Raw genomic sequence first — 126649 nt, forward strand, 5'->3', positions numbered from 1 at the left:
AGTCGAGAGGAAGATTTTAGCAATCATACTGATTATCTAATGTGTGCAGCACACCCCACTGGATGCCTGAAGTACAGAGATTAGTAGGACATGGTCTCTGAAATTATAGAGCTTGAAGTTTAATAGGAGGGAGAGAGATGCACAGAAATCACGAGTGTGCATTGCAGCATGAGAATGGATGATACAAATGTTGAAATCATTCATTTCAGCACTTAAATGTTTCCTGACAACATACAGTATGCCTGGAACTTTCAAGACATCACAATAGACAAAACAGACATAATCTCTGCCTGTAAAGATGTTACAGTCTAGCAGGAGAGCTGGCAGTTTTCAAATTGTAGAAATACAATCATGCATCACTTAACAGGGATACTGAGAAATGCGTCCCTGGACATATTCAACCACCCTAGAGTGTACCGTGTACCCACACAAGCCTAGATGGCGTAGCCTACTACATGCCTAGGCAGCATGGTGTGGCCTATTGTTCCTAGGCTATAAACCTGTTCAGTGTGTTACTGTACTGAATACTGTAGGCAGTTGCAACACCGTAGTATCTATGTATGTAAACATAGAAAAAGGTACAGTAACAATATGGTATTGTAATCTTATGGGACCACTGTCATATATGTTTGTTGTTGGCCAAATTGTCAGTATGTGGTACTTGACTATGTATTTAATGACAATGATAAATGCTACAAAGGAACTATGGAGACTATGGTAGCATAATAGGGACACCTCACTTACTCATGAGGAATAAGATAAAGCTTCCCTGAAAAATTAGGACCAAGCTGAGATTTGAAGAATAATGTGGAGGGTGGGTGGGAGGGGTATTAGCGAGACCAAGGGGGTTGTAAGCGTGTTGCCAGAGGAGGAAGAGACTCTGAGAAGGCTCTGAGGCAGGGAAGCTCTTAGATGTTTGCGAAACTGGGAGGATTTGAAGGATGGGGTTGTCAGGGTGTACCTAGTGAGGGCACAGCAAGCCAGAAGAGTAAGCAGAAAGCAGGTTGTGCAGGACGTGTAGACCTTCTTGGGATGTCTGACGTCATCCTCAGACCATGTCGCCAGTTGAGAGCTTTAAGCAGGGTGAGAGGGACAAGCCGGCTGCCGCATGGCATGTACAGTGAGGGGGCTGTCGTGTAAGCAGAGGCTGGTTAGGGGCCTCTGCAATAACCCAGCAAAACTTAGGAGTGTTGGCTTATGAGCTATGCGAGGTGACAGTGGAACTAGAAGGAAGTGGTGGCTTTTGAGAAACAGGCTGGACTGGCCTTGATATTGAATTGGATTGGAAAGAGAGGGAAGTGTGGAAGACGATGCAGGGCTCTGCTATCAGCTAGCCAATGGTCCACTTACCAAGGCAGGGAGCACCAGAGGGGTAACAGGCTCGGGGAATGAATGGAAGTTTTCATACTAAGTGAGTAGAATTTCAGATGTGAAATGGGCAGGAAGATGGATGGGCCTGGTTCTCGGAAGAGGGGGCTGGGTTGGGAGTCATGGGCATCTGGCGAGTGCAAAGGCCACGGAGTCCCTAGCATGAGCGTGAACAGTGATCAGTGGCCCGGAGCAAGCCCTCGGGGGAGCCCTCACTCACTCCCTTCTGCCAGCAGCAAGTGCAAAGGTACAGTGTCGCTGACCAGGGCTCCCGCACTGTATGGCGCACAATCACCAAAGTTTCCAAGCCAGTCCATTTTATTTTTATGAATACAACATAAAGCCAGAAACATTCCCAGCCTCATTGTTTTCCGGAAAAGCATCTACCAAACCCAAATGATATTCCTAACCCCTAAACCTTATCACAATAGTTACGCTTTAATACACTACATCTACTAACAAAGCCGGATACGTTGCCCTCCTCCAATACAATAAAGTACCCCCGACTGGCATGTCACAATGTACACCCAACTACACTGGGTGATTGTTTTTGTCCATGTGCATATATTTTGTCATTAAAATGTTAAAAAACAAATATTTAAATTTCCCTCTCCCTTAACTTTTTTGCCTCCATATAACTGGTTAATATATCTGAATAACAACTGAGTAGCTTTCTTATGCCTTTGAGTACAAGGACTTTGGAAGATACTCCTTTCTGACTCCCACATCAGGGTAGGGTCTGGGTCACCACAGGGCTCAGAATTGGGTGGGAAACAGGAGGCAAGAGCTGAGGAGACCCATCCTGACCCTGGGTGACAGAAAAACATTGACTCTGAACTCTGGCAATCCAGGGTTGGAATATCCTAGATTCTACAACTTCCATAACTATTCATTCTCCTCCCTTTCTCTCCTGGCGGCAACATAATAATAATTAACTGAGACACTGCTGGTCTCAGATTCAGCAGGAATGAAGACCAGCGAATACATATTGTTTGGTGACTTCTTAAATCTGATGGTACATTAGTCAGAAATGCTTACAGTGTATTTTATAATAAACTTGTGTTAATGGACTAACATGACTCTAAATCTCTCGCACTGTTAGTCCTTAGCTACAATGCCAAATGCATCAGGTAGGTTCAACAGAATCGAGAAACACCACGAAACCTGCATAATTAGATGAGTGCGAACTACACTTAATAGCACAAAATATCAAACACCTGCCACTATTCTTTAAAGCTGACTTGATATTCTATAGAATTGGAGATGTGATGGCTTGAAGCCTCCTGCTCTCAAAGAAAACACTAACTGGAATCTTTCACAAATGCCCACAGCTAGGTTGAGCCCTCAGTTGGGTCCACTTCTATGACTAGAGTCAAGGTGAACTGAATCACTGACTGCCTGCTCCAGTCCTTTTAAAGGTGGTACAGCATGTTTTTAAACTGACATCTCAAGAACCAACAGAGTGATGGAAAAAAGTTGAACGCAAATGTGTTCTGCTTTGTTTTTATTTGGAGTCACAATAGAAAAAATTTTAATAAGCCCCTAAATTATTCTCCATTAACGTGATTTAAATAATAAATTCATAAAGATTGAATTTATTTGTTTATATACACTCAACTGTAGAAAAATGACTGTCTTTTTTTTGTTGTTTATACCATCAAATCCAATCAAGCCAAACAAGATGGTTAACTAAAATGATTAATGAATGCAGCATTAGCTGATGGCTTTAAATTTAGCATGTGTTACTGATGTCAGGGTTGATTAGTTCTCTATCTAAAACTGATGCTATTAAAAGCTTTGAGCAATTTAGATGTTGTCATTGAGTAAAATTTCAATGGGGTGAGAAATTCTATCAGGATTAATCCTGCTATGGTGCAACACGTGCACAGATGTTGGATAGAGAGAGAGTGGGCCTTTTCTGACGGGACAGGAAGAAGGAACGGGAGGCAGAGAAGCTGACAAGGTGGCATCAACCTCAGGAAAGGTAAAGAAGCTTGGAATAAAAAAAAATTACTCATCTTTGCCCAAGGACTCCCAAATGGCATACGGGTATGAATATTGATCATTTCAGCTTCAGAACTTTTCAAGAAGTGGGAACAAATAAATGAAGGGGAGGCAAGAGGTTAATATAGTACCATGCTTTAGTAACTCCTCTGAAAATGAATCCATGGGGAAATCATTGTAGTCAGTAGTGGAGAACAACATTTTTACTAATAAGATAAAAGGAAAGAGTGGTAAAGCAAAGGCGATCATTGGATGGAATGATTATGTGTCACGAGCACTTGAGGACCTAGAAAGCAAACCGGAGTGATTATGCCAATCAAACTGCAAGGTCGGAGACATGCTAAAAGGTTAGAAGGAATCCAATCCTGGGGCTATTGCACAGGACTTGGGGAAATCCAGTTGCTGCAAGTACCTATGACTTGAGGAAGGTGTGCAGTGGGGGACCTTAAACCATTTCCAACATCTGTGCCTTTGAAATATTTTATTATGGATCCAGATATCCCAAGATGTTTTAAATGGAAGGGAAAATGTACTACACTAGACCCAAATTCTCTGGATATTTAGATTCCATCCCTGTCTAGGCATGTGGGGGAGGTGAATCTGTCAGTGGATCAGATCAGACTAGAAGGTTCTTGTGATTAATGCAGCTGGGCCATCTCTAAGAAAAAGGCAGCAAATAATTTGGTTCCCTCTATGTAGTTCCACCTAAGAAGAGGAAAAACAAAGAGAAATTTTGTTACAATTTCCATTCAAATGAAGGAGGAAAAATATTCTGTCATTTAGACAGGAAGATTTGATGTTATAAATTCCATCTAAATTATTTAACATACTTCGGAGATCCCAGTATGAAAAGCACTTAGTAAGTTCCATGTGAAAATTGCATTATTATTATGAAGAAGATGAGAATCAGTCCTAGACTCAAATCCAAAAGTCAATTTTCCTTGATTTCTTATCACTGATATGGATATTAGGGCAAACAATTTCTTGTTTCTCACTAGTCTGGGATGCTTAGGAGATCTTGTAGTATCTGCCAGTAGCACATAAAGCAAACATTCCTAATAGCCTTTTTTGTTATGCACTGAACATTTGTGTTTCCTCAAAGTCCTGTGTTGAACCCCTAACCCCCCGTGTGTCTGTATTTGGAGACAGGGCCTGGAGGAGATAATAAAGGTTAAATGAGGTTAAAATGGGGGTCCTAATCCAATGGGGCTGGTGCTCTTATAAAAAGAGAAAGAGACACCAGAACCACCTAATCCCGCCATCACAGGGACAGCCAGGAAGACAGCCCACACCCACCAGGAACCAAATGGGCTGGCACCTGATCTAGGGCATCTAGGCTCCAGAACTGTGAGGAATCAATGTCTGTTCTTTAAGCCCCCAGTCTGTACGACTTTCCATTCTCGCATAAATTGAACAGGAGCTCGCCCATGTGTAGACCCGGGTGTGTGCAGTAAAGGAAGAAGAGAGAGGCACATTGCACAGGCATCAGCTGACCTGTTGATTTTCTCATTCTGCGAGTGTTCTCCATCATCAACAGCTCCCAGCGGAATTAGCACCACGCTCTTCTGGACGATCTCCTGGAACATTTTGGCAATTGGAATGGTGGATCCATCCCGGATCATATCTGGTTCTGTTCCAAACACTGAAACAGGAAAAGAAGGCATTTGAATAGGGTAAGGACAAGAACACCCCCAGTAAGCTCCTCAAGGGCAGTGCCTCCTTTACTTTCCTCTCTCTTTTTCCTTGTTAATCTTTCTTTTTTTACCATTAGATTTGGTGCCTGGGGTAAGGAAGCCCCTTGATATCATGCAATTATATTCTAAGATAGACACTAGAGTCAAGAAGAAAACTATGGATGTCTTCTTCACAATTACCTACTTTAAAAAAGATTTTACAGCCAGTTGCGGTGGCTCATGCCTGTAATCCCAGCAATTTGGAAGGCCGAGGTGTGCGGATCACTTGAGGTCAGGAGTTTGAGACCAGCCTGGCCAACATGGTGAAACCCCGTCTCTACTAAAAATACAAAAATGAGCCGGGCATGGTGGCACATGCCTGTAATCCCAGCTACTCGGGAGGCTGAGGCAGGAGAATCGCTTGAACGTGGGAGATGGAGGTTGCAGTGAGCCGAGATCTTGCAACTGCACTCAGGCCCGGGTGACAGAGCGAGACTCTGTCTCTAAATAAATAAATAAATAAATACAATTGTAAATAAAAATTTTATTTTGAACTAATTTTAGAAAAGTTTAGAATTTAGAAAAGTTGCAAAAATAGTACAGAGAGAGCACCCATCTATCTCTTACTCTGCTTTCCCTAATGTGAACGTCTTATGTAACTATTGCAAAATGATCAAAACAAGGAAACTGACAATGGTGCAATGTTGTTAAATACACTCCAGACTTTCAATTTCACCAGTCTTTCCCTTTTTCCATTCCAGGATCTGATCCAGAATCCACACTGCATTTTTATTATTGCTTCTTAGTTTCTTGTATGCTGCAGACGTTTCTCAGTATTTCCTTGTCTTTCATGACCTTGACCATCTTGAAGCTTATCAGTTGGTAGTTTTGTAAAATATCCTTCATTCTGGGTTTGTCTGATGTTATCCTGTGATTGCAAGAGGTCATGCATTTTTGGCACGACACAAGACAATGTCCCTACCTTTATTGTTTTTTTTTTGTTTGTTTGTTTTTTTTTTTGAGATGGAGTCTTGCTCTGTTGCCCAGGCTGGAGTGCAGTGATGCAATCTCGGCTCACTGCAAGCTCCGCCTCCCAGGTTCACGCCATTCTCCTGCCTCAGCCTCTCCGAGTAGCTGGGACTACAGGCGCCCGCCACCATGCCCGGCTAATTTTTTGTATTTTTAGTAGAGACGGGGTTTCACCGTGGTCTCGATCTCCTGACCTCGTGATCCGCCCGCCTCGGCCTCCCAAAGTGCTGGGATTACAAGCGTGAGCCACCGCGCCCGGCTATTGTTTCTTCATGAATTAAATATTATGGAAGTGGGACTTCTTTGGGTTTTTTGGTGACAGATATGCCAATAGCTGTACTATCACTCAAATGTCACAATGTTTCTGGCAATTTTCAAAGTATTGCACAAAATAGTTTTAACTGCTATTGTAGGTTTTAGAAAGAGATGAGCTCCAACCTTCTAGCTTAGAGGACAGTGATGGAGTGGGATGAAAAATGAAACAAAGAAGCCAAAGAGAACAGGCCACCTCTTCTTTATTCACAGAGAAAGATGTGGATGGGAATCGAAGTGATGAACCTTGTTAGCAGAACCAGTTTAGCACACAAATAGCCCAAAAGGTGTCTTATGCATTCCCGAAAGCCTATTTCAGACCTATTTATTGTTGTTAACCTGGGTATTTCAAACACACACCTCTCTTCAGCTGCCATTACATTTCTTCAATCCTAAAGTTTACTGGCGAAATACCTGCTAAGGTTGGGGGCAGCAGGAATGGTGATGGAAAGAAGCATGGCTCCCTGTCTTGGACTTGTTCTCTAGTTTTCCGTGTCTGTGTCCCTTGTACTGATAACCCCGAGAGACAGTTAGTGCTTCAAGGAGATCTGGGCTTCCCTTTCCAGCTTTGCCACCGTTAGCCAATGTGGCCTCAGGCCTCATCTGTAATAGGATGCCACAGGTCTACCTAAATGCATGCCACTGCTTTTCCATCTAGCTCTGGGAGAGACCCAGAACCCTCTGCTTTGGGAAGAGCCCCCATTCTGCTATTGTTGGCAGGGTCCCCCTCCTGGTGCAGAAGCCAAAGAGACTGGGTGTCCCTGCTCCCTGACGCCACAGCCAGCACCCAAGTACATGCCCTCTGCTCAGCCCAGCACATGGCTCTACCCAGGACCTTGAAGTACATAGAATTAAAACAGGCACAACCAAAGAAGTTCCAAATAGAGCTGTGCTGCCTTCTGGGGAAGTGATGTGGCATTGTGAAGAGACCACTGGCTTGAGGGTCAGACACACCGGAACTGGGTTTCTCATGTGTTTTGCAATTGTATACAGTGAGCTCATGTCCAGGAAGCTCCTGTGGAATCTCCTTGGCCTGCCTGGGGGCTGTGTCCTCCTGGGCAATGCTGTACTTGCATCAGGAGACAGTCCAGCCATGGCACTAGCGAGAACCACACCACACACTAGGTAAAAATTAAACACCCAAACCCACAGGAGCAAGGGTCCATGGTTAAAAATTCTCAGGGGAGACCTTGTGTCTGTCCAACGTCCAAGCAAAGGCAGTCAAGCTTACACACACACACACACACACACACAGGATAGGTGTGGCTCTTCGGGGATGCCCTGCCTGTATATAATGGGTCTCATTTTCAACTTCCTGCCTCACTCTGGCCCAAGGCCATTAAAGCCCCAGCCTCTTTGTGACCAGGAAGAGCAGATCCCTGCAGGCCAGCCCAGGGTCTGCTTATTCACTCCCCTAGAGTTCAGCTTCTCCTTCATTTTCAACCCTGAAGGATTTCCTCTGATGTCATACAAGCTAAGCTGTATTTTTTTGTTTTTCATTTTTTGAGACAGGGTCTCACTCTGTCCCCCAGGCTGGAGTGCAGTGGCATGATCACAGCTTGCTGCAGCCTCAACCTCCTGGGCTCAAACCATCCTTCTGCCTCAGCCTCCTGAGTAGCTGGCACTACAGGTGTGTGCCACCACGCCCAGCTAATTTTTATATTTTTTATAGAGATGGGGGTCTCACCATATTGCCTAGGCTGGTCTCGAACTCCTGAGCTCAAGCGATCCTCCTGCCTCTGCCTCCCAAACTGCTGGGATTATAAACTTGAGCCATCACACCTGGCCTAATCTGTTTTGAAAGGATGTTTTTACATGTTGGCCAACATTTCTATGAGTTTTGTATCAGGGGGTTTGAAGGTTTTCTAGTCTATCATTTTCCCCAAAATTCAGGTCTTCAGACTTAAATTTGAACACAGGCTTTGCCACTTGTGAGCTGGGCACCCTTTGGCAAAATAACTCATGTCTGTAACCCTGCATTTATTCGTCTGTTAGATGGGGAAGGCCGTTGGGAGGATGACTTGAGATGGCGTGTATAGCGTGCCCTGCACATGGCATGCATTCAACAATGTGCTCTATATTAAAAGGAGAGTTGATTTCTGAGATTTAAAAGTGTCTGCTTTACCCACGGTCCCACGGGTACCACCCCTGAGTCCCAATGCAGATTGGCCAGTCAGAAGATCTTAAGGTCCCACCTGTTCTGATCGCTCTTTTTGCTGCGAGATACTGGGTGTCGTTAATATTTGCAATCCACGGGTGTAGTCCTAGAGTCATGGAAACAGCCATCTTGTTGGAACTATTTCTTTTGGAGAACACATCTTCGAGATGCCGTGTCACCTAAAAGGTGACGTTTTCAATGATAAGAGAAAGTGTCAAGTTATTCTCTCATACAGTTAATATAGTCTTCCATCAAGAAACTGATTAATACAGTTAATGTAGCCTCTTTCATCAAGAACCTGGAGCCCCAGCCTGACACATGCAAGTGTTGTGATTTTCCCTTCGCTCTGCCAGAGGGCGAGAGTGAGGTCCTTCTTCAGTGCTATGAGCAGGAAACCCTGGGCTGCACCCAGAGGGAGATTCCCCTCTATCCTCTACCCTGCAATCCTGGCCCCGGCCCACCCCCTTCCAACCACAGCGGCTCACACACGCAGAGGTGCTGGAGCATCGCTTGTTGAAAGTGATGAAGCCAACACAGCAGGACTTCTCTTTTGAATCGTCCTCTTTTTGGACTCCTCAGTACCCTCTGAATGATTTGGGAGCATTAAGCATTTGGGAAATTTCCAAGACGTGGGAGCAACTCCAGGCTCAACTACGGAGGAACCTCATTTCAGCCTCGTTCTCTCCCCTCCTGCTCTTTTTTCATTGTTACTGTGGAGAGCCTCCCGGGGAGGTGCCATACTCAGATTTCTTCCGTTAATTACTTCAACACACATTTATAGAACACGTGTCATGTCCCAGAGACTGTTCTAGGTGCTGCGGATACAGCTGTGAACAAGACAAGGAAGGCCCTGCCCTCATGGAGTTTATATGTCGTGAGAAAAGGGTGTAGCAACTTCAAAAAGAAGGAAGGGAAGGGAGGAAGGAGGGAAAGATGAAAGGGAAGGGAGGGGGAGGGGAGGGGGAGGGGAGGGGAGAGGAGTGGGGAGAGGAGAAGGAAGGATGGAAGGAGGGTAGGAGGAAGGAACAGGAGGGAAGAAAAAGGAAAGCGGAGGGGAGGGGAGGGGAGTGGGGGGAAGGGAGGGAAGGGAAGGGAAGGGAGAAGGGAGGAGGGTCAGAGAGAGGAGAGAGGGCAGGAGAGAGGCAGGGAAGGAAGGAAGGAAGGAGGGAGGGAGGGAAGAGAGGAGAGGAGGAGGCAGAGAGGGAGAAAGAGAGACTACTTTAGAATGTAATTAGTGCTAACAAGACAATAAAGGGGGATAATGGGATGGAGAGAGAATGACTGTTGGGATGAAATATTTCTTTAGCTCATTCATTCAACAGTCTACTTTCTATTAAACTAACTTGAGGCAAATTGATGATTGGTTGGTAATTTGGACACATAACTCCTTCTAGAAAATGTTTTCCTTAAAATGGCTATTTCCAAAGTGTTAATTTCAGACATCATGAAGATCTAGTGATTGAGGCCTGAGACTTTCTGCTTCTGTCCAAGCATAGGCAGGTCCCTACTCCATCTATGTGTAAACCAATCTTGCTTTTATATCTACCATCTAACTTTCAAATCTTCCTAGCACACTAGCTTCAAATGGTTATCTGACTGCTGTAATTGCATATACTTAAGGAAAAAGATTGGGTTCTTTTTGTTTGTTTTTTTAAGAGACAGTGTCTTGCTCTGTCACCCAGGCTGGAGTGCAGTGGTGCTATCATAGCTCACTGCAGCCTTAAACTCCTGGGCTCAAGGGATCCTCTAGCCTTGGCCTCTCAAAGTGCTGGGATTACAGGCACAAGTCACTGCACTGGGCAATATTGGTTTCTTGACGTTCGTTCCACTCCTCTTGTATTGGAAAAAAATGATACTCCAATGGTAGCAACCTCACTGCTCACTAAGCCGTGATGTGCGGGATTCAGAAACCATGTTACTAGGCAGAATGACAATAAGCATTTGTTACCTGTTTTTCCACCACAGATACATTCATGTGAGGGACTAGACGGATTGAAAATTTTCCTATAACTCGGCCAGGTATGACTGTTTTAGCTCCAGGCTCATCAAACGCGCCCTCGATCCCATGAATAGAAAGCGATGGGTACCTCCAGAGGTGCATTAGAATCTCCTCCTATATTAAAATAAAATTATCCAAAGGATGCTTAATTAGAACCCAGTGGAGCTGGGTTGCTGGTGTTACCACCCTCTGCCGCTCTGAGACACCATTCAGGACACGTTAACTGTCACCTTACTCAGCTGTGTCTCACGCAAGGACTTTTCCCTCAGGACACAAACTCTCTGCTGTCCTCAGATGCCTTCGCTACCCAAGCTGCTCCCTATTGATGAGTGCCCCTCTTTGCTCAAGATCTGCAGTTTTCAGTTAACAAATGGCAGAGGGACCCTTTCAAATGAGATCGGGCACGTTCAGGGTGGTATGGCCATAAATAAAGGGGCCCTTTCAGAAATGTGGATTCAATTATAAATTTCTAACCCCAAATTACAATAATAATTTATGTAATGAAAGCATTTTCTTATTCAGAAGACATCAAATAACTCTTCAGGTGTTTGAGCCAGTTTTCTTTCTTCTGGCCATCCTCGAGCTGGTCTGCAAGAAGATGCCTGCTTTATAATAATTCACTCTACCACTTCTTTTCAGCTTGCTTTTTCCCCTCTCGGCCCCTTCCCCAGGAACCAGCCCTAGCTACCAAACACCTTGTCAGGCAAGCATGCTGCCCAGAAAGAGGAGGAGGAGAAAAGCAAAACCATTCTAAATTTGCCTGTAAGGAATGTTTTCGGCTTTGTGTTTACTTAGTCCACTGAGGCAATGACGTATTCACTTACAGATTAGCCCCTAAGGCTCTTGGTTTTGTCTGGAAAAATGAACAGTTAGAGGTCTTGGAGCTGGAATCATCTCAGACTTTTCTCGATCTTTGGAAAGGTAAGAAGTCCAGCTCACTGGCTGAAGGCTGGCGTGGGATTTAGGTTAATGAACAGCTTTGGAAAACATGGCTGGGAAATGGGTAACTGCTTGTGGTTAAGTGCCAGAAGCCAGTGCCAATTAGACCCCACTGAAAAAGGACTGGTTGATCCAGCCCACAGGGAAGTGGCCGTGAATGTCAAAAATCTGCCTGGGAATTCACATCTGCTTTGGATTCTAAGATACGGAGATTAGCACCAGACAATGATTTAGACAGAGGGCAAATATGATATACTAGCCTCATGCCTCTTCCAGCTTATCCATCAGTCTGTGGCCATACCTTAGTATTGAACAGAAATTTCTCAACCCGGCTGCTATTCTTGTATTCTTCTAGGTCTAGATGGATGGCTTCGTATGTATTTATTTCCTCTTCTGTAAGAGGAGCCACTTCATCGTAGATTCCGGGGACCAAGATATGACCAGATGAGTCTACCAGGCTACCTACAAAACACACACAGAAAACAAAGCAGGTAGAAAGGAATGTGCCAGTGCTGTGGTCCTGGAGCCAGACTATGGGAGGACACTTCAGGGCGGCAGCAGGCCTCATGACTGTCTGGGTCCCCATGGCCAGAGCCATTGGCAGCAACTCCATCCAAGAAGTGACTGTCAGAGAAAGGAGCTGGTCACCAGGCTCACGCAGCTGGAGTCAGCCCTGCTTTAGTGTTCACCTTGTCAAAGGTGAGGCTGAAAACACCTGGGCCTGCAACAAATGAGGTCGGAGTGAGTTACCTGCATCACCTTCACGTTCTCACTATGCCTTTTATACATAAACAAGGTTTGTTTTTTAGTTTTATCTTATCCTGATTTAAAAAGTAATACGTGTTCATTATAAAACACTTAAAATACATGCTGGGTGTGGTGGCTCACAACTGTACTCCCAGCACTTTGGGAGGTCAAAGCAAGTGGATTCCTTGAGCCCAGGAGTTCCCAACCAGCCTGGGCAACATGGCAAGACCCTGTCTCTACAAAAAATACAAAACTTAGTGGGGCATGGTGGCACATGCCTGTGGTCCCAGCTACTTGGGAAGCTGAGGTGGGAGGATCACTGGAGCCCAGGAAGTTGAGGCTGCAGTGAGTCATGGTCACATCACTGCACTCCCGCCTGGGTGATAAAGTCAGACCCTGTCTCAAAAAAAAATTATATGGCCAGGTGCGGTGGCTCACACCTGTAATCCCAGCAGTTTGGGAGGCCGAGGCGGGTAGATCACGAGGTCAGGAGATCGAGACCTCCTGGCTAACATGATGAAACCCTGTTTCTACTAAAAATACAAAAAATTAGCAGGGCATAGTGGCATGTGCCTGTAGTCCCAGCTACTGGGGAGGCTGAGGCAGGAGAATCACTTGAACCCAGGAGGTGGAGGTTGCAGTGAGCCCACATCACACCATTCTACTCCCGCCTGGGTGACAAAGCGAGACTCCGTCTCAAAAAAAAAAAAAAATTACGTATATACACACACATACACACACACACGTACATGTATACACACCTATATACATACATACCTGAGAAACCAAAAATTTTTGTCATCCCTTCTCAACTTCTTTTCCCCTTCACACACACACACACACACACGCACACACAGAGTATATTATAATACAGACTCATTTTTAATTAAAAGCATTATACCCTTCAGGTCTACCCTATGAGACACCATCATGACCACATACCCTATATACACTAGTATGCTCTTCATGAAAGAGTTTGGGGATCAATACAAATGGAAAATATCATCACTAAATATCCATAAGAGCAGCAGATGTTGAGATTTAGTAAATACTGCCCACTCTCTGGAGAAAATGCTTATCAAAGGCAAAATGCAACCAGGAAGTAGACTGATATAAATGACACAAAAATGTCTCCAGGGCAGCTTAATGAGTCCCCACTGATAATGCAATCACGAGGTCTTCTCTTGAGCGTATGTCCCTAAACTTTTGCTGATAGTCTTCTGTGTAAGGACAGAGTTGCAGAGTGTGTGCTTTCTAAGCACGCACTGTACCTCACTAGTAAAACGATCCAGGCCTGTTCTCGGCATCATTTTAAATTACAACTTTATTCTCTCAGTATACAAGGCAGCCTTCCCTATTGCTGGACTGGGAGAAGGAAGAGAAAGAAGATTTCTTCATTTAACTTTTCCTTCCTTCTTTCCTTCCTTCTCTTTCTTTTCTTTTTTCTTTCTTTCTTTCTCTTTCTCTCTCCTTTCCTTCCTTCCTTCTTCTTTCCTTCCTTCCTTCTTTCTTCTTTCCTTTCTCTCCTTCCCTCCCTCCCTTCCTTTCCTTCCCCTCCTTTCCTTCCTTTCTTCCTTTTCTCTGTTTCTTTCTTTCCTTTTTTTGAGACACAGCTTGCTCTTCCACCCAGGCTGGAGTGCAGTGGCACGATCGTGGCCACTGCACCCGGCCTTCCTTTCCCTTTTAATTTGCTTGCAGAAAAATCTGATTAGAGAGCTGTGGAGTGCAGCTCAGTCACTTTGGCCCTGCCTGAAACGCCATCACAGGGAAAGGGGAGCCATTGATGTCTGTGCTATTCAGAAATAATGCTGCTTCACAGATCCCATTTTCCATATCTCTTTGCCCTAGTTCTTTAATATTGAAAGCATTTGAATGAAAATAGTATGCTTAAGAGTTCGTCCCCTCCCCTCCTGTTCATTTTCCTCTTGCAATCATGACGTGATGTCATTTCCGCAGTTACCACCGCCTTCTTGGGAAGTGCAGGGAAGGCAGAAGGTGCCTTTTGAAAACTGCCCACAGGAAACAGAATCCTGCATGCCCAGCAGCCGTCTTGGATTTGAACATTTTAAATAAAATCGCATATTTGATGCTTATAAAAATGCCCTTGGTGCAATGGCCTTTTCTGTTTTATGGCTTTTAGGGAAATGCAAAGAGTCGGAAAGTGTCTGCAAAGGGAAACCACAGAAGGTTAGAGTTCGATTTGTAAACACAAGTATCCTCTTAGCAGCTCCTGCCTCCCCTGCACACTAAGCCCCTTTTCAGACAGGGAACTAACTTGATTTTGCTAGTGGAGGTTATCATGCATTTCGCAGAGCTGGCGCTCACTAGCGTTTATTGTCTGTTCATGATCACAGCAGAGACAGAGAGGTTAGGAGGCTTGCACAAGGCAAGGGCTGCCCGTGGATTCCCGCATCCTGACTAGTGTGTATGGCTGCTTGTCAGCCTGCAGGAGTGGACACAGCAGAGCTGACTCTCACTTGACATCAGGGGGCCCTGGAAGTCTGGGCATCTCCACTACAGCCCAGCCTGTCGGCAAGCAAAATTCCTGCTTGTCATCTGATAAACGCTAAAGCTCAACACTATGTCCTTATGTTTTTGTACAAAACATACGAAAACCACAGAGAGGACACAATCCAGAAATTACTGTGCTGTGGATTGATTATTTGATTTGTATCAAAAACTAACGAAAGTCAAACCACGTTTATAATTTCATTCATGACCCTGAGCCGACTCTTCCTTAGCAGAGCAATGTGCATTTGTGGGGCTGCACCAAATCCTATGCCTGGCTGAAGCCACACAGCCTAAAAAGATGCCATGCAGCAATCATGCTTGTGGGAAAAGCAAAATGTGCTGCTAAAGATTTCAGATGCAGTTCCTAGGGGAGAAAACATTCATTCTGGTAAAACAGAAAATTAACCTCCACTCCCCAAAATCGTGAGTTGCATACTATCTGATTCTTCTGGAAACCATTTAAACTCTTTAAAGGAAAATGGCTGGGTGTATTCTGTCTGAATTGTCAAGCATGGGAAATATCATCCAAGAGCTATATTTCAGGAAAACTAGAAGGCCATAGAAGATAGATAGATAGATAGATAGACAGGTAGATAGATAGATGAATAGATGGATGGATAGATGATAGATAATGGATGGATGGATAGATAGATGGATGGATGGATAGAAAGATGATAGATGGATGATGGATGGATGGATGGATATAAAAATGATAGATGGATAGATAATAGATGGATGAATGGATGGATGGATAGAAAGATGATAGATGGATAGATAATAGATGGATGAATGGATGGATGGATGGATAGAAAGATGATAGATGGATAGATAATAGATGGATGGACAGATAGTTGGATGGATGGATGGATAGATGATAGGTAGATAGATAGATAATGGATGGATAGATGGATAGAAAGATGATAGATGGATAGATAGTTGGATGGATGAATAGAAAGACAGATAGATAATAGATAGACGGATGGATAGCTAGATAGATGGTAGAAATATAGGTAAATTTCATTATTCAGTTTGGGAGAATGAAAGAGAAAGCTGTGCAACTAAAAATGATGCTGAAGACCTTGAGAAGATCCTCCCAACACCTGGGCCATCTGGGCTGATTGTACCATGGCCTGGACTACTGAGGCCAAAGGGAGTAAATGCTTTCTGGCCATTTGTCTGCCCAAATGGGGCACATTATTAAACATTTTTTTTGCTTTTTCTATTATTTTTCTTTTTTTTTTTTTGATACAAGGTCTCGTTCTGTCACCCAGGCTGCAGTACAGTGGCATGATTATCTCAGCTCACTGCAACCTCTGCATCCTGGGCTAAAGCGATCCTCCTGCCTCAGCCCCTTAAGTAGCTGAGACTACAGGCCTACACCACCATGCCTGGCTAATTTTTGAATTTTTTGTACAGACAGGGTTTCACCATGTTGCCCAGGCTGGTCTCAAAGTCCTGAGCTCAAGCGATCCACCCACCTTGGCCTCCCAAAGTGCTGGGATTGCAGGCATGAGTGACCATGCCTGGCCATGTTGTGAAATTTGCATAAAGGAGCTACACATGCCAAGTGGAGCACAGCGAGGTTTTGCAGGGTCTAAAGCATAGGTAATGTGTGAACCTCTTTTTTAAAAGAACACCGAATTATGAATATAAAATGATGAGTGTCCCTTCCAGGACTGTGGAAGGAGCTCCTGTAAGTGGAGCTTAAACTTCCTTAGCTTCCCTGGGAACCCACCATGGGCAGCTCTGATGCCTAGAAGAGCTGTAGGTGAATTGAGCCTGGGCAAACAGGCTCCCAGAGAAAAACACACAACTCCCTCTTGCACACACAGGCAATCCATGGGAAATCAAGGACAGCACCCGGACAGTCGGGGAACTCATCGGCATCGCTGTGCCACTCGGGGCCACAGCAACCTTGAAAAATGAAGCCAAGTGGCGCTGACGTAGTTGACACCATTTCTGGAGGCAGGCCAGGGCAGGCCATTACTCACTGATGGACATGCTGCATTCCAGCCACCATGACAAGTGTTCTGCACACATCACCTTTTTGCATCCTAAAAGCAATACTAGGTGAATAAATGATTGTGCCCCTTTACAAATGAGAAATCAAAGACTAGAGAACTCAAGTAACTTACCAAGGTCACACAGGTGGTCTGTGGCAGAGTGAGGACATGCCTGGTCACCCGCACCCAGAACCCACATGCTACAAGGCACAGGCTGGTCTGCGGAAGGGCCAGTCTGTCGTGAAAAACAAGATGCTCTTGAAAAAGTAGGGGAATGGCCTCACCTGGTGTGTCGCTTAGTTCCTTTCCCTTTTGATCATCCCTTTGTTGATTTATCTTCAGTCAAAAAGTCATGCCAGGTCTACCGAAGTTGAACTTGCCATTCAGCTGCTTGGGAATACCACATCCCCACCCGGCCCGGCATTCTAGGAGCACCAGTAAGGGAGTTAGGGTGGCCTGTCAGTCTTTTGTATCCTTGGAGTCTCTGCCCTCTTGTCCTTAAGTATGGCTGGATGTGTCGCAATGTCCAATAAAAGAAAATGGATGAACTGAAGAAGAGTTTCAGTCCATGAAAAGAAATAATGCAGACTTACTTATAAGTGGAGGGAACAGTTTGCCAAGGGGAGGAAAATCTAAGCATCTACATCCTTGTTCAGAGCTGGTTCAGAAAGCAAGGAGAGGCATATAGAATCAAGTAGAACTGTCTTTTAGTTGATCCCTGCTGCTTAAAAAGTGAAACAAAATAAGGCATTACCAAGAAGAGCAACCAGATCAGCCATTGGTTCATGAAGGATGCCACCAAAGGTTCCCGAGTGAAAATCCTGGTCTCTGCATTTCACCTGTAGAGTAAATAAAAGGCAAGAGATATACTTCCTGCCTTGGTTCCTTTAGTGTAAGCATTTCACTTGGTGAAATACATATCTGCGTGTGTCCCTCAGAACTCAGGTAGGCGATCTCCAGACCTGACTTCACTTTCTGTGTTTCTCAGTCATAGGGACTGGATTTCCTACCCCCTGTCAATTGCTTCATGCCCACCATCTCTTGAATCCCCTGAAACTGACTCATTCCCCAGCTCTTCCACCAACTCTATTCTATCCAAGATCACCAGGCTCTCCTTGGCCAAATGATTGATGTTTACACAGCTGTCTTCCTTTTGGTTTCATCCCATATGGTTGATCACTCCTCTTTCTGGAAAAATTCTCTTCCCTTAGTTTCTGAGAAGCTTTCTTCTCTTTCTTCTTGCCTGCAGGACAATTCTATTGATATCTCCTGTCATAACATCTTTTCTTCCTGCCACCTCTAAAGCTTAGTACTTGGCTCATCCTTCCTCTACATGAGTTTCAAGAGCTCACAAGATAGTGTTTATGTATATGGCACCCCTGACATAAGTGACTCCATCTTAGAAAAAGACTCCATCTTACATTTTACATTCCCTAAGGCACTTTGCAAACAGGGACTGGATGTTCTGCCTGATCAATAAAGACTGCCTCCAGCTGGATAAGGACATAGCCAAACACATTCTTCCACTATCAGTTCTTATCAGAGTACTTGGCAGTCATAAAATGACCAGGACGTCAGCAGCTCAAAACTTAACAGACACTGTCCTGCTGTCACTTGTGCTAAGCACCCAGCATCTGCCACCAAAGGTTCTGCCCAGATCAAAGGCTCTTTCTTACCAGACCACTGGGCCACTCGGGCCAAGCCAGGATTTCTTTTTGTCTACGTCACTCGCCCTGGACTGGTTCATTAACCTGTTTTCCTATCACTTTTCTTTTTTTTTAATTATTTCTTCTTCTTCTTCTTCTTCTTATTATTATTATTATTTTGAGACAGAGTCTTGCTCTGTCACCCAGGCAGGAGTGCAGTGACTACAACCTCTGCCTCCCGGCTTGAAGCAATGCTTCTGCCTTAGCCTCCCAAGTAGCTGGGACTACAGTCGCATGCCACCATGCCCAGCTATTTTTTTTTTTTTTTGTAAATTTATCATAAAGACAGGGTTTCACCATGTTGGGCAGGCTGGTCTTGAACTCCTGACCTCAGGTGATCCACCCGCCTCAGCCTCGCAAAGTGCTAGGATTACAGGCATGAGCCACTGTGCCCAGCTCCTTCTCTCTTGATGGTAAATGTTACTTTGTTTGTTGTGGAATGTTCAGTCTATAACATTTACATATTGGCTAGGTATACCACGATGTATGCTTTACAGCATTGACTGCCTTGTGGAGTAGCTTGAGCCTGTGTGCCTGTGCTCTGACTTCTGAGTGAATGGGAGGCACTAAGGAGAATTGCCTCCTTGGGAACTCCACGGAGCCCATGGCTTTTGTTATTGAGATAGCATTAGTAAAAGCCTGACATTGTGGAAAGACGCAAACATGTGTGGACCTGGTTATCTCTGACCATGCGGTGCTCATGATAATTTAAGGGCAGGGATACTATTAATACCTCCATGACCTTAAATGTTCATCCCTGGAGGTCTGACCTTCTACTTAAACACCAGACCTAAAACTCTGGAGTGCTTACGGTGCATTCCACTTGAGCATGCTTCCAGTTTCCAAAACTCAGGAGATCTAGATCCAAACTCAATCTCTTCTGCAATTACTTCCTACCAGCATGATTTCTCCTATATACACCATATCCAATCAATTACCAATTCCTACAGGTTGGGCTTTTTTGAAGTTGATTCTTCAGTTAATTCCCTCCCACCCTTCCTGCCCAGCTGGTCTTTCACTGTTCCACTTCATCTTCAATGTGGCACCAGAGCAATCTTGAGTTTGGTCACTTTAGCATTAAGACTTTCCGTTCACTAGGCAATAACGCTAGCTAAATTACTCTGGAGTGTGGACGGTCTCCCTTTGAAACCTTGAGCTGGCTGTCTCACATCCTGATGACAGCTCCCCTCCTCCTGTCTTGTAACTTTGCTGTACCACCTGTTCTCGGTCTTCATCAAGATGTCAGTCCCTTGACCCTTCCAAGATATCGTACATTGCCCTCCTGCCTTCGTTTTTTCCCCTGCTCAACCTGAATACCACCGTTGATCACCTCAGCCCCTCTGTGCTCAACACCTTGACAAGCTCGTCCCTGCTTTCTCCACCACAACTGTCTGGAGTAACCACAACCCCTGGGCCAGCCTGCCCCCCCACCCCCCCGAGGCCTTCTCTGTCCTTGGCCACTGAGCATGCTGCAGAAAGCCATCAATTTGCATGGACAGATGACTCCAGACCTTATCACTGCCTGGCCCTTCTTCATCCTCCCATCCCTTCTCTTCCGCCTGTCCCAAAGTGACCACTTCAAGCCATCACTTCTCTGCAGATACATTCACTTCCTACTAAACAGAAAATAATGGAGGCTAAGAGGGAAGAAGCTCCAGGACTTGGAGCTCTCTACCTACCCAAGGCCCTCACAGAAGAAGTTACTTTCTTCCCCTGGGTCTGGAGCTCGCCCCCTCCCACCTCCTCAGTGCCTTTGTTCTCAAAAATTCTCCCCCTCCCTCCCAGGTCTCCAACTGCTTCCTCTGTCTATCGCCTCCCAAGGGCTTCCTCTAGCCATCATGCCAGCTCTCTCCCACTTTTCACAGCCATATTTCTTGAAAGCGGGTTCTAGAGGACAGTCCCTGCTTCCTGTTTTCTCTGTCACTCCCACATCTCTTTAGTATCTGTATCTCACTAGAAGTAAACTTCCTGAGGGCAGAGACTGTTTTATTCAGTCCTATGCCCCTGGGACTTAGCATCCTCCTATCTGACAAATAGAAGGCACTCACTGTTTTTCAAATGCATAGCCATGTATCTTTCCGTGTATGTGCTGACATCTGAATCTCAAAACTGCCTAGAGATTGGATAGAGCATGGATTATCAGCCTACACATTGTTATATGAGAAAACAGATTGAAATGATGAAATAATTAGCTATTTACCCAGGAGGGACTTTCTATGTCTTATACACTATCACAGATTGCCTGTTTTACTACAAAGAGAGAAAAGGGGAAGGAAACTGACTACGTGTCAAACCTGAACTAAAGGCTGCATGTAATGACACAGTCATCCTGGGAGGGGGCGTTATTGTGCCATCTTTCAAGGTGGGAAACCAAGGCTCAAGGTGAAGCCACCTGCACAAGGCTGGGCATGATAGAAGCTAGGATTCAGATGCTGGCCTCGGGTGACACCAATGCTCCTTCTCCTTCCCTGTGACCATGGCACATGGGTCTCCTGCCACTGTGGCCAGCAGGCCCACACCGGGAGCAGGACACAGCACAGTTGCCCCTGCATTGATCGCGCAGTCTGCTTACCTCCCTGTGGCTGCCATACCTGCCTGCAAATCCCATGGCCAGAGTTTCCTAGCTTTGCTTTGTGAGTCACAAACCCCTGTGAATACCCTCTCCAGAATGAGGTACACAGCCACATCCACTCCAAGTGCTGGGGGTTCATGACCTCCCCAAACCCCAAGACCTCTGCACCCACCCCACCTCCCCTGAGGCCGTGTGTCCCAGGTAAGGCCTCTGCCCTCAGGAAAGCTTTCTTTCTTCCTCTCCAAGATCCCAGAATGGATTGGCGCTCCCATTCACAACCCCCACAGGCCTCCATCCATGCACTGCTCTCTGTGGATACCTCTACCGTGAAGTAGCTGTTCCCCCGGGTTCCATAAGTGATTGCTGGCTTCCTTTGGCTGATCCACAGGTTATCTGAAATTACGATGTAGTCCACACCAGAGAAGAATCGGTCCTTTTCTTTTTCCACAAGTTCCTCCAGGGCAACAGAGCCAGCCTCTTCCATACCCTCAATGATGAATTTGATATTCACAGGAAGATCCTAAGTAACAACAGAAGAAAAAAATTGCACAAGTTGCCTGATGTGGTTTGGCTGTGTCCCCACCAAATCTCAACTTGAATTGTATCTTCCAGAATTCCCACATGTTGTGGAGGGACCCAGGGGGAGGTAATTGAATCTTGGGGGCCAGTCTTTCCTGTGCTATTCTCGTGATAGTGGGTAAGTCTCATGAGATCTGATGGGTTTATCAGGGGTTTGCTTCTTCCTCATTTTCTCTTGCCACCACCACCTAAGAAGTGCCTTTTGCCTCCTGTCATGATTCTGAGGCCTCCCCAGCCATGTGGAACTGTAAGTTCAATTAAACCTCTTTTTCTTCCCAGTCTTGAGTATGTCTTTATCAACAGCATGAAAATGGACTAATACAGTAAGTTGGTACAAGTAGAGTGGGTTGTTGCTGAAAAGATACCCCAAAACTTGGAAGCAACTTTGGAACTGGGTAACAGGCAGAGATTGGAACAGTTTGAAGGGCTCAGAAGAAGACACAAAAATGTGGAAAGTTTGGAACTTCCTAGGGACTTATTGAATGGCTTTGCCCAAAATGCTGATAGCAATATGGACAATAAAATCCAGGCTGAGGTGTCCTCAGGTAGAAATGTGGAACTTTTTTGGAACTGGAGAAAAGGTGACTCTTGTTTTGTTTTAGCAAAGAGACTCATGGCATTTTGGCCCTGCCCCAGAGATTTGTGGAACTTTGAACTTGAGAGAGATGATTTAGGGTATCTGGTAGAAGAAATTTCAAAGCAGCAAAGCATTCAAGAGGTGACTTGGGTACTGTTAAAGGGATTCAGTTTTTAAAGGGAAACAGACCTTAAAAGTTCAGAAAATTTGCAGCCTGACTACGTGATAGAAAAGAAAAACCCATTTTCTGGGGAGAAATTCAAGCCTGCTGCAGAAATTTGTATAAGTAGTAAGCAGCCTAATGTTAATCCCCAAGACCATTGGAAAAATGTCTCCAGGCCATGTCAGAGACCTTCACGGCAGCCCCTCCCATCACAGGCCTGGAGGCCCAGGAGGAGAAAATGGTGTCATGGGCCAGGCCCAGGGTCCCTGTATTATGTACAGCCTAGAGACTTCGTGCCCTGTGTGCCAGCTTCCCCAGCTGTAGCTAAAAGGGGCGGATGTACAGCTTGGGCTGTGGCTTCAGAGGGTGGAGGCCCCAAGCCCTGGCAGCTTCCATGTGATGTTGAGCCTGCGGGTGCACAGAAGTCAAGAATTGAGGTGTGGGAACCTCTAACTAGATTTCAGAAAATGTATGGAAATGCCTGGATGTCCAGGCAAAAGTTTGCTGCAGAGGTGGGGCCCTCATGGAGACCCTCTGCTAGGGCAGTGTGGAAGGGAAATGTGGCGTTGGAGCCCCCACATGAAGTCCCTAGTGGGGCACTCCCTAGTGCAGCTGTGAGAAGAGGGCCACTGTCCTCCAGACACCAGAATGGTAGATCCACTGACAGCTTGAACTGTGCACCAGGAAAAGCCACAGACACTCAATGCCAGCCCATGAAAGCAGCCAGAAGGGAGGCTGTACCCTGCAAAGCCACAGGGGCAGAGCCACCCAAGACCATGGGAACCCACCTCTAGCATCAGTGTAACCTGGACATGAGACCTGGATTCAAAGGAGATAATTTTGGAGCTTTAAAGTTTGACCCCTGGATTTCAGACTTGCATGGACCCTGTAACCCCTTTGTTTTGGCCAATTTCTCCCATTTGGAACAGCTATATTTACCGACACCTGTACTCACATTGTATCTAGGAAGTAACTAGCTTGCTTTTGATTTTACAGGCTCATAGGTGGAAGGGACTTGCCTTGTCTCAGATGAGACTTTGGACTGTGGACTTTCAGGTCAATGCTGAAATGAGTTAAGACTTTGGGGAACTATTGGGAAATTATGGCTGGTTTTGAAATGTGAGGACATGAGATTTGGAGGGGCCAGGGGTGGAATGATATGGTTTGGCTGTATCCCCACCAAATCTCAACTTGAACTGTAGCTCCCAGAATTCCTACATATTGTGGGAGGGACCCACGGGGAGGTAACTGAATCATGGGGGCAGGTCTTTCCCATGCTATTCTCATGATAGTGAATAAGTGTCACAAGATCTAATGGGTTTATCAGGGGTTTCAGCTTTTGCTTCTTCCTCATTTTCTCTTGCTGCCACCATGTAAGAAGTGGCTTTTGCCTCCTGCCATGATTCTGAGGCCTCCCCAGCCATGTGGAACTGTAAGTCCAATTAAACCTCTTTTTCTTCCCAGTCTCAGGTATGCCTTTATCAGCAGCATGAAAACAGACTAATACATTGCCCATTCACCTTTGAAGATCCACTATTTGTTTGCATATAACATAAACACATGAAATTATTATTTACATTCAATGTGTGAATTTGCATTCCCCACAGTTCTATTACAGCAATGGAGTTGTAACTACGATTGTGAAGGAGAATTCAAGGTAATGCCCGGTGTGTGCCCTCCAACATGTCCTGCCAATTTAATGCTATGATCAAGAATTGGGGAAAGGAGCATCTGCAGAAAAGCAAATTCTATACTACAGAGCTTGCCTGTGTGGCTACAGAGGGAGGCATTTTTCTCCTTCTCCCCAAAAGTAATTTTTCAAGAAAGGTTAGGCAATTACAAATCGCTTTTCTGTCCTCATAATTCTGAGCATGAAAAAGGAGAACTTTTTCCTTTGAAAGATTGTTAAGCCTCGGGATAATTTTTACTTCAAGTATCTGTTATTTTTCAGCTATGATTTCAATCTGCCTTTTAACTTATTCAAAGGCTTTGATCTTGCAGCAAAATGGAACTTGAGTTTTTTTCTATTAATATTAGGGCATGGAATAGCTCCTTTAAAATTTTTACAACATGCTTCTTCCCCCATTTGGTTTTGATCTTTTTATATCTTTATAATTTATAACTTCATATCTTTGAGAACCACATTAAGAGGAGAGGTCAAAGTCTTTTCCTAGAGCACAAGATGCGTGCAGAACTCTAAAAGTGATTACAAGTAGATAAACGACACGGCACACACTGTAATCAGTTCTAATAAGTGGGCTTGACTCACCACAGATTAACAAATGCGATATGAGCACAGAATTATGTATGAGAGAATAATAAGTTATGTAGTAATTAAAAGGAAAAAATTAGAAAATCGGTCATTCAGTTGGATAAGAGCTTTTGGGGGATGGTGATTTGTTCCTATGTATCCCTTGTGTTTCTGTGTGTCTTAGGAAGTCCACCTGAAGTTCTGAAATCTTAATATCTGAAGGTTCTGTGTGAACACTGAACTAACAAACAATTGCTGAGGAGTAGTTGGAAATCGTAAGAATTTTCTGGCAAGTCATGTTTAATAAAATACAAACCCATAGCACTCAGTGTGCAGGCCGCATGCATTAGCAGCTGGGTCTGCCAAGCCTCCCCTGGGCAGTTTACTGCTCTACCTGTGAAATATGGATATTAGTGCTCACTCTGCCTCCTAGAAAATAACCCAGGGAGGGAATGTGTCCTAAGAGCTCTGCAGGCAAGGCGGGCAGAGAAGAAGAAGGGTGAGAGGGAGGAAGAAAGGGACACTCTCGAAGGACCTCACGCACCATCCCCCGTGGAGATGTTTCTTCACTGAATCCCTGAGAGCTTGTGAGGTAGAAACTATCATTCCTACTTCACACACGAGGAAAGTGAGGCTCAGAGATTAACTGACTTGTCCAGGGCAGTGAATATTTCTTCTGTTTTCTTTGTGATTATGTAATTTTCAGAGATGAAATTTAAAAAGCAAAACAGATTTCGGCCTTTTTATCAGAACACTCTTATAAATATTGCTATCCCTTAGAAGGAGAGAGAGAGGAAGAAAGAGAAGGAGAGGGAGAGAGAAAGAAAGGAGAGAGGGAAAAAGAGAGAGGGAGACAGAGATAGAAACGAAGGCCACATTGAATGCTCAGGGCGTATGTGATGCGAGCTTCATGGATAAGAAGACACCTGTGCAGTGGTCAGCAAGACCCTGCTGACACCTGTGTTGATTTCCTGAGCGTGTCTTCTGTGAGACTCAGGAGTGGAGTCACAGTACTTAAGTCCCCTCCCATCTGCTTATGTCTCAGGAGAAAATAAACTTCTGAGAGGGAAGCCCCCAGCACCTGATGAAATAACCTTCAGGAAAAGACATCCCAGAAGCCCAGGTCTGCTCTGCAGGACAGGGTGCCAGGGAGGCCCCTCAGCCCTCAGAGCTTTGTAGCCTTGGACAGGGCTGAGGCCACGCCCAGGACAGGGGAGATGGAACCAGACCCCAAGGCTGACCTGGAGGAGTGCACACATTTTCACAGAACAGATTCCGAGGCCCAGAGAGGTCAAGTCACTTGCCCAAGGCCACACAGCTAGATCCAATCCTCTGCTGGTGTCTAAGCACATTCATTGGAGAGGGGAGAAGAGTGGCTTGAGATAAAACCATCCTTGTGTTGAAACACGAGAGAGTTAAAGGTGCAAACCTGGGTCCACCAACAGTGTCCTCTGGAGGCCAGAAAGAGGGGACCCACCTCCTCAAATGTGTACCCCTGCCTCTGCTCCAGAGCCCTTATTTGGACATCTAAAGAGAACCACTGTGCTCTCAGGGACGAGATCCAAGGATTCCTGCGGAATGCCATGGAGATTCCTATCTTGATCATTTGCAAAGTAGCTGATACATTTTAAAAATGTGTGTGTGTCTCTACTAACAAATCATACTTTGTGACAAGAAGAAAAAGAAGATTTAAAAAGACAAGATAAGATAAAATAAGGATTAAAGAAGAAAAGACAAGTCCCATCAGATAGCAGCTTGGCCACAGGCTTGTTGTGTCTTTGGCTGTGTCTTGTTTTTTAACGTGGTTAACAGTGCAGGCTGGAATCCGTCCTCGAAGTATCAGCCTTGCCACCAGCTGCACTGCTCTGGGTAAGTTCTCTGACCTTCCCAAGACTTACTGTCCTTATCTGTAAAATGGATACGATCGTCACACACACCTCCGAAGATTGTTGGGGCGAGTAAGTGACCTAAGGCAGTTTGCTCAGAACACAGCAAACAACTCAAAGAAAGTTGTAGTTACCATCCTCCTCCTCCTCTCTCCCAAACACAGCTGCCACCTACTTGCTCCAGGGCTCTGAAGGCGCTCACAGCATTGATCCAAGCCAAGACAGGCCCTTTGTTGTCGGTCGCTCCTCGTCCATAAAGTTTCCCTTTAAAAAGGGAAGAAGAATGTTCAGAGAAGTGTGGACACCTCTGCCACGTGAGTTAAAAACCAATGTTGTTTCATGGGTCCTAATGTTAACAGTGCTTTCTATAATAATATTCCAAGCTCAAATCTTGCTATGAAATTGCAAAGTATGATTTCTTATGTACAGATAAGACTGTACAAAAGAGATCCTTGGATCTCTTCCCTGACAAATACACAGTCATCAGCTGGTCAGATAAGATAAGCTAATTTGCAATAGACAGATCCCATTGTCCTTAATAATAATTAGCTATTTTATCCAAGTTCACCGGTGAGACCCACTGGGGATTTGTTGCAGAGTGCCATGTGGCATAGCCTCTCATCTTGGGATTTTACAATTAGTGGAAGAATGAAAAAAAGATGTGTGTATATCTCTATTAAGCTTTCTTCTTTTTCTTTATAAAAGGCGAATTACATTTGCTGCTGTTCAAAACGAAAGTGTGTGGCCTAGACAACTGTTTTCCTCACAACTCCAGAACCTCCATCCAGGGACACAAAAGTTTATCTTTTTTTCACAAATGAAAGAAAACCAGCCTCAGTGAACCGATCGGTAGACTTTGAGAGCTGCCTCTCTATGCATTCTTTTTTAGATGAAGTCTCACTCCGTCACCCAGGCAGAATGGAGTGCAATGGTGTGATCTCAGCCCACTGCAACCTCTGCCTCCCAGGTTCAATCAATTCTGCCTTGGTCTCCCAAGTAGCTGGGATTACAGGAGCCCACCACCATGCCCAGCTATTTTTTTGTATTTTTAGTAGAGATGGGGTTTTGCCATGTTGGCCAGGCTGGTCTTGAACTCCTGACCTCAAGTGATCCACCCGCCTTGGCTTCCCAAAGTGCTGGGATTACAAGCGTGAGCCACCACACCCGGCCTATGCATCCTTAATGACAGGGAGAGACCCAAAACCCAGGGACAGAGCCGCATCTTCACCCCTTCAATCTTGCAAGCACAGCAGCACCGCACTGCAGCCCGGGCGCCTCACTGACCGTCCACCTCCGTCAGCACGTAGGGGTCCGTGAGCCACCCATCGCCCCGGTCAGCAGGCTGCACGTCCAAGTGGCCGTAGAAGCACACGGTGCCTTTCGTGGGATCGCTCCCCAGTTCGGCCAGGATGATGGGAGGTATTGGAAGACTCTGACCATCGGGCAGCTGCAGAGTGATCAGGAATCACATTTTCAAAAATGCTGTGTTGTTCTTCCAGAAAATTCAAAGACATGACATTGGGAGTCTTATTTGACATTGGAAGAAACTGAGCATCAGTTTCTCCATCTCTAAAATGAGTCCCATGAAACCCTTTTTTTTTCTTTTTTCTTTTGGAGACAGGTCTCACTCCTGTCGCCCAGGAGTGGCACACTCCCAGGCTCAAGTGATTCTCCCACCTCAGCCTCCTCATAAGTAGCTGAGACTACAGATGTGCACCACCATGTCTGGCTACCTTTTTGTAGTTTTGGTAGAGACAGGTTTTGCCATGTTGCCCAGGCTGGTCTCAAACTCTCAGGCTCAAATCCGCCCACCTTAGCCTCCCAAAGTGCTAGGATTTCAAGCGTGAGACACCACACCCAGCCAAGACACTTTTAATTAAGATATAAAAATTAAAAGTAAAGTGCTTCTTTAGATCCACATTGACAATTAGCATCATTAGCTGAATGTGCTCTTCAGCAAGAATGCAGATGGGCCAGGCACAGTGGCTTATGCCTGTAATCTCAGCACTTTGGGAGGCCAAGGTGGGCAGATCACGAGGTCAGGAGTTGAAGACCAGCCTGGCCAACATGGTGAAACACTGTCTCTAATAAAAATACAAAAATTAGCTGGGTGTGGTGGTGCACGCCTGAAATCCCAGCTACTCGGGAGGCTGAGGCAGGAGAATTGCTTGAACTGGGACCTGGGAGGCGGAGGTTGCAGTGAGCTGAGATCACACCACTGCACTCCAGCCTGGGCTACAAAGCAAGACTCTGTCTAAAAAAAAAAAAAAAAAAAAAAGAAAGAAAGAATACAGATGACAACTGGCTTAAATTAGGTGGACACATCCTAGAAAACGTGGATGATCCTGAGGTTCCTCAGTGCTAAAGCGCGTGCAGCGGGTGCTTAGATTTAAGACATTCATGATGGAGTAGAGTTCTAAGAGATGGTTCTGATGAAAAAAATGCAGCTCCAGATACAACCCCTTTGAGAAAGATGCATATGAATTTAAAGAAAAAGAAAATTTCCTTTTCCTTAAAGGAGAAATTTGAACTTTGTGTCCAGGAAGTGAAGAGTACAAGGGGGTCCTTTCCATGATAAGGTGACCTTCACTTGTCATCTGCACTGGCTTCTAAGAGCCAACCTGCTCTGGAGTCCTGATGTGACTGGAAAGCAATAACATGGCTTCATCTGAGACCAGGGGAATGTTTCATCTTCATTGGGAATTGGGGTTATGGGAGGTTTTGGTTGAGGATCAGGGTGAGCCTCTCCCTTGCCACCCCCGGGAAGGCACTGCTGATGTCTAGAAGTAGCAGCTCCCTCGGTGGGAGGGAACCCCACAGCACCTGCTGAGAACCCATGTCCACCGAGGCCACATGGGCCCCCAGGTGCTGCAGCGTGTCCGCGGCCGTGGCCATCATTCTGAAGAGCTCTTGTCTGAAGCGAGGCACAGGCTGCACAGAGTCGCTCTCGATGGCCACCCACTCCTTCAGCGTCTAGGAGGAAGAGCGAGCAGGCCATTAGCATGGGGGTCCCACATCTGCTCTGCGGGGGGAGCAAGGGGAGGGCAGGAGACAGCAAGTCCCCAGGTGTTCTTCTGTTGATCGAGGACCTGAGGACATATGACAGTGCCAGTGAACACTGTGACATTTAAGAGTAACAGACAGAAGAGCTGGGGATTTAATCAGGAACCCGGAAGCCAGAGACGCCTGGTTAGTATGGAAGATCAGGCAGGACGGGCTGGGAGAAAGGTGATGGTCTGGGTCCTCACTGGGTTCACCAGGGCTGTAAAGAAGGGCAAGTCCCCACCCACTGTTTCTAATTATTAAGAACTGAGGAGCTGGTGGGTTCTCAGCTTTCTCCAGGACTCCTGGCTTCCCACACCTGGTCCTGGAAGCCTCCAAGCCATGACTAAACCCCACAGGGGCCTCCGCTGGGCTGCAGGTCCCTCCTGACATGCTCTGCATTTAGATTCCCTGGCCCGCCCCTCCCTGTGCCTCTAGGATCCCACAGGCACTGTGACCTTGGGCTTAAACTCAGCCTGTCATAGCTATGTGACTTTGAGTGTATTCCTTAACCTCCCTTAGCCTGAATTTTCTCATCTGCATGAGAAAGTAACGCTCCCAGCCGGGTGCGGTGGCTCACGCCTGTAATTCCGGCACTTTGGGAGGCAGAGGTGGGCAGATCATGAGGTCAGCAGATCGAGACCATCCCAGCTAACACGGTGAAACCCCGTCTCTACTAAAAACACAATAAATTAGCCAGGTGTGGTGGTGGGCACCTGTAGTCCCAGCTACTCGGGAGGCTGAGGCAGGAGAATGGCATGAACCTGGGAGGCAGAGCTTGCAGTGAGCTGAGATGGTGCCACTGCACTCTAGTCTGGGTGGCAGAGCAAGACTCTGTCTCAAAAAAAAAAAAAAAAGAAAAGAGAAAAGGAAGGTAATGCTCCCTAACTATAGGGTGATGGTGAGGACCACTGAGGTGACATGTGCACAAGAGTCAGCACAGTGCCCAGCACCTGGCGGCCACTCCAGCAGCGCTGGCTGGTATGAATGACTGATAAGAACCATTCACATGCCTGTCTTGGAACCTGAGTGGCTCATACTGAGACAATCAGCATTTTTATGAAAAACTACAGATTTACTGATCTTGGACTTCTCTTCCTGACTTATTTGAGTTTGACCTCTCTATCCTGGTTGTAGCGCTTTTGTTTTTATTATGAAGGCGTTTATCTAACTCTAAGGAATATTGTGTTTGACACTTTTAAACTGGAATTTACAGAGCAGAGACTGCTGGCTTCTCCCTAAGTTCCGTGGATTTGGGTATGTTTGAGGGACTTAGGAAGAGATGTTTTGGCTGAAAGGCCTAAACCGGGATTAAATCCCCACCACACACTGATTCTGGAAACCCCACTCAGGTTTCAAAAATCCAAGAGGCATTGATGCCTAGTTAATATTTCAGTAAGAAGAAGGATTACATGAAGGTCAGATTTAGGAACAGTAGGCTGGGCATTCAGCCTCGTGCCTTTAGCCTAATTGCATAATATTCCCAAAATTGGTTGATTGATCCAATAAATGTATACTGAATGCCTGTCCTGTGCCAGACATGATGTGGGGGGCTTGGGGTGCAAAGTCCAGGGAGACCTCAAGGAGCTCCCAGTCTGGTGAGCACAGACAACACCACATCGGTGTACACATGTGTGGGGGTGTGTAGGGATGGGACCAGATGGCCACAGAGGGGACAAGAGAGCCTAGGAGAGCGGGGGCGGGGAGGAGCTGGTGAGTCAGTGGGCTCCAGCAAGCTCCTGCTCCCCAGGCCTCCTCCTGTCTCCTCCCGCTCCCCAGGCCTCCTCCTGTCTCCTCCCGCTCCCCAGGCCTCCTCCTGTCTCCTCCCGCTCCCCAGGCCTCCTCCTGTCTCCTCCCGCTCCCCAGGCCTCCTCCTGTCTCCTCCCGCTCCCCAGGCCTCCTCCTGTCTCCTCCCGCTCCCCAGGCCTCCTCCTGTCTCCTCCCGCTCCCCAGGCCTCCTCCTGTCTCCTCCCGCTCCCAGGCCTCCTCCTGTCTCCTCCCGCTCCCCAGGCCTCCTCCTGTCTCCTCCCGCTCCCCAGGCCTCCTCCTGTCTCCTCCCGCTCCCCAGGCCTCCTCCTGTCTCCTCCCGCTCCCCAGGCCTCCTCCTGTCTCCTCCCGCTCCCCAGGCCTCCTCCTGTCTCCTCCCGCTCCCCAGGCCTCCTCCTGTCTCCTCCCGCTCCCCAGGCCTCCTCCTGTCTCCTCCCGCTCCCCAGGCCTCCTCCTGTCTCCTCCCGCTCCCCAGGCCTCCTCCTGTCTCCTCCCGCTCCCCAGGCCTCCTCCTGTCTCCTCCCGCTCCCCAGGCCTCCTCCTGTCTCCTCCCGCTCCCCAGGCCTCCTCCTGTCTCCTCCCGCTCCCCAGGCCTCCTCCTGTCTCCTCCCGCTCCCCAGGCCTGCTCCTGTCTCCTCCCGCTCCCCAGGCCTCCTCCTGTCTCCTCCTGCTCCCCAGGCCTCCCTCTTTTTGCCATTCCTCCTCCCTCTACTTTACCCCAACTCCCACTCTGTATATGTACAGACCCTGTATAGTGAATTAGGGGTGAAGCAGAGGATTATAAACTTGGGAGGCTGAGGCAGAAGGATCACTTGAACCCAGGAGGTTGAGGCTGCAGTGAGCTGTGTTTGTGCCACTGCACTCCAGCCCGGGTGACAGAGCAAGACCCTGTCTCAAAAAATAATAACAAAAAAAAAGAGGGCCAGGCGTGGTGGCTCACACCTGCAATCCCAGCACTTTGGGAGGCCGAGGCGGGCCGATCACTTGAGGTCAGGAGTTCAAAATCAGCCTGCCCAACATGGGGAAATCCCGTCTCTACTGAAAAAATAGAAAAATTAGCCAGGTGTGTTGGCAGGTGCCTGCAATCCCAGCTACTTGGGAGGCTGAGGCTGAGGCAGGAGAATCACCGGAACCTGGGAAGCTGAGGTGAGTCGAGGTCTCACCACTGCACTCAAGCCTGGGCGACAGAGCGAGACTCTGTCTCAAAACAAATAAATAAATTAAATGAATGAATGAATGAATGAAGGAGATAAAGTGCCTATTGCACACATGCTACAGAACAAACAACGTTGCTGTTGACCTTTGCAGAGCTCCCTGGCTCCCCAGCTCTGCCCAGGCCTTACAGTAATGTCAGGTGGCATTAGGAATGGGCGACCTGATGGACCAGGGCAGACTCTAGCTCAGCAGAGGTGCTGGTCATCTCTGCGTGGACATCCCTGGACCAAGTGTGCTGGACATGAAGACCCAGTGCCTTTTACAGGAGGGATGGCTAGGAGGGATCTCTTCCATCTATCTAATGAATACTGTAGATTTTTAACCCAATGAGCAGTCACAGGCATTTTAAATGGAATTAGGCAAAAAAATCCACATCTCCAAGCAAATAATTGTCTCCCCCAAATACCAAAGGATATAATCCAAGCATTCTGTGTGTAGTTTCTTTCTCCTACCTGCACAAATTCATCCTGATGGAGGTCAATGTACCGGAAGACTTTCTCTAACAGCGCCGGGAGCGGGGAGGGTGAGGAGAACATGCCGCCCTCCAGCAGCAGCAGCACGGCCAGCAGGGACGCAGCCTGGAAGGGTTTGACACGGGAGGAACGAATGAAAATCAGCGCCAGTTGCTGGACTTCGGACCTTCCAAATTCCTCAACAAGGTTTGTTACCTTGCACAGCTGCCTCCAGTCAGTCGGAATAAAATAACACAAGGCAGTAGAATCAAACATGTATTTTTTGCTGCGTCTTTCCCCAAACACTTTATTTCCAATGCTAAAGAATTTTAATAAGACAAAAACCGAGTTAACAAGCTCGTCTTTAAATAACGTCATTCCGTTTATTCCTAGGAAAAGGTGTTTCCTCCTGGCCCCTCGGGGAGGCCAGTTCTGCTGCCCAGGAGTGAAGAGCGATCTTTAAAAGAGAGAAAAAGGCAAGGTAGAACCAAAAACAAACACGCAAAAATCTTTCCTGTGTGATGAACTACTGTAGTAGACAAAAGAATTTCTGGCTGGGCGCGGTGGCTCACACCTGTAATCCCAGCACTTTGGGAGGCCGAGGCGGGCAGATCACGAGGTCAGGAGATTGAGACCATCCTGGCTAATACAGTGAAACCCCGTCTCTACTAAAAATACAAAAAAATAAGCCGGGCGTGGTGGCGGGCCCCTGTAGTCCCAGCTACTTGGGAGGCTGAGGCAGGAGAATGGCGTGAACCCGGGAGGTAGAGCCTGCAGTGAGCCGAGATCGCGCCATTGCACTCCAGCCTGGGCTACAGAGCGAGACTCTGTCTCAAAAGAAAAAAAAAAAAAAAAGAATTTCTGAGCAATGCTTAATATCCAGTGTTGTAGGGTTTCTTTCCACTGGCTCCTGAAATCACAGTACTTTAACAAGAAAGGAAGAAGAAGGTCTGAGGTGGTGGTTCATGCCTGTAATCCCAGTACTTTGGGAGGTTGAGGTGGGCGGATCTCTTGAGGTCAGGAGTTGAAGACCAGCCTGGCCAACATGGTGAAACCCCATCTCTGAGAGACCCATCCACAACCCTGTCTCCTCCCTCCTTTCCCCTCCCTGACCCCTTCTCAGTCTCCCCAGCCCGTCCACATCTGGGATGACTCCACCTGGGTGTCCCTGGGAGCCTGAGAGCCAGCATTCCTCCTTGACCCCCGACAGGAAGGTCCTGTGGCAAAGTGGGCAAGGTCACCCCTTCACAGAGGCCCCCCAGAGCCCTGTCTGGAGTGGGAGCTGCCGGCATCAGACCCAGGGGTCACCTACACATCTGGAGGGGCCGTCAGCAACATCTCCCCCAGTGCAGCCCAAGCCATCAGAGGCGGGCTGGAGAAGTGGAGGGAGGGAGCGAGGGGTAGGAAGGGCCAAGTGGGTTGCAGCCCTTGGTCAGACCCCCTACATCAGGTTCTTGGCTAGGAAAGCCACCAGCTATCCCCAGGAGAACAGCTGGGCTCCACTTTAGAAGCCAAACCTACCCTCCTGCAGCAGGAGGAAGGAGGAGAGAGTTTAACCCAGCCCGTCTCTGGAATCCCATCTTTTATTGTTTTAAATGTTTGAGATGTTTTACATTATCAAATTATGAGTTGTTTAATCTATGATTCTTTAAATGCCCACTTTCCATAGGTGGAGGTGAGCAGGGGTTGCGGGGAGAACAAGGGGAACTAGGCTGGTGAAGTCTCAATGCCATCCCCGAAACCTTGAGAGACAGATGTGCTCAAGAGCGTCCTTGAGAGGACGCTCATCATGAATGTGGCCCCGCCGATGTTGCTTATTTTACAATGGAGCATCTGCAAGGCTGTTTGAAAAGCAGTTAGTCGAATATTTTACTTTTCATTCTGTCATTATTATGGCTTCCTCTAATCCACTCTCCACGAAGCAGCCTGGGTGATCTTTTTAAAGGTGGGGCAGATCGCAAGACTCCCTGTTTTAAGTCTTCCAAGAGGTTCCATTGCCCTTGGGGTAAAGCAAATATCCCCATGGCTCCCAGGTCTTACATGGTGGAGCTCACCTGCTTCTCCCACCAGACCTCCTCCCTTGTTGGGGTACCATGCAGGGCCCCTCCATCACTTCCCATCTGTTCCCAAATGCATTGCTGAATTTTCCTCCATGCCCCTGCCCATCCCTTGGCCTCAAGCCCCCGTAGAGTGAAGGTGAGCTGGGGAGCATCCAAACTGACGAGCCCCCCAACGCATTGCACAGTGCATCTGAAATGAATTTGTGCACAGGGAGCTGTGTTCTGTCTCTTCTAGGAATTCACTTCCAACAAAAAATCTGGTCCTACTGAAAATGTCCCAGACGGCAAGAAAGAGTGCATCTCCCTAACCAGAGTGTCACTCAGCACCTGGGGTCAATCCATCCCATGCCCAAAAGGAGAGCCACTCCCAGGCTGTTCTACCTTCTGTCAGATCACACTGAAATGCTACAGGGATGTTCAGGCTTCAAGAACTTTTCAGCTAGGATTCAGCTGGCATAAAATCTGAGCGACCACAGAGAACCTGTGTTCACAAAACAAGGTGGCAGAGTGAGAGTCAATGCTGGGTGAGGGTATGTGGATAAAGCAGTGCAGTCGGGGTGGCATCACGGGGAGACCACAGGCCTAACAGTCAGGAGGGCCAGCACCAAGTTCAGCCCTGCCAGATCCCAGCTGTGCTCCTTCGGGTACCTCTCTGAGCCTGAATTTCCTCAACTGTCATCAGGGACTGGGAGCCTCGCAGTGGCCAAGGACCCAACCAAAGAGCTATAGAAAAATGTGAGGCCGGGCGCGGTGGCTCACGCTTGTAATCCCAGCACTTTGGCAGGCCGAGGCGGGCGGATCACGAGGTCAGGAGATCGAGACCATAGTGAAACCCTATCTCTACTAAAAATACAAAAAATTAGCCAGGCGTGGTGGCGGGTGCCTGTAGTCCCAGTTACTCGGAGAGGCTGAGACAGGAGAATGGCGTGAACCCGGGAGGCGGAGCTTGCAGTGAGCCGAGATTGCGCCACTGCACTCCAGCCTGGGCCACAGAGCGAGACTCCGTCTCAAAAAAAAAAAAAAAAAGTCAAAAAAAGAAAAATGTGTGGTTCCGAGAGGACAGAGAGCTCACCAGCTGTCAGGAAAGCAGTCAGATGTGCCGTGAAACGCAGACCATGTCCCATCATGGGGTGGGGATGGTCAACAGCAGCATCTTGGAGGAAACTGGTGCTGAACACTGATGGGAAGGAAGGGTAAGCTTGGAGAAGGGCAGGCATTCAGGGCAGAAGTTTTAACCTCTGGAAGTTTCCTCATTTTGAAGTAGGAGAATGTATCAAAACGTTCTAATAAGAGAGTCTGAATTTTGCTAGAGAATAATCAAGAGGAAATTGTAAAGTTTAAGAATAGTTATAAATATTCTGGAGAGTGAACTGGCTGAAGGACACACATACATATCAATCGGATAGAACTGAAAATCCAGAAATAAATCCTCACATTTATGATCAACCAATTTTCATCCAGGGTGCAGAGATCATTCAATGGGGGAAAAATAGTCTTTTCAATAAATAGTGCTGGGAGAATTGGATATCCACATGCAAATGATAAAGTTTCACCCCCTTCCTCACACCATATATAAGGACTGACCCAAAATGATCAAAGACATAAATGAAAGTACTAAAACCATACAACTCTTAAAAAAAAAACATAGCTGTAAATCTTCCTACCTTTGGATGAGGTGATGGTTTCTTAGATATGACACTAAAAGACAAGATCGATAAATTGGACTTCATCAAAAATAAAAACATTTGTGCACCAAAGAACACCATCAAGAAAATGAAAAGACAACACATAGAATGTGGGGGGAGGGATTGCAAATCATATATCTGATAAAGGACTTATGTTGAGAATATAAATAACAATTACAGTTCAATAATAAAAGACAGCCCAATTAAAAATCTGCAAAGGACTTGAATAAACATTTCCTCAAAGAAAATATACAAATGGCCAATAAACACATGGAAAGTTTAGGCTCAGCATGATTAGCCATCAGGAAAACGCAAATCAAATTACATGAGACACCACTCCCTACCCGCTAGGATGGCTAGAATTAAAAAGCCAGACACTAATGAGTTCTGACAAAGATGTAGAGAAATTGGAACCTTCATGTACTGCTGATGGGAACGCAAAAGCCTACAGCCACTGTGGAAAACAGTCCGAAAGTTCCTTGATCAATTAAACATAGAGTCACCATATGACCCAGCGATTCTACTCCTGAGTACATATCCAAGACAAGTGAAAACATATGTCCACACAAAAACTGGTATGTGGATGTTTATGGCGGCATTATTCATAGTACCAAAAGGCAGAAACAAGACAAATGTTCATCAATGAATGAATGGATAAATAAAATGTGGTATATTTCACTGAAATATTATTTGGCTATACGAAATGATTTTCATCTTACATAAAAAGGAATGAAGTACTGGTAAATGCTACAATGTAGACAAACTTTGAACACATCGTGCTAAGTGAAATAAGCCAGACACAGCGGCCATGTATTGTGATTCCATTTACGTAACAGTCTAGAGTAGGTAACTTCATAGAGACAGAAAGTAGATTGGTGGTTACCCAGTGGGAAAATAGGAAGGGAGTGCTAATGAATTTGGTGTGATGAAAATGTTATAAAACCGATTGTGGCAATGGCCGTACAATTCTGAATATACTAAAGACCATTAAAATTGCACACTTTAAATATGCCAGTTGTAAGGTATAAGAATTGTATCACAATACAGTCATTATAAAAATAATCATAGCTATAACCACTCATTTGACAATACAAATACATTATTGAATATGAGAATTGCAGATAGAGGAAGCTATGCAGTGGTTAACAGCAAGTTCAAGGTAAGAACTGCGTCCAGTAGGTGGTGCTGATGACCCGCTCATGATCTTCCTGGCTGCTCTGCACTCAGAAGGCTGAAGCCGGATCCAGCCCAGCTCTGTGGGACTTAGCCAGGAGCCAGGGGCTGCAGATGAAGCCAATGGGAGAGACTCCTCTGGCCCTCCAGTAGCCAGAGAGGGAGCTCAGGTGTGAGGAAGGCTTCAATAAAGGCTCTTGGAGACAACAGTGGCTACTGTTTTTGTGTGTGTGTGTGTTTTTCTTTTTTCAATCAATCCAATCAACCCACCTACATTAACATTTGAGCTTTTATTTTTCCTTCAGACAAGTTCCATTAGAAAAATTATTTGGTGTTCCTCTGCAGTGAAAAATAAAAAAGGACAGTTGGAAGAAGGAAATAAGCTGCAGGAAAAAATTATGAAAACAGTCATTGTTGTAAGGACAGAATAGTTCAGGTTCAGCAGGAGCCTCCTCCTCCTCTGGCTGGGGGAGAGCAGCTTAGCCCTGGTCTTGAATAAAAGACTGACCTGATGCCCTGACCTGACAGAGTGGCCCTGACAGAAGGGGTGTGACAAGGGGAAGTGCATGCCTTCAGCCTCCCTCCCTTAATGAATTTCCTCCTCTCCCTCCCTTTTACCCACTGAGCAGGGCAGCCTGCTGTAGTCCATTTGCTGTCCAGGTTCACGGACATTGACTTTGGACATGAATCCCCCCTTCACCATCTGAGTGGGATCTGAGACTCCATCCATTTTTCTCCTGTTCCTCCATGCCTCTGTTTTTGTTTTTGCGTGTGTGTGTGTGTTACAGTTGTGCTTGACCTTGAACTAGTTACCTGTATTAGGCTATTCTTGTATTGCTATAAAGAAATACCTGTGGCGGGGTAATTTATTTAAAAAAAAATAGGGTTAATTGGCTCACAGTTCTGCAGGCTGTACAGGAAGCATGGTGCCAGCATCAGCTCACCTTGTGAGGAGGTCTCAAGGAACTTTTACTCATGGCAGAAGGTGAAGCAGGAACAGGCAGGTCATGTGGCCAGAGCAGGCGCAAGAGGGATCGGGGAGGTGCCACACACTTTAAACAACCAGTCTTGCATAAACTCACTATTGCAAGGACAGCACCCAAATACCTCCCACCAGACTCCGCCTCCAACATTGAGGATTACATTTCGACATGAGAGTTGGGCGGGGACACGTATCCAAACTGTATCATTCTGCCATTGGCCCCTCAAATCTCATGTCTTCCTCACACTGCAAAATAAAATAATGGGCCGGGCATGGTGGCTCACGTCTGTAATCCCAGCACTTTGGGAGGCCGAAGCAGGAGGATCATGAGGTCAGGAGATCGAGATCATCCTGGCCAACATGGTGAAACCCCGTCTCTACTAAAAATACAAAAAAAAAAAACTAGTCGGGTGTGGTGGCGGGTGCCTGTAGTCCCAGCTACTTGAGAGGCTGAGGCAGGAGAATGGCATGAACCCAGGAGGCGGAGCTTGCAGTGAGCCGAGATCGCACCACTGCACTCCAGCCTGGGCGACAGAGCAAGACTGTCTCAAAAAAAAAAAAAATACAACAATGCCTTTCCAATAGTCCCCCAGTCTTCACTCATTCCAGCATTAACTCCAAACTCCCAAGTCCAAAATCTCATCTGGAGATGAGTTCCTCTCACCTATGAGCCTGTAAAATCAAAACAAGTTATTTACTTCCAAGATACAATCAGGGTAGAGGCATTGGGTAAATGCTCCCACTCCAAAAGGGAGAAATCAGTCAAAAGAAAGGGGCTCCAGTCCCCACGCAAGTCTAAAACCCAGCAGAGGTGTCATTAAATCTTAAAGCTCCAAAATAATCTCCTTTGACTCCATGTCCCACATCCAGGGTACATTGCTGTAAGGGGTGGACTCCCAAGGCCTTGGGAAGCTCCACCATTATGGCTTTTCCAAGGTTAGGATGCAAGCTGCCAGTGGATCTATCATTCTGGAGTCTGGAGAATGATGGCCTCCTTCTCACAGCTTCATTAGGTAGTGCCCCAGTGGAGACTCTATGTGGGGACTCCAACCCCATATTTTCCTTTTGACCTGTCCTAGTAGAGGCTCTCTGTGAGGGCTCCACCCCTCCACCCCTAGGTTCTTTCTAGGCACTGAGGCTTTCTCATACATTCTCTGAAATCTAGGTAGAGGCTGGCAAGCCTCCCTCACTCTTGCATTCTGTGTGCCTGTAGGCTTACCACCAGTGGAAGCTGCCAAGGCTTACAGCTTGCATGTTCTGAAGCAGTGGACTGAGCTGTATCTGGGGCCCTTTGAGCCACAGCTGTAGCTAGAGCAGTGGGGATGTGGTGAGCAGCCTTCTGAGGCTGTACAGAGCAGTGCTGTCCCAGGTCTGGCCCATGGGACCAGTTAGTCCTCCCAGGCCTCTGGGCCTATGGTGAGAGGGGCTGCCTTGAAGGTCTCTGAAATGCCATCGAGACCTTGTTCTCATTTTTTTTGGCTTTTAACACTTGGCTACCTTTTAGTCATGCAAGTCTCTCTAGCAAGTGGTTGCTCTGCAACCTGTTCAAATTCCTCTCCTGGTAATGATTTTTCTTTCTCTGTCACATAGCCAGGCCGAAAATTTCCCAAACTTTATGCTCTGCTTTCCTTTTAATCTTCCCATTTAGAAAAAAAAAAAAGTGCAGCTCACTGCCAGTGCTCATTTAATTTTATATAAACTCACTCTTTGAGGCTGAAGCAAATCTAATTTTCAGTGTGAAAATAAAATATAAAAACTGTCCAGGGAGTTCTTTCTTAACAGAACTCACAACAGAATCATCTATTTCAGATTCATCAAATAAATCTTTGACCCACAATTGTTCAAAAACAATGTTAACATCACATGTAGGAATGCTACATTTTCTAGGATTTGACATTTTCAGCAGTTGAAAATTACTACATTTTGTAAATGGAAATACCACTAACTAAAACCAGAATGCCGTAAATAGAATGATGTCTGTTGTTTCCAAAGTCAATATACTAGAGTGATGTGAAAATAATAATAAAAGCAAGATAGTTCATGGCAAAGTTATCTCAGGGTACATGTTGCAGCCACAAGTGCCACTGGTGAGTATTCTTGGGGCAACCAGGAAAAGGGTTAAATATAAATTCCAACTTTAAGTCATTTCTTTTTTTTTTTTTTTTTTTTTTTTTGAGACGGAGTCTCGCTCTGTCGCCCAGGCTGGAGTGCAGTGGCGTGATCTTGGCTCACTGCAAGCTCCGCCTCCCAGGTTCACGCCATTCTCCTGGCTCAGACTCTCCGAGTAGCTGGGACTACAGGCGCCCACCACCACGCCCGGCTAATTTTTTGTATTTTTAGTAGAGTTGGGGTTTCACCGTGGTCTCAATCTCCTGACGTCATGATCTGCCCGCCTCGGCCTCCCAAAGTGCTGGGATTACAAGCGTGAGCCACCGCGCCTGGCCTAAGTCATTTCTTTACTTCCACATCTGAACATAAGTTGGTAGAAGCAGCCAGGTCGCATCTTGAACACTTTGCTACTTAGAAATTTCTTCTGCCAGATACCCTAAGTCATCACTCTTAAGTTCAAATTCCACAGATCCTTAGGGCATGAACACAATGCAGCCAAGCGCTTTGCTAAGGCATAACATGGGTGAGCTTTGCTCCAGTTCCCAATCAGTTTTTCCTTTCCATCTGAGACCACATCAGCCTGGACTTCACTGCACACATCACTATCAGCAGTTTGGTCACAACCATTAGCCAGTCTCTAAGAAGTTGCAAACTTTCCCTCATCTTCCTGTCTTCTTCTGAGCTCTCCAAACTCTTCCAACCTCTGTCCATTACCCAGTTCCAAAGTTGCCTCCACATTTTCAGGTATCTTTATAGCAATGCCCCACTCCTCAGTACCACTTTTCTGTGTTAGGCTGTTCTTGCAGTGCTATAAAGAAATACCTAAGGCTGAGTAGTTTATAAAGAAAAGAGGTGTAATTGGCTCATGGTTCTGAAGGCTGTATAAGCATGGTGCCGGCATTTGCTCAGCTTCTGGGGAGGCTTCGAGGAGCTTTTACCCATGGTGTAAGGTGAAGAGAGAGCAGGCTCCTCGCATGGCAAGAACGTGAGCAAGAGCAGGAAGCACCACACACTTTTAAACAACCAGATCTTGCAAGAATTCACTCACTATTGTGAGGACAGCACCAAGCCAGGAGGGACCTAATCCCATGACCCAAACACCTCCCACCAAGCCCCAACTCCAACACTGGGGATCACATCTCAACATGAGATTTGACAGGGACACAGAAGCAAACTCTCATCACCCAGTGAAAATCTAGGGATGTAGAAAGGTTATTCCTGGCTTTTGACCTTGCAAAAAGAAGAAAGAGGAGCTGGAGAACAGGAAGTTGCACTGTGCGGGCTGGGGCTAGGGATGCGCAGGGTGAGTCCTGGACTGAGAGAGTCTTTTCGGCGGGGGTCGGCAGTTGCCCAGCTGAGGGTGGTAAGCTCCCACTGGCTATGGGACTCTGAGGGGAACCCCACTTGCTGCACAGCCTTGTGTTTATTCCAGGTGGCTATTCTTAGATTTTTAGATTTGGAACAAAAGTTCCAAGTGCCCCTGTGCTGAGCCTTTTCTCTAAATACTGTAACTCTTAGTGGGAGGTTTACATCCTCTGCTGTGTTACCATCACGACCTGTCCTTCCCCCGAAGTGAGAGGTCCCGGGTCACTTCCTGAGTCTTCTTAGTGTCTTGACATCTCATTCTTCTCTTTCTCCTCCCACAGCTGCCCAAGCTCCCAGCGGACACTGGCACTGGCTTCACCTCCACCTGTCTCCTAGCTCTCGCTAACAACTGGAGAGTTGCATGCCCTGTGGGCTTAGCTGATGGAGGCCTTGGCAGTGGCCCGGGATACTTTAACGAAGTACTTCTGTCTCCTGCCAGGAAAGAAGCAGGCATCCCTAAAGCAGGACGGAGCAGGGGTGCTGTGGGAAAACCCCACTTCTGCACTGGTTGTTTTTGTTTATTTTGGGTGTCGAACAGAAGAAAGAATAGAAAATGAAAGAAAGCACTCTTGCCTCCACCCGCTACAAAGCCTCAGGCCAAGGGTGGGTCCCTGGTGTCCACACAATGGCCAATCAGCCAGACCCTTGTTCAGGGGAAGAAGCCTCAGTGCCCGTCAGTCATCCTGGATGCCAAGAATTCTATTGCCCTCCTAGTCTAGAGTTCTTGTGGGATTGTTTTATAGAGGTTGCTCTGTCCTGGGTCTGCTCTGATGAATTTGTTATAACACAGAAAAGAATGTTTTATTAGCCTAGCTTATCTCACCATCACAGGATTTTTAAAAAACAACAAAAATGGGCTTTTCTGGCTTCTGTTGATTTCCTGTAGGCACGGAGCTGAGCCAACGTGGCTCCTGCAGATTGATTAACTCACTCTGGCAGCAAGTCCCCATGGAGGAGTCAGCGAGGGCGTGGTTTCCTTCAGCCAGCGTCCTGGAGAAACTCCATGGAGCAAAATCCCTCAGAAAGTCCCAAGAACTGTGAGTCCCTTCATCATCCTCTAGTATGGCCTACCCTGTAAGTATGACCCCGGAGAAGAACATTGGCTGAGGCCAAGTTCAGCTTAGACTCATTCCCAGAATGTCAGGCCACACACCACGTGAAATGGCTGGAAATACTAACAAAGTTTACCCCGTTTGCTAGGATCCTAACAGAGCTGCTCTTTGAACGCTGAGCAGAGCTGCAAGAAGTGAGAGACCACCGAAGCTAGGAGATGGAGGAGGAATTGAGGAATTGAGTACCAGTCACGGGGTGGGTGTCTTCGTGGTTTGCAGGGAGAGCTGGCCTAGAGCTCAGGCACTAGCACTTAGGAACTGGCTGGCTCAGGACACAGGTTCTGAAGCAGGGACAGTGGGACCTACTATGCGCCCTCAGGGGGGTGGCATGAGAGAATACAGCATGTGGCAACTACCAAGCGCCTTAAGAGGGGTAGCACGAGACAATACCGCATCTGGCACGTCATAGCCCAAGGCACTGTACCAGCGTCTTCTCTCCTGGGCAGAAGATGGCTAGTCCAGCAACCAAGCCACCCGGGTGGGCCCTCAGTGCTCCCACCTGTGTCTGGGGTCCTCGTGGGTAGGCAGTGGGGAAGAGAAAGCTCGCACTGTCAGGGTGTGAGGCTGGTGTGATGCTAACGGGAACAATGCTCCTTCCGACACTTCTACTCCCCACCGTCTGGACGGGGATCTGAGCCTCGCCAGACATCAGCCAGAGAGACAGCACAGCACCACTTTGCACTGCTTCCAGAACCTTCTGTCATCTAGAAACATAACAGCGGCTTGTAGCACAATGACAGAGCCAGTCAAACAACAATGACAAAAAAGAGTGAATGAAATAACCAGTGATTTCCGTTATTTCTCCAACAGGCCAGAATCTCATGACAGTTAAATCGATACATTGAAGTATACTCTACCAGGGACAGCGGCGTCATCAGATAAGGCTGGGCTCTTCCTCAGAGGCAAGAGCGTGTTTCCAATGGGGGAACAGGGCATGGTTCTTGGTTTTGAGGGGTGAAAGGTGTAAATCCTAAGGGATCCATGAGGCTGTGCCTGACGCTGGAGCCAAAACCCAAGGCGAACATTCCCCTTTGGAGATCTCGTAGCTGTGGCCACACCAGAGCCACTGGCTCTTCTTCCTTTAAATCTCATTTGAGTGATTTTTGTGTAAAAGTGTCGATAGGATATTTACAGAATACCTGCAGGGGAGACTGTACTATCTCAGGGGGCAGCATGTGAAATTAAGATGTTCCGGCCGCAGAACAGCAGAAAGGAGGAGGAGGGTCGGAGGGAGTGAGTGGGGAGTTGAGAGACACGCGGACTGAGGACAGAGGAGGGGTGGCGAGGAAGAGAGGAGAGATTTCTCACGGAGTCAGGAGAGGGAGCCTGGCAGGGTTTTGGTGGGACTGTGGGCCAGGGTGGAGACACCAAAATGCAGACAGCACCAAATAACACGTTTCTTTTCTAGAAACCTGTAATTACGTACACAGCCTTTAAAGTGTTATCTTACACATTCAGCTCACAGCAAAATTACTTTGACTTCACAGTGCCAGGCTTTAGGCATCCTTGATGCCTGTGAACCAAGGTCCCCGGTTAAAGGCAGGGGTGGACTCCAGGGCTTGGCCACCTCTGGTGATGGCACCTCAGGCCATCTTTTGGCTTCTAACAAAAGTTCAACAAATGTAAAGTCGAGAACAAGGCAGATTCGAGGAGAAGGCGGGGCTTTCCCATCTGTCTCCACTAGCTTCCTCAGGCTGCTGAAACAAAGCGTCCCAAACCGGGGGCCAAACACCAGGACTTTATTCTCCCATAGTTCTAGAGGCCAGAAACCTAAATCACGTGTTGGCAGGGCCGGGCTCCCTCTGCAGGCTTTAGGGGAGGGTCCTTCCTGCCCCTCCAGCTTCTGGTGTTGGCGGCAGTCCCTGGGGCTCCTTGCTGTGGCTGCGTCCTTCCAGTCTCTGCCTCCGTGTGTGCACGGCCAGCCTCTTTCTGTGTCTCTCTGTGTACTCTCATCTTAGGAGGACACTGGGTTTTGGATTTAGGGCCCACTCTACTCCAGAATGACCTCTTTTTAACTAATTACATCTGTAAAAACCCTGTTTCCAAATAAGGCTGTGTTCTGAGGTTCCAGGTGGACAGGCATTTTTGGAGGAAAGTTATTTAACCGAGTACACCCTGGTTATTATTTTCTTACCACTCTTACCACTATATAATATCCTTTTTTTTTTTTTTTTTTTTTTTTTTTGAGACAGAACCTCGCTCTGTTGCCCAGGCTGGAGTGCAGTGACGCGATCTCCCCCTGGGTTCAAGTTATTTTCTTGCCTCAGCCTCCCAAGTAGCTGGGATTACAGGCATCTGCCACCATGCCCAGCTAATTTTTTGTATTTTTAGTAGAGCCAGGGTTTCACCATGTTGGCCAGGCTGGTCTCGAACTCCTGACCTCAGATGATCCACCTGCTTTGGCCTCCCAAAGTGCTGAGATTACAGGCGTGAGTCACTGTGCCTGGCCTTATCACTATATAACATTCTATTATTTGTTTACTTAATAATTATCTGTCTGGCTCTCATGACATAAGCTCCATGAGGGCCAGGACTTTGTTTCTCTTCTTTCAATAGCCCCAAGTGCCTATGTACTGTCTGTCATAGAATAAGATGCCAATCCACATTTATTTTTACGCATTTATTTTTTGAGACAGAGTCTCCCTCTATTGCCCAGGCTGGAGTGTAGTGGTATCATCACTGCTCACTGCAAACTCAAACTCTTAGTGTCAAGTGATTCTTCTGTCTGTGCCTCCTGAGTGGCTGGGACTACAGGTGTGCACCACCAAGCCGGCTTGTTTTTTAAGCTTTCTGTAGAGACAGGGTCTTGGTATGTTGCCTAGGCTACAGTGCAGTGGTGTGATCAAGCCACCCTCCTGCCTCAGCCTCCTGAGAAGCTGGGACTAAAGGTACAAGCCACCATACCTGGACTGATTTTTTAAATTTTTTTTTAGAGATGGGGTCCCACTATGTTGCCCAGGCTGGTCTGGAACTCCTGAGCTCAAGTGATCCTCATGCTTTGGCCTCCCAAAATGCTAGTATTACAGGTGTGAGCCACAGTGCCTGGCCTCATTTCCTCTGTTTTCTTCTAGAAGTCCTACTACATTGAGGTCTTTTGATCTATCATATATCCTCCAGATCCCTTGTTTTTCTCTTTTTTTTTGTTATCTCTCTGCTCTGATTCCTGGGCATATTCTCTGTAATATTTTTCAGTTCATTAATTCTCACTTTGACTGTGCCCCATCAAGAATTTATACTGTTCAGTAATTTCTGACTAGTTACATTTTCAGGATGTCTAATGGGTTGATTTTCATACCCATCTGTTTATTTTATTTTATTTTATTTTATTTTTTGAGACAGGATCTCACTCTGTTACCCAGGCTGGAGTACAGTGGTGTGAGTGGTGTGATCATGGTTCACTGCAGCCTCAACCTCCTGGGTTCAAGTGATTGTCCCACCTCAGCCTCTTAAGCAGCTGTGACTACAGGTGCGTGCCACCACATCCAGCTAATTTCTATATTTTTTGTAGAAATGGTGGGGGGGGGGTCTCACCATATTGCCCAGGCTGGTCTCGAACTCCTGGGTTCAAGTGATCTGCCTGCCTCATCCTCCCAAAGTGATGGGATTATAGGCATGAGCCACCACGCCCCGCCCCTGTCTGCTCGTGATTCATAGGTGCCTGCTAACATTTTGTATTTTCTCATTCTTTAATGTGGGTATTAGTCTTTCATTTGTCTGTTGAATTTAAACATACTTCATTTGCATCCATTTTAAACATGTTCTACTCTTTGTATGTCAGTCTTGGTAAACCCATTTCCTAACACATTGCAAAAGCTATTTTTCTTAAGGCATGTCTTTCTTACACACTTCAGAGCTTTGACTTGCAGCCTCAACTTGAATGACAGTCATTTAATTCTCCTTCTCTGTTATGAGTTCTGCCTAAAATGCAATGGTTGCCTCCACCTGGTGCTTTAAGATGCCCATTCCAGGTCCAGGTCTTAAATTGGTGGCTTACAGTTCTCAAACAGTGTTCCAGTGGCACACACCTGTAATCCCAGCATTTTGGGAAGCCAAGGTAGGAGGACCACTTGAGCCCAGGAGTTCAAGACCAGCCTGGGCAACACAGAAACTCTGTCTCCACACAAATTAAATTAGATTTTAAAACTTAGCCAGGCAAGGTGGTACATACCTATAGTCCCAGCAACTCAGGAGGCTTGAGGTGGGAGGATCACAGAATGAGACCTTGTCTCAAAAAAAAAAAAAAAAAAAAAAAAATCCTGAAGTATATGCAATTGCTTTGCTTGAAGTGGACAGGGAGTTTTAAGGGTGAACTCATACTGTGTCTTGATTGGGACTGCCCTACAATGATTTCTCTTCCTGGGAGGCAATGTCCCTACAGCCTGGCCCAGTGCCAGGCTCAGTGCTGGGAACACTACCTGGTGCAAACCTTCCCAAACTGGTGGAGAGCAAGATTTGGGTGAAGATAAAAAGGGTCCACTTAAAGGTCACAAGCTCTGTTCAGTACACCTTAAAAGGCATAAATGTTTGTATCCTGGATAACCTCAGCCTCCAGGAACTGGCTAAGAATAACTAATAACTTAAGCCTTGACACCAGGAGTCCAACAAGCAAACTTCACCCTGTCAGCAGGGACAAGGCCTCTGGGACGGCCCCAGGGCAGTGCTCCTGCCCACACCTCTGGCCTGCAGTACAAGGTGCAGAGTTGGGTAACAAGACTGCCCCAGGCCAACTGTGAAGCTGAAACATGCAAACGCGTTTCTCACTGAGCACCACGCACTCTGGGATCCCAGGGCACCGGAGCTGGTCCTAGAAGGCGCAGGGGACCCCTCCTCATCTGCAGCCTTTGGGGAGTTCCATCTGTGCGTGCCTTGTCTTACACTGTTTCTCTCCCTTTCACAATGCGCCCCATTCCTTCTGGGGTCGGCAGGGGACAGCACCCCGACTTTACGTGCTGTGGCGCCGGAAGCTGAGCCACGTGTACCATGAAAGGTACCTTTGTCCCAACCACAGTGCTTCTGAAGAAGTGGGGGATTGTAACCGCTTGAAAGAGCAATTGAGACTTGGAACACTGGGGCATTGTGGGGCCTGCGGTGAGGTGCTCTGGGGACACAAAGCCCCTACCTCCTCATTAGGGCTGGGACGATGGGGCTGGGGAGGACCTCAGGGCTCAGGTCCCCTGCTCCAGCCTTGCTGCTGCCTGCCCTGTGACGGTGAGACCAACCGTGCAACAGCCCGCCCAGGCTCCCTCCCATAAACCAACCGCGTGTGCATATTTCCTCCTGGGCAGGAGCTATGCGCTGGGACCAGTAGGATGGTGGCTGGACCCACCCACCCCTTCTCCTTCTGTGACTCCTCCAGGAGCTGGCTCTCAGCTCCAGCCAACAAATGCCACCCATCCTCCAGATGCCATCAGCTCCTGAACCTGCCAGGGTCCCGAGCCAGCAGAGTGGCAGTCACCAGGGCAGCATCTCTCTCCGGTGAGCCGCAGATGACAACCTGCTGAGAAGCTAGGGCAGCCGCCCTAAACAGTGCACACTCAGGCGAGGATCCAATCGCTGCGCCTTTCCTGGCAGCTCCTGTGGCAGCTAAATGGTGCCTCTGCACGCCTCCCGTCTCCTTCCCCAGGTGCGTCGGCAGAGCCCATGACTGGGGCTGCACTCACTGTGAGCCTCCCGCGGGTGATGGCCCCCGACTGCAGCCCCATTCCCCCCTCCACTTTCAGAACCTACAAGTTTCCGTTGTGAACCACAGAAAAGTGTGTTCCAGCGCCCAACAACTCGCAGGGCTCTCCCAGAAGGCTGCTAGTGGGTGTCTGGAACTAGCATTGAACTGTCTATAGCAGTCTGTGCTAAACCACCCAAGATACAAGAAAATCGGCATCACTTCATTAGAAGCCAGATCTGAAATTTGATGTTTGCAGCGTTCCTCAGATTCTAGTGCTGGAGTGAATTAGGGATTCCATACATCATGTGATTTGTTGATTAAGAGAAGTCGCGTCCATTTGCAGTAAGGTCACATTTACATTTTTATTGAGTCTTCACACGCATGGAGGGTAGGCACTGAGCCGAGCACTTCACGGCCACGACGTCACCAATCACTCTGAAAATCCAGTGAGGCAGAGCCACTGTGGCTCCATTTCACAGACAAGTGACCTGAAGCACTAGAGGGGTCAAGAGACTGCCTGGGATCACGCAGCCAGGATGAGTAGGTTACACCCCCACGCATCTAAACATGGCTCTCCTTTCTCGACTTGCCCCCCAATCCTCACTGAGATTCCCCAAGAGAGCTGCTGCCATTCTCTCTTATGTCATGTACAGGTGGCCAGGCTGAGGCAGGGTGCCCATTCCAGGCACTCAAGGTCAGATCAGAAATTCAAGGCAGAGGCCAGATGCAGTGGCTCATACCTGTAATCCCAACACTTTGGGAGGATGAGGTGGGTGGATCACCTGAGGTCAGGAGTTCGAGACCAGCCTGGCCAACGTGGTGAAACCCCTGCCCCTATTAAAATATACAAAAATTAGTTGGGTGCGGCAGTGGGCACCTGTAATCCCAGCTAAAAGGGAGGCTGAGGCAGAAGAATCGCTTGAACCCAGGAGGCGGAGGTTACAGTGAGCTGAGATCGTGCTATTGCACTCCAGCCTGGGCAACAGAGCCAGGCTCCATCTCAAAAAAAAAAAAAAAAAAGATTTATATCAAACAAATGTAAAGTGTAGATCCTATTTAGATGCTGATTCGAAAGACCAATAAAAATATTTTTATGGGACAATATGATAAAGTTGACCGCAGGTTTTAGGTTGTATATTTGTTGATCTAAAGGAATTATTGCTATTTTATAGTGTGTTAACTGTATTGTTGATATACACACATGTGCTCGCCTTCAAGATATGTGCTGAACAACCTACAGATGCAATAATGCAATGTCTGGAATGTGCTGTAGGATTATCTGGATGCTGAGAGTGGGGGTCCTGGGAGGGGCTCTCCTGAAACAAGATGGGCCACGTGTTGGTAATTATTGGAACTGGCTGATAGGCACATGGGGACTCACTATCCTCATCTGTCTATGTTTGTGCATGTTTGAAACTTTCCATTAAAACGACAGAGCAGGGTTAGGGGCAGGCTGAGCCTTGGCAAGCAGGCAGTGCCCTGGGCCAACCTGAGCTCATGGCCACCGCGCTTGTGGTCACGCCACTGATCCCAGGAACCACTTGCTGCTCAGGAGCAAGTGGTGGTGCTTGGGGGCCCATCTGCACCAATGGCACTAACAAGGCGTTTGGTCGGAGGAATCCGGCAGGTGGGGACACTCCCTGGCTGCGGATGAGCAGTGTTGGCCAAGGAAGGATCCGAATGCCTCATGCGCAGGATAGCTCCCTCCGCATTTGCTGGCACTGGGGATGAGAGATGAGGAAGCCTCCGGGAGCTGGGAAAGAGCCCACTTGGCAGTCCTGCATCCTTAGACCCTTTGTGAGACAGTGTGCAGGAGAAGTGGATGGCGGAAAATTAGCACGCGCCTACTTAGAAATCCAGGCGCTGGGAAAAGCCTGCATCCTTCCGTCGTAAGTTGGAAGTCTATTAATATAAAGAACTAAAAGCTGGTGGGAAAAAACAGGTGTAGATCTCCTTAGTCAAATCCCTGCTGGATAGGGAAGGCTTTTTTTTTTTGACAGAGGGGAGAAACATTGTTGTAGGAAGACAGTGTTTGCAACGAATGTCCATGTATTTTCTGGCCATAATCTCTCCCTGTTTAGCTTTAACAGGCTGCTTGAGAGAGAATGCCAACTCCTATCTTGTGCAAATCAACAGCAGAATTGATTAATTAGAAATCAGCTGAACCCTAGATTAAATAAGAACTGGGCTTAGGTTCAGAACCTTGGAGCAAGAGATACACCCTGGAAAAGCCAAGAAAAATCTAGGGAGACTTTTTATACTCAAAGTTGAAAATGTTCTCAAAGGCGATAAGTTCTCTGTCAGAATCCCTTGACTGGGGTGAGGGGGAGGGTCATGGTTAAAGTGGTAGATCTTTTGGCCAAGAAGTGAATGAAAAAATGTTCAGTATCATTAGGCATTGGGAAATGCAGATCAAACCACAACCAGACACCACTTCCCACCCAGAGGATGCCAGGAATCACAAAGTCAGATAACAAGTGTTTTGAGGATGTGGAGAAATTGGAGCCCTCCATACACTGCTAGTGAGGATGCAAAATGGTGCAGCCAGTGTGGAAAACAGTCTGGCAGTTCTTCAGACACTGACCCATGGAGCTACCGTATCGACCAGCAATTCCACTCCCAGGTACACACCCTGGAGGAATGAAAATACATGTCCACACAAAAACTGGGACACAAATGTTTATAGCAGCATTATTCATAATAGCCAAACGGTGGAAACAACCCACATGTCCACCAACAAACAAATGGATAAATACAAAATGTGGCATATTCACACAATGGAGTATTATTTGGCCTTGAAAAGGAATGCAGTCCTGATATATGCTATGACATGAACGGACCTTGAAAACATTACATTAAGTGAAAGAAGCCAGTCAAGAGAGGCCACATATTGTATGATATCATTCATATGAAAGTCCAGAAGAGGGAAATCTATAGAGACAGACAGAAAACAGGTTAGCAGTTGTTTAAGGATAAGGTGAGGGAGGGGCGAATAGGAGGCTCATAGCTAAAGGGTATGGGTTTCTTTCTGAGGTGAGGAAAATGTTCTAAAATTGATTGTGGTGATGGTTGCACATGTCAGTGAATATACTAAAAGCCACTGAATGATGGCTTCAAAGTGCAGATTCCTGGGCCTCTACCCTAAAACTGCTCACACTAAAGTTTGAGAGAAAAAAAAAAACAACAAAAACCTGAGTTTGGGATTCAGTGAAAAAGGCAGTAAATTTTATGTGGATGGGTAACTTCTTCCCTTCGTCTAAATTGTACTTTGCCTTTTGTCTTCAGCAGCTAGAAGTTCTACTCTATGGTTTTAACAAGAATGCTGCTTTTTGTGGAAAGAAACAAGGAGTGTGGACAAAGTGTAGTGATGTATGACCTGGTTCATTCCCACCAGAGGAGCTTCCTGGTCCCAGAGTCCACATCCCAGGTACCACTGTTTGCCCAGAGTGACTGGGCCTGGGCACTAGAGCACACGGGAGGCACATCACACATGCTGATTGCACGTGCCCCCTCCAAAGGGTGAGTGCCCACAGCACAGAGCCCCCTCTGCATCTTGTGGTCCGGCTCCCCAAACCTCATCCAGACCCCCTGGGCCACAGCCAGGGATGCACCCTGGCTGTTGGTGGGCATTTGATCTGTGTCACAGTAAAAGAAAGAGTTTGCTCAATCTTGGGCTCAAGATCCCAAGAATAGAATTGATGACTTTCTTTTCTCTCTCAGTATTAGAAAAAGGTGATGGTAATAAGTCAGCAATAGCAACAAAAACAAGCAGTGGAAAAGGACTCCCTATTCAATAAATGATGCTCGGATAACTGGCTAGCCATTAGCCATATGCAGAAGATTGAAACTGGACCCCTTCCTTACATCATATACAAAAATCAACTCAAGATGGATTAAGGACTTAAACGTAAAACCCTAGACTCTAAAAACCCTGGAAGACAACCTAGGCAATACCATCCTGGACATAGGAACAGCCAAAGATTTCATGACACAGACACCAAAAGCAATTGCAACAAAAGCAAAAATTGACAAATAGAATCTAATTAAACTTAAGAGCTTCTGCACAGTAAAAGAAACTATCAACAGAGTAAACAGACAACCTACAGAATAGGAGAAAATATTTGCAAACTATGCATCTGACAAAGGTCTAATATCCAGTATCGAGGAACTTCAACAAATTTACAAGAAAAAACAAACAATCCCATTAAAAATTGGGCAAAGGACATGAACAGACACTTTTCAAAAGAAGACATACATGTGGCCAACAAGCATATGAAAAAAAAAGCTCAATATCACTGATCATTAGAGAAATGCAAATCAAAACCACAATGAGATACCATCTCACATCAGTCAAACAACTGTATTAAAAAGTCAAAACATAACAGATGCAAGTGAGGTTGCAGAGAAAAGGGAAAACTTATACGTTGTTGGTAGGAGTGTAAATTAGTTCAATTATTGTGGAAAGCAGTTTGGCAATTCCTCAAACAGCTAAAAACAGAACTACCATTGGACCCAGTAATCCCATTACTAGGTACTCAGAGGAATATAAATCATTCTACTATAAAGCCACATGCATGTGAATGTTAACTGCAGCACTATTCACAATAGCAAAGACATGGAATCAACCTAAATGTCCATCAATGACAGACTGGGTAAAGAAAATGTGGTACATCTACACCATGGGAAATACTATGCAGCCATAAAAAAAGAATGAGATCATATCCTTTGTAGGAATATGGGTGGAGCTGGAAGCCATCATCCTTAGCAAACTAACACAGGAACAGAAAACCAGATACTGCATGTTCTCATTTGTAAGTGGGAGCTAAATGATGAGAACACATGGACACACAGAGGAGAACAACACACACTGGGGCCTATTGGAGGGTGGAGGATGGGAGGAGGGAGAGGATCAGCAAAAATAACTAATGAGTACTAGGCTTAATACCTGGGTGATTAAATAATCTGTACAACAAATCGCCATGACACAAATTTACCTATGTAACAAACCTGCACGTGTACCGCTAAGCCTAAAATAAAAGTTAAAAAAAAGTAAAAGAATAGCAAAGGGGAAAATATATATTACAATCTCTTCCTCTCTTTCATATCAAAGGGTATTATATTGAGTCCAAAACAAAATATTTCCTTTCTTTTTTGTTTGAGAAGGGGTCTTACTCTGCCTCCCAGGCTGGAGTGCAGTGGTGCAATCATGGCTCACCGTAGCCTCGACCTCCCAGGTTCAAGCCATCCTCCCACCATGGTCTCCTGAGTAGCTGAGACCACAAGCATGATCCACCCTGCCTGGCTACTTTTAAAATTGTTTGTAGAGTCAGGGTCTCACTATGTTGCCCAGGCCAGTCTTGAACTCCTGGGCTCAGGTGATCCTCCTGCTTTGGCCTCCTAAAATGTTGGGATTGCAGGCATAAGCCACCATGCCCAGCCAGGGAAATTAGTTTCTTTCATATTGCTTTTAACTTTAATGGTTTGAATAGATACTATCATGACATACTTTTAACATTTTTTAAAGTAAGACAGTATTCAGTGAAATGTCCTCTAACCCCCACCCCAATGCCCTGGCCAGTTGTGGGTTCTTAAAAAAAAAAAAAAGTCAGCAATGGAAAGCATAGCCAGACCACAGGGTGAGGTTCTTTCTCTCAGAGCAGTGATTTTGCAGCACGGTCTGGGAATCTCATGGTCTTGCGGGTGGGCAAAGCCCACTTCTAGAATCCGGCTGCAGTCAGGTCGCCACTTGCCTTCTCACTGTGTCTCTAGCCTCGCATTTGCATGTATTTGTTTCAGTATGTCTTCTGAGGGTCTTTTGAGTCTTCTACGTATCAACCTTCCACAAAATTCTGAAAATTTCTGTGTGTGTGTATGTGTGTGTTTGCAATGGAAATAAAAAGGGTCCATGAATTTTATCTTTCTAAGTAGTCTGGGACACAACCCCACAAAACCTCACAGCCAAAGGTACCTGCCTGCTTGTTTTGCTAGAGAGAAGCCTTCCTGCCACACCCACACTCGGGTTTGCACCTGAGCCATGGAAACCTCACCGAGAAAGGCCTGGGGTGATTTAGCCCGTTGATTTAGCTCTCGCAAGCTAGCCCTTAAGCCGGCAACCTGGGACCAGAACAAACAGCACACTGTCTGTTACCATTATTTAGGCAAATTCTTCCAGGAAGCAAACTCATTTTTTTTAAGAGAAAAAGTACAGAAAAATATTGATTTAAGAAGACTGAGTTCATGAACAATTTGAATATGAACTACTTGACAATAATGCCATTTAATTATTGTTAAGAACATACAACCACCCAAAAGCATTACTGATAAAATATAATTCCAAATACCACATTCCTCGGCCAAGACAGCACCTAAGAACACAATGAGCAGCAGCATCTGGGGCCATGCTGGGTGCCTGCCCTGCCCACCTGGGCTTAACGCACGTGTTCCCGGGACAAATGGAAGTCTGGCGCCCAATGCACGGACTCTGATGGTGGAGGTCCTACTCACCATTCTCCCGAGTTTGGGATCCATTAGGCTGGAGTTCTGAAGCCTCTAGCAACCTTCCCAACCTCCAAAATATGTGGCAGAGGGAGTCCCATCAAAGCCCCGAGAGGGTGACATTAAATATCTCTCTGTGGACCCACGTTGTCCCCCGGAAAGAAGACGAGGCTGGTATAGTGGAGTTATTCACATCTGGAGAACAAAGCGGCTTGGGAGGCATTCATTCAGCTCCACTGCAGAGGAAGAGACAATGCATCTCATATGCACAGATAAGGGATGAGGCAGTGGCCCCAAAGTCATGTGACGTCACTGGAAGCCAGCAGCCTGGCCCAGCCTGCGACTCCCCGGGTTCTTCTTTGGGGGCACGTGTGTGTCATCTCTGAGAGGAAGTAGGGCCCTGGCCAGCAGGCAGAGCTGAGCCAGCGGCACAGCCCCCTCAGGTGACAGGCCCCTCACGCGACGGGCCCCCAAACGCTGTGGCTGTGGGTCCTTGTGATGGAATGTTAGGCCGAGGATTAGCTTCCTAGGGCTGTGTAGGGGCCGAGGGGAGAGTTTTCCCCGCTCTCTGAAGGTTCGCTGCAAAATCAACTTGGAAAAGGCAGTTGAACTGCAGAAAAGGCATACAGATTGATTTGATCCTAATTTTACGTGACGTGGGAGGCTTCAGAATGAAGGACCAATCCCCAATGGGGTTGGGAAGCTGAGACGCCCCCTTGAGGTTCCACAAGGAGTGGCGGCTTGGATCCTGGCGCAACAGGTTATGGGAGGAGAAGAGGATTTCAGCTGAGGGCGATCAGCGCTCACGAGGAGGATTCGGTGGGCTTGAAGAGCGCGCCACGGTCTTCCGTCAAGTCTGCTGGGCCCCAGAGCAGACAATGGTCTTGACAAGTCTGTCCAGTATGTTCGGTGTCAGCCTTCCTTCCTGAGATATGGGTTCAGTTAACGAAAACTCAGGGAAGGGACCAGAGGTCACTCCTTTCTTCTTTGGTGGGTCAGACTTGAAGGAGATAAGGACACTTCAGGAACTTCGGGAGAGATGGTGGGGGTGGGGGAGCCGAGAGGCCTTGAAGCTCCTTTTCAGTTCAGCTTGCACAAAGCACCATATTTTGGGGTATTGGCTTCTGAGCCCCAACATCTGCTCTAACAAAGTACACTGGGTGGCCTAAGCAACAGAAATTGGTCTCAATTCTGGAGACTGGAAGTCTGAGATGAAGGTGTGGGCGGGGCAGGTTTCTCCTGAGGCTGAGCGGGAAGGGCGTGCTCCCGTCCTCGACCCGCGTGGCTGCTGGCCGTCCTTGGCGTCCCTTGTCTTGTAGAAGCATCACCCGATCTCTGCCCTCATGAGGTTCTCCGTGTGTGTGTGTGTGTGTGTGTGTGTGTGTGTGTGTGTCCAGATTTTCCCTTCTCATAAGGACACAGTGGTGTGTAATCAGGGGTCCACCCTATGCCCATGTGACCTTATCTAAAGAGAAGTAACTCGAGCTGCAATGACCCTATCTCCATAGAAGGTCACATTCTGAGGTCTTGGGGGTTAGGACGTCAACATATAAATTTTGGTGGCATTTCTCTGATTAGTGATATTGAGTATTTTTTTATATACTTGCTAGCCATTTGTGTATCTTCTTTGGAAAAATGTCTATTCAGGTCCTTTGTCTATTTTCAAAATTGGGTTACTTTTGTTTGTTTCTGTTTCTGGTTTTTTCTTCTTTTCTTTTTGCTACTGAGTTGTGTGAGTTCCTTATATATTTTGCAGGTTAACCCCCTTATCAGATGTGTGGTTTGCAAATATTTTCTCCCATCCCATGGGTTGCCTTCTCATTTTGTTGTTTCTTTTGCCGAGCGGAAAATTTTTAGTTTAATGAAGTCCCAATTGTTTATTTTTTCTTTTGTTACCTATGCATTTGGTGTCATCGCCAAAAAATCATTGCCAGGACCAATGTCATGAAGCTTTTCTTCTGTGTTCTAAGAGTCTTATGGTTTCAAATATTACATTTAAGTCTTCAATCCATTTTGAGTTGATTTTTGTATATGGTGTGAGATAAAGGTCCAATTTCATTCTTCTGCATATGGATATCCAGTTTTCCCATTGCTATTTATTGAAGAGACTGTCCTTTCCCATTTGCTGTTGGCACCTTTGTTGAAAATCAATTGGCTGTAAGTGTGTGAATTGATTTCTGGACTTTCCATTCTGTTTCATTGGTCTAACTGTCTGTTTTTATGCCAGTACCCTATTTTGGTTACTATAGTTTTATATATACTTTGAAGTCAGGTAGTGTGATGCCACCAGCTTTGTTCTCATTTTCAAGGTTGCTTTTGCTATTTGTGGTCTTCTGTGATTCTATATAAATTTTAGGATTTTTTTTCTACCTGTGAAAATGCCATTGATATTTTGATAGGAATTACACTGACTCTGTAGATCACCTGGGGTACTATGGATACTGTAAAAATATTAATTCTTCCAATCCATGAACGCGGGATACCTTTACATTTGTATCTTCCTTTTCATCAATGTCTTACAGGTTTTGGTATACAGATCTTTCATTTCCTTGGTTAAATTTATTCCTAAGTATTTTATTCTTTTTGATGCTATTGTAAATAAAATCATTTTCTTAATTTCTTTTTGGGTAATTTATTTTTGGTGTATAGGAGTGCAACTAATTTTTGTGTTGATTTTGTATTCAAAATCTTTACTGAGTTCATTTAGTAACAACTATTCATTAGTTCTAAGAGTATTTTGGTGGAGTTCTTCTGGGGTTTTCTATATGTAAGATCATAGCATTTGCAAACAGAACATTTTGCTTTTTCCTTTCCAAATTGGATGCCTTTTATCTCTTTTTTTTTTTCTATTTGTTTTCCTTGGGGGAGATGTCATGGTATAATTGATGTAATAGAGGAACTTAAAGGTTGACATCCAATTTGCAAAAAACTGATTATTGTTTTCCATTATCTGTTCTTCCTCTCCTACGCAGAATTTTTAGCTAGGCATATTTTCATCCTCTCATACAGTTGGATGTGGCCATCTGATGTTTTCTGGAGAGTAGAGGCAAGGGGTTGAAACTTTCAACTGTGGTTTGTGCCTTTAAACGGAGGGATCATATCTTGCCCTCTCTTTTCCTCCTTCCCACTGGCTGCTCTAGCAGGAGCTGGTGCAGAGATCTTTGCCTGTGAGATAAAACTGAGGAAGGAAGAGGCTCATAATGGAAGGAATCCAGGTCCCAAATGATAGAGGAGCCCCCAAAGCAGTCCTGAACCTGCTGTTCAGACTTCTGTGTGAAGAACAAATGCATAAACCTTCACTCATAGAAGCCTTGGTCATTTTGGTCACAGTAGCTTAGACTTATCCTCACTAATTAATACACTGTTGATTAAGGATCCTGAACATTTCTAGCATGACTTATCTGGCCCAGACACCAAAAAATAACAAGAAAAGAATGAACTTGACTTTCTCTAAGTCACATGGGGGAGTTAACTGTTCCTTCAGGTCAGAAGGGCTCACTGAGCTGACTCTCTTCTAGGTTAAGAATGTGGCTCAACAAGTTCTGTCTTTTTCTACATCAGACAAGATTATGGTGTTTTTCTCACTGGCCAACTTCGTGCTGTGGCCTGAACAAGGACAGGCTTTTGCTTTTGGCCATAGGGAAAAGGCTCCCAAAGCAGCATCTCCTGGAACTGTTTGTTGATTAATGCAAAGACCCCTGAGGGAGATCTGGGTTCCACAAGCATGTGAAATGATTGCTATCAAATTGTTTTTTTAGGATAAGCCTCCCAGAGAGGACTAGCTGCAGGGCTTAAGGAGGACTTGAGGGGGGCAGGGAGAACAGGAGAACATCTGCTGCTGAAGACCCTGAGGGGTGACCCCAGGGCAGGCACCCAGGGAGCAGAGGTATTCCAATTTCTTCCCTCCTTTCTAGTAAGTGCTGGGCATGAGAAGTCTGGGCAATGGCGCCTCTTTTTCCCATCCAAGTTCCAATCTATGAGTCAAAATAGTCAGCAAAGTGGACTGTAATTGATTAAGCTGAGATTTTAAAGCACGGATTGTATGTGTAGGTAATCCTATGCTGACTCCCAGAATGAGGCAGCCTCCCACTGCAGCCCTGGAGGGACAAAGCAGAACATGCCCCTCGTGGACAGCTTCCTGCAGACGAGCTCCTGCAGCCGCCCGTGCTCTTGGAAGCATGGTGGCCAGCAGCATCTGGAAGCCAGCACTTCCCTTGATGCCCTCCTGGGGAAGTCTCATGCAGTGCCTTCAGCAAGACACCTCCCTGTGCACAACTTCCCTGGCATCCCTGGGGGTCACATTCCAGCAAGTTCTCCACAGGGACTTCTCTGCCGGGCACTGGGCCAGGGCCATGCTATCTCCAGCAAGGTCTGGACTTAGCTCTGAGGAGCGGCTCTTCCTCAGGCTCTCTGTCCCAGGAGTCATGGCTGCTCCCTAGGTTTACCCTTCCAACTCTCAGATTCTACAGGTGTTTGACTATAAGTCTTATCTCTAACCTTCAGGATCTGGAAACGAGATCATTTTTGTATTGATTGGGTCCAGGCAGAAATGCTGAGATACCACGTCACACCCACTAGAATGGCACGATCAGAAAGATTACAGGTGTTGTTGAGGGTGGGGAGAAATCAGAATCCTGGTACACTGCTGGCGGGAATGGAAAATGGCACAGCCGCTTTGGACAACAGTCTAGCAGTTCCCCAAACAGCTAAAGATGGAATTCCCATATTGCCCAGCAATTCCCCTCCTAGGCATATACCCAAGAGAAATGAGGCGATGTGTCCACACAAAAACTGGGACAGAAATGTTCACAGCAGCATTATTCATAATAGCCAGAGTGGAGACAGTCCAAATGTCCACCAACTTACGGATGGATAAGCAAACTGTGGTCTATACTTAACATCAATACTACTCAGCTATAAGAAGGAATGAGGTACTGACTCATGGGACACCACGGATGAACCTTGAAAACGTTATTCTGAGCGAAGGGAGTCAGACACAAAGGCCACGTATTAGGCCAGGCATGGTGGCTTCATGCCTTTGGGAGGCTGAGGTGGGAGAACTGCTTGAGGCCAGGAGTTCGAGACCAGCCTGGGTAATATAGCAAGACCCTGCCTCTACAAAAAATTTAAAAATTAGCTGGGCACGGTCATGCACCCTGTAGTCCTAGCTACTTGAGAGGCTGAGGCTGGAGGATCACTTGAACCCAGGAGGTTGAGGCTGCAGTGAGCCAAGATGGTGCCACTGCATTCCAGCCTGGGTGACAGAGCAAGACACTGTTTCTTAAACAAACAAACAAAAACCAAAGGCCATATATTGCATAATTCCATTTATATGAAAGTCCAGGCCGGGTGCAGTGTCTCATACCTGTAATCCTAGCACTTCGGGAGGCCGAGGTGGGCAGATCACCTGAGGTCGGGAGTTCGAGACCAGCGTGACCAACATGGTGAAACCCCATCTCTACTAAAAAACACAAAAATTAGCCGGACGTGGTGGCCCGCGCCTATAATCCCAGCTACTCAGAAGGCTGACGCAGGATAATCATTTGAACCCGGGAGGCAGAAGTTGCAGTGAGTCGAAATTGCGCCATTGCATGCCAGCCTGGGTGACAGAGCCAGACTCCATCTAAAAAAAAAAAAAAAAAAAAAAGGAAAAAAGAAAGTCAATAGGGACAAAGTAGATTAGTGGATGCTTGGGCCTCAGGGAGATAGGGCGATTGTGTGGGGGAGGTGATAGGTTACAGGTACTGGGTTTCTTTTGGAGGCAACGAAAATGTCCTGAAATCAACTGATGATGGTTGTGCAACTCTGTGACTATACGAGAAGCCACTGAATTGTTCACACTAAACAGGCGGATTGTTTGGTCTATGAATTGTAACTTACCAAAGCTGTCAACAATAAATCACCATGGGGAAACCGAAAGGAGAAATGCTGAGACCTCAGTGGGAAAGGTGGGAGGTCAAGTGCACGCCAGGAACAACTGGTCTCCTGCCATGGAGGGGAGGGCGTGAGTGTCCCCCCTCGAGGAGAGGGGAAGAGGGGAAGGCCTGGGTCCCAAGGCTGCCTCCCGGGAGCTGAGTGATGGTGGGCCACCACATGGCCTCTCAGGCCTGTCCCCTCTATAACACAGGGACAAAGCCTCCTATTTCACTGGGATGCAATGAAACATTAGATAAACATCTTTAAAGCCCTTTGTAACATGAATTCTATAAACAGTAATGAACGAATCCTTTGGGAAGAACTCGAACTCCCCCTAAAGGTACTGTCAATCATTTTTCAAAGGGAAATGATCCATAAAACTGGCAGCTCCTTACTTGGGTGACAGAGTAGCAATTTTCCTCTTCAATATCAGGCAACAGATATTTACTTTCTCACATTTTTCCATTTAATACAATTTCTTGCAACTGTTAGGCCAATAGATAGTATGGACATAAATCCATTGTTGCCCTTCTAGAAATATTCGAAATAATTTGTATGTGAATCTCCAGACCACCGTTGGATTCATGGACACTTTTCAAAGGATGTTGTCTTTTCAGTAAATAAAATAGTTTGATAATATAATGTTTAAAGGGCCAAGTGACTGCAGTTTTCAATGCCTCTTGATGTATGAAACACCTTTCTCTAAAGGACCTAAGATATATCTGCTTTTTGAATAAAAATTAGAAGTGACACTCAGAGAAAGTCTTTTGTTTTTAATAAATGTCAATATTCCTATCATGTACCATATTGTAGTAGTCTGAAAAAAACTTTAGACTTGCTTTAAAAAAAACTGGTCCCAGATTACACTGGCTGAAACAACAGTATCTATTTACCACGCCTGTTTCCTACTTGAGAAAATCCAGCTCCATGCATGAGTGGGAACCGTTCTTCATACTTTGCAAAGGGGTCACAGGGTCATTTCTGTCTTCATAACCTCTCTGGGAAAGTGGTTTGTGCTCTTTTGACACAGGAGGACGCTGAGGCTCAAGTTCACAGAACCAGCCGTTAGACCCATTCAGTCCAGGGTTTTACAAAATTGTTGTTTACGTCAAAACCAGCTAGTGGCATGCCAGCTCAGCTTCTAACATAAAGCAGTCTGGACGTGTGCAAATGTCCATGCCACCCCACTTAGGCATTTATCTGATCATGGGCCAGGCTTGGGCCAGGCGCTGGGAACGTGGAGCTGTCGAGATGGCCCTTATGCTCCTGGAGATTCCACGAGAGACTGAGCTTGCAGAGACAGAGGTGAGCATTGGCACTTTACCCAGGAGTCATCGGCCTTCCAGTAGAACACCACTCTGATTTCCTCCAGATCACCCTCCCCTAGCACTTCCAGAGGCGACGACCTCATGCTTGCTTCCAGGGGGACCTGACTGGCCTGAGCCACGCAGGCTGCCACCAGGTGTTAGCACGGTGACTGCCGTAGGCTGCTTTTTGCTGCTGTAACACAATGCCCAAGACGAGGTAATTTACAATGAGCAGAGATGTATTGGCTCATGGTTCAGGAGGCTGCAAGGTCCAAGGTGGAGGGGCCGGGACCTTGTGAGGGCCTTCTGGCTGTGTCATCCCACAACACGAGGGCTCAGAGAGGGGTAGAGAGAGCAAGAGGAGGCCAAACAGGCCCTGTTGTAAGGAGCCCACTCCTCCAATAACAGCATTCACTCAGGAGGACAGGGCCCTCATGGCCTGACCAGCTGCTCTTGAAGGCCCTGCCTCTTAATACTGTTACAATGGCTATTAAGTTTCAACACGAGTTTGGGGGGAGCCAAACATTCAAACCATAGCACCTCTCAGCATGGGTTCCTGACCAACGGGCACCCATATGCAGCTCACATGCATGAGACACCAGCAGCTACTCTTAGGATTTCTGGGGGAAGACCATGCAGTTCTTTTTGCAGGATTAGAAGCTGAAAGAAGGCATTTCTCACAGTTCTGATGGAGGAGTTGAGAGTTGGAGCCACAAGCCCAGACAGCATTGAGTACTGGGTCCAGCTGTACCTGAAGCCGCTACCCTTGTCTTCTTTGTTTTTACTTTGAAATGACAGGAGACTTAGAGAAAAGATGCAAAAGCCATAGAGGGTCCCCAGATACACTTCACCCAGCTAACCTCTTATGCAGCCACAGCACAATGATCAAAACTAAGAGATTAACATCCGCGTAAAATCAACTGCAGATTTTCCTCACGTTTCAACCGTTTGGGTTTGTCTGATGTTTTTTCACAATGAGTGTGATGTTCCCAGAACTGGCATGTCCTCCTCAGGGAGTGGTGTCAGGAGTGCTGATGTGGACGTGTCATTACTGCTGAGGTTCATTTTGATCTGAGGGTGGCACCTGCCAGGTCTCTCCACTGTGAAGTTACTGTTTTCCCCTTGAGAGGTGCTTTCAAGCTATGCAAATATCCTGTTCTTTAAACCTTTGCCTACCAGTTTGAGAGTGTGTCAGGGGTCTCACCTGCAGCAGCAGGTGCTCCAGCTTTGATCTCCCACCTCCCTCCCACATGAGCGGAGATTCTTCATCAAGGGGCACTGGTCCTTCTCACCCACTTTGTCACTTTACTTATTTATATTAATATAGATTCATGGATTGTTATTTATTCCATGGTAAAAATCCAACACTACTGCTATTTTCTCACTCCAATTGCTCCCTTGGGCCCCTGCAAGCTCTTTCAGGCTGGCTCCTGCGTCCTTGGACACAGCCCCATGCCCTCAGGAGTGCATCCTTATGTTCCGATGTGAGAGGGTCCAGACTTATCTTGCATTTTCCCTGCCCAGCCCTGGAACCGACCACTTCAAGGAGCCTTTTCCTTTCATTGAGTTTATTCTGTTCTTTTATGTCAACTGGGCCAATCAATTCTTTGTTTAAACCAGCTGGACTTCCTGTGGCCCCACAGCCATTAAGGAGCAGGGACAGGGACACTTCTTGGAACATGCAGGGGGCCATAAGCGAGCCTCCACTTGTGTGGATGAGGGAGGGAGTGCTCGTCTGGGAAGGTCTCTGGGTTCTGTTTTCCAGGTCCTGCCTGCTGTCCCCTGCCCTGAGCTGACACCACCAACCAGACACCACTCAATAAGCATGGTGTGCACGCCACGAGCAACTCAGAAGGAGCGATTCTTTTAGAGGTGTCATGTTTACTTTTTATTTAGGAGTACAAACTGAGACAAAATCATCCTTCCAGTTAGTGAGGTTTTGAGAGATCATACTAAAGAGAAGACAGGAAAACGCCAGTAACGGTGAAGGTCTTGAGAAAAGGACAGGACCCGCAGATAGCGAGAGATCAGAGGAGGCCCTAATTTCTTTCCTCATTTCCTTTCCAAATATCCCAAATGTGCAATGCATCACCTGAGACAGAAGGCAGAAAGCATCAAGCTCTCTGTTTGTCCCAATTCAATAACAACCAGAACTTATTTTTTTGAGATGGGGTCTCGTTCTGTCGCCCAGGCTGGAGTGCAGTGGAGCAGTCATGGCTCATCGCAGCCTCCAACTCTCAGTCTCAAGCAACCCTCCTACGTCAGTGTCCTGAGTAGCTGGAACTACAGGCATGCACCACCACACTTGGCTCATTTTTTAAAAACTTCTTGTAGAGACAGGATCTTGCTACATTGCCCAGGCTGGAGTGACGTGGTGCGATCATAGCTCACTGCAGGCTCAAACTCTTGGTCTCAAGCGATCCTCCTGCCTCAGCCTTCTGAGTGGCTGGGACTACAGGCATACACCACCATGTCTGGCTCATTTCTTAAACTTTTTGTAGAGACAGAGTCTTGTTTTGTTGCCCAGGCTGGTCTCAGACTCCTGGCCTCAAGTGATCCTCCTGTCTTGGCCTCCCAAAGTGCTGGGATTATAGGTGTGAGCCGTGGTGCCCGGCCAACAACCAGAACTTTCCGCAGACCTTGTGCTTTTGGACCTTGGGTATCTTCTGTAGGTCAAGCCATCCTGACCACTCTGAGAACTTACCCAGGGTGACTCAGCTGTCACTCCAGGTCACTCATAAGCCCATCGGGTAGCTCCACCCGTGGACAGCTGGATACGCTTGTGTCTGTTCTCTAAAGTCATGGATGACCTGACAAGAGGGAAAGGAAAGAGGGAACCTCCACTTCCCTGGGCAAGTTGGAAAAGGGTGAGGTGAGGGCAGGATTTCTTCTCGTCGGAGATGGCACACAGAGGGCCGGGCCTAGTCCTTCAGCTGGGAGACCTCATACAGGTACGCGGCCAGCATCTTGGTTCCCTCTATGTAGTTATGCCTAGTAGAGAGGAACACATCATTGTGTTGGCTGGTGTCGTGAGCCAACACCCAGGTGTGGGGTGACTCCTCCCAAGCCCAGACACACTCTGCCTTCTTCCTGGGGAGCATCCCCCATCCCAGCTTGGGGGCCCTGAGCCCTGCTTGCCTTCAGAATTCAGCACCCCAGTTCTCAAGTGCAGCTTCAGTCTGACTGCCCAGTCCAGAGACCAATCCTGGTCCCCTAGTGCCCGGGTAGTAAATGTCAAGCTTGGATCGTGGGCTCCTCCCATTATCCGCTTGTTTCTGAAGACCAGGCCTCCCCCGGCCAGTCCTCACAGCCAGGTCTCTGTCTCCCCCTCCCTCCTTCTTGCAGGGCTTTGCCTCTGTCTTAGTCCCTGATCATCTGCCTTGGTTACCCCAAGATGCATTCTTGCCTTCTGCCCTCCTCAGCAATTTTATGGGCCAGAGGCTTCCCCTGGAACTGCCTGAGACCCCTGCCTGCTGGGCCCCTCCTGCTCCCAAGGCGAGCTCAGAGGCTGCACCCGCCCTGTTGTGGGAAGAATTCCCATCACGTCTGCCCAAGTCAAGGATGTGTCAAAGCAGCAACATGTGCAGTTAGCAATGACACTGCAATTCCTCAAAAAGGAAACAGAAAAATGAACAGTAAAAAAAGGAAATGGAGAGAGGGGTAGATGAAGTGCAGAGATAAACACTGCATGAACCTTGTTTTTAGCACCCCTCTACGGCAAGGCCTCGTCCTGCCTCCCATCTGAAGTTCCCACTTCACACAAACACAAGAGGGCAGGTCACGGGGCCATCGCCCCCACCTGCTTCTCTTGGCAGCTGCACATGGGGGGAAGGGGAAGGGGCAAGAGGGACGCTGTGCAGGAGACGCCAACCTGGGCTGCACCCTGGACTCTCACCTGTTGAGCTTTTCATTCTGGGAGTGGGCTCCGTCATCCGCCGACCCCACAGGCAGCAGCATGACGTTCTTGCCCGTGGCCTCCTGAAAGGTCAAGGTCACGGGAATACTGCCACCTTCCCTGGTCAAGTCTGGCTCAACACCAAAAACTGGGGGAAATGAAATAAAATAAACGATGAGCTTTGGGGCCCCAAGGCTGGGCATCTGTCTCAGCCCACTACTCAGTGGCACTCAGTCAGACTCCGTGCGAGGCCCTGGGGACAGCAAACCCGTGTTCGGGGTCCGCCAGGGGCCCAGGCTCATCTCACACACTGGCTGTCCTCATGCTGATTTAACTACGTGCCCACACGATACAGCGGTGCCCCGACATAGCTACGCGCCCAGGCGACATAACAGAGTCCTATCAGATGTGCAATGGGTCCTGCCCAGCATCACCCACAAGGAGAGGGTCCAACCTGTCTTCATGGCTCTTCTCCCAGCCACGTAATGAGGGTGACTGAAGTCGGTGACCCAGGGCTTCCCACCGTGGCCCATGTACACCTTGAACTCGTTGGGGCTGCGAAGTTCAGCAAACTTCTTAGTTAGGTAGCTTGTGACCTAAACCACAAATAGAATAGAGATACACAACGCTTTATAAGCTTGCATTTGATCCAATGCTAGTGACCTACGGGTATGCTATCACGGGTCTACAGCGAGCCTACAATCGGCCTCTGACAGGTCTGCGATGGGTCTATGCTGAGCCTACGATGAGTCTCATTTTCTGTTGCTTAATACTGAGCTACATAACTGGAGTAAGGAAAGAGGGGATTTCTTTTTTCTTTTTTTTTTTGAGACGGAGTCTCACTCCGCTGCCCAGGCTGGAGTGCAGTGGCGTGATCTTGGCTCACTGCAAGCTCCGCCTCCCAGGTTCACGCCGTTCTCCTGCCTCAGCCTCTCCGAGTAGCTGGGACCACATGCGCCCACCACCATGCCCGGCTAATTTTTTGTATTTTTAGTAGAGACGGGGTTTCACCTTGATAGCCAGGATGGTCTCGATCTCCTGACCTGGTGATCTGCCCGCCTCGGCCTCCCAAAGTGCTGGGATTACAAGCGTGAGCCACCGCGCCCGGCCAGAAAGAGGGGACTTCTTATCAAAAAATAAAACCCAGTTATTTCAAAGTAAAAGACAAAGTTTTAATATCAAGCAATTCACTCTTTCCAAAGATCTTCCAAATGATGATACTATTTAAATTAAGTTTAAAAACAATCTTCCCTGACCTGCTTTATATTATGGGCAGAATGTTTGTGTGCCCCCAGAATTCATATATTTAAGCCCTAAACTCCATTGTGACTACATTTGGGGACTTAACAGAAGTAACTAAGGTGTGAGACAAAGTCACAAATGTGAGAAGCCGCATTTGTGCTGTTCTGCTTGCTGGCCTGTTTCACAGGCTCCACCCTGCCACTACCTGCAGCTCTCGGGAAAGATGCTTTGAAGACAAAACAGGAGGGAGCACACACTACCCCTGCCTCTTGCCCGAGTCGCTGCATTCCTTAGGAGATAAATGACCCTGTCCTTACCTCTTCCTACACACAAGATAGCACCTGACCACATTAGTGGTTGTGCCCCTGTCACCTGTGACCACACGTGCTCTTACACCGAGGCTCAGTGCGGCTCGGCTGAAATGTAACATCTGAGCAGGTGCGATGTGATTCTGCACACACCGAAGCTCCCCCCACTGCAGATGAGCCGTGGCCTGAGCCGCTCTCTCGGAGCAGCCGGGACAAACCCCTTGAAGGCTGCTCCTGGGCCCCGGGCCGCAGTCCGCAGTCCTCAGCGAGATGCCTGAATAAAACTAAGTTGAATTCTTTAAAAGCCTGGCTTTTTCTCTTTAGTAGGTTTTTTTTTTCTTTTTCTAAACCTTATTTAGACAAAGATTAAATGAGGCCAGAAGGGTGGGATGCAGCCTGGGTGAGAAGATACCGAGAGCCTGCCCTCTGCCACATGAGGACAAGCGAGGACAGCGGCCACGGCCGGGAGGAACCCTCATCAGATGCCACAGCTGCCAGCACCTTGGTCCTGGACTCACCTGCCTCCGAAACAGTGAGGAATCCGTTTCTGCCATATAAGCCACCTCGTCTGTGATCTTTATTGTGGCAGCCTGAGCAGACCGAGGCACTTCATAAAATAAATGACCACGGGCTACATTGCATCCAGACCCAGGATAGAGCCAGGCGCTGGCCCGGGGACTCCTCCCCGTGACAAGACCTCAGTGTTCAGCACGAAGGGTGAGCCCCAGGCTCCCCTTCCCAGTGGGAAGATTCCATCTCCCCATAAATCCCAGCTGAGGGGGACAGTCAGAAGCTGGGCTGACCTCCAGCCACCAGAGTCCCCTCCACACGGCACCATGGTACGGGGCGGCTCCGGGACGCTGACCAGAACACGCTTGGCCCAACGTTGGTGTTTGGCCTGGAGCCTTGAGGTAAGGCCAAAGGCCAGATTTTGGCCTGCCTCATCAGAAACAAAGGTCACTTACATGTGATGCATTATCTTTGATTAGCTTCTGAACCACAACTGTCATAATTACTGACTTGGCCAGAGCCAGGAAGCGGGGGCACGCATGGCCTGGGTGTCTCCTGAGTAAGAGCTTTTATTACCCAAGTCTCTGCCCGGACACAGCAGCTCTCGGCCCCCACCCCGTGTCCCAGCCCCACGTGCCTGCTCACTGACGACTTCAGGAGTCATGTTCGGCACGAGCCTGATGGAGAACTTGCCAACCACCTTCCTGGGAATCACGGTCTTGGCCCCCGACCCAGAGAAGGCGCCTTCAATTCCGTGGAGGGAGAGAGACGGGTACCGCCATCGGTGCATGAGGATGTCTTTCTGCAGAAAAATCAGAGGGTCAGGGACACCTCAGGCACTCGGTGCCAGCCCTGTCTGCTCACCGAGGAGCTGGGAATGTTGTCTGGGAAATCGGCGGTGTGAGACAGGACCTGGCCCAGGGCCCTGACAACTACAGGCAGGAGGTCCAGGTGCAGGGGACTCCACCCTGGTGCACTCTACGGCTGCAGTGAGTGACTCAGCACAAAGGAGGCCCCTGACAGGCTGCACACCCTCAGGTGAGGCATTTCACTGCCTCTCGCTGCAGTGTGGGTGGCTCAGGTCCACCTGGCAGAACTAGGAGAGCCACGCTGGCCACTGAGCACCTGTAGAACTGGGGGTGTCAAGGTCTCACAGACACTGGAGCTCTTGATGAGCCAGAGGCACCAGGAGTAAGAGGGGATGCAGCCCAGGCTGTGTGCAGGCCTCTCCCAGGCCCACGGGACATAGGCGTGCAGCCAGTTCCTACTGAGAGAGGAGAGCCAGGCTGACCAGCACATCCGGTACAGCCCCCTGAATACCGATGATGCCATCTCCTCAGACCAGGAGAGACTTCATCTCCTGTTTCCCAAGTGTGTCATCAACACCATGACCTCCCTGCCTGCCCCCCGCCGCCCGCATCCCTGCAGCAGCGAAGGTGGGTCAAGAGAGTAGGTGTGCCCCCAAAGGGGCTTCCAGAAGGTTCCTCAGTGACTTAGCCACTGAATGTGTAGATTTCTGTTTGTGAACCAAACAGCTCAATGTTATCTGGGAGGAATAGACAAGGCCCTAAAACACCGTACACAGAAGCAAGCACGAGCCTGAGGGACAGAGCAGGAGAAACAGACCCACCTTCTCCCAGGCCCGCTCCTCCCCGCGCCCAACCCCTCAGTCCATGACATCGCTGTCCAGTCACTGCCAGTGGGGACCTTCTCTTCCTATTCCAGAGGCTCCTCCCTGACGCCAGCCAAGGCTCCCGCGCCTGCAACAGCCTCAAGGGTCTCCCAGCTCCACCGACTCAGCTCCAACACCCCGACCCATGATCTTTCCCAAAGTGAGATCCGATGAACTCAAAGCCTAGCCAGGGCTCACCGTCTCCTAGGAAGACCCGGAGCTCCACAGCAGCACCCAGGCCATCAGGCCGGCATGTCGGTCTCAGTCTCAGGCCTCACCCCACTGCCTGTCTGTCCCTAAGCAGCTGATATGCCTGTGCTCCTGCTGACCGGGCATGCCAGCCTTGCCCTGCACCTCTGCTGGCCAACAGGATCCTCTGATGAGCCTCAGCCGCTCCCAGCACCATGACCCTCCCCTCGTGCAGGCCCACAGCCTTTGGTACTGCCCAGCGTGGCCCTCAGCACATCCTTTCAGAGTTCTTGCCCGTCTGTCTCTGGGAGACAAAACTCAAGAGCCCAGCTGGGCCTTATTTCCCTTGTGTCCCAAGGGCTGAGTTGCTTAATTCAACTGATGCTGGCTGAATCAATGGCACAGAACTTCCATCTATACCGCATAACCCTACAGCCTGCGGAACTTACATCTGTACCACATAAATCTATAGCCTGCAGAACTTACATCCATACCACACAAACCTACAGCCTGCGGAACTTACATCTGTACCACATAAATCTATAGCCCGCAGAACTTACATCTGCACCGCATAAACCTACAGCCTATTAAGAGAAGTCATGACCCACTTTTCCCCTAATGGTTAGGTAAACATTCAGCACAGTTTCCACCTAGCACTCGGCTCTGATGTGGCTTAAATGGGCCCTGGGCCCAGCGGTAAGGAGGTTACTCTATAAACACAAACACGGCAGAGCCGCTGCCAGCAGGAGCCAGCTCATGTCCCCTCTGCCTGCTTCTCCAGGTCTGATGGAATCAAAAGTGGATTTTGATACTAAAAAATTCCAACGACCAGCAACCTGGTCAGGGTCTGCTTTCTGAGTGACTCATGTGCACTGGACATTCCAGCTCCTTCCCTCGGAGACCCCCTGGACCCAGGGAAGGTGACAGGGCCTTGGGGACACCTGTGTCACAGCATGGCCTGGGCATGTGGCAGGATCGAGCCCTGAACCAGCACCTTGCTGCTGTGCAGGAGGATCTGCGCCCCCACGTCCTTGGCAAACTCCTCTATGTCAAAGTCGATGTCGTCGTACAGCTTGTGCTCCTCTTCCGTGACGGCGGCCACGGCCTCGTTAATGCCAGGGATCAGGATGTTCCCCCTCTTGTCCACCAAAGAGCCTGAGGGAAGCGGGAGAGGGTTACAGCACTCAGGGGAGGCCGCACCAAGGTGAGCTGCTCTTTCCTGCACCGACCCCAGGGAGCCGGGCTCAGGAGAGAAGCGGCTCAGGCCCCACAGCCACGTGGCTAAGGAGGGGCCAAGAGCAGCCACAATGGTCCAAAGAATGACGCTCGCAGACGCGTCCCGTGCACGTATCGCCTGTCAGGCACAGTCCGGGGCCTCAGGCTCAGCCAGTGATATAATCAGCCAAACAGCCAATGAGGGAGCAGCTTGGGCATTCCCATTTCTCAGGTAAGGAGACTGAGGAACAAGTGGGGACAGGAAATCGTCCTTGGTCATAGACCACGACGCAAACCAGCAGACTGGCTTCACGCAGCCCCACTCTAACAACCACCGCGCTGCCCCGTGTGCCTTTTTAATGCGCATTCCACAAGAAACAAGCTGCTCCTGAGCTGAGGGGGGTAAACTGTGGGTACAACAGAGTGGACGTCACGCGGGCAGCTGGCAGCGGCGGGGAGGAATGGAGAGCTTGTGGATGGTGCGGGAAGCGAGGGCTGTGCTTGGCCTCAGAGCAGGAGGACGCCGGGAACAGCACGATGGGATGCCTGCTCTCAAAGAGCTGATCAGGCGGGGGGACCTGGATGGGGCCAGTTATACATAAGACAGGCCAAAACACACGCCCTGCGAGAGATGGAAAATGACCACATCGGAGGAAGGACAGTACCACGTGCCTCCAGGGGCTTGGCCAGACAGGACCTGGGGGCGACTGAGTTGGGTGCTGGAGGCAGAGCAAGGTTTCACCAGGTGGTGACAGGCGCAGGAGAGTTTCAGGGGCAGAAATAAAACAAGGGGGCCTCTCAGAGGGACAAGTGAGTGGAAGGAGGGAGAGGCACAGTTGGAAACCGAGACAGAAGTTGGTTCCTGTGGAATGCTGAAATGCACACAATGCTGATGACAGACAGCCTGGGAGTCACGCCCGTCCACTGCCCCCTAAACTGCTGACTGAACGCCCATCCCCCACTTACCCATCAGCAAAATGAGATCAGTCATGGCCTCATGCACCGAGCCCCCGTACACCCCAGAATGGAGGTCTTTGTTGCTGCACTCCACCTGCACGGAAACAAAGGCCACTGTATCTGGCTGCCTAGTGGGAGCTTATTTTTATCATGTGACAGTGAATTCAACAAAGAGCATTTACAAGGCCTGACAATTTTCCAAATCAAACTTTGCTCCCTCAGGGAGCAAAGCAAGGCATTTCCTAAATTAAAAACTTAGGCAGGAACAAAAAAATGTCAGCTTATCTGTGGCATATGCCAACCGCAGATAAGATGGTAACACTAGCCACAGGTATAAGCATTCCACAGGGCAATCCGCCTACCACTCAAAGCCTTTGCTAGAAGTTTAACAAAGACCCTGCACCTCTGCTGAGAGGGCAGCCCCACATGAATGAGACCCACTACAGGCCTGGAGCCCAAGACCTGGGGTCGGACCTCGCCCTTGCACTGAGCAGCCGCATACCCAGCATAGGGCAGCTGCCTGCCGAGTGCCTGGCCTCCTCGCCTGCAAATGGGAAAGGTGCAGTGCCCCTCCCAGCACCGGGGGTGACAGGCGGCCACTTTTAAAACCAGAACAGCATCTTGCTCAGAGTGAGGGCTCAGGGCAGCAACTATAGTGATTTCTAGCACCGTTCAGGTTATAAATGATGTCTGTAGACAGGACCTAATTTAATCACCACAGTCATCCTGTAGGGTACTGGGAGATGACCACTAGCCAGTGAGCGGTAGAATCCAGCCAGGCCTGGCCCTTCCCACTCTTGGTGCTGCCCTGGTTTCTTTTTTTTTCTTTTTTTTTGAAACGGAGTCTCGCTCTGTAGCTCAGGCTGGAGTGCAGTGGTGCAATCTCCACTCACTGCAACCTCCACCTCTTGGGTTCAAGCGGTTCTCCTCCCTCAGCCTCCCGAATAGCTGGGATTACAGCCACCCTCCACCATACCCGGCTAACTTTTTGTATTTTTAGTAGAGACGGGGTTTCACCATGTTGGCCAGGCTGGTTTCAAACTCCTGACCTCAAGTGATCCGCCTGGCTCGGCCTCCCAAAGTGCTGGGATTACAGGCATGAGCCACCGTGCCCGGCCTCGGTTTGTCTGTATCCCGTGCAGTCAGTCACTTAGTCATGGGATAAGGAGCCTAAGTGCTAACATATAAATATTTCCACCTTCAAAAGGAAGTGTTTCTAAAATCCTTTGTATGTGCTTGCATCTTCTGAAATGAACTAGCATTTAATCTCCTCTCAGCGGCTCCAACGCAGCATTACAAATCACACTGTCCTAGCTTGATGCTGCTGTGAGATTAACTTCTGATCACTGGAAGTGTTGCTGTCCACCCTGGTATATGATGTTGGTTTACGGAAGCTGGGAACTGGGGCACTAAGTGAGCCCTGTGCTTCTCCTTCCTGCGTACCTGACTTCTGGGTCCTTGCCTACTTTGGGTTTGGAAGAACCAGGAGACTCAGGGGTTAGAAAAAAGTGAGCCGTACAGCTTGGCACTGTACCTCGATGAAAAAGTAGCAAATGCCCCTGAGGCCGTAGGTGATGCAGGGCTTCTTCTTTCCCAGCCAGTAATTGTCAGAAATACAGACATAGTCCACGTCCTTAAAGAATGTGTCTTTCCGGGCGAAAATCAGCTCGTCCAGGCCCTCAGAGCCTGACTCCTCCATGCCTTCGAGGCAGAATCGGACGTTGACAGGAATCTCCTGTGAGAAGGGAACAGCACGAGTGGATATTCAGCTTTGCAAACCTTCCTTCTAGAAACCACTCAGGATTACACATTCCACATCTCCACATTCTCCAGACCGACCACATGGGCCTCTGTGTGCACCTGTCGTCACCCCCTCCCCAGGCACTGCCAGGCCACTGTGGCTCCAGGCCACCTGGACCGGTCCAGTCTCGCAAGGTGGAGCTCTCTGGAGCCACCCCACATGACCGAGGGGAGCTTCCAGGAAAGTCTGTGCTGCTCCCTCTGCAATAAGGGCCACGACACGAAGAACACCACACGAGTCCTGATTATACCAGCGAGCCACCAACACGAGGAGGTGCGGGTCCTCCTGTGTGACCTTTGCTGCTCCCAGGCACAGAAGCGCTGCTCTCCCTGAGGAGCCGGACGGGAACGTGCCCACTTTGCCGTGTGTCTGGATCATTGTGGCTTCGCAGGTGCTCTCCCGACTCTGACCCCCACACCCAAAGGTGAAAAATGAGGTTGTGCATGAAGCTGGCGATTTGCCAAAGGCCAGGCAGGCTAAAGATCAGGGCCTAAATGACGACTCCAGGCTACTGACGCCTAGTTCACGACCACCCAGGCTGCCCCCAGACAGCCCCGTTCATGGATGCGCTTCCTCCCCTGCCTCCTCCTCCTCTTCTGCCCTTCACATGAAATCTTCCACAGGACCTCTGCCCGGGCACAGCCACCTGTCACCCTTGGTTGCCCCAGAGCCCGAGGTGCCTCCACTGCAGCTGAGGCTGAGGGCTCCACGGGAGCTTGGGGAGGCTTCCTGGTTCCCGCCCAGCATGCAGGCTCAGCCACACCAGGCCAGGTGGTTCTGGGTGTCACTTCCCCACCATGTAAAGTAATCCCCCGGACTAGCATGGCTGAGACCCCTCTCAGACCTAACATTCCACGCTTTGACAAAAATGCTTATCTTATTCTTATTTCATCATGATACAAGATAAAAGCAAGATGCAAAGATGTCTATACAGCATGATCACAACTAGGCAAAAAGCAACAGAAAATCTTGGTAAATTTCAAAATACTAACTGTCTTTCGATTCCAGGCAAGTATTTTTCTCTCTACTTGTCCGTTTTTTAGCAAACTTTGAACAATGAGCAGATATTTCACAGCTAGGAGAATGCTTTTTTTTTTTTGAGACAGTCTCACTCTGTCACCTAGACTGGAGTGCAGTGGCATGATCTCGGCTCACTGCAACCTCTGCCTCCCTGGTTCAAGCGATTTTCTTGCCTCAGCCTCCCGGGAGCTGGGATTACAGGTGCCCACCACCATGCCCGGCTAATTTTGTATTTTGAGTGGAGACAGGGTTTCACCATGTTGGCCAGGCTGGTCTTGAACTCCTGACCTCAAGTGATCCACCCACCTCGACCTCCCAAAATAATTCCTCCCAAAGGAATTACAGGTGTGAGCCACCGCACCCAGCCAGAGAATACATTTTAAAAATCAGAATTTAGTTTTAGGAGGACGGTAAGCACACAGAGACAGTGAGGGGCCTGTGTGATGTCACAAAGCCTGCACTACATTCTGGCAGGGGACCACACTCACAGACAGTCAGGGACTGAAAAGTCACATTCCATGTGGTGGCAAAAATCATGCTGAGTCACCAATATTGGGACCTTTAAGCAGCTGTAAAACAATTAAACTTTGAATGTTTCCTAAAGCTGGAAAACAAACCTATACTCTTACATCCGAGTCATCTGTGCTGATAAGGGCTGGGGGACGCTTGTCTTGTCTTTTCCTGTGAGCTTTACAAGCTGTTGTGTGAACAGAGAGCCTGTCTTTGTATGGCTCAGATGGAACCCAGGACTCAGGCAGAAGTCAGCGTTGGGGGCATACCTGGTCTGTTTTCTGATATGCTTCCAGGGCGTTTATCCAGCCGGCCACCGGGCCCTTATCGTCAGTCGAACCTCTCCCATACAGCTTGCCTAGAACAGCAATCCACAAATTCATAAAGTGATGATTACAATTAACCCAGAAGCAGCGTGTCTCAGGTGCACATCTGATAACCCCTTAGCCAAGCAAACACGAGAGAGGCTTCCCCTTCCAATCAGGCGCCCCCAGTCTCCACCCAACACTATCGTGAAATTTGTCAGAGAATTTGCCATCATCAAAGAGATAAGCCATTTGGATGCTCCCAAGTACCCCTTCCCTCTCCCACCGTGGTCACGGCGGTCAGCTGGGGGCATGGCTTCCCGCTGGGTCAGGGTGGAGACCTCCAATCTGACTCCAGGAAATCGCAGCCAGCTGCTTAGTTCATTAAAACCCATTTACCAGAAGCAGCGGGGAGCAATGGGGACAGGAAGCCCAGTCACTTAGGAACCTCAAGGCACCATTGTCAAAAAAGAACCATAATCTCACCCCCACCCAATTGTGACACCTAATTTGATAAAAAACAGAGAACATGTTTATCATTTAACCTCTGCTTCTTTCTTTCTGTAGTTATCACTCTGAAAACTACAGACAAGACACTGCTTCTAATCAGTGTCATCAGTCACAGTGGCCCCTCACCACAACTGCTTCTGGGGAAGCTGATAACAGAAGCCACAACTTGAAGACAAGGCCCCACCCCTCCTCCATCCTATTCCATGCAGTCTCGGCCTCATGGAACCAGAGGAGGGAGCCGTCCTCAAGGCGTGGCCTTCTCGTGGGCCTGGGTCTGCACAGTCTCAGCATGACCCAGCCCAAGGTAGTATGAGGCTGAAAGTCATCACCACCTGGGGAATTTCCTTCGACGAATGAAACCCAACTTTTCACAAAAACTGAAGATCAAATATAAGCTTTTCTAAAAAAATCCTCATCCCTACGACAAACACTGAACAACTACAGCAGCTGGCACGGTGCTGGCTCAGAGCTGCAGACAAATGTGACCTGCCCCCACCCTCCAGGGTTCCCAGACAAGGCAGTGAAGCTTTCCCACAGTACAGGTGCACTTCTAGGTTCCTCGACAGTCAGGAGCCTACTGAGGCTGGAACAGGGAGGGCTAAGAGGGTGGCTGGAGGCAGGCCTCACAGAGGACGAGGCAGTGGTGATGGGGCTGATGCCTGTGCAGGTGCCCAGGTGCAGTTTTGAGCAGCACAGGCTCCTGGGGGCTGCACATGGTCCCGTGTGGCTGGGTACAGGTGGGAGAAGGGGCAGGCAGAAGGCAGGCGAGGGGAGGGACCCTCTGTGCCATCCTGAGTCCCCCAGGAGGAGTCAAGAAGAGAAGTGGCATGTTGAGGTCACTCTGAGAGCAGCCCAGAAAAGGAGTGGCACCGTGAAGGCCCAGAAGTGGAGAGCAGGACCTAGCCACGGAGTGGGTGAGGCAGACGGGGAGCTTTCAACGTGGGAAGGGCAGTGGTCCCAGAGGAGAGCCTGGCAGGGATGGGGACCCAGTTCCCAGTGCAGGTGGCAGAGAGATGGTGCCATCCACGGAGACTGTCAGCGGACAAGGAGCAAAGAGAAAGACTTCTGTTCAGAGAGCGAGTTCCAGGAGCAAGGGCACAGTCAAGCAGACACGCAGGTCTGACGCTTGAGGGCACAGCCAAGCAGACACACGGGTCTGATGCTCAAGGGCACGGCCAAGCAGACATGTGGGTCTGACGCTCGAGGGGCGCCCGAGTGCACAGAGAGGGTTAATCCTACAATCCACCGCAAGTTAGTAATTCCACCGTGACAAGGACAATGACATGGAATTACATCTCATAAAAAATGTTGCTTTAAGTAAAGTCATTTTCAGTTTTGCACAGTAATGAACACAACTGACACTGGGTCAGGAAAGGTTTGAACACAGATGCAATGATCCAGTTGGAAGGGCTTCGATGAGAACAGCCTGGAACTTGGCCCAGAGGGGCCCAGCACGAGGGTGGGAGGATTCCTCATCTGGTCAAAGACTCCCGTGCAAGCACATGTGGAAATTCAGAAACGAAAGCAGAAGGCCTTTACACCAGAAGGAACAGGAAGAAAAGAGGCCGGCCTGCGGGGTCCCTCACAGCACAGGCCTCAAAAGGCCTGCAGGTGCCCGGCCCACGGAAGCACTTGGTGAATAACAAGGACATCGCCACCCCCACTGGGGCAGCCGGGGTGAAGGAGGCCCCTAACATATACCGCAGAAGCAGCTGTCTGTAAGGGCGGGGGAGGGGGACGAGGGGACAGGCTTTTCAGGATGGCCCTGCCTGGATTCCGAATATGCATTCTGAGAAAAAGCATCAGCAGTAGAGGAAGCCAGCGGGCTCATTTGCACACGAAAAGGCAGGCTTTCTGGAAGTTCAGCGACAGAGGCACCCGTGAGAAACCTCCATTTCTAGCTTATATTAAAAACAGTCTGTGCCCGGTGTGGTGGCTCAAGCCTGTAATCCCAGCACTTCAGGAGGCTGAGGTGGGGGCATCACTTGAGGTCAGGAGTTCGAGACCAGCCTGGCCAGCATGGTGAAACCCCGTCTCTACTAAAAATAAAAAAATTAGCCAGGCGTGGTGATGGGCGCCCATAATCCCAGCTACTGGGGAGGCTGAGGCAGGAGACTGGCTTGAACCCCGGGAGGTGGAGGTTGCAGTGAATTGAGATCTTGCCATTGCACTCCAGCCTGAGCTACAGAGTGAGACTCAGTCTCAAAAAAAGATTTTTAAAAAGTAATACAATAAATAAAATAAAATAAAAAGTCTGTACTGGAAACAGAAAAACGGACTAGCAATGACTTTCCAAAAGTCAGTGCCTTTCCTCTGGGCACGCATGGGTGTGCGGCGCTCACCGTCTCGCTCCACCAGGGTGAAGGGCTCGCTGTCCCAGCCGTCCTCCAGGGCTGCAGGCTGTACATCCAGGTGCCCATAAATGCACACGGTCTTCTTCTGTGGGTCGGAGCCCAGCCTGCCGAGCAGAATAGGAGGGAGCGGGATCTCCGAGCCATCAGGGAGCTGAGCATGGAGAGGAAAGGAACCAAGGACAGCCTTTGTTTACGAAATTCAATAATTAAGGTGGAGATTATTAAAAGACCTTGAGCTTCCTTATCTGTCCTTATCAATCAACCTCTATTGCAGAGTTTAAGAGCACACTGTTCAACGGAGTCACTAATTAAGATTTACTTTCTTACTTTCTTGTACTCCAGAGCACATGTACATGTTTGCCAATTGCAGGCAGTTTGGTCATTTTTTTTTTTTTTTTGAGACAGAATCTTGCTCTGTCACCCAGGCTGGAGTGCAGTGGTGTGATCCCAGCTCACTGCAACCTCTGCCTCCCAGGCTCAAGTGATTCTTAGGTCTCAACCGCCCAAGTAGCTGGGATTACAGGTGCCGGCCACCATGCCCGGTTCATTTTTTGTATTTTAGTAGAGACAGGGTTTCACTGTTGCCCCCACGGTGGTCTCGAATTCCTGAGCTCAGGCAAACCACCCGCCTCGGCTTCCCAAAGTGCTAGAATTACAAGCATGAGCCACTGTACCTGGCTGGATTTGGTAAATTCTTAAAGGCTGATTTTTCTTTGACTTTTATATAACAAAACACACAGGCTGAGTTTGGGATGCAACTTAGTTTATTATTTTCTGAAATGATGGTTAAAATCAACTATAATCTTAAATCAGAAGAGATATTTTTGAAATTCTGTACACTGATTACAATTATGCATGGAAAAGGCCATAAACCAAGATATATTTTAAAAAAATCTTTATATCTAAATTCACAGTTAGCCATTCTAAAAAGTTAGTGATAGCAGGTACGCCTTCTGAGCTTTGTCCCAGAGGCACTACCAGTGTTCCACAATCCCATAGGAATGGAGGACGGGACAGGCATCCCAACCCGCCCCTGCATCTAAATGGAGGCAAATCAATCTTAGATCTTTTCCAATTTTTACATCAGGTCAATGTCTCCACCTTTTACTTTAGACCATGGCCTACTCAGGCTGTGCAAAACTCCTGTGGCCATGTAGCTCCTCTACCAGTGCCTATATTCCAATAGGCAAATACCCCACGATCATCACAAAGTGTCACAAGCAAGTGGCAGGAGACGGTTTTAGCTGTAGGAGGAAGAGACTGTTCATACTAAAACATGACATACATATGTATTAGTCTAGTTACTAGAAAACACTGTTCATGAAAATAGGTATTAACAGACACAACACACAAACTAAATTGATAATGAAGTTAAATTAACAGTTTGCAATTAAGAGGTAAAATGAGCAGTCGCTGAAATGACAACTGGATCAGGACAGTGCTGGTGATAGGCTGAGAAAAGTGTCCCTTCCAAACTTCAGGGCCTCCAGCTCTAAGTGTACAAGCACTTTACAAAACTGGGCAGGTGGCTGGGATTCTTGTGGGATCCAGGATTTGTGTTCCCAGTAATTTAAGTAACTCCTGCAACCTGATGGCTGCTAGTGTGCGGCGTGTGGCCTGACGCCCCTCATTTGTCCCAGCGGCACTGTGGCTGCGTGTGCAGCGTGTGGCCTGACGCCCCTCATTTGTCCCAGCGGCACTGTGGCTGCGTGTGCAGCGTGTGGCCTGACGCCCCTCATTTGTCCCAGCGGCACTGTGGCTGCGTGTGCGGCGTGTGGCCTGACGCCCCTCATTTGTCCCAGCGGCACTGTGGCTGCGTGTGCGGTGTATGACCTGACGCCCCTCATTTGTCCCAGCGGCACTGTGGCTGCGTGTGCAGTGTATGACCTGATGCCCATCATTTGTCCCAGCGGCACTGTGGCTGCGTGTGTGGCGTGTGGCCTGACGCCCCTCATTTGTCCCAGCAACACTGTGGCTGCGTGTGCAGTGTGTGGCCTGATGCCCCTCATTTGTCCCAGAGGCACTGTGGCTATATCTGTGCCTCAGTTCTCACCAGGACAGCCTGTAGCCACCAGGGACAAAGAATTGTTGCTGAAATCTCCCTGCTCTGGTCCCAGGGGACCCATGGCCTTGGCAGTCCCAGCTGGCCTTCAGCTTGCCTGAGCAGAAAAATGATTTTCAAATGACCACAGATTTTCTCTAAATAAATTCCTATTCAATAGGGGTCGTCTGAAATACTTTAGCATTTTCTGAGAAACTGCTTGGGCCCACAGGTAAGATTGTTCTGAAAGGCTCAACATCACCATTCCTTCATCAGCCTGAAAATACTCCGACTTCTGCACTGACACAGGAAAACACCCACCTCCACCTTCACCCCTGCACCAAGTCATCATCACTCTGAAAAACAGAACACCACTGCCACACGGTCATGTGGGAAGAGAAGAGAAGATGTGCGGTCACCCCACACCGCAAGCATGTCTGCAGAAGATCCCACCAGTGATGAAACGTTTCAATTCCTTGATAAAAATCAGTGTTATGTAATTCAAAATAGTATAACAGTAATTGAGTTTTTTATGAAAGGCCCTTTCTTAAGAATTGCACAGCAATGTCAGTGATCAATGAATATAACTATTGTAATGAAACAACTTCTAAAAATGATTTACCTCGCCTAGATTTTTTAATATATTAGGAAAAAAAAAAGGAAAGGGAGCAAGGTGAGTCTGACTCTAAAAAGAAACAACATGAAGAAACTTGGTGTATTCTCCCAAAGATGGGGGGAAAATTGGTGGGAAGCTGTAATATACCTTAAGTCAATTATTAAATTTGTTTTCAGAAGAAAACCTCAAATGAACAGCACTGCCTGGGAAATCGGCAGGCCTGGGCATGAACCTGCTCTGCATGAGCCTCCTGTGGGCTCCCAGTGGACACAGCTGCCTGGCCTCCACTCTCTCCCTCTGATGAAACAAACATGCTCAACTGAATGGCCACACCCAAGCTTCTGGGGCTGTGATTTCAGCTTGACACCCAAATCGTCAGGCCAAAGAACTGAGATAAGCCAAAGCTTGTTATTAGATCAAAGAATATAAAAGAATATTACAAACTTTGAAAATATATGTCATGAAACATGCAATTGACATAAGGCTGAAATCATTTGAAATAAACTAGTGAAATAACATACAGTAAGAGGCTGGGCATGGTGGCGTGACAATTTGGGATGCCAAGGCAGGTAAGTCGCTTGAGACTAGAAGTTTGAGACCAGCCTGGAAACATAGTGAAACCCCGTCCCGACAAAAAAAAAAAAAAATATATATATATATATATATATACACACACACACACACACACAGTAAGCCCTCACTCAACTTCATGGATAGGCTTTTAGAAACTGTGACTTTAAGTGAATAAAACTACCTTATTCAAGGACCTGTTGTTGTATGTTGTCTTGCTTAAAGTTGCAGTTTCTAAGAACCTATGGATGACGTGAGTACTTACTATACCACAAAGTGAGACTGTTCATTTAGGAAGAAAACAAACCATTCTCACCTGTCAGAATCCTGCACTGAAAAGCAACGGACCCCCACACAAAATATCTCTTATGAAAAAGTGGCTCACACCTATAATCCTAGCATTTCGGGAGGCCGAGGCAGGCGGATCACCTGAGGTCCGGAGTTCGAGACCAGCCTGGCCAACACGGCAAAACCCTGTCTCTATAAAAAATATAAAAATTAGCTGGGTGTGGTGGCGCACGCCTGTAATCCCAGCTACTCAGGAGGCTGAAGCAGGAGAATCGCTTGAACCCGAGAGGTGGAGGTTGCAGTGGGCCGAGATCACGCCACTGCACTCCAGCCTGGGCGATAGAGGGAGACTCTGTCTCAAAAAAATAAAAAATAAAAAAAATAAGGCTCAGGGACGCAGCACCGAGTGTGGGGGGGAGCCGGGGGTTGGGGGGAGTTTTTATAATTTTTAAATGGACATGAATAAAGTGTAACTTCCTAGTTTGAAAGCTTACGGATTGCTGGGAGGGGAATCTCAGCCATTCTCTCAGAATGACTGTTACATTAACTTAGTCCTGAGTAACTGTCAGCAGTTCTCCTTCCTGGAGAAAAATGCTGAGTGCCACATAACCTCTGCCCCAATCCAACTGAAGCAGTCAGGTACAGAACTTACCATCCAAATCGGGCCCTTCCTTTACCGTTTTAAAGGTGAGTGGGGTATTTGAAGCAAAAGATCTTTTAAGAACTTGTGGAGTCTTGTCAACCCCTCAGGCAGAATCTGTTTGTGGTCCTGCAATGCAAAGAATGTTGCCTCCTACCTTTTGTTTTCCGATATCCACCAGTTCCACAGAGCCGCCCAGCTGCTTAATATCTGCAGCAGCAACCTCCATCATCCTCCTGATTTCACCTCTCTTCTCCGGCCACGCGGACACACTCTGGATAGCCACCCATTTTGCGAGTTTCTGTTTGTGGACAACAAGCAAGGAGGGATTCTGAAAAGGTGTCCTTGAGGGAGAGAAGGCTCCCATAATGTTGCCATGTTCCAGGCACACATGGTTGGCTCACCCTCTGTGGCTGCTGCATTTGAACAGGCTGACTGGAAATAGGACAGACCCATCACATGTGCTTTGGGTTTAAGATTTTAAAAATTGTTTGTACTGAAGGAAGAGAGAGACCCTCTCATATTGTTTTATATTGTTTTATACTCAGTATCTGTTTAAAAAAAAAACAAAAAAAACAAGGAAGTGAAATCAAAGAAGTGAAGTGAAACCAAAAGCAGACCTGGGCCTGCCTGACCTAAATCCAGTAGTTAAAAATCAACTCATGACTTAGAAATCGATGTTATTCATAGATTCCAGACATTGTATAGAAGAACACTGTGAAACTCCCTGTCCTGTTCTGTCTCTCCCTGACCACCGGTGCATGCAGCCCCTGTCAGGTACCCCTTGCTTGCTCAAATCAATCACGACCCTTTCATGTGAAATCTTTAGCGCTGTGAGCCTTAAAAGGGACAGAAATTGTGCACTCGGGGAGCTCTGATTTTAAGGCAGTAGCTTGCTGACGCTCCCAGCTGAATAAAGCCCTTCCTTCTACAACTCTACAACTGTCTGAGAGGTTTTGTCTGCGGCTTGTCCTGCTACAGTACTAACCCTGTACCAAGAACTAGAGTACAAAAGAAAAATGTCAGATGGTTTAATTTTAACGATTAAGGAGGAAGTAAATGTAAAATGTACTAGGTTCCATAAATAAGTTTTTATCTGAATCTAACTAAATTACAACTGAAAGACACAGAAAATACCCAATGTTGCCACAGTCCAAATTAGCTTATTTATCATCCCGACAATGGCCAAATTTTCTAAAGTATAATTTTTAGAATGAGAATTCTAAAGATTTCATCTGTAACATGTGTACGAAGAATAACTTTAAATCATAATGCCCTAAGTTAACATCAAGAAACAGATTAATATATAACATTATTGAATTACTTAGAACATACTTAATGCAAACTATTTAATCTGTAACTATCACAAGAAATTGTTGGAGATGAAACAAAAATTTCAATTAGATTTGCTATTCTTAGAAACATATATTAACACTTTGTCAAAAACCAAAAGTGTAACCTATACCATGATAAGAAGCTAATGGAACAGATCTCTAGGCAGATCTTCTAACCCTGGATTTAAATGGCATAATTCATATTAGCTCTTGACAGCTTCTCTGGGCCCCATGGGATTAAATCAGATTTTAATATTTCCTAAAATGAATATTCCCTTACCTTAATGTAGCGATCCTGATTTTCATCAATGTACTTAAACAGGGTAGTGAGGGCCGCCATCTTTCAACCAGACCCCAGACTGCAGATCTCAAAGGTTCTTGGAAGGAGGAGCGACTGGTCAGTCCTGTCTCTAGTGGGGACTGACGGGCGACCTGCCCAGAAAGCACTTGTTCAGAACTGTAAAGTGTTTCCCCACCCTCCCAGCCAGCACTGCCAACACCCTCAGCCAGAGACGCTCCAGGAAGTGACTGCGGCTTCAGAGACAAAAGCTTTGGGAACCAGTTAGAGGCTGGGGCTAATCTTCCCTTCTTTACTTGGAAGGAAAATTACACAAAATTCCGTGTCAGATGGCAGGTAACAACAGAGGGAGGGCCTGAGTTGAAGAAAATACGGTGAAAACTAAAAGTAGGCACTTTCAGTTTTACTGGTACTTTAATAAAAATTTTTACACTCGTAAAGCACAAAGGTAAGTTCCACTTTCTGTTATCCCAGAGGATGTAGTCACTTCAGGGATCCCAGCAAGAATGTCACATCCTGTGTCCACCACCACAAACCTACAACACAGACGACAGAGCCCAAGGAAAACCAGATTCAGTTTAAGAAAGCTGATGATCTTAGTCTAGAAACAGCCAGAGGGCAACAGCTAAACCTCCACAAGCACCTGACCATGAGGCCACGCAGGCTCCAGGGCGCATGCTATCATCCTGCTACCATGCGTGACACCCCGCAACTTCCGCCCCACTCACAGATACAGGTGAAAACACATCATCAGACTCTTTTTATTAGAATGAATACAATGTAAAAATGATTCTGGCATTGGGACTTTTATAAGTGGCTTTCCGCAGCAGAAAGCACGCAGCTGTACTGAGCAAATTCAAAACTGCGGGGACATGAAGTGCCTTAGAATCACAGCTGTGGAGTGACAGGACCCTACTACAGCCCTGTGTCTACATGCCAGACAAATGCCTGTTTATCGACATGCTGCGGGTAAAGAGCATTGTTTTCTTAGTATAGGATTTCAAAGTGATTTCTCAACAGAGAGGTGACTTTATCCACCGTGACACCAAGCGTGGCAACTGTTCAAAAGTGGCTGTTGCTGTGCAGGGTGATGAAATCGCAGGGCACTGCAAGTTGCAAATGTGATTTCTATATGGGTGGGAGATCCAGCCGCTGCCTTCTCAAGTGCCCTCTTCCTCCTCTTCAAACACCAGCCACAGAGCATGGAATAGTTACATATCTCCCAGCCAGCTCGGATCTCTCCACTGAGGCACTCATTTGGAGGAGGCTCAAGTAAGATGGAGCCCATGAGCACGCTGGAGAGGCGTTTATCAGTGTTAATAAATCAAAATGTCGTCCACCTGTTGCCAAAAATGTACACAGGGAAGCTACCTGCTCACATTAAAGGAAACCCTATTTAGCAGGACAACATGCTACATGTGGTGATTTTCATTTGGGTTCCTGGTTATTAAATGCCACAGATCCCAAGCTCACTGTGGTACATTCTCATTAATATTATTCTCTTGTAGTCAAATTAACCAATGGCATTGTAGCTAAAGTCACTCAAAAATATAGTCACGTGCCACATAACATTTCCGTCAACAACAGCAGTGGTCCCAAAAGATTATAATGGAGCTAAAAAAATTCATTTTCTGTCTGGATATGTTTAGATACACAAATACCTACCACTGTGTTCCAACTACCTACAGTATCCAGTAAAGGAACATGCACAGGTTTGTAGCCTAGGAGCAATAGGCTATACCATATAGCCTAGGTATGTAGGAGGCTGTACCATCCAGGTTTGTGTGAGCGCACCTCAGGATGTGCACACAACAACGAATCGCCTAACGATGCATTTTCTCAGAATGTATCCCCATCCTTAAGCAACATATGACTGTAATTATCTAAGTTACTACTTTCACTAAAAGAGAGGAAACAGAGATCAGATTGTTCCACCATCAGAGATGGGCTAAAAAGCAACTCCTATTAATCACTCATCCAGTCAAACCAGGTTAGGCCAGGATCCAGTTTCTCCTCCCACTCACACTTCTGGGTTACTCCTGTTTCACCTCCCCCTGTTACAAAGCCATTAAAAGGAACCATTTTTATATGCTCTGGAGAACACCACTAATTAAGGTAAAAGCAGTATGCTGGATTGAGCAAAAGCAAGCATTATCCTTTTAAATGACACCTCACTCCCCTCTAAAAATCTAAAGTTCATAAGGAGTTAACTTTATTTATTTATTTAGAGACAGGGTGTCATTCTGTCACCCAGGCTGGAGTGCATTGGTGCAATCTTGGCTCACTGCAACCTCCATCTCCCAGGCTCAAATGATCCTTCTGCCTCAGCTTCCCAAGTAGCTGGGGCCACAGGCGCACACCACCACAACCAGCTAATTTTTGTATTTTTTGTAGAGACGGGGTTTCCTCGTGTTACTCAGGCTGGTCTCAAACTCCTGGGCTCAAGCGATCTGTCAGCCTTGGTCTCCCAAAGTGCCGAGGTTACAGACATGAGCCACCGTGCCTGGCAAGGGAGTAACATGATTTAAATGTTGAGACTAGTGGAGGGGAGGAGAAATTGCTGTGGCACCTGGAACCGTCAGTAGTACACACAAATGAGTCTTCTAGTCCTGAGAATCTCAGTCCCTGTCCCTTGATAATTGAAGGCATATATAACACAAATAACTGAATCACACCTTCATGTCTGCGTAAGAACCAATAAAAGAATCTCCAATCTGCCCAAGCTAGAACTTGATCCCTAAACATAATGTGAATTTCTCTTTCTCCACTCCTGCCTGCAAACATTAGGGACAAGGAAGGTATTGGTAGCAGGCCCCGGGTTCTCCGCCTCTTCCTGCAGTCTACGCTTGGATAATCTACGGAATCTGACCTTGGCAGGCGGTGGGGAGGGGTAGCTTGGTGGCCCTGTCTGTGAGGACCAAGGTCTCAAGGACATTGGTCCAGGCGGACCAAATATTGTCTCTCTTTCACAGATGAGGAAACTGAAGCCAATTGAATGAGACACCTGCCCCAGACCATCGCTGGCATGGGAATTTTGTCTCCCCTCAGATGCTTCCGCCTATAGCCTTAAAAGCTGCCTCAAATGCTGGCGGGAGCTAGGGACCCTGTCCAGGGCCCTTTGAACCTGGGAGGCTTCAGTCCCGCTACACCCTCCACCCCAGGTCTCCGGGAAAGGGATCCATTGGAGAAAGGCTGGAGTTCTCAGCAGGCCCCTGGGGAGGGGTGTGGCCTGACCAGCGCTCGGCTCCCCGCAACCCCATCTGCAACCAGGGTCGTTCCACTCGACTCCACCAGGGAGGGCCACGGAGGCTCTGGCCAAGTGCGCCGCCCAGCTTGTCCTTGCGGAGCGGGGACGCACTCGGCGCTGCTGGGACACGAGTGGCCCGGGTGAGCGGGGCCCCGGGTCCCCGGAGGTGTGAGAGGCCCCGGGGCCATGGCCGTACGGGCCTCCGCCCCCGACCGCGCGCTCCGGAACAGCCCGGACACCATTGTTCCCGCCTGGCTGCGGCCGGGCGCCCCACGCTTCCCCACGAATGAGGCGTGACTCTCGCCCCGAGTCCTCCCCGCCCAGCCCGGTCCCCGCTCAGGGCGCCCACCCGGGAAGGAAGGTCCATCAGGAAGACCCCCTGGGAAGGAAGACCCACTAGGCAGGGCCTTCTTACCAGCAGCAAGGGCGGCGCCGGTTCCGCACCACGTGTCCCGGCTACGACTCCCGGCGCGGGCCCGCCCCGCTGTCGCCCTGGCCACCAACCCCGCCTTGTCCAGAGGGCAGGTATCGCCACGCCCCAACCCCGCCACGCCACGCCCACCAATCCGGCCAGAGACAGAGGGGTGGTGTCACTCACTCCCCGCCCCATTTCCGCCCTGCGCCAGGTGCGGAAGGATGACGTCACCTCTCCCAGCTCCATTTCCGCCACGCCCACCAATCCCGGCCTGGTCCACAGGGCTTACGTCACCTCGCCCCTCCCCTCCCCCCCTCCCCGACGCTGGACAGGGATGTGGGCGTGGCGAGGGGGCGGAGATTTCGTGGGTTGGGATTTAGGGGAGGCAGGACCCCCGGGAGCGCCTGTCCGGAGCTGGAGCTGTGGGCTTGTGCTGTGCTTCCCGGTTGCTCCTGGGTGGGCGGGGGAACTGGTGTTTCAACGGTGGGGTCGGAGAAGTCGCCTGCAGTGCGGCAATGGAGTCCAAAACCAGGGGGCCCTGACTCCACCCTCTGATCTCCCAGGCTGTGGAGGTCCCACGACGCTCCCATTCCCTTCCGCTTCCACCACTGCGCTTCCCTTTGCGTTTCAGTCCTGGCGGAGTCGGGCCACGGACTCCTGCGAGTCACACAAGCTCCAATGAGAGGTCGGTCTGAACTGAATTAGCAAAGCGTTAGTCAGCATCGTTACCAATAATGGAAATATTTTACTATTTGTGTCCCATGACCCTAGGAACTGATGAAGGAAGCAGAGCCAGCACCGTGTTTGAGCGTCTGCGGCAGCGCTTTCCTTTTTAATCTTTACAACGATTCTTGGGGGGTAAAATTGTTATTCCCTGGTCTCACTTTTCCAATAGAGTGTTCTCAAAAGAATTTGTTAAAACTTGTACCACTACCACATTCTTTAAGGAGTGATGGCTCGGGGGTTATTATTTTTTAAAAATGAATTTAATACCCACATAACGTAAAATGTTAAAATTGCCTCCCCCCTTAAAATTTACATGGTTTGTTTCCTCTTTTTATATTTATTTATTTGAGACAGAGTCTCGCTCTGTTGCCAGGTGGGAGTGCAGTAGCCCAATTTCGGCTCACTGCAACAACCGCCTCCCAGGTTCAAGCCATTCTCTTGCCTCAGCCTCCGGAGTAGCTGGGACTACAGGCGCGCACCACCACGCCCAGCTAATTTTTGTGTTTTGAGTAGAGACGGGGTTTCACCATGTTGGCCAAGATGGTCTCGATTTCTTGACCTACTGATCCACCCGCCTCAGCCTCCTAAAGTGCTGGGATTACAGGCGTAAGCCACCCCGCCCGGCCTTCTCTTTTATTTTTTATTTCCATTCCACATCCCTCATAGAATTTTGTTAAATGTAACATTTTTATACTTAGTAGTCTTACTCATATCCCAATCATATTTCTTTACAACAGAATATGATAAAAATTTAAATTAATATTTACTTTGCTATAACCAGATGAGATTAGGCATGTTCAGGGTGATATAGCCATACACACTTTGCTATAACCAAAAAGCTTTAAGTATTAAAATGTTTTCTTCTGGATTAAATTCTCAATTATTGTTCATGAATGATAAAAAGAAAAAAACTATTACACATTTTGCAAACATTGCAAAAAGTAAACATTGGTGGGAAATACATCCTTTAATCATATCTACTGGGCTTTTAAATAAATTCGTTCAGACATCCATAAACGAGATTATTGCTGAAAAGAGAGTTTGGTAAAACACACACACACACATACATATATAGCAAAAAGAAGTGATTTAGAGTAGAAGCCATAACACACTACTGTTACCAAAATTTAATAGGCTCAAGGTAAGAATAAATAATGAGCAAAGAAGTGGTTGAGAACTTAAGAGCAATCAGATGCTTGAGTCCAAGTGAAAACATGAAAATGCATTTGCAATAGTCAGTGTTGACAGAAGTTGGTGAACATGTTTCTCCTATGAATCTGAATAAATGTTAAGAAAATACAAAACACAAAATTTACCCTTAATACAGAACCCTGTTACTTGGAAATCTGTTGTCATTATTCCCCTGGGAACAATGTTAAGTTAGTACCTGATCAGTGTCCTTGATTAAGGAGTCGTCCTCTAGTGATACCATGTGGCATTTCAAATTGTCCCTTTGTCTGGAGCATGCCAGGCCTCAAGAGTTGATGATATACAGCATCAGGAACAATGCCTGGCACTGAGAAGGTGCCTCATGAGTGTTACTCATCCTTGTGCAGGGACCAGGACTCCTAGGAACAGGAGACCCTGGCTGAGGTCAGCAGGTCAGTTGCACCGCCTACATGCTCTAGGAGAGAGCCTCTGGAAAATTTGAGCAGCTGGAGGTTGATGCCCTTTAGAACTCTCTGAGTCCTTAAGTCTCCTTGCGCCCTCAGTCATCTGTCTCAAGACCACCACCTTACACAGCTGGTAATGCAAGCAGCTGGTATTGGAGCCTGTGTGCTCGGTTGACTCCAGCAGGTGGCCCTGCAAGTCCATTGCTTCTTAAAGGGTGCATCGCAGGTGGCTCAGTGGCAACAAATCTGAGCTTAAAGAGCTACATAAATGTGTTCCTATTCCTCTCTGCTGATTTTGAGGACAACAGGGACATGATGAGAGAAAACAAAGAAAGAAGTATGCGGATGAGTGACCACAGGTTAAGTACTTCAGGAAGAGAAAGGCTGTGACTGTTCTCAGAATTTAGGGAATGCAAACATTGTAAAAGTCACTGTTGATAACAGACCCACTCAAAAAACAAAATTGTTTCAAAATAAAAAATTTAATATTATGTGGTTATTCTAATAAAAATGCTATGGTACAACAAAAACAACAAAACATTAGATCATGCTTCCAATTGCCGAAATTTTTAGTTCTCAGCATGAGACAGAGTTTAGTGTTCAGAATCTGTCATGTCTGTTTAACCAAATTTTTTTTTTTTTGAGATGGAGTCTCTGTTGCCAAGGGCTGGAGTGCAGTGGCACGATCTCAGCTCACTGCAACTTCTGCTTCCCAAGTTCAAGTGATTCTCCTGCCTCAGCCTCCTGAGTAGCTGAGATTACAGGCATGCACTCCCACATCCAGCTAATTTTTGTATTTTTAGTAGAGACTGGGTTTCACTATGTTGGCCAGACTCGTCTCAAACTCCTGACCTCAAGTGATCTGCCAAAATGGTGGGATTAGAGGTATGAGCCACAACACCTGACCTGTTTAACCAAACTTAACATACAGACAATGGGAACATGCATTCCCCTGGAAAACAGAGAATTTTCCTGGGAACAGAGACCACTTTGGAGTGTATAATTCTTCTCCAGAAACCCATATTCAGGGAAGGAGTTGGTAATTATGTTAGAGAATCCCTACCAAGTAGGAAGACATAAAGAAGAAAGCAGAGTATAAAGAGATTAGGAAGGAACAACTACCCGTAGACGTCACATTTCGTTTGCTGTAAGCAGTTGGTCAGTTCCAGTCCACTCAATAGTTGGTCTCCAGGAGTCTCTCTGGCCCTGTGTTCATTCCCATGGCATCACTCAATCTAATTCTCCAGCTCCAAATGAACATATTTTCTCTGACTGGCGTATCCCCCAGGCCCTTCAAATATCAGTATGTCCAAAGCCAAACTTGATTTTTCTCACCTCCTGCCACCCCTATGGTAGGCAGAATTCTAAGATTCCTGGCCCTCCCCTTGGGCACTGGTGGGGCTGACCCAATCAGGTGAGCTCTTTGGAAGAGGGTGCAGAAGTCATAGATGAGAGAAGTCAGAGAGATTTGCAGCTGCAGCAGATGTTCTCCCTCTGGCCTTGAGTGGATGCCACATTGTGGAAGGGGTCACATGGCAGGGTACGATGGGCAGCCTCTGGGGGCAAGGGCCTCAGTTATGTGAATTCTGCCAACAACCCAAATGAGCTTGAAAGCAGATTCTTCCCCAGTCGAACCTCCCAGATGAGGACACAGCCTGGCCCACACTTTCAGTAGTCTTGCGAGACCCTGAACAGAGGGTCCAGCTAAGAGTGGCTTGGATTTCTGAGCCACAGAAACAGAGACAAGAAGCAGGTGTTGTCTGACGCTGCAAAGTATGTGGTGATTTGTTACACAGCAATAGAAAACCAATACAATCCCACAGTGGCTCTTCATTTAATTTGCAACCTTCCAATGAGTTAGGGACCTTTTGGACTTTACTTCTGAGATGTCTTCATTTGCTCCCTCTCTCCATCCCCTTGGCCATTGCTCAGATTTGGGCCTCTCTCTTTGCCCTACTGGACCTCTGCTTGTCAGTGGCTGCCATGGCCCCAGAATAAAATGCAGACATCCTCACATGGTATCTAAGGACATCTTGATCCACCTAGACCCACTTCCATCTACATTTTCTGGAAATTTCCCTTTTTATTCTGCAAGCAGAGCCTGAGAAACCTACCAGGAGTAGGAAAATACATGTTTTCTTTGTGGATTTTGCTTCTCCCATATATTTGAATGTGTTTCATGCACAGATACAATTCTAAACTTAAATATCAGGAATTATTCAGTACCTAAGGGAATCATGAATCAATCTCAATGTATTTCACATTTCACATATCCTTTCTCATCAAAGTACCACCCATGTGGTCAAACTTGCCGCAATTCTTATGATAAACATACCTCACCTTAAACATATTGAATTCAGAATTTTTGAAATTGAGAAATTCAAGAATTGGAAATCTCTGCTCTATAACCTTTTTTTTTTTGAGACGGAGTCTCGCTCTGTCGCCCAGGCTGGAGTGCAGTGGTGCGATCTCGGCTCACTGCAAGCTCCGCCTCCCGGGTTCACGCCATTCTCCTGCCTCAGCCTCTCCAAGTAGCTGGGACTACAGGCACCCGCCACCACGCCCGGCTAATTTTTTGTATTTTTAGTAGAGACGGGGTTTCACCGTGGTCTCGATCTCCTGACCTCGTGATCCGCCCGCCTCGGCCTCCCAAAGGGCTGGGATTACAAGCGTGAGCCACCGCGCCCGGCCTCTCTGCTCTATAACCTTTAACATGGTTCTGAGGCCAGTAAAACTTGTAAGTTTTAAGGTTATCTCATTCAGATGATCAGGAAAGTAGACTGTTACCCACTGTAAGTCTTATATCAGTGCATATTTATTATTATTTTGAGATGGTCTCACTCTGTCTCACCCAGGCTGGAGCACAGTATGATCTGAGCTCACTGCAGCCTCTGCCTCCTAAGTTCAAGCGATTCTCCTGCCTCATCCTCCTGAGTAGCTGAGATTACAGGCATGTGCCATCACACCCAGATAATTTTTGTATTTTTAGTAGAGATGGGGTTTTACCGTATTGGCCAGGATGGTCTCGATCTCCTGACCTTGTGATCCGCCCACCTCGCCTCCCAAAGTGCTAGGATTACAGGCGTGAGCCACCATGCCTTTTTTTTTTTTTTTTGCATACATATTATTAAGCCCCATGTGTACTTCCCTTTGTTTTGCTATTTCTTTGGTTGCATGCCAAATCTAATTTTCACATCATGGTTTGTGAGCTGATTAACCGGTATAGTTGCACCTCTTATGTCTTGTGTAGCAATTGTAATATGCAGACAGCAAACTCTTAAAGAAACAATAACCACCATATTGCTAGTCTTATAGAAACTTTTCCCATATGTGAGTCTGTCATCAGAAAGAACACCAGAGACTATCACTGCACACACTCTGAATGTGCCACTGTAACAGAAAATGCAAAAAAAGGAAATAAAAGATGGTCGGGCGTGGTGGCTCACACCTGTAATCCCAGCACTTTGGGAGGCCGAGGTGGGCAGATCACGAGGTCAGGAGTTCGAGAGCAGCCTGACCAACGTGGTGAAACCCTGTCTCTACTGAAAATACAAAAATTAGCCAGGCGTGGTGGTGCATGCCTATAATCCCAGCTACTCAGGCGGCTGAGGCAGGAGAATCGCTTGAACCCAGGAGGCAGAGGTTGCATTGAGCCGAGTTTGCACCATTGCACTCTAGCCTGGATGACAAAGTGAGACTCCATCTCAAAAAAAAAAAAAAAAAAAAGAAAAGAAAGCTTTGATTTTACTAATAAAGTAGAAGAACGTTTCCTCTTTTAAAAGTAGCATGGATTATTTAATATGTTTCTTTTTAGTAGTTACATTTTCAGGGAAAGATATTATGTTATTTTATGCTTTTATAAAAGTACAGGACATTTAATGGCTTGGTCTAGAAGGTTATGTGTATGTTTTCTGATATTTTTTTTGTTAACAAGCTGATTTAAAAAAAGCTACCAGGCCAATCAATCTTAGTCTTGACTATGCCTCCAGAACTAACTTTCTTAGTAAATTTTATTGCTTCATGCCATGGACTAAATATTTGTATATCCCTAAAAGTCGTATGTTGAACCCCTAATATCCTATCTGATGGTATTTGGAGGTGGGGACTTTGGGAAGTAATTGGGTTTAGATGAGTTCACCAGGGTGGAGTCCCCATGATGGGATTAGTGTTCTTATAAGAAAAGGAAGAGCCCTTTCTCTCTCCCTTCCTCCCTCCCTACATCCTTTCCTCCCTTTTTCTCTTTCCCCACCCTCCTCCCTTGTTCCCTCCTTCCCTGTCTCTCCCCTGTAATGACACAGTAAGAAGACAGCCATCTGTTAACCAGAAGTGGACCCTCATCAGACATCAAATTTGTCAGCACCTTGATATCGGACTTCCCAGATTCTAGAACTGTGAGAAAAAAATGCCTGTGGTTTAAGCCCTCCATGACTGTGGTGTCTGGTTACAGCAGCCTGGGCTGACAAAAACACCTCAGTTTATAATTTCAGCTTCTTGGCTAAACACTTAGTTCTCATATTAACCCTTAAATGTCAAAAGATGACCGGAAGTTGAGTTGTCTAGTCTAAGACCAAGCAGACAGGAACGTCCTCTGAACACCTCATAGATCAGCTGGGGTTTTGATTTGGCAAAGTTCTAAATAAGAATTTGAAGGCTATATGATTGGATTCTCATATATTCTTCAAGAACATATAAATTATTCTAGGAAGAGCCAACATTCCTGGGAGGGCAGATATCACAGACATACCGATTGTCTTTGCATTTTCTCCAGACCCTCTCCTGTCTCCATTTCTCCAATGGATTTGCCACTTCTGAATGTGCCCAGCTGTTAAAGAGCAAACTCCCGAACCTCCACAGGGTCTTCCTGTGCCTTGCCACTTTCACCAACAGATCAATTCTGGTCCATCTAATTTCTCTGAAGGGTCCCCGGCCCTCCTCTGAGGGGCCAGCATTTGCCTCCTCCCCTCCACCTTCCAGGTCCTTTAGTTACAGAGGTCCATAGGCTTTCAGGACATCACTTCCTTTCAAATTTAACAGGTCTGACCCAGAACTCACATCACCTGAGGAACGGTCTTTCTCCTCGTGGATTCTGCTTGTTACCTTAGGGCTGCCGTACAAGGTGCCATAAATCAGGTGGCACCCAAACGACAGCTGCTTATCCTCTCACAGTTCAGGAGGCCAGAAGTCTAGAATCAAGGTGTCTGTCCTCAGAGTTGGCTCCTTCTGGGGCTTGAGGGCTCTGAGGGAGGGTCTGTTTCATTGTTTTCTCTCCTTTCCGGGCTGTGCCAGCAATCCTTGGTGTCTGCTGGCTTATAGCTGCCTCACTCCAGTCTCTGCCTCCATCTGGACACGGCCATTGTGTGAGTCTGTTCTCACACTGCTATAAAGAACTACCTGAGACTGAGTAATTTACAAAGAAAAGAGGTTTAATTGACTCAAGTTCCGCAAGGCTGGGGAGGCCTCAGGAAACTGACAAGCATGGTGGAAGGTGAAGGGGAAGCAAGCACATCTTACCATGGTGGAGCAGGAGAGAGCGAGAAAAGGAGAGTGCCACACACTTTCACACCACGTCTCGTGAGAACACACTCAATGTTACCAGAACAGCAACAGGGATGTCCGCCCCCGTGATCCAATCACCTCACACCAGGCTACTCGCCTGATACATGGGGATTGCAGTTCCAGATGAGATTTGGGTGGGGACACAGACTCAAACCGTATACCTCTGTGTATGTCTGTGTCTATGGCCTAGTAAGAAGGACACCAGTCATTGGATAGGGCCCATCCTAATCCAGGGGACCTCCTTTTTTTTTTTTTTTTTGAGACGAGTCTCACTCCGTCACCCAGGCTGGAGTGCAATGGTGTGATCTCAGCTCACTGCAACCTCCGTCTCCTGAGTTCAAGTGATTCTCCTGCCTCGGCCTTCTGAGTAGCTGGGACTACAGGCACCCATCACCATGCCTGGCTGGTTTTTGTATTTTTAGTCAAGCGGTTTCACCATGTTGCCCAGGCTGGTCTGGAACTCCTGACCTCAAGTGATCTGCCTACCTCAGCCTCCCGAAGTGCTGGGATTATAGGCGTGAGTCACTGCGCCCAACCTCTTTTAACTTTTTTAAATAATTTTTTTTTTTTTTTTTGGTAGAGACAGGATCTGCCTATGTTGCTCAGGCTGGTCTCAAACCCCTGGGCTCAAGTGATCCTCCCACCTCAGCTTCCTAAAGTGCCAGACTGCAGGCGTGAGCCACCGCGCCTGGACTGACCTCCTCTTAACTGGATGGCGTCTGCGAAGACCCTATTTCCAAATAAGCCACATTCATATATTCCAGGTGGTGATGACTTTTGTGGAGACACTATTCGACCCAGGACAGATCTATACTTATTTAAATATGACTTAAATGATTTTCATCTGAAATGGCTTCCACATTCAAACACTTCTCTTATTTGCACAGCTGCCATCCTCTGGGCCTTTCTCTCCTTGTGTCTCAACTGTGGCACCCAGTGTGCTAGTCCAGTGCGTCCCTCCCGTCAGTCACCACCGGTCCATCCTACAGTATGGGTGGGAGACAGAATACCGGCTTGCCTGGCTACGCACCTGCTGCATGTGGGGTGCTGCAGAAGCGCCTTATGTGTATTAGAGAATTTAAGCCCCAATGCTTTATCTGCAAAACACAATTTAATTTTTTTATAACTATACTTGATTGTTATCTCAAAGACCCAGGTCTGTCTGATGTAGAAACTAATAGAATCCTTTCCAGATAGAGGCACTCACTCCAGTGAATTTTCTTAGTTCCCATGGGACCTTAGTCGTAGTTAGAATTCATGTCCCTCACCCTCGCCTCCTGCTTTCCCCTCTGCCCCAGGTTGATGTGAAGCTCATGGCTGATGCCAGTGCTGCTGTCTATGGACAGCTGGTGTCTTTTCAGTTTGTGTCCCCAGCCGCAGGGGATACGAGTTCTGGCCTAAGTGACAGCAACAGGATAGACGAAGGACTGCAGGGACCAAGTGACCCCTGGATTCCTGCTTCACTTCATCCTGCCACAGTCCCCCACCTGGTAAGCTGTGTGTTCCCGCAGAGAGCATTTATGAGCACAGAAAGTGGGAATGTGCTCCCTGCTCAGGATCTGTTTCTTTAGAATAATGGCTTGTCCATGTGGGACAGTACAACACCCTGCAGGTGGTAACTTTTGTACTTAACAAATAACCGTGTGTTTTCCAATTCCTAGCCCAGGAAGATGCTTTGAGAATGAGATTGAAAGCAGGTTGGGGAGGGTAAGGCAGCTTCTTCCTTGCTCTCTGTTGATCTTTAGTCTTGTCCTCACCCCACCCACCCAGCCTTTACTGCAGGACAGGCTCCTTTAGGGTTGGGACCAGGACTAACATATTTCCTGAACCTCCCTGGGTTAGACTTTCAAGCAGCCAGGAACAGAGTAGCACACAGGTTGCTAAGGCTACCGAGGCTTACCAGGGAAGAGCTTCTCACGGTGAACTGGGAGAGCACACTGCGTGGGATGGCCAGCCCCCCTCTGATGACCTGCAGCTGCAGAGGCGTCCACACCATGAGATGGTCAGCCCCCCTCTGATGACCTGCAGCTGCCGAGGTGCCCACACCATGGGATGGCCAGCCCCCCCTCTCATGACTGGCAGCTGCAGAGGCGTCCACACCATGAGATGGTCAGCCCCCCTCTGATGACCGGCAGCTGCCGAGATGCCCACACCACGGGATGGTCAGCCCCCCTCTGATGACCGGCAGCTGCCGAGGCGTCCACACCACGGGATGGTCAACCCCACTCTGATGACCGTCAGCTGCTGAGGTGCCCGCACCACGGGATGGCCAGCCCCACTCTGATGACCAGCAGCTGCCGAGGTGCCCACACCACCCGGCCTTTGTTCCCTGCTGTCTGTCATTCTGCTTCCAGTTTCTACTTGGATACTTCGTTTTCCACATCTCAGGTTGAAATTTCTCAAAGGAGAGCGTGTGATTCATTTAGCAAGTTATCATTAGAACTAATCTTCCCCAGCTGGGCAGGATGCTCACTCACTCCACACTCTCTCCAGGCCTCCAGAGCCACCGGCCAATCCCACATACTGATGGCTGCCTTTGGGTCTGGTGCCCACCTGGCAGAACTGCACAGCACACAGTGCGGCCATCTGTGCTTGGGGACCCCCTAGAGCAGTGTGGGCATGGAGGGCCTTCTGGGACTTCTCCCAGGACAGGGGCTGCACAGCTGGCACACCCCACAGGGCCTGTGGGACAGCCCAGCTCACTGGACACATGGCAGGAAAGGCCTTTTGGCCATTTCCACTGGCTCACTAGGGAAAGCGCTGGAAAGAAGCAAGCAGCAGGAGGCAGAAGGTTCCCGTGCCTTCTTTCCCCACAGTTTTGGGATCAGGTTGGGACTCTCTCCCTGCATTGTAAAAACAGCTATTTTTTTTCCTCAAGTTAAAAACTGCCACTGGACTCAGTGCATGCTTCTTGATTCCATGGTCCCCAGGCAGCATTTTTATCCCCAAGAATCTAGAGGGGCCAACCTGGGCAGAGAAGTTCAGGTAGGCAGTTACGAAGATGCAAACAAGCATACAGAATTAAGCCCTTAAAGTCTTGTAAATCACTACTTTGAAGGAACTCCAGTTATTCCGTGACTATCCTCCACCCAAAACAGCAGCAGCAGCAAAACCTGGTCTAAACATTTGTCATGAGTACTTCTTGCTCTCTGGTTCAGAACAATTATATAATACCTTAACTTTAGGTTAAAGAAAGTTAATTTAATGAATTCAAAAAATTGGCTGCAATCTCCTCCAATTCAGTGAAACCTTTCTGGACTACGCCACAGATTTTCACATTCAAAAAGCTCAGAAGTGCTTCAAAACATAAGGCATCGCTTTTTCCACTAATATTTACAGGCTTTTTACAAAGGTCAACAAAAACATCACAGAATGAGAGTAAATCTCAGTGTGGCTGTGGTTAGTGGTTAGATCTGTCATTCTGGCTTTTTGTCTTGTGTTGTCATGTCTGTGCCTTCCAGACAGTATGTTTTCTGTTTTACTGCAGTTATTTTTAGCCATACATATATTTTATTACTAGAGATACAGTTTGGCTGCCATGTGTCTGAATAGGAGTCTTGTGATCAGCTTAACGCTGCATTTTTCTTTTTTAACGTTTGTCTTTTAGAGATGCATTACTGTTGATGTGTTAGAGTGGCACATAGATTTTCAAAATATGACATTTTTGGAAAGACTGTTCTGAAACATCACTGTGTGTCATGCCAGCACAAAGCGCCAACCAACATTGAACTTTGACCTCAAATACTGAACTAGCCACATGCCTGGCTCCATATGAATTTGAAGAGTAAGTGAACAAATGAATGGGTGGATGAAGCTATTCTTTCTTTGCTTCTTTCCTTCTCTGCTTCAGATCTTCCTCTCAAGCAGGTTTATAGCTGCAGGAAAGTTACAATGCTTTCTCTTTGCCCAACTCTTCCCACACTGGCAAGCAGAATTATATATATACAGTGAGATTACATATATAAAATATGTATTGGCCAGGTGCGGTGGCTCACACCTGTAATCCCAGCACTTTGGGAGGTCAAGGCAGGCAGATCACCTGAGGTCGGGAGTTCAAGACCAGCCTGACCAACATGGAGAAACCCGTCTCTACTAAAAATACAAAACTAGCCAGGTGTCATGGTGCATGCCTGTAATCCCAGCTACTCGGGAGGCTGAGGCAGGAGAATCACTTGAATCCGGAAGGTGGAGGTTGCAGTGAGCTGAGATCATGCTGTTGCACTCCAGCCTGGGCAACAAGAGTGAAACTCCATTTCAAAAAAAAAATATATATATGTATTATATATGTGTGTTTATATATATTTATATAGGCTAAAAAGGCTTGAGACTCAAAATTATAGTTACTTATAATCTGAAACTGCACATCTGAATAAGTGCATAAAACTACTTTTGCAGTTATAAGTGCCTATAGGCAATCTAATTCTATCCAAGGCAAAAAATAAGTATAATCCCTGACCCCAGCAAAACTGCAACACAGTCCAAAATTTCTGCCATATGTACAGTCCTTGGACATAAGGAAAGAAAGCCCCTTCCTCGATTCATGTACAGGTTTTGAGATGCTGGACCAATCGCCAGCTGGTGTGACAGCTGTTTAAATAGCCTTCATATGGTTCTACATTTTCAGGTATACTTGAATTGAATCTTTGGATTGTATCTGAAACTAAATTGTGGTAACTTCCATTGAGGTTTCTTGCAGTCATTAAATCTAAGAAAAATGCAGAAACGCCCTTTAAAAAGTACCGTTCAGTCCAGGTGCAGTGGCTCATACCTGTAATCCCAGCACTTTGGGAGGCCTAGGTGGGTGGATCACGTGAGGTCAGGAGTTTGAGGCCAGCCTGACCAATATGGTGAAACCCCGCCTCTACTAAAAATACAAAAATTAGCTGGGGTGGTGGCACACACCTGTAGTCCCAGCTGCTCAGGAGGCTGAGACAGGAGAATTGCTTGAATGCAGGAGGTGGAGGTTTCAATGAGCCAAGATCCTGCCACTGCACTCCAGCTTGGGTGACAGAGTGAGACTCCGTCTCAAAAAAAAAAAAAAAAAGTACGGTTCAAAAATTGTAATGCTTAGCAGTTCACAAAGTACGTTTCATTATTCATTTTGTTCTTCGATCCTCAGAGCAAACCTCGAGGCTGTATTTTTTGCTCTGTAATCTGCCACCTTTCTAGTTACTTTCTTTTAACCTGCATGTGTGGCAAGCTGAGGGTGGTGGCTGAGAAGAGGGGCTGTCTTATCTACATCTGTGAAAACATCCTTGTTAGGCTTTCCAAAACCCTGAAAGGTGACTGCACTCATGCATTTTTGTCTTTTATTGGAAAAAAAAAAAAAGGAATACTCTCCACATAAAAAAGTTAACTTTGGCAGAATTTCCAAAATATAGTTTAATTCTCAAAATGTAGCTTAATTTCCATTTGGCATTTCTAAGCATGGCTTCACAAAGTCCCCCATTTTTTGTATTTCAAAGAGAAAACCATGAAGTTCTTGTTGGGAGAAATGGTGGCACTCCATTTGTAGTTAGAGGGGGTGTCTGAATACATGAAGAGAGAACTTAAATCATGCTGCGGCCCATTACACGAAAGGAGATTTCAGGAAACACAGAGATCGGAGGCAGGCAGCTGCCCCACGAGCAGCACAGGGGAGCTTTGAGAATCCCGGGCTCTCACACAGATGCCCACAGTGGGAAGGTCTGAGATGGCCGGTGAGGGGGACCGGTGGCCGAGTTTGCTTATTGGGTTCTGTTTTCATGTATGCATTGTATTATGACAATAGCTTGAATAAAATGATTTATTTTTATCGTAGTCATTTGCATCTATTCTACTCTACTAATGTGTTTTCATTACCATGCTGTTGTGAGCTTCAAGCTAATTTTGAAACTTTGCAACTAATCATGCTGACTGACAGATTTGTCACCTTCTACAAGGTGACAAACTGTCAGGATTCATCTGTGAGCCTGGGGTGAGACTTCTGGATTTATGTCATCTCTAGATATTGCAAGAATGCCATTATTCATTTTCCATTTATGTTTTTAAAAATCCAAATATTTGAAGATTATATTTACTATTTAATCAGGAAAAAACCTTTGTTTTATGTTGAACCTTGCTTGTCCTCACTCTTCGTTTTGCATGGATTGTGTAGAAAAGAACTAAATGCTGGATTTAATTATAAGCATACAACACTTGTTGCAGCTTACTTCAGATTTAAAATAAAGGGACTAAAACATAATAAAAATATGTGTGCTCACCCAAAATTATACTCATTAATCAATAACTTGTAGTAGATTTCTGCCAAAACATCTCTGTTGTACTTACTGTTTCACGATTTTTTATATCATCACTATTTCTAAGCCAAGGTGGTTTATTATTCTGCAAGTAAAGGCAGTTAGGAGATGATGGTTTCAATTTTCCTGTTTTATTTTTAATTAAGTATTATTCTTTTTTTAAACAGGGTCTTACTCTGTCACCCACGTTGGAGTGCAGTGGTGTGATCTCAGTTCACTGCAGCCTCCATCCCTGGGTTCAAGTGATTCTCCTGCCCCTGCCTTCTGAGTAGCTGGGAGTACAGGCATGTGCCACCATGGCTAGCATATTTTTGTATTTTTAGTAGAGAAGAGGTTTTGCCATGTTGGCCAGGCTGGTCTCAAACTCCTGATCCGCCTGCCTCGGCCTCGCAGAGTGCTGGGATTAGAGAGGCGTGAGCCACTGTGCCTAGCCTAATTTTCCCTTTTTGATGGACTGACTCTCCAGTTACCTTTCATTTTCTTATTTGAGAAGAGAAGGGTATATTTGCGGATTTAAAAACATTCATAATTTCTACACCTTTTATTGGCAGTTTGAAGCTTTTTTCCCAACTTGCTTTTTATGTGAGAGGAGAAAAAAGCACTATCCTGTTTCAGAATATAAACAGCTCTAAAATCCTTGATAAGGGCTGGGCGCAGTGGCTCCCGCCTGTAATCCCAGCACTTTGGGAGGCCGAGGCAGGTGGATCACAAGGTCAGGAGATCAAGACCATCCTGGCTAACACGTTGAAACCCTGTCTCTACTAAAAGTATAAAAAATTAGCTGGGTGTAGTGGCGGGCACCTGTAGTCCCAGCTACTCAGGAGGCTGAGACAGAAGAATGGCGTGAACCCGGGAGTCGGAGCTTGCAGTGAGCCAAGATTGCGTCACTGCACTCCAGCCCGGGCGACGGATCAAGACTCCGTCTAAAAAAAAAAAAAACAAAAAAACCCCACAAAACTCTTGATAAGCAAAGGGAAATTGAAACCATCAAAAGTTCCTGCAAATATCCAAAGTTCTGTGTGCTTTAGGCGATAGCAGTCTACCCAGAGCCAGAGGAATGGAAGAAAGCAGAAGGCAGGCCAAACGCCAGCCCACGCCCTGTGCCTCATGTGTTACCACACAGAGTCTGCAAGCAGAGATTGCAGATTTTCATTCCTTCTTCGGACATAGCAAGATAACCAAATGCATGAAGAAATGTTCACTTATGTGGCTGCATTTTCTGTTTGCATTCAAATACTTGGCACTGTCAGTGCCCAAGTAAGGTTTTCAAAACAATGTTTGGCTCGGAAACATCACTTACCATTAAGTCTGTCAAATCAGTGTATTGCCTTTCCTGGACCCATTTGCTTTAAGGTCTTGCCTTTAATTAGGAAATGAAAGCCACGCTGAAAAATCCAGGCATAAACAGGCAAGTTGAGGTGTTTTTCTCTCTCAGTACCTTACAGTCAGCCACACACTTGAGACTTGGTTTATCAAAGTAATTTATTTGCATGTATTTTGGGTGCCTGGGGCTGTGGTAACAAATTGCCACAAACTGGGTGGCTCCCAAAACCCAGAAACGCATTGTGTCACAGATCCAGAGACCAGAAGTCTGAGGTCAAGTCACTGGCAGGGACACACCGTCTCTGCAGCCATGAGGGAGAACCTTCCTCCCCAGCAAGCCTCGGGGCTCCTGGTTCGCGTCACTCCAACCTCGGCTCTGCACATGGCCTTCGTCCCTGTGTGTCTCTGTGTTCCCCTCCTCTTCTTATAAGGACATCAGTCATTGGGTTTAGGGCCTGCCCTAATTCAGTACGACCTCATTTTAATGAATTACATCGGTAACGGCCCTATTTCCAAATAAAGTCCTGTTCTGAAATCCAGGTGGACGTGAATTTTGGGGCATGCTCTCCTGAGTCATGTATTATTTACACAGGGTTACAAAGCAGATTCTATGTTCCTGGCCTCCTGAAAGCCACTTTGACTCAATCCTCCAATGGCTCCTATTATGGTTTGGCTGTATCCCCAGCCAAATCTCATCTTGAATTCCCACGTGTTGTGGAAGGGACTCTGTGGGAGGTAATTGAATCATGGGGACAGGTCTTACCCGTGTTATTCTCGTGATAGTGAATAAGTCTCATGGGATCTGATGGTTTTAAAAAGGAGAGTTTCCCTGCACAAACCCTCTTCTCTTGTCTGCCACCACATGAGACATGCCTTTCACCTCCAGCCATGATTGTGAGGCCTCCCAGCCAGGTGGAACTGTAAGTCCATTAAACCTCTTTCTTTTGTAAATTGCCCAGTCTCAGGTATGTCTTTATCAGCAGTGTGGAAACAGACTAATACAGCTCCTATGCCTAACCATGTCTCACGCTGCAGAGTCAGCCAAACAAACCTGCTAATGAGCAATGTCTAGGGCAGCTGAGGTTTACTGGTAGTGCTAAAAGGAAAAAGAGAAATAAAAAGAGGAAGAGAAATCGCTGGGAAATGGGAAGAAAAGAATGCTTAGCAGAGACCAGAAATTGTAGCCAGGAGATGACAGTGCAAACTCCTAGCCGAGGGGCTGACTCTCAGGCACAGCAGGCTTCCCTGGGCCAGGGTGAGAAATGAATACCCCAGCCACCCACAGTATCGTAGGTGAGTTGCTTCAAGCCACACATTTGAAGCACAAAAGTGTGAGTGAAATGATGCCCGAGACCGGGTCTTCCAGTAATTTCACTGCATGGAACTGTAGTATAGAAATGCTAGTTCCGTGGGGCATGCAGCAGATAACTGCCATTCATCCACAGAGTGTTGGGAGCAGGGCTGGGGAGTCCTGGCACAGATAGCACAGAATGTACAGCCTCTCTCAGCCCACTGTCTAGAGCCTCGTGGCCCTTGAACATAGGATTCCCTCCTTGGAAGGCCTAAGAACACAACCAGTTACGCACACACGAGGAAGCAAGGATGGCTTGACAGTGACGCTTGATTGATGGTTGATTAGCACCAGAGAGAGCCTAGCCTGTGCTAGGATACTGAAGCTGAGTCAGAGAAGTTATCTACTATGAAATTAATAAAATTTAAGGTATAGGGCCCCTCCCCAAAGGCTCCTTCTAAATAAGCATTCACTTTTGTGCCTCATTCTTTTATGTGCAGTTTTGAGTTCCTTTTCTTAGGGCAATCCCTAAATTGCAAAACCTTCATGTTGCACAAGCCTGGTTCCAGCCTTGGGCTAATTAAGGAGGGTGGAGCTGCTCAGAACCATCAGGCAAAGACAGCTAAGGCACCCCAGCCCTGGGTCCCAGCTGCTGCCGCAAATCACTGCCCAGGATGTCACATGGGCCCCATTCTGGAGGCTTCTGCCATCTCCTGATTCAAGTCATGCTATCTATTTTCAAAAACCATTTAGCTCTTCGTTGTACTTAATTTAACAACATAAAATTTAAGAAACCATCTGTGTCAGCAGCTCCACTACCGCTTGTAGCTTAGGATATTGATGACCTTCGAGAATTATCTCGGTCCATGGACAATCTCTTGGGAAGCTTTAATGAGTACAGCCATATCCCCAGTGCCCCAGAAAGTCTAGGTAACTGGTCTTTGGTGCAGCAGGAGTGTCAAGATACTCAAGCCGCTGGGGTGTCTCCAAGCCCGGTGGGTTGAGGACCACTGACTGAAATCCAGGCCTGCTTTCTGGAGCATGGTGGGCCATTGGGATGGGGTGTCTGGGAAGAAGCTAGGGAACTTTCTGTGCACTCAGGGTGATGGGTCATGGGGTTCTGGGCCCATGAAGGAGCCAGGGAGGCAGCTAGGGCATGGGTGGTGGGGTTTCTTCTCCCCATCACTCCCCCTTTGGGGTGTGTTTATGAGATGTGTAGGGAAGGTTTTCCTTCTTTTGGAACTGCGGGACCAGTGAGGCCTTGGAATTGGGAGTTGGGTGGGGGGGCAGGAGCAGGTGGGGGCAGAAGTGGGTGGGGGCAGGAGCGGGTGGGGGCAGGAGCAGGTGGGGGCAGGAGCAGGAAGGGCTGAGGCTGCAGGCAGGGCTGGGGGCCTGTGGCCAGGGGTGTGAGGACCAGGCCCAGGCAGAATTCACTTGACCACAAGGGCGCTGCTCTGGGATGCAGCGTGGCCCCAGGCTGGGGAGGCAGCCACTCTCCTGCTTGCATCCCAGGCCAGCAGCACTCTGATGCTGCAGGGCTGTGAGTGTAGGGAGCACCCAACTCAGCCTAGAGGGGATGGTGGTGCCCTCGGGTGCTGGAGCTGACAGGAGGGCCAGGAGACCTGGGGTCAGTGTGAGGCCCTGAGTCACCCCATTGGAGACACTGAGAACTATCGGGGACTTATGGGATGGGCAAATGTATAATGTCAAGCCAACTGGAGTGCTGTGTGGCTAGAATGTGGGCGTAGAGAGGAACTGTGTCCTTACTTCTTAGTGATGGTTGGCTAAGACTGGAAACATGGGTAACTGCTAGTGTCTGAACATATGTATCCTCCCAAAATTCATATGGTGAAGCCTAAATCCCTAATGTGATGGTATTTGGAGGTGGAATCTTTGGGAGGTACTTAGGTTGTGAAGGTGGAGCTCTTATGAAGGGAATTAGTGTCCCTATAAGGGGATGAAGAGATCAGAGCGCTCTCTCTTCACCAGGTGAAGATACAACAAGAAGGCGGCCGTCCATAAAACAGGAAGAGTCCCCACCAGAGCCAGGCCACACTGGCACCCTGATCTCAGACTTCCAGTCCCCAGAACTTTGAGAAATTAATGTTTGCTGTTTAAGCCACCTAGTTTGTGGCATTCTTCTAGAGCAGCCTGAACTAAGAAATATTAACATAAACTTATCTTTCAGTTTGGTGACTTAAAAATTCCCTCAATACAACTGAAGAGAAGTTCCAAATTAAAGATTTTATTGAACAGATGGGCTCAGTTGTTGAATGCTGCTGGGAACCCTGAATAAAATTTTATTTCTCTTTAAAATACATGTTTCCTATTGGATGAACATGGGCAAGATAGATTAAGTCATGAATTCAGGCAGGTAACCTAGTCATGGATTATTATTCAGGGTTTCAAGCTGTGAACAGTTGTTGTCACTCACAATTCAGGTGTCACTCTTCATTGTGCTTCTAAAAAGAAAAACCAATGAATCAGAGCTTGGCTTTATGGACGTGAGGAACTCGTCCTCATATTAGCCCACAATGGGATTTCAGTTGAATGTTGGAAGTGTTCCAGTCTTCCCTTTAAGTCTGCTGAAAATCCATAGGAGACAGTGGAAACCCCATTTGCATTTAGCACCTGTGTTTGCCTCATAACTGTATATTATTATGCTCTCTAGATGCTGAAAGTACCTGGAGAACTTTCCTTCCTTTGGGCAAATAAAAGGCAAATAAAAGATGTGTGTACCATATTAGCTTCCTGTAACTACTGTAACAAATTAACATAAGCTTAGTGACTGAAGACAGGAGGAATTCATTCTTTTACAGATCTTCAGGTCAGAAGTCTAAAATCCAGGTATTGGCAGGGGTGGTTCCTTCCTGAGGCTTCAGGGGAGGAGCTACTTCCTTGCTTCTTCCGGCTTCTGAAGACCACCAAGATTCCTGGGCCTGTGGCCCCTCCTTCCATCTTCAAAGTGCATCACCCAACCTCTGGCTCCATCCTCACACCTACTTTTTCTGACTTTGACCTTTCGGCCTCCCTTTATTCTAAGGGATCTTGTGATTACGGTATTGGGTCCACCCACATGATCCAGGATAGTCTCCCATCTCAAGATCCTTCACTTAATAACCTCTGCAAAGATTCCTTTGCCATATAAGGTAACATATTCACAGGTTCCAGATATTAGGACATAAGCATCTTTGAGGAGGAGGGGGTCACTATTCAGACCCCCATACTGTGAGATATTAGTGGAAAAGTCTGGGAAATGAACAGTCAGTTCTCAGACCCATCCTGCAGTATCCGGAAGGACCACTGGGGGTCTCTTGCTCCCGCACAGTGGGTTCTTGCTTGGTTGGGGGATTTGTGTTCACTTGGCTCGCATTAACAGAAAACCTTCCTTCTCTCTTTCCCATTCGTCCCTCCTTCCTCTCTCTTGTTAATAACCACCTTGTTTTATGTGTGTGACGAGATGTTACATGAGACTTCCTGTAGCCTTGGAGTTTTGATAGAAAGCTCTAAGACCAGGATAGAATAGGTCCAAGTACTCTGATATCTCAGCGTGAAGGGCTGAGATAGCAAGACTAGCCAGCAAGACTTGCAAAGGAGAAGCCCAAATTGGGTCCTACGAGGGTTAGCCCTTCACCTCTCCCCAGTCCCCTGGTTACCAGCAAAGCTAAGACTATTTAGAGAGGTTGTCTTAGTCCATTTGGGTTGCTATAACAAAAACACCACAAACTGGGTGCCTTATAAACAATATAAATTTATTACTGACAGTTCTGGAGGCTAAGTCCAAGATCAAGGTGTGCTGGCAGATTTGGTTCATGGGTGGTGCCTTCTCACTGCAACCTCACATGGCTGAATGGGACAACAAGCTCCCTTGGGGACAGTTATCAGGGCACTAATCCCATTCATGAAGGCTCTGCCCTCATTTCCTAATCATCTCCCAAAGGCCCTACTTGCTATTCCCACCTCATTGAGGATTAGGTTTCAACATATACATATTTGAGAGACATAAACCTTCAGACCATGGCAGAGGTTGGAGGCAGGTGAAGCGAATCTCTTTGGGGTGAGTTGTAGGGGTGCTAGAATTTGCTCTCCTCTCCCCACTGGGAAGGAGAGGAGGTGCATGGCCTGTATCTACTGATGTGAGTTTGATTTATGCTGAAAAAGCCTGCAGATTAATGTCTATGGCTGCTGGCTGCCCTAGGAAAGCAGAGAGGAAGTGGCCGGGATGGGACTGGTCTGTTTCCAGAGTTTCCCATGGACCAGGTATGGATCCCATGGAAGGAATTAGACTGGATCATCTTGTGAGGGCCTCGACTGAATCAGCCAGATTGGGTGGCCTTGAGAAAACACCATAGTCTGGGTGGCTTAAAGAATGGGAGTTCATTTCTCATAGTTCTGGAGGGTGGAGTTCAAGATCAAGATGCTAGGAGATTTGGTTCTTGGTGGGGACCATTTTCCTGGCTTGTGGCTGGCTGCCTTCTTGCTGTGTCCTTACATGGAGGGGCTTGGGGGGTGGGGGAGAGAGACAGAGAGAGACAGAGAGAGAGAGCACACACACTCTGGTCTCTTCCTTTTATAAGGACACTAATTAAATCCACCATAGGGTCTCCACCTTCATGACCTCGTATTAGGTTAGTGCGAAAGTAATTGCAGTTTTTGCTTCCTTTTTTCTTTTCTAATAATCCTAATCACCTCCCAAAGTCTTCACCTGCCAATACCATCGCATTGGGAGTTAGGGCTTCAATGTATGAATGCAGGGAGGAGTACACAAACATTCAGACTATGTACCACTCACGGGAACCACCTGGAAGGGGCAGGGGCGGCGGACACAGGTACAAGCAGCCAGAGAAGCCGTCAAGGAAATGGTAGGAGAGACACTCAGCTTTTGGAGTGTCATCTCTGAAGAGCCTGCAAAGCATCCCTTGAAGGAAAACCCCCAGCATTTGAACTACACGATATCTTGGGGGCTTCAATGTCAAATTACAACTGTCCTCCTCAAGTGAGACCTTTCCTGCCCAAGGCTGCCATATGCATGTGAAATCACTCCCAGGAGTTTTGCAGTGTGCAGCCTGCACCATCACACAGGGCAGCATAGTTTCTCCACCATTGTAGGGGCCTGAAACATCAGCCAACAAGAGGGGGAGGGACATCCAGTTTCTGCTAAAATGCAGACTTAGCATGGGCTCTGGCTGTCTTTCCACAAATCAACCTTGGATAAAAGAGAAAAACCTGGAATCAAGAAAACCACAAACAGGAAAATAAAGAAGCCCCTGGGGAGAGGGGGAGGCTGAAGGCTGCTTTTGTTGGTGTGGGAGAGTTTGGGGGGAAGGGGTAGCTGGGGTGGCTGTGAGGGGGTAAGTTAATTGAGAGCAAAGCAATTTAAGTTCTCCTCTTGCCTCCCTCATCAGTGCATATGGATAATCATTGCCCAAGACCAACAATGGAGGTGTCTGTGGGAGTGGAACCAGGGCAGCACCAAAGCCTTACTGAGTGACGAGCTGATTCATGCTTTCATTTACTCAACAGATATTTACCAAGTTCTCTTTAATCTGGGCCCTGGAAATATAGTTGCACTCATAGATCTATATTCTTGAGAGGAGACAACACTAAATAACGGAAGTAAAATATATAGTGTGTAACATAATAATGAGTTCTAGAGAGAAAAAATTAAACAGGGACAGGTAGTGAAGGTGATTTTTGGGTACAGGCCAGAAGGAAGTGAGGGAGTGAGCCATCAGGACTTCTGTGGGAAGAGCATTCCTGGTGGGCGCAGTAAGTTCAAAGGCCGTTAGGTGGCCACTTGCCCAGTGTTGCCAAAGAACAGCAAAGGAGCCTGTGAGGCTTTCATGGACAGAGTGGGAAAAAGAAAGCCAGGAGGTGGGGTCTGAGAAGTCACCAAGGGCAGAACCTGTAGAAAGTGGTGAGGAGGCCGGGTGCGGTGGCTCACACCTGTGATCCCAGCACTTTGGGAGGCCGAGGTGGGTGGGTCACGAGGTCAGGAGATCGAGACCATCCTGACTAACATGGTGAAACCCTGTCTCTACTAAAAATACAAAAAATTAGCCGGGCGTGGTGGCAGGCACCTGTAGCCCCAGCTACTCGGGAGGCTGAGGCAGGAGAATGGTGTGAACCCAGGAGGCGGAGCTTGCAGTGAGCTGAGATTGTGCCACTGCACTCCAGTCTGGGGGACAGAGTAAGACTCCGTCTCAAAAAAAAAAAAAAAAAAGGAAAGTGGTGAGGATTTGGGCTTTGCTGAAGGGAGACGGAAAGCCATGAGAGGGTTTGAGCAGAGGAATATCTGTTCTTGAGTATGAGCTGCAGGAGGGCAAGGGTAGAGGCTGGCTGAACAGTTAACGTTGAGTAGAGATGTGAGTGGGCGGCAGTGCGTGGTGATGAGTGACTGAATCTGAATAGATGCTGAGCAGAGCCAACAGGATTTGATGATGAATGGGGTTTAGGGGTAAGAGAAAGACAGAAGGCAAGGAAATGCCAAAGGCTTTTGCCTGAGCAATGGCAAGAAGGAAGTTGTTGTTTACTGAGTTGGAGAAGAATGCAGAGGGAGTTAGTTGAGGAAGGAAGAGCAGGACTTCCGTTTCAGAAAGGTTAGGTTTAAGATGTGTATTTGTTATCCTGCTGGAGATTAAACAGGTCAGGAGTCCAGGTCACAGGCCAGAGCTGGAGATACAATTGTGGTAAGTCAGGAGCACACAGAAGGTACTTAAAGCCATGAGAATGGATGAAATCAGCAGGGAGTGTATGTAAGTAGAAAGGAAAAGTCCAAGGTTTGAGCCCCTAGGCACTGCAACATTTAGAGGCCAAGGGGTTGAGAACAAACCAGCAAGTAGAATGAAGCAGAAAAAAGGAGGAAAACCAGGTTAGATTGTGTCCTGGAAGGCAAAGGAATAAGAACATCTAGGAGGAGAGAGTGATGAACATGGTCAAACGTTGGTGCTCACTCAGATTAAATGTCAGCTAAGAAATCACCATTGAATATAGCAATGTAGAGGTAATCGGTGACTTGGAGAGGAAGAGCACTGGTGGATCATCAGAGTAGTAAGGGCAAAACCATGACTGGAATGGATTCAAAAGACAACGTTGACAGAGAATAGATGATTTTCTCATGGATTTTTGTTGTACATAGAAGGAGAAAGATTAGGCAGAAGATTGAGGCAAAGAGTTTTTGTTGCTTTTTCCTTTTGTTTTTTAAAGAGGGTGAACTAAGAGCATGCTTGCATGAATGATGAGCTTTGTGCCATTTGAACTTGACCTATTCTCATATTCCCTTTCCCCAGCTCTGCAGTAGCCTAAAAAGCTGCTCAGCCTGGCAGTCACTGGAGAGGGAAAAACAGGTTCGGAGTTGTGCAAAAAGTCCCATCCCCAGAGAACTGTCACTATTTGACCTGTCTGGAAGCTTTCTGGAAAAGCTTCATTTTGTCTCTATTTGACCCTATTTGTCTTAGTTTGACCTGACTCAGAGTTCATGCTGTAAACAGCCCTATCTCCAGAGCATTCCTCAAAAACAGTCAGTAGCAGTTGTTTAACATGGTATCCTCCTGAGGTGGTGATAACAGTTAGGACAAAAAAACCTTAAAGAAAAAACTAATGAGTAAGATGACTACAGGAGACTTTGAAAAACTCCAACATATTTCTGGGAATTGAGAAAGCCACACACAAATGCAAGGCTTTGTGCATGCCCAGAAAAGACCTCAGAAGGCTCTAATGTCTCATCTCTGGCTGATCTTGAGGCTCTGAACAAGCAGCAAGTAAAGACTAAGACAGAGTTGTAAGTTGCCTGCAAGAAGAGATGTGCTCCAACAGTAGTTGTACATGGTGAAGAATACAGACTTCATGTAATTAGTCCAATAAACTCATTAAACAAACAAATAGCAACAACAACAACAAACAGAAAAAACAACAAAACTTGGGAATAAAAGAAGAATCTTAATTCCAGATCTGACACACTATATTATCCTAAAGGTACAGCTTTCAACAGAAAATGCAAAACATGTAAAGAAGCATGCAAGTATAGCCCATACACAGAAGGGGAAAAAAAGCAATCAATAGAAATATCTGAGGAAGCCCAGATGTTGAACTTACTAGACAAAGACTTTAAATCAACTGCTATAAATATACTCCAAGAACTTCAGGAAACCACGTCTAAAGGATTAAAGGAGAGTATGAGAATGATAGCCCAGCAAATAGATAACACAAACAAAGTGATCAAAATTATAAAAAGGAACAAAAGGAAAATTCTGGAGCTGGAAAGTTCCATAACTGAAATTAAAATTGTACTACAGAGGCTCAGCAATAGATTTGAAATAGCAGAAGAAGGAATCACTGAGCTTGAATATAGGACACTGAGATCATCCAGTCTGAGGAACAGAAGAAAATATGCATTAAGGAAAGTGAAAAGCACTTCTGGGACCTAGGGAACACACTCGAGCACACCAATATGTGCATGATGAGACTGCCAAAAGGAGAGGAGAAGGAGCAAGAGGCAGGGAGAATATTTGAAGAAATAATGGCTGAACACTTCTCAAATTTGATGAAGATACTAATCTACACATCCAAGAAGCTGAGAAAACCCCAAGTTGGATAAACTCAAAGAGACAACTAGACACATCATAGTCAAATTGTTGAAAGACAAAGACAGGATCTTGAAAGCAGCAAGAGAGAAGCAATGTGTCATATGTAAGTCATCCTCAAAAAGATTAAGTCAGTTTCTTTTCAGAAACCATGAAGGCCTGAAGGCAGCGGAATGACAGATTTACAATTCTGAAAGGAAAACACTATTAATCAATAATTCTATGTCTGGCAAAACTATCCGTCAAAAGTGAAGGGGGAAAACAAGACATACCCAGATAAACAATAAGGAAGTTTATAACTAGTAGACTTGCTCTACAAGAAATGCTAAAGGAAGTCCTCCAGGCTGAAATGAAAGGACATGAGGCAGTAACTCAAAAGCACATGAAGAAAGAAAGAAGAATGGTAAAAGTAACTACCATTTATATATTTATTAATATATACTTATATATAAATATAAAAGCCAGTAGCACCGCATTTTTGATTTGTGACTCCTCTTTTTTCTATATGATTTAAAAAACAAGTGTATAAATTAATAATTATAAAACCATGTTGATAAATTTATAATGTATAAACATGTAATTTATGTGATAATAGCACAAAGAAGAAGAGAGAGTGGAGCTATATTAAAGATTTTATATGTGATTGAAATTAAGTTGGTATTAATTCAAACTTTATTGTCTTATCTCAATGGAATCTCTATGGAATCCACTAGGACAATAACTTCAAAAAAATGCACACACACATACATGTTGGGGGGAAAAGGAGAGAGAGAGAAAGAGCAGGGAAATTAAAATATTATACCACAAAATATCTAACACAAAAGAAGGCAGTAATACATAGGGGAACAAAAAAGCTCTAATACATATGGAAAACAAGTGGTGAAATGGCAGATATAAAGCCTACCTGATCAGTAATTATATTAAATGTAAATAAACTAACCACTTCCTTAAAAGGCAGAGATTGGCAGAATAGGTAAATAAATATGATCCAACTCTATACTGTCTATGAGAGATACACTTTAGATTCAAAGACACAAAGAGGTTAAAAAGTAAAAGGATAGAAAAAATTATACCATGCAAACAGTACCCAAAAGAAAGATGGAGTTGCTATACTAATAGGAGACAAAACAAGTTTTATGACTTTTTACTAGATACAAAGAATGACATGTTATCAGGTTAAGAGGGTAAATCATCAGAAAGACATAACAACTGTAAACATATACCAGCCTACCAGCAGAGCCCCAAAATACATGAAGCAAAAATGGAAGAACTGAAGTGAGATACAGAGAGTTCAAGAGTAAGACTTCTAATACACTTTCAATAATGGATAGACCAACTAGAGAGAAGATCAACAAGAAAATAGAAGACCTGAACATCGTGAAAACCAATGAGACCTAAAGACGTGAATGAACGCTTTCTCCAACAACAACAGAGTACACATTTTTTCTCAAGTATATTCTCCAAGCTACATCATATGTTAGGTCATAAAACAAACCTTGGCAGGTTTAAAATGACTGAAATTATACAAAGTATGTTCTCAGACCACAGTGGCATAAAATTAGAAATCAATGAATGAAGGAAATTTGGAAAATTTACAAGTATTTGGATATTAAATAACATACTTCTTGATAATCAATAGGCAAATATAAAGAATCACAAAGACATTTAGAAAATACTTTGAAACAAATTAAATCAAATGTACAACATGCCAAAAATGATGGGATGCAGCTTAAGCAAGAGTTAGGGGTGAGGGGAAGGGTGACTATAAAACAGTAGCATGAGGGAGTTTTTTCGGGTGTCAGAACTATTTTATATCCTGATTGTGGTGGTGGCTACACAGATCTATACATGTGTTTTTTTTTTTTTTTTTTTTTTTTTTTGAGACGAAGTGTAGCTCTGTCGCCCAGGCTGGAGTGCAGTGGCGCAATCTCAGCTCACTGCAAGCTCCGCCTCCCGGGCCCAGGCCATTCTCCTGCCTCAGCCTCCCGAGTAACTGGGATTACAGGCACCCGCCACCAAGCCCGGCTAATTTTTTGTATTTTTAGTAGAACGGGGTTTCACCGTGATCTCGATCTCCTGACCTCATGATCCGCCCCCCTCGGCCTCCCAAAGTGCTGGGATTACAAGTGTGAGCCACGGTGCCTGGCTACCTGTGTTATAATTCATAGAACAGTACCCATTTTCACACAAAGGCTGATTCTGTTATGCTGATTTAAAAATAAAACTCTAGAAGCTATATCAGAATTGGTACAGATGATTAATATGTATCTTAAATGATAGATATCTGTAAGACCTTCATTAAAGAAGAACTCCTTAAAGCTCCTGGTACCAGCTGTATGCTTTCTTCAGTTACGCAAATAAAATATTTGATTTAATTACAGGAAAAAATGTAGGAACAAGATAGGGATGCCTACCACTACTACTACTGCAATGACTACTACTTCTAAGCAACATTGCACTGGAGGTCCAAAAATAATTGAAGACATAAGGATTGGAAGTAGGAAATAAAAACATCATTATTTGTAAGTAGGGGAGGAGGGAGACCAAGAAATAGAGAGGAAACTGATCATACCCCTCCTTCTTCAGTGCAGATGTTCTGGTCTGAGGCTGACCTGAGCCAAGAGAGGAGAGAATTTGTAATGAATTCTGGAGTCCTAATGTTAAACAGGACTAGACGCTTTACTACCTAAAAAAGAGGCTATTGTTCAGCAGTGAAAGTGACTAATCTGTGAGAGGTGCCAAAAATGTCAGGAGCCAAGAGCATTAAAAACACTAGATGCTGTGAACAAAAAGGTCTGCTTTCTGACTGCACCATAATAAGACAAGCTAATTAAGAATGCTGATGAGATGTTCACCCTCTGATACAATAAAAGCAAGACAGAGACATGGAAGGGAGGCCAGGACCTGCTCTGCAACTTCCCTGCCCCAGTTCCCTCCATCTCCTCCACACAGAGGAGCAGGAAACACAGGCAACTTCCCAACTCAAAGTAAACAAAACCAATACCTACCCTGCGTTCTTGGAATTTACAATCTAAGACAGCATTGATGTGAAGGGGCATGTAAGGCTTATGGACAACTAAACAAGCCTTTCCCATTAAAACTGGAACCCATTAAAGAAAAAGGGTAAGTGCATTTGGCAGAAGGCATGAGTGAACAAGGGGAAAAATGACATGATAGAAGGAAAGAAACTTGGCGGTGAGGCTGGAAAGGGAGACACAGGGCATGCTGGAGGAAGGCCTGTAGGGAATTAGATGATCAAGGTAATGAGTTAATTGATCTGTGCAGATGAAAGTCAACTTTATTTTTTGGCTAGAGTTATCTGATTCCTTGCATTGAGCGGCATTTGTTGTATGAGATTGTCTTCTGAGTAATACTGTACCTTGGCAAGCCTGTAAAATATAGTTTTTAAACTTAAAAAAAAAACATGGCCATCATATCTTAGTTGCAACAGAAGAGCCATAATCCATGCTTTATAGAGAATCAGTTTTTTTTTTAATTTCACAAAGGCAATCATGCTTTATCAAAAGACTTTCTTTACTGCTTGATATTTTTATTTATTAAAAAACAAGTTTTCTAGCAAGGAATCAGACCTTTGTATACCAATGTTTATAGCAGCACCATTCACGGTAGCCAAATGGGTGCAACTAAAATGTCCACCGACCGAGGAATGAATAAGCAAAACATGGTATATACAGACAATGGAAGGTGATTCAGCCTTAGGAAGACAATTCTAAATGACATAAGCATCACCTAAAAGACAAATACTACAGAATTCCACTTATATGAGGTCCCTAGAATTGTCAAATTCATACAGACAGAAAGTGGAATGATGGGTGACAGAAGCTGGGGGGAGCAGAGAAAAGGGAGTTGGTGTTTAATGGGTACAGATTTTCAGTCTGAGAAGATGAGAAAGTTCTGGAGAAGGATGGTGGGGATGCTCATACAACAATGTGAATGCACTTAATGTCTGTACACTCAAAAATGACAAAATGGCAAATTTTATGTTATGTATATTTTACCATAATGAAAGAATCATGTTTTATAATGGGGAATTATGTATCTTGCAGTCACTTGTTTTATCATTAAAAATTAGTATCAACAAAGAAAAATATATAATATCATTAATCTATTTATGCTGCTTTCATGGTTCATCTTTTACTGACTTTTCTCGCCTTTACTCCTTGTTTCAGTGCCAAAATTATCTAGAAAATTAACAAAGTGCATATTGACTCAGGAAGTTATGACTGCCTTTCCGCCTTTTATGAAGTACTATTTAGTGGGTAAAAGTTGCAACTAGTGGTAGGATATGAGCAGTAGGCCTTAAGAGAAATGAAAAAGTGTCTTGGGTCTGGGTTATGTCTGTAGCAGAGGTATCCCTGGAAGCACTATGGAACTAATGTAATCGTAAATTCATTTACCAACTTCTTCTGAAGCGACTTTTATTTCCCATTATCATCTTTTGGGGGGTTGTCTTCCACAGATTTGCTATTTGCAGGGAAAATATTCTCTAGAAGGGCTTCCTGCCGATTCTGAATCTCAAAGTTGGTGAGCGAGAAGAGCAGGTGGAGTCTTCTTCACTGCCATCTGAGGACCAACACCGTGCAGCGGGCGGGATGCTGAGTCCAGGAGGAAAGAGAAGTCCCCCATTAGTGGGAGGACCAGGTCTGTAACAGACACACAGATGTGCACACACATGAACACCCAGTTAAACACACGAGGAAGTGTTAGAGGTGCTGGAGGAGGGAGGAGTCAGGTGAGCCCCCAGGAGGTGGTATTGGAGGTGGTCTTGAAGGATGAGCAGGGGCCCAGGAACAAGGGAGGATCAAGACTTCCAGTGACAAATATGGAAGAGCAGACGGAGACCATGCGGACTGGAGACTTGTGCAGGAAACGGTGGGAATTGCACTGGCTGGGAGCAGTTCACGGGGCAATCAAAGGATCCTGGTCGGCTTCCTTTTCCAGGAAAATAACTCATAGCTTGACAGAGGCAGGATTAGAAGAGGCCAGCCTAGAGTCTGCAGCCCAGGTCTACGGAGATTACACAGGAGTTGAGCAAATGGCAGCCTTTGGGGAGAGGAAGAGATGTTGTCGTAGTGGTCTAGGCAGGACTTGCACACTGGGTACGAGGCCTGAGAGGCCAGTGAAGATCTTTCTTTTGTGTCCCAAAGTGCTGAATGATGGCAGTGATCCCCCAAAACTAAGTCAACATAAAAATAATTCTCCACCATAAGTCAGGTGCAAGGGAGTATCTCAAATTTAGCTTCCCATGATGATTATTTCATTGCCTTTCATGAACTAACCAAAATCAAATTATTTTTTAATTATTTAATACATTTAATTTAATAATTAATATTTAATATAATTATATTTTAAAAAATTATTTTGACTTTTTGTGCCATCCTTGTGCCTTCAACATTTTAAGTGTGCTTACAATGCCCATTTAAAATTCATTTAACATCATGTGTCATCAGGGAACTGTAAATTAAAACAATGAGATACCACTACATATCTATTAGAATGACCAAAATCCAGAACGCTGACAACACCAAATGCCGGTGAGGATATGGAGCAATAGGAACTTTCATTCATTGCTGGTGGGAATGCAAACGATCCAGCTACTTTGGCAGACAGTTCGTCAATTCCTTAGAAAGCTAAACATACTCTTACCATATGATCTAGCAATCATGCTCCTGGCTGTTTACCTAAATGAGCTGCAAAGTTAAATCCACACAAAAACCTGCACACATATATTTATAGCATTCATAACTGCCGAAATCTAAAAGCAACCAAGAAGTCCTTCAGGAGGTGAATGGATAAATAAGCTGTAGTACAAGCAGAAAACCAAATATTATTCGGTGATGAAATAAGCGAGCTATCAAGCCATGAAAGACATAAATGAAGCTTAAATGATTATTGCTAAATGAAAAAAGCCAATCTGAAGAGGATACATGCTGTATGATTCCCTACGAAAAAAATCAGTGGTTGCCAGGAGTTAGTGGGGAGTGTGAGATGAGTAAAGTGACATGTAGAGGAATTTTAGGGCCATGAAACTGCTTTGTTTCTATATCTGTATCTGTATTAACTGTATCTGTATCTGTAACTGTCACTGTATCTGTAATTGTCACTGTGTCTGTATCCGTAACTGTCACTGTATCTGTATGTGTATCTGCAACTGTATAGTATCTGTATTGAAAACTGTATCTGTATTGGAAACTATATCTGTGACTGTAACTGTATCTGTTACTGTATCTGTATCAGTAACTGTATCTGTATTTAAAACTGTGTCTAGGCCAGGTGCGGTGGCTCATGCCTGTAATCGCAGCACTTTGGGAGGCTGAGGGGTGGATCACCTGAGGTCAGGAGTTCGAGACCAGCCTAACCAACATAGAGAAACCCCGTCTCTACTAAAAATACAAAAATTCGCTGCGCGTGGTGGCGCACGCCTGTAATCCCAGCTACTCGGGAGGCTGAGGCAGAAGAATCACTTGAACCCAGCAGGTGGAGGTTGCAGTGAGGCGAGATTGCACCATTGCACTCCAGCCTGGGCAATAAGAGTGAAACTCCCTCTCAAAAAAAAAAAAAAAAAAAAAAAAAAAAAAAAAAAAACCACACACACACACACACACACAAACTGTATCTGTAACTATAACTGGATCTATGTTTGTATCTGCATCTGTGTCTGTAACTGTAACTGTGTCTGTCTGTATCTGTATTGGTAACTGTATCTGTATCAACTGTAACTCTATCTGTAACTGTATGTATAATTGTAACCGTATCTGTAACTGTATGTGTATCTGTATCTGAAACTATATCTATATCTGTAATTCTAATAATATCTGTGTCTGTATTAACTGTAACTGTACCTCTAACTGTACCTGTAACTAATCTGTATCTGTAACTGTCACTGTATCTGTATCTGTAACTCCATCTGTAACTGTTTCTGTATGTTTATGTTTGCCTTGTATTTACAATGGTGGATCCATCTCATATGTTTATCCAAACCCATAGCATGTAGAGCACCAAGAGTGAACCCTAATGTAAACTATGAACTTCAGGTGATAATGACATGCCAGTGTAAGTTTATTGATTGTAGCAAATGTACCACTGTGGTGGGAGATGTTGATGACGGGGGAGGCTGTGCATGCCAGGGGGCAGGAGTATAAAGAAAATCTCTGTACCTTCTTCTTAATTTTGTTGTGAATCTAAAACTGCTTTTAAAATACTCTATTTTAAAAAATCTGGTGTTGGGTGTGAGGGAGAGTTGGAACCAAGGATTTTCCTGGCTTTCTGTATCAGGAGGTTACTAGGTAGATTGTGATGTCATTGGTGGATTTAAGGGCTTCCAGGAGTACTGGGTTTGAGCAAAACTGTCTGAGAGTAGAAAGGCTATGAGGCCCTTTTTGGGGAGTGGGGCCAGCTGCCACCAAGTCTCCTATGCAATAATGCAGTCTTCACTGATGAAGCCAGTGCCATCTTACACCAGCATCTAGAGAGCTGAGATTAAAGGTGGTGAGGGAGATGGTGCTGATGTGACTCTATGGCTTCTTATATGCTGACCTTTAGTAACCACCTGATCCTTTGGTAAGGGGAATCTAACTTCAGAGCCATCAGAATCTTTAGGAGATTATTTGGCAAAGCAGCCACGGCTTTTCGGATGTGAACATCCTGGGCCCATCAAGTAGTAAAGAGCCTTCTCCTTCCGTCTGCTGCTGAGAAGAGCCCACCCAGTCGGTCCTGATTTCGTGTCAGGTGAGCAGGTCAGGCTACAGGCTCTTTCAGGCAGGCTTAACAATGGAGCACTGCTCTCTGCAAGAGTTGCATGTTATTTGCTGAAAGAGAAATGGCAAATCCTAGGATGTCACTTTTTCCTAAGGACCCTGGTGTGAGAGTTCCAAAGCCAAACAGCACGATATGTTTTCCCCTGTGTTGTGCTTTTGCGTGAGTAGAATGGGCTTACAGGAATCTTCATGCACTTGCGTGAAGACAGTGCTGGGTATGTGGGGGTGAGGGCGGGAAGGAGTAGCATCAAGCATCAGTAGGACTCCTCCTATCTCTCCATTTGCACTGGAGGGAAATCTCAACCAGCAGCTGTGTCTCAGTTGGAATGAAAATACAAGAAGGGCGGCCAAAAATGGTGAGGAATTTCCTAAAGCTTAGTCCTGATGAACGCAGTGCAACTGTGGGTGGTTAGGAAATCCCAGAGGGTTACAAACCAAGCTGAGTCCTATAAGGAACAAAGTGCTTCATTTTGTGCAAAGGTTTCCGGCCAACCTCAATAAACAACAAAAGCATCGCAAAACAGAACAGCAAAGACTCCAGTGAGTGGTTCTAGAGGTATGACATTCAAAACAGCCTAGCAAATAACGTTCAGCATCTTCTGTTTTCCACTTCCTGGGCCTTCATCAATATGGTAGTTGTTCTAAGATCAAAGGATAACACTGTGCTCATGTGTACTCCAGGAGCTGGAATCCCCATGGCACCCACAATGAAGATGGGGCACCCCACGCTCTTGGGCTGCAGCTTCCCTGATAACTCCAAGACAAACAGTATTTTCCTTACCTCGTGTGCAGGCTCTTGCCATGACATCAACCCAGGCAGTGCCACAAAGTGGAGAGAATGTGGACTAAAATTCCTAAAATGTGGTTCTATCGTAAAAGGACCCAGCAGCAGGACAACGAAAGAATGCTTACTTAAATTGCAGGGTGACTTCTAGCTACTGAAAAATAAAAGCTATGACTCTTCATAGGGAAATGTAATGTAAATGCAGACTGAAATACCACCTTGCGCCCTCTAGGATGGCTGTAAGGAATATAACGAGTGTTGATGAGGATATGGAGAAACTGGAATCCTCAGACGTGGCTGATAGGAATGTCAAATGGTGCAACCACTTTGGAAAATAGGTTGGCAGTTTTGTTTTTTTTTGAGTGAAACATATATGTACTATGAGACTCAGCAATTCTACTCCTAGGAATTGAAGAGACATAAAAACATATGTCCACATAAGACACATGCATATGTGTCACTGTGTACACAGTGTACAATAGCCAAATAGCAGCACTATGTACAATAGCCAAAAAGTAGAAACAATTCAAATGACCCTCAACTGAAGAGTGGATAAGCACTATCTGATGTATTCACACAATGCAATGGAATGCTATTTTTTAACACAAAAGGAACAACGTAGCGATACATGGTGCAAGACGGATGACCTTGAAAAGCACTAAGTTGTCTGGGCCTGGAAGTGGGAGCATGGAGGGAATGCAAATGGGCAGGAGGGAGCTTCCTGGATGACAGAGACGCTCCACAGCCACACAGTGGCGGTGATGGCTGCAGAACTCTGCACATGTATTGAGAATCACTGAATTGAATGCCTAAAACACAGGAAATTTCACAGTATACAAATTATACCTCGATAAATCTTCTTAAAAACAATGATAATAGTCAGGCACGGTGGCTCATGCCTGTAATCCTAGCACTTTGGGAGGGCAAGGCAGGAGGATCCCTTGAGCCCAGGAGTTTGAGACCAGACTAGGCAAAATAGCAAGACCCCATCTCTACCAAAAAAGTTTTTTCAATTAGCTGGGAGTGATGGTGTACAGCTGTGGTCCCAGCTGCTCAGGAGGCTGGGGTGGGAAGATGGCTGGGCCTAGAATGTAGAGGCTGCAGTAAGCTGTGGTGATGTCACTGCACTCCAGCCTGGGCAACAGAGTGAAACTCTGTCTCAAGATAAATAAATAAATAAGATGACGACTATAACCCAGCAGTAGTCTGAAGACCTAAGGTGTGGAAGAGCTATGATACCCCTGCCCTTATAAAGGAGGCATGGGCCAGGCACAGTGGCTCACGTCTGTAACCCCAGAACTATGGGAGGCAGAGGCAAGAGGATTGCTTGAGCCCAGGAGTTTGAGACCAGCCTGGACAACGCATTGAGCCCTATCTCTACAAAAAATAAAATTTAAAAAAATTATTGTAATCAGGCAGGAGGATTGCTTGAACCCAGGAGTTGGAGGCTACAGTGAGCTATAATCACAGCACTGTACTCCAGCCTGGGCAACAAAGTGAGACCTTGTCTTAGGAAAAAAAAAAAAGAGAAAGAAAGAAGAAAGAAGGAAGGAAAGAAGGAAGGAAGGAAGGAACAAAGGAAGGGAGGGAGGGAGGGAAGGAAAAGAAAAGAAAAAAAAGAAAAAGAAAAGAGAGGAGGCATGAGGCTCAAGAATGTGTATCCTCTCATCATACAGGCAGGAGTTGGAGGGGCAAGAGCTGGTGTCCAGAGTTCCTTTGCACAGAACCCACTGGAGGGAGCTGCTTGATGGTCTCCCTCACCAAGGAGGGCTGAGCCCAGTTTCTCCCATCTTTATATCTTTGACACCAAAATAGAGGTGCTCAGCAGCGCTTTGGATGAATGAATGAACTCCTACCAAGTTGAGCTTTATGACAGAAAAATGAATATGGCTGGGAGATCACAGCAGATGAAGCAATAAGTCTTTCAAAGCGGTTCAGTATGGCCGAGGCTGTATCTCTCCTATGTCCCGCTCTCCAGAGCAGCTGCAGAGACCAGAGCTGCAAGACCAGGACTCCCCTATCTGAGTCTCTTTGGTAATTCTTCTCTTTAAATAACACGGCTTTACTATTACACAAATAATGTGTGCTTATCTGAAATAAAATCAGAAAACTGACATAAGCAAAAAGAGTAAAATAAAAATCACCTGCAATCCTACCTGGAGATAACACTAGCAACATTTTCATGCCACTTTTCAGATTTTGTGTGTGTGTACATTGCATTATGTATGTGGTGTGCTTTAAAAAAAAAAGTTCAATGGAATCACACGGAACAGAATGTTTTGGAACTTGCTTTTTCACTCAATGATATCATGAACATCTGTACTGGTCAAGGCTCTTTCCATTGTAAATGACAGAAGCCCAACCCGAACTTCCTTAAGCCGCAAAGAGAATGTACCATTTGGGTAAATGGAAAGTCGGGAACTCGAAGGACATCCTCAGAAGTCTGTCTCCATTCCTCCCCCTTCCTCTGGGCTGGCCTCCCCTTCAGCAGACTCTCCCCTTGTGGTGACTCTTGGCCACCACATCCTCAGAGCCTGGCCATCTCAGCCTAAACCAAGCTTCTCTTTCCCAACTGTTCAGAAAAAGCCTGAGAAGCTGCGTGCTTGGCTGGGATTGGCGTGTTGGGGCCTGGGCTGTCTGACTGGCCCCTGTGGCTGGGGAATGAGAAGCTGATCTAAGCCCAGGGATCGGGAGCCCACCCTGGCTGGCGCTGCAGGTGGGGTCAGAGCTTGAGAGGGTGTGATTTCCCAAAGAAGCTCTGTGCAGGGAGAAGGGGAAGAGGCACAGGACAAGGAGAAACGACAAATTTCTCCTGTAATATCTTTCCTGTCCACATACACCTCACATCACAGTTTTTATGCCAGCATCATTTTCCCACCAGCGGAGGACTAAGGCTTATTTCACCAGTCCTCACGGCACACAGTAGGTTACTTCCAATGTTGCTATTACAAGCTGTGTTCTAAAGAACATCTTGATGCTAAATATCTGCCTATATCCTACAAAAATTCCTAATTACCTTAAATCAGTGCAAAACAGTTCATAAGCTTTACAAACTAGGCAGTTTCAGGGCCCTAGGCAAAACTGCAAAATAAACAAAACTTTCTTTGGTATCAACCTAAGCTGCATTCTCCACCTTGTGCTAGAGAGCACCATCGCTTCTGTATTAAAACAGTGCTGAATATGAAAAGGATTTCTTTATTGTGGGATTATAAGTTTATTTTCTTCTGAATACTTTATAAAATGCCAAAAGAAGGGTGCTTGATAATGGATTTTTAAAACTCACAAATGTAAAACACCATGTAGATCTGAATGTGGCTAATTTTGATTTCAAGTTCTGCTTTCCCCCCTGTAATTTCTGTTCCTATGTTTTAAAGGATGAGTAGTCACACTTCATCTCATTCTTCCCATTCCTGCGCTCCCCTCCCCACACCAAATACAATTCTTGGGAAAGGAAAACAACTTCACATCAGGTTGATATTTTTTTTTCTCCTTTTAGGTACAGGGTCTTGTTCCGTTGTCCAGGTTGGAGTGCAGTGGTGTGAAAACAGTCATTGCAGCTTCAAATTCCTGGGCTCAAACAGCCTTCTGCCTCTATCCCCAGAGCAGCTAGGACTACAGGCCCACACCACCATGCCCGGTAACTTTTTTTTTTTTTTTTGCCCAGGCTGGTTTCGAACTCTTGGCCTCAAGCAATCCTTCTGTCTTGGCCTCCCAAAACACTGGGATTGCAGGCATGAGCCAGCAGGCTTGGCCTCAAATTGAGAGTTTAATGCAGCATCCTAGGATGCTTTCTGTGCTCCACACCTATTTTGAAATGAAACAACACAGTTTCCATACAGCCAGCCTATGAAAATATGGTACTTCTGGCTGGGTGTGTGCTGGGATGGATGGAGGTGGGGGAACCTTCACACAGAGGGAACTTCACCTGGCCTTACTGCTATTGATTGAGTGATACCCAAACC

The 126649-nt window shown here is 46.8% G+C and overlaps 2 protein-coding genes across 5 annotated transcripts; both read right to left on the minus strand.

Annotated features, from left to right (window-relative positions):
- Positions 1-3547: 3547 nt before the first annotated feature.
- On the minus strand, positions 3548-55889 carry CNDP1 (carnosine dipeptidase 1). 3 transcript variants are annotated; one of them, XM_003264340.4, is made up of 12 exons: positions 55606-55889; positions 32954-33079; positions 29301-29450; positions 27762-27924; positions 26653-26741; positions 21341-21541; positions 17498-17582; positions 11784-11944; positions 10493-10657; positions 8582-8723; positions 4867-5014; positions 3548-4077 (listed from the first exon to the last, which is right to left on the minus strand). In XM_003264340.4, exons 1-12 carry the CDS (start codon positions 55627-55629, stop codon positions 4011-4013), a joined length of 1521 nt encoding a protein of 506 aa, XP_003264388.2. In that variant the 5' UTR covers positions 55630-55889; the 3' UTR covers positions 3548-4010. The 3 variants fall into 3 exon arrangements, with proteins under 3 accessions (XP_003264388.2, XP_030666123.1, XP_030666124.1); XM_030810263.1 differs by lacking the exon at positions 55606-55889 and having other exon boundaries at positions 32954-33310; XM_030810264.1 differs by lacking the exons at positions 10493-10657; positions 55606-55889 and having other exon boundaries at positions 32954-33310.
- An 8791-nt stretch (positions 55890-64680) lies between these two features.
- CNDP2 (carnosine dipeptidase 2) lies at positions 64681-88932 on the minus strand. Of its 2 annotated transcripts, XM_030810266.1 has the most exons (12): positions 88757-88932; positions 85077-85228; positions 83620-83763; positions 79296-79458; positions 76408-76496; positions 74342-74542; positions 72817-72901; positions 71630-71790; positions 69412-69576; positions 67169-67310; positions 66715-66862; positions 64681-65810 (listed from the first exon to the last, which is right to left on the minus strand). In XM_030810266.1, the coding sequence occupies exons 2-12, from the start codon at positions 85134-85136 to the stop codon at positions 65741-65743; spliced, it is 1428 nt and encodes a 475-aa protein (XP_030666126.1). In that variant the 5' UTR covers positions 85137-85228; positions 88757-88932; the 3' UTR covers positions 64681-65740. The 2 variants fall into 2 exon arrangements, with proteins under 2 accessions (XP_030666126.1, XP_030666127.1); XM_030810267.1 differs by lacking the exon at positions 85077-85228 and having other exon boundaries at positions 88757-88926.
- Positions 88933-126649: the final 37717 nt, after the last annotated feature.

The sequence above is a fragment of the Nomascus leucogenys genome, chromosome 4 (assembly GCF_006542625.1).
Source record: "Nomascus leucogenys isolate Asia chromosome 4, Asia_NLE_v1, whole genome shotgun sequence".
NCBI classification, from domain to species: domain Eukaryota; kingdom Metazoa; phylum Chordata; class Mammalia; order Primates; family Hylobatidae; genus Nomascus; species Nomascus leucogenys.

Excerpts from the sequence above, each read along its gene's own strand:
- CNDP2 (XM_030810266.1), bottom strand. The coding sequence starts at position 85,136 with ATGGCGGCCCTCACTACCCTGTTTAAGTACATTGATGAAAATCAGGAT. Across the intron at positions 83,764-85,076 it reads ATCAGGATCGCTACATTAAG|AAACTCGCAAAATGGGTGGC; the intron begins GTAAGGGAATAT and ends GTCCACAAACAG. Across the intron at positions 79,459-83,619 it reads TGGATATCGGAAAACAAAAG|CTCCCTGATGGCTCGGAGAT; the intron begins GTAGGAGGCAAC and ends CTCCATGCTCAG.
- CNDP1 (XM_030810263.1), bottom strand. The coding sequence starts at position 33,229 with ATGTTTGATTCTACTGCCTTGTGTTATTTTATTCCGACTGACTGGAGG. Across the intron at positions 29,451-32,953 it reads ATCAGGATGAATTTGTGCAG|ACGCTGAAGGAGTGGGTGGC; the intron begins GTAGGAGAAAGA and ends TCTTCCTCCTAG. Across the intron at positions 8,724-10,492 it reads TATCTGTGGTGGAAAAACAG|GTGACACGGCATCTCGAAGA; the intron begins GTAACAAATGCT and ends GTCACCTTTTAG.